Genomic DNA, 144,179 nt, shown 5'->3' on the forward strand with positions numbered 1-144,179 from the left:
GAGCCACAGGAGCTGCAAGATGGCATTGTCACCTCACATCAAAAGTGAAGTTTCAAGACTTTAGAGGGGCTAAGGGTGTAGATTCGTAGAGCCAACTGCAAAGTTTCCTCTAAGTTTTCATCATCAATGGGTGCACAACTGAGTATCATTTGATGAATTACTCTCCTTGCACTCAAAGTAAGTTTTCCCAAAGGTGGTTTAATCCATTCCCAATCGGGTATTTATGAGCTTAGTAACAAATGAAGGAAATTTCCCTTAAGCATTTTCACAAACAAATAAAGAAGGAGGACATTAGAACTAAACTACGGAAATGTAGCTCCAAAATGTGCCATGAGAACCTTGAGTGAGCTCACCACTTGCACAATGAGCCAAATCTATAGAAAAATAGAGCAGGCCACAAAATAAGAAATACCAAGCTCCTCAACACCCATTGTGCAATAGCACCCTAAGGAGCTGAGTTGAGGCAAAGAATCGAGTAACAATAATGCTGCTATGGAAAACATTCTAGGGCCTCAAAATTAGCATCACGATTGAGCAACTCTTATAGTTAACTCCCCATTACCTTGAATTTTTCATGAGATAATTTGTAGGGGTACCCAAGTGTGGTGGATTCCCTCCCAATTATTGAGACACCCATGGTGGATGAGGTAGTGGCCGTCATCACTGGAAGGATCAAAGAGCAAAGTGTTTAAGGTGTCATTGTGGATTGAGGATAAGGCATTAATATTATCTCAAAATGTCTAGTCAAGAAATTGAAGATGAAACCATCTCCCTTCTGAGTGAATATGGTAGATCATTGTCTCGTGGTTCCTCAAGGAATGCTCTCAAATGTAACCATCACAATAGGAGGGCTAGTACTATGTGATCCATTTGGCAGTAATTGCCATGGAGAAGAATGCATATCCCTTATTTCTTGAAAGTTCCGAGCTCAAGAGTGCTAAAGTGTCGCATGATTGGGATACAAAGATGATGACCCTGTCAGGACTAAGGATATTGAGGTAAAGATACCCACCAACCCAAGATCAGTGCCGAGAAGTTGTTGGCCCTAGGACATAGAAGTTGATTAGTTTCCCTAGGATGTAGGAACTAGATGAGATCAACCTATTTTGAGTATCAGCGAGACTACGACAGAGCGCAAGAAAAAGAAAAATTATGAGTAGATAGTTGAGCAAGAGAACTCATAAAAACTAGAGCTCTTTGTAGAAGACAAAGAGGTGATGGGGAGATGCAAAACCCCAAAGCCATAATTAGATAGATCGATAGGAAGAATCTCATACTCAAGCCCATGCAAGATCTCAACTTGGGAATAGAAGTGGCACCCTGAGCAATCAAAATTAGCCTAGAACTGACCTAGTCTTGGCTACAACAAATTGTGAATCCATTCATGGAATACTAAGATATGTTCGCATGGAACTACATAAACCTAATAAGTCTCCCATCTGCTAAAACAAAAATCCCTTTGGTCCTTGACATTTAGCAAATACCCCAACAACATTTTTCGATGAATCCAAAATATGGCAACCAGGTGAAATCCAAGCTTAACTTGTTAATTTGAGTTCATCTATGCAATTGAAAAAAGCGATTGGTTGTTCCCAAAAAAAATTGGAAACTCGGAGAGTGTTGATTATCGCAAGCTCAACACTCAGGCCATATAGGACCCCTTTTTGATCCCTTTCACAAAAAACATTTTAAAGTAGGTAGTCGGGCACGAACTATACTCATTCATGGGTAATATATCATAGTAGGGGATCAATATAAAACCATGTTCATCATCAGAGTGGGGTCCTTACAATCATGCCATTTGGCCTAAGAAATGTGTCATTCACTTTTCAAAGTTTCATGGTAGATAACATTTTTTCTTAATTGAGTTTGTTGCCATTTATCTAATTGATTTCTATGTATATAGTAAAGAAGATAGCCCCCTCTCTTGTCTCAAGAAAGTGAGGTAGGGACTTCCCTCAATGGTTCCATATGTTATTTTATCCGAAGTCTAGCATTTTGCTCCGTAACATAGTATCTTGAGAAGGGATCATGACCGAACATTAAAAAGAAGTCAGAAAAGATGCCTTAGCGAAGTAACCTAACTAAATCTACTTATTTATTAGTTTCATTAATTTTTATTGTAGGTTTAATAAGGACTTCACCCAAGCCGTTGCTCCTTTGTATGACTCACCAAAAATGAGGTGAGATTTCACTAGAATAGAGATTGTACTGCAATCTTTAAGGCACTAAAAGAACAAGAAACAACCACCCTCAACTTGCTTGGGAATTCCTCTATTTTCTTCCTCCTTAGGCTTTAGTGGTCTTATTAAACAGATAGTAATCCCAAGTCAGGTTGATTTGCTTGTCTCAGCTATTAACACTTGAAGGGAATCAAGGGTTGTGCATCGAGATGTTGCATTACTTGTCCCCGATGACATTTCTTGAAGATATGCACCCAAAATGGCAAAAACAATCAGCACTAGGATCTTGGTAGCATAGCTTAATCATGGGACAAGTTTGCAAACAAGGCATAGATGGATTACTCTGTAGATGAGCAAGAAATAGTGTTGTGATAGAGGCACATTGAGGTCTCCATGGAGGTCACTTTGTAATCATCTTTGCAACCCTCACCTTCTCAGTCTATGTGTACCATCTAGGTAATCTATGTTATCTATAACATTTCATGGTAGTAGTATGCTTTATCATACTACTTTCGTCCATTTTCAAGAGCATATTAGGGAAGCGAGGAAGGTTCATAAGAAGTAATCTCCCTTCTAAATGTCATTTGAGCTTAAGATGGTTGCACGATATCTCTTTACAAAACCAATGCTAAATAATAAGCAAAGAGAGAAATAGTCTAACATATTGACAAGTTTTAGATTTTTGAGGGGGTTGGTGATTGAAAGCCACTTTTGATATGCACATTTTAACTAGCACACCAACTTTAAGATGCATAACTAGCATAGCAACTTTGGATTACGAACCAATTTGGATGGTAGGCTATCACAATGAAGTCCAAGCATTAGTAGGCAATTTGCCCTTCAATATGTATCAAGAGGTTTGAAATGGAGTATTCAAAGGGATTTTACTAAGTCTATTAGATGGGATAATGTCGTAAAGAGGTGGTCAGATATTCTATGTAGCTGCCAAAAATAAGAGGAGATAGAGATGTAGGCTTGAAAAGCTCATTTCTAAGAGAGGGAGTATTTTGGCAGCTATTAGAGATTTTGTATGATTGAGGCGGTAGTCAACTTGCTACAAGAGATTATAGATTTTGGTAACTATTAGAAATTTTTTCAAGGATGGAAGATGGTCAACTTGCTATAAGAGACTAATGATTCACTATAGAACTTAAAGCCAACATGCAAGGCCTAAAGACGTACATTTGGTATAAGATAGTTGAAACAAGGTAGTAGTCCCCAATGAATCTTAAACATTCGGCTGGGATTTTTGCCAACTTGTTGGGTAAGGCACATGGGATTATTTTTTGTAAGTATACTTATACATTAATATAAAATTCTAGGAAAAGTTTAACGAGCTAGTTTTTTATAGCTTCACAATGTTAATAAAACATAGTATGATTTTATATATTTCCTTTCAATTTTGAAAGAAAAGAGGCTTTTGGTGATTACTAGCAAACTGTGAACCCTCCCTTTCCATTTCACCATAGTTAAGTGCTAGTATACACTGTTCCACTCACCTAGTCGTCTGTACTTTGTTGACGAAAATTTCACCCTCGTGTCTCTAAATGTGCCTATTCATAATGCAACTCGAAAATGTACATACTGCTCATTTCTGAGAAGGGATGTACACTCATGGAAGAGAAACAAATGTCAGCTTACTAGTTTGTACTGCAATATAGTCCAAGAGCATGTCAAGATGCATACAAATGTTAACACATGCATGCAAAGATTTGCCAAACAAGTATATATTTTTTAAAGGGATCAAGGCTTGTATTAGATTACTAACAGATGACATTGCATGCTAGAAGTACTGTAGACAATTTGTAAATGTGTGTGCACGTAAGACAATGCTCCTTTTCAGACTTCTATCAAGCTTTGTTGGCACGTCTCTAATCATTTGTTCATTTGGTCTTCTTGGATGGATTGAAGAAGTAAACTTGATTCAATGCATCCTTGTTGGCTCATGCGCCTCCCTTTTATAGTCCAGCCTTGGACCTCAAAGTAGTTTTGTGGAATCAAGCTTGCATTTTGCTAGATTGTGCCCCATGGGGTCTTCACTCAACTTGCTGGGCCACTTGGCCCCCATAGTCCAAAGCGCAAGGGAGCTCCACGATGGTAGGTGTGAGTAGGTAGAAGCAAAGGTAGGAGGCTTTCTCAAGCAACTAGCATGGAAAGAGGGAGGAGACATGGGTTGGCATTTGTGAAACAAGTGTGGGAGCTTGTCTAGCTTGCAGCCACAACAAGGCTTGCGGTAAGGCTCTCATCAAGATTGTCAGTGAGAGGTGCCAAGGTAACACTCCTAGTTTCTCAGAAGGGGATTTTGATCTTGGCATTAGCGCTTGTCACAATTGTCTCATTATTGTGACTAAGACGAGGTGGTGAATGGGGCTTGGGGAGTGAGGAAAGGAGAAATGGGGTCCATGTCCATAGAAGTCACCTTAGAGTCCCAAGGATAGAGTGGATTGATCTCCAGAGGGGCATTTGTATGGATTTGCCACTCTTCGACCACATGAACTCTTAGACAACTTTTGGATGGGTGATGCCCACGTGCAAATTAGAGTTAAATGGCCTTTTGTCATGCATGGTCCTCAGGCCATTTTTCTTGTGGGCCTTTGCACACCAATTATGACTAATCCTTGATGGGGTTTGATTGTCTATGCCAATGGAACCTGGACTTGGCTTTTGGGGGATGGCCCCTCTGAGGGGGTTATGACATTGGTGGCACTAAAATGGGGTCCTTATGACCCTATGGATTCTTCGGGATCATCTAGGCCTTGGTTGAGGGAACTTGAAAGAGGGGCTAGCTCAAAGAGGGCCTCATAAGGATTCACTAGAAAATAGTCAATTAAAAAATGACAGTACACAAATTACAGCTGAGATGGGAGAGTAATCTCTATCCTAAAACCTCCACAGAGAAAATCGAATAGGCGGAGAGAAAATCTCAATCCATAACCTCTAAAAACCCCACAAATAAACACACAAATTAGATTAAAAGAGTGTGAAGCCTTGCCTCGCGGATTGTGCAAGTAGGGGAATTTCGTCCTTTGCGATAGCATGTGATCTCGGTCCTAAGATTTTGCCTTTGAGTCTCATTTGTGGCTTCAAGAGCTTGTGACTAATTCTTACCTCTATAGCTTCAAGTTTTGCATGCGGCATGTTAGGCCTATAATTTTCTTTGTTGAGCTCGATATGTGCTGAACTTGTTTATAGGTTGTGTAGCTCATCTTCCAACTCAATCACCTAGCTTTGCTTCTTATTGTTCAATTTTGACCTTGTTGTAATGAATGCTAAGCAATGTGGCCAATCATAATTTCTATGTTATTACCCTTTCTATTTTTCCAGATTCCTTGTATCACCACGTGTCAATCCCTCTAGTGAAAAGTAAAACAAGTCAGAATGTTGTCAGAGGGGACATTGAGTGGTACATTACATGGAAGCTTCGTCGAGGATACTAGCTCTACTTGTTGCTCCGATTGATCGAGGTACTAGTTGTGGGCCATTGGCTAGTTCGAGTGGCAAGTAGGTGGTCTTAACAACAATATTTTCTCCAGATGAAGTTTCCAAGTGTTTCACTTGTTGAAGTGGAGTTTTTGTGAAACCTACTCATATTTTTCTATGTTGGCTAGCTTGCTATTTGGTGTGGTGCCTAGTTTGATGGCAGCCTGACATTCTTTTAGAACTCTTACTTGGACATTGAGGCTAGGTTGATAAGTGGCCAATGCACCTACTGGTCCACTAGATTATGTTGGAGGATGCAAAGGTGGGTGCATAGCTTACAATGAGTTTGCCCCTTTTCACAACCTTAGAGCTATGTCGAGAAGTTAGTGAAAAAGGCATTACCCAATTTACAGTTCTGCCAAACTTGGTACAACTGGCCATGAAGGCCCTTGACACATTCCCAATCTCTTCTTCAATCCAAAATACTCAAATAGAAGTCTGAAGAAGGGTCGCACTGCCTCATCTAGCATGGAACTACTGAGGTATCCCTAAGAAAATGAGAAACTCTTGGAGTGGAAGCAGGCATAGCACTAGGCCATCACTAGATGTGTGTGCTTGTTCTTTGTATAGGAGGATTCGAACAATCCCTATTCAAAGCACCTTCCTCTATTGAGTCTTCACAATGATAGAAGTATCCTTATCCTCAAAGGTGCTAATCAAAGCTTCCACATCACGGGTACTAAAGTACTCCCATGGGATCATTGCAAACTTGTCAAGCCCATTGTTTGCATAGTAGTCTTCCACTTTCTAGTGTCCACTCGAATGAGGAGAAAGAATACAAAAAATTGGCTCGCAAGCACTTTCATTGTAGCACAAGTAGGGGCTACTATCTGAACAAGCCATGAAGAAGAGCTTAAGGGGTGCTTGAAGCATGTAGAGAATGTGCGCAAGAGAGTGGTAGAAATAATGAGAATGGTGCAACTATAGAACTATGTTCACAATAGGAGAATGTGGTCGTGAGTTGCTTGTTCATTTACAATCACTACAGTAAAGTGTAGTGGATCATTGAGTGATCTGTAATATGATTGCTCAACATGGTAGTTTTGAACTTAGACTCGTTAGAAACCAATGTTCTATTAGGTAGCCATCATGGTGCAACATGGAAGGAAGTTGCATGATATGGCTTGACATTACTACCATCGAACAGCTCACAGATCAAGTTGTCCTATAATGTCAGCTAGTTGCTCTGTGGAATTATACTTCATTCAACTTAAAGGGTGTGTTACAACCCAATTCAAGGTTGGGCTTCTCTTGCCAAGTTTGGCATTGTAGAGCAATATGAGCATGCCTTTGCTTTAGGCGTTTAGGGTGATGTAGCCTACTAAAACTAGAACTAAAATAAGCTTCAGATCTTACTATGCACTAATATATGAATTTCAACTTCATTCTTTTATGTATCGTTAGAATAAGATTTTGAGTTTTATTAGCTTGTTATGTATATGGGGAGTGCTACCAATGATTACACTTTATCTTATTTCTAACTAGTAGAAAGATTCTTCTTTTTTCTTCGATCATGCCAAAATTTCCTCCTCCTTTGGATTACTTGTTGTGCCGTGAGCCCAGGTTGCTTAGGCTCGAAGCTCTTCAAGCTTTGCTTAGTTATTGGAGATGCTATTGAATGGCCTTGGGTTCTCCCAATGATAACAATTCTTAGACTTGACATTAGAGATTCCAAAGGTATAATGGCTTCCAGTTGTAGGTCATGCTAAAGGGGGTCAAGGTAGTGGTGTCCTTATAGGCCATTTTGCATGCCCAAAGGGCTGTTTTGAGCGTAACATCCCAATCCTTCTTTACTTGCACTTACTATTTCTGTAAGAATAGATTTCAAAACATTATTGGTGCATTAAACATACCCATTGTAGCATGGATAGAAACATGTTGCCACTCAATGTATGACCGTGAAGTCCTTCACCAAGTTACTGAACACTTGATTCATAAAATGCATGCCTAGCTTGATTAGGCACTCATATCTACATATGTTATTTTCATAAATGGACCTGGTGGTGCTTCAGCTGAGTTGTCCCTCAATGCCTTAGTTTTAGTCTATTTGGTGGCATAGTTCGTGGCCAAGTGATGTATTTATTATGAGTAAACTGGGCCACTTGCTTTAAGGGTCCCGTAAAATTAAAGCCCTATCTCTATAATGCCTCCCAAGGCAATCTTGGTGTTGTGGCATGTGGTCTTGAGGAGAAGGCCTTCATATACTTGGGCATACATCACATTTGGTGCAAAGCTAGTGAGCATCTCGACATTGTTACTTCACCCCATAACCTAGCTTGTAGGACCGTTCTAACCAATCATAAAGCTTATTGAAATTCAATCTAGATAAGAAATCAAATCTATCCCTAAATGGGTTTCTTATAGAAGGAAAACAATAGGTGAAAGAGTCAAACGTATGTACCTCATGAAAACTGAAATTTGTTAAAAGTCATGCTTAAATTTTCAGTGGCAAAGACAATGGTTATGACTAAGCACACTTAGGAGCAACTGTTACGAGGTCAAAAGAAGAGGGGTCAACCACACCCCCTCTATCATAGCAAGGTTGCCACTAAGGAATGAGGCCCTAAAGAGGTTGCTGAATACACTTAAGAAATCATCAATAATTGTGTGCAATTAAGTGCCCATGGCTTCTCACTAGAATACCTACTTTGTTCCCCCTTACACCCAAGAATCTTTCAAGAAACTCTTCGTCCAAGAAGGACCCAATAAATTGCAATAAAGTACAAAAAAAAAGACAAGGAACAAAAAAGAAAGAAAGGATGAGGAGGAAGTAAAGCTTAGCAACCCAAGAAGATAAAACACATCCAAAAAAGAAACTAAGGCAAAAAGCATTATCTAACTAAACAAGAAAGGAGAGTAACAGAACAAAACAAAAGGGCAAAATCATTGATACTCGATAAATGCAAGGACTCACACATATTTGATAAGGTAGCTGCTCGGGCATACGCACCTTCGGAAGATAAATCAATGAAGCACAATGGCTGGCCTACAACTTAACTATATATTCAATCTTACAACTTAACTTTCTATAAAACAAGCAACATAACATAGGAAAGAAGAGAGTTTGTAAGCGACTTCAAACAAAATTATGAGCAAATGATAATAATTAAGTAAAGCTATGCTTATGATCTCATCTACCATTGAGTTTTGAAAGATTTTGGAATCTCTTAACCCAATGCTTACTAAGCTTTGAAATCCGAATCCAAACAATACACTAAAGTCAAGTAATGATATGGAGCACAAGCCCCTTCCATAAGATTTTCTGCCCTTGGACTCACCCACTGAAAATTCAAGCCAGAACCCCGTCATCAACATCGAACAACTCCTTCTCATTGGATGTGGAATGTGGCTGAGTCAGTATTTATTAACTAGTTCGTGAAGTCACGAATCTGGCATTCCTTAAAATGTCTTCTTAGCTGCTAGGGGGCCCATTTAACACCCCTTTTCACAAAACTCACCGCAGGATTCACAAAAGGCTACACATAACAGGCCTCTTGCACTGTTTCTCTTCTATTGATCTTTGGTGAGAATGCAAATGGCCTACACAGAAATGACTAAGAGCAAGGGCATATCCATGTTTTCTTGTTAACCGGTAGACGTCTTACCTTGAATATGTTTATGAAACCACACAAGAAATCCTGCTCCTTCAAATCCAAAAATTCATAAATAGAAGCTGCAGGCATATTTGTGTTGTTTGCTCACTGGCCTTCTTCATAAAAGGTGGCCAAAAGTTCAAACAAATTAGATTATGAAGACACGAATACTTTCTTTACATTTATCTTTTGAAGGTCACCCGATGCAAGAACAATGCAAAATCCAAGTGCTTTGCTTGTTGAGCTCAACAGAATTTCACACCATACATTTCTTTTTCGGTGGTGACAGCAAACATTGCTCAAACACTCTTTTCCACATGGCAACAAAGTGGAAAAAAGGCACCAAAAACAATGAGACCAGACATCAAATATGCAGCAAGAGGCATCTTTATGAAAAACCCTTCCTCCCAACACCTTGAGTGTTTCTTGCAGGCATGGCTGTTGGTCGTTTCCAACCGGTCTCTACAGACTTGACATCTGCCACACCCTGCTTTGCAGATTTGGGATCTATTAAAATTTTCTGAAACGTATGAGAGAAGCCCGTTGCAACGATGGTGACATGAATTTCTCCTGTATATCTATCATCAACCACTGCACCAAAGATAATATTCGCTGATGGATCTGCCAAGTCGGTGACAACCTATAAATTCAAACAGCCATTAGGGTCATGGTTGCTGTACTGAAGCTTAAGCATGAAAGCAACACGCAAGAGAAGGATTTACAGTCAGAAGAACAATGTTTGTATTGCAGATGTATGGATGAAAAGTTAGTTACAACCTTTAGGCCTTTGGCAAGAAGACCTACCCTCCTAGGTGTCCCATTGGCCAATTCTTTCGTGGAAATGTGCTAAGATCCTCTCATGCCCACTAACTGTAATTACTGTGATTTGTGAATAACAGGAATAAAGAATGAAAAGAAAATAGGTCAAGGGAGTAATCCATGCAGCGAAGATTGGCAGACGGCACATCTACAGACATTAACCCGCTTGTAATAAAAAGAGACATGATTGTTGCAGTAAGATCGACATTGAAATCTAAGAGAAGAAAGGAAGAGGCTCTTGAACCCTCCACCTTTCCCGGCCTCCTCCACCTCTCTTCTCCTTCACTGTTCTCCACCATCTCCACTCCCTTCTCTTGATAGACAATTTCTCTGCAAGTGATCTTCTGTTAGTACCCCTCTTCTCTTAGTTTCCTTGCTTGTGTTGGAGATATCATAGCCAAAAAGTGTGTTGATGAGATGTGTGGTGTGTTGTACTAGGAGATCTAGTACTAGTCTTTGTGTGAGTCATGTGTGATGAATGAATGAAAGCCTTCATGGATTCTACATTTGTGTACCAGCCTATCTCTCTCTCACTCACCATGTTTCTAGCATGGTATCAGAGCAGGCCACTCTGCCATAGCTGCCCTGCCACGTCATCATCTTCCTAACCCTCTAGCTGCCTCCTCCTTTCAGCTGCTCCTACCCGATTAGGGTTTCTGCACAGCCGCCTCAGTTCTGGCTCACCTTGCCTCCGTTTCCGTCTGTCTGCTATCAGCTGTCTCATTTTACCATAGCCCGTCCAGCTTCTCCATAGCCGTCTAGCTTCTCCATAGCCTACCAGCCACCATTGGCTCAAGCTCAAATATGGCGGATCCCAATCTCGTCAGCTCCAGAGCAGCACCACGATTCACTATTTGCCTGGGTGTGTCCATGGCTACTCAGACAAGCTCTCCAAATTATGGCGCAACCTTGAGCTCCGTCTCAATTCTTACCCACGCAGAAGGGAGAGTCGGTGGGATGAACCTAACGTGTCAAAGCAGGCCTGGCATAGGGGTGAAGAGAGGGCTGGTTCATTAGAACTGAAGGGACAGAGGCTATGAGAGATTTGGATGGAAGGTCAAGAAGCTACTTATCGAGATGTTAGCCCTCCACATTCATCTTCCTCGGTGACTACTGCGATCTGTGGTAATCACGACTTTGCCTTTGCCACTTTCCTTCATCTCTTCCCTCCTTTTCCCGTTCAATCCATCTGGGATGAGTTTATTCACAGCCAGCAGCGCGAATGGTGGTGGTCTGGACCCGGCCATCAAGACGTGCACTTGTAGGGCCGCTGCTGGGCCGGCAATATCCAGGAGAAGTTCAAAGCGAAGAAGGGCACAGATTACACGGGCTCCACTTACGATGCTGCTACTACCTTTGCTGCTTACAGGCATCAAGATCAAGGTTTGAAAGACGTGATGACCAAGAAATTTCTTCAGGGACTTCTCTAGATATATGGGCAGAATGCAATTGATACAAAGAGCTCTGGGTACAGCAAGCTGATTGCCGTCCATGCTGGTCTTGAAAACATCACAGCCCATGGAAAGCCAATTTAAGGTTCTTCATGAGAGGGATGTGTCACTACCAAGAGTTGAAGCATTGTCTAGGAGGAAGAATGTATGGGACACACCTCCTACAAATATTATGGAGCCTCATCCTCGTGGTGAAGACTCATTAGCACCACTTTCAAGTTTCAACTAGGGATGAGTAGCATGACCAAGCAATGGCGCTTATTGGTATGAGGTTGGTCAACCATCCTCACTACTTCAGCCAAGGAGACCCTGCACAAAGTCAAGAATATCTATGCTACATCTACTGAACCTGAAGCTTCATCTACTATGTTGCATGATCTATTCCTCTCTGAGGTGGTAGATGATGCTTAGTGCTATGTGTTTTTGTGTTGAGTCAAATAAAGGTTCTCAGCCTTGAGTTGTCCCTCTAAACTGAATGTATTGGCAGTGAATAAGAGGTACTCTGCCCTGGGTTGTCCCCCAAAAATGAATGTATTGTCTTTTACTTTGGTTTGATGGTATTGACCATCCAGTTCAGAGTAAGGGGGGGTGATGAGTGATGGTTTCCCCTTGCCGGTCTAGTCTTTGCGTGTTGGGTCTCACACTCTTTGCTCTAAAGGGGGGTGTTGGAGATATCATAGCCAAAGAGTGTGTTGGTGTGATGTGTGGTGTGTTGTACTAGGAGATCTAGTACTAGTCATGTGTGAGTGCCACGTGTCACTATGGGACTTATCCCATATGCACTTCGTGCAAGTGTGTGTGTGTGTGTCCTATAAGGCTTGTACTTCACTTGTCTCATTTAGTGATGATGAATGAATGAAAGCCTTCATGGATTCTATATTTGTGTACCACTTCTTCACTCCCTAGCCTCTCTCTCTCTCACTCACACCAGGTTTCTAACACTCTCCTTAACATTTCCCTGAAAGTGAAGTTCTGTCACTTTCCCTTCTTAATCTTAACATTTCCCTGAAAGTCATGTTCTGCCACTCCCCCCCGGCCCCCCAACACCCCTCTTAGCTTCCCCACCTCTGACTTGAAGCAGCATTCAAACTCGCACAAATCTCTCTCCCATCCTCTCTCTTATTCGCCCTGCGTCCCTCTTCTCTCCCATTCATCCCTCATACAATCTTTCACCTTTGTCCTATCCAAACCCTTTGTTTACCCTATTTGTCTCCGTTCCAGTTGCAACATTATAATTAGTACGCCACCTCACAAGCACCTGCAAAATAGTAAGGTCTAGAGACTGCATCAAACATGTCAATCTTGATCTCAGTAACGGCTCAAGTGTGCTGGTATCAAAACCCTACCCTAGGGTGAGGCTTGGGTCTACTTGTGAATACTCCACTATCCCAACCCAAGGAAACTCCCTATGCAAGAACTGACCTGAGTCATTGTCCTATCCAAGACAGTGTACTCCTCCTAACTAAGGTAGTCATGACACATGTATCTAGGTTTCAATCATTAGGAGTTCCCACAACCCTACCCTTAGAGTTACCCAATCCTATTAGAAATGACCCAACAAAGAGTACGCACAGCGGAAGACTGATAGAATAGCCCAGGAGCTCACACTGTGTGGTGTGGAGTGTGAAATCACAAACTTCTTAAACTTATGTGCATAGAATAGATGTGCAGAATCATCAATAGACAATGAACCAACCAGATAGAGAAACCACCAAAATAACATATTTCCATCCAAAGCTATGGACATAATATAAAAGAGAGAGATCCAGAGTCCCACCAATGGTGTGGTCATCTGATCTTACCACAAGGTACTCCTCCTATCTACTGGCTATCTCTAGACTCGAGCCCGCATGCTCCACCTCGAGCGTCTGTAGACTTTCCGTCCAAAATGATCTTCTCAACCTTGCTGCCCTGCGTGTCAGCCTAGGTAGGCAACCCTCTGTGAGCTAAGTCTACAGCTCCTCAGCCCAATTCACCTCCTAGTCATAGGCTCAACTGTTAGAATTATCATCATATTCTAGGCAGTGGCCAATGTATTGTAATAAGTAGGTTAGGGGCACTTTTCCCTCTATGAGGTTTTTCCCCCCAACCACAGTCTAATCCCTAACTACGGTTAGTGGATAAGATAGGGTGTTGTCACTTAGATAAAACCCCACTTCTCTTTTGTACTTACTTCATTTCAGTCCACTATTGAGAGTACTTACGTTCTGCTCACTCTCTCTCTTGTTCATCACTCTTGCTCTCCATTCTGCTCACATTTGGTATCAGAGCAGGACAAGCTATTGGACCAACTCCTCCTGCCCCCCTCACCTCGAGCTCTATTAGCTCAATACAACAGCCTCACCTCGCAACTCGCACGTTCAACAACCCCCGTCCATACACGTCATACGAAAATCCATACATGCTCCATCTGTGACTCCGTACAGTCCTCTGTGACTCCGTACAGTCCTCAGGACCTGCTCCGACTTCTATGACGCAGTACAACCCTTGCACTTCTATTCGTACTATGTACAGATTTCCATACTGCAACGCCGCCGCCAACTGTACAATCCTCTATGCTTTGTCCGTACAACTCCCGTTCGACATCCGTACACTATACAGATTCCGTATAGTCGACCTGCAAATACCCCGCCGTGCAATCCGTACACTGTAGGGATTTCGCCGCCGCACACCTGTTCTGTATAGCACCGTACAACAGTACGGTTTAGCTACAAGTTAACCGTACAGGCTCTTTCTGTTGCAGGTTCATTTCGAGACTCGTGCATTTCGGGATTTGTTCTAGCTACACACGTGCATCTTGAAGCCATTGTTTGGTTGTGGTTTTAAGCAAGAGAAATTTGGGGTTTTGGTCTTGCATTGCAATGTTGCAGACATTTACAGGGACATTGCAAATTTTGGGGCTTTCAGTCAATTTGCCCCTTTTGGTTGCAATTTCTTGCAAAAATTTGAGACTTTTGTGTTTGGAGTGCAATTTGGCAGTGAACAAGCCATTTGGGACAGTTTTGGACTCATTTTGAGTGACATTGCAGATATTGGCAAGTTTTGCAGTGTTATTTTGGCATTTTTGGGCATTTGCAGGGTATTTGGGTGCATTCAGAGCCTTTGCTAGGCTAAGACAGCAAGCTGTCTTTTGGTTTTCGACACCCAATCTCCTAAATTTGGGGCTTTTGGACACTCTGCAGGTATTTTGCATGCACACTTGGCAAAGATACCAATGGGTTTATGCTTCTGTCTTGTTGCATTCAGAGCCATTGATTGGCTGTGTTTTTTTTTTTGGAGTTAACAGCTTGCATTGATATCCCAGCAAGGATTTTAGTGTGCACCTTCATTCCCAGAAAGGGAATTCTGTTTTGTGCATTTGCTGCAATTTTTCGGCACACATGGTTTTCGGCAGACATGGCCCAAAACAATCACAATGACTAAGTCTTTGGTGTCCTCTCGCAAGAGGACACGTTGGATGGTACCAACTACTCCTTGTGGAGTTCTATGGTACGCAAGATCTTGGTTAGTAGACATCTTTGGGACTATGTCAATGGAGATGAAGCAAGGCCAGATTCTGTGTCACTCTTACAACTGGAGGCAAGGGTAGAGGACAAAATGCAGCACAAGTAATTGGAGCAGTTGCTGCTCCAGTGGCTCAGGGATGCACAAGCTCTATCTGTGATTTCTCTTTTTGTCAAGAGGTTCATTATTCCTCACATTCGATCATGCAAGACCTCAAAGGCAGATTGGGAGATATTAGAGAGTATGTTGGCAGCAAGAAATGATGCCAAAGCTTCCTTCTTGAAGAAAGAGCTATCTCATATGCATATGGATGAGGGAGATTCCATGAATACTCACCTCACAAAGCTTTAGGATTTGAGGGAGCAATTGTTGAATATTGATGAAGTTATTCCGGATTCAAAGATGATTACCACCACTCTGAATTCTCTTCCTGAGTCCTATCTTGGTTTCCACACCTCAGTCCTATCTTGGTTTCCCCTTAATTTGTCATTTAGTAGGGGCAGCAATCCTCTCTCTTTTCACGAGTTTGTAGGACTTCTGTTGCAGGAAGAGCAGACACAAAGAATATGGCAACACGAGCATGCTTTCTAAGTTTAAGCCCAAAGGAAAAGGGCAGCAAAAGCAACATGCCAATCAGCCCGCACATCAACATAAAGCTGATTCAGGACAGCCCTCTTATAAGGCTAAGGGTGATGCAAATAAGCCTAAAAAGAAGGACATTTGTCATTACTGCAAGAAGCCAGGTCATTATATTGGTGAATGCAAGAAGCGCATAGCTAAAAAAAAGAAAAGGGATTTAGGTATGGCTGTGTCAGATGCATCAACTGCTCATGCACATGATGGAGGAGATGTTACAACTAACTTTGTGGAAGAGCACTATGCCTTTTTGTCTTGCATTCCAAATTTTTCAGTGGGTAGTTCAAATACTACAACCACTATTGAGGATGATCCTTATGCTTTCTTGACTTGCAATTATGATCCTTCAAAGGATGCATGCTCTCTTAGTATCAATGACACTGAAAACTTGGTATTTTGATAGTGGTGCTTCCAAGCACATCACTTCTAAGAAGAGCCTTTTTGCATCTCTACATCCTCCACTTACTAAAAATAAGGTGACTTGTGCAAATAATTCTTCTTATTCAATGTATGGAGTGGGGGACATCATCCTTACATCCACTCATGGCACAGATTTCAGAATTTCACATGTTCTCTATGTGCTAAGTACAAAGAAGAATTTGCTTTCAGTGTCCTCTCTCAATACAGGAGGATTTCAGGTTATATTCGATGATGCTAAGTGTGCAGTCAGAGACAAAGAGAATGACTATGCTTTGATGTTTTATGGCACTTTGTATCACAATCTTTTTCAGCTTGATATATATGAGAAAAGATCCGATCTTGCACTTTCAGTGAGCACTCCCACTGCCGTGATGCAGAATGCAACCAATTGCACTTGGGTCTATGGTCTTAAGGAAAAATCAGAAGTGTTTATGCATTTTAAAGACTTTGTGGCTATGATTGAGAATGAGACAGGACTCAAGGTGCAGACACTTTGCATAGATAGAGGGGAGGAGTATATGTCTCATGAGTTTGAGGCATTTTTAAGGAGAAAGGCATCACGCATCAGCTTACAGTGAGGCTTACACGTCAGTAAAATCGTAAAGCTGAGCGCAAGAATCACACTCTTATAGATATGGATAGATGCATGCTTACCAGTAAAGAGTTGCCTCACAAGTTTTGGCTCGAAGGCCTCATGTGTGCAAACTATGTTTTAAATCGCGCTCCCACAAAGGCTTTGAAGACAATCACTCCCTATGAAGCATGGCATGGGAGAAAGCCTTCAATGGATCACTTCAGAGTTTTTGGTTGTGTTGCATAAGCCCATGTGCTTGTGGAGTTTTGACACAAGTTGTCAGATAAGGCACTTAAATGCATTTTTGTTGGGTACAGTGCATAAAGCAAAGGCTATCGTCTCTACAATCCTGCTTCTCACAAGATTTTTGTGAGTAGAGATGTTATATTTTCAGAAAACTCAGCACATACACATGCTGAATTTACAATTCTCGCTTCTTCAAATAATGTTTTTGAGGGGATGCTTCCTATAGCATTTGGTTCTCCACCTAAGGCTCATGCTGAAAATCAGAATTTTCAGAAAACTCAGCACATACACATGTTGAATTTACAATTCCCGCTTCTTCAGATGATGTTTTTAAGGGGATGCTTCCTATAGCATTTGGTTCCCCACCTGAGGCTCATGTTGAAAATCAGAATTTACAGCAACCTCCTCCTCATCTACATGCCCCGATTCAGCCACAGGCTGATTTTGTACCACCACAGGGTGTGGATGAAGTTGTCAAGCAAGAGATTCAAGAGATACACGCAGCCAAAACAGTTCCGAATTGGTTGCTATAGACTCTCAGGGAGAGTAGGCTTGAGGCCCCATTGCCTGGTAGGACTCGTAGTGCAGTAAGGCACGCAAGGGGGGCTCTTTCAGTTGAGACAGCTTATGCAGGTACTCTTCTTGATGAAGAAGAACCTGATTCTTTTGAAGAAGCAAAGGATAATGTGCATTGGATGCATGCCATGCACAATGAATTGCAGTCCATGGAGAAAAATTAGACTTGGGATGTTGTGGATTTGAAAGCAGGTATCAAGTGGGTTTTCAAAGTGAAAAGGAAGCCAGATGGGTCCATTGACAGGTACAAAGCAAGGCTAGTTGCCAAAGGCTATGCACAGAAGAAGGGCATATAGATTATGAGGAGACTTTTGCTCCTACATCCCGGATGACCACCATAAGGTCAATTATTGCCATGGCTGCAAATTTTGTTTGGAATGTCCATCAGTTGGACATAAAAACAGCCTTCCTTAATGGGGACTTGCAAGAAGAGGTTTATGCCAAACAACCTCCTGGATTTGAACTTTCTGGCAATGCACTTCTGGTTTGCAAGCTAAACAAAGCTTTATATGGACTGAAACAAGCCCCACGTGCATGCTATGCCAAGATTGATGCATTCCTGGCAAGTAAGGGGCTACATAATAGTCCCACAGAAAGCACCCTCTACATCAAGAAGGATGGGGGGGATATTTTGGTCATCATTCTTTATGTAGCTGACATGCTGCTCACAAAGGTCAAATGAGGAAATAATTGCAGATTTCAAAACTGGTTGAAAGCTGAATTTGACATGACAGATTTGGGCATGTTAAATTTTTATTTGGGGATCCAATTTATACGAGACACGCGTGGCATCATTATGTCTCAATCCAAGTATGTGCAAAAGCTCTTGGATAGGTTCAACATGCATGACTGTAAGCTTATAGCCACTCCCATGGAGCTGGGGCGAATCAATGGATGTCACACTTTATAGCCTGGCTGTTGGATGCCTCATCTATTTGTACAATACACGGCCCGATATTCAATATGCAGTATCTCAAGTGCGCAGATATATGCACAGCCCAAAGACAACACATTGGCACGTTGTAAAACGCATCTTCCGTTATTCGCAAGGCACAAAGTCTTATGGGTTGATGTTTCCTAGGGGGGGTGACTTGCATATGCATGCTTACAATGATTCAGATTGGGTTGGAGAGTATGATACTAGGCAGTCCACTAGTGGTAATTGTTTCTTTTTGGGCAAAGCTTGCATTTCTTGGCTGAGCAAGAAGCAATCTACAATGGCTACTTCCTCATGTGAGGCTGAGTACAAGGCAGCTTTCACAACGACAGTTGAATATGTTTCGCTGCGACGTTTGTTCGTGATCTTCGTGGCTTATTGGAGGGTCCTTCTCCAATTCTCACTGATGGTCAGAGTGCTATAGCAATGGCAAAGAATCCTGTGTTTCGTGCTCGCACGAAGCACATTGAGGTTCATTATCATTCTGTCAAAGAGAAGTTGCATGCAGGGGAGATCAGTATGATCTATGTGTTAACACATGACAATGTTGCAAACATCTTCACCAAAGCACTTCCATGTGAGAAGTTTGAGGCATTTCGCGATGCCCTAAACTTATCTCCTTTTGGTGATTGATCACTACCTTGTACACCACATTGGCACTTCAAGGGGGTGTGTTAGAATTATTATCATATTCTAGGTAGTGACCAATGTATTGTAATAAGTAGGTTAGGGGCACTTTTAGCTCTATAAGGTTTTTCCCCCTAACCACAGTCTAATCCCTAACTATGGTTAGTGGATAAGATAGGGTTTTGTCACTTAGACAAAACCCCTAACTTCTCTTTTGTACTTCATTTCAGTCCATTGTTGAGAGTACTTACGTTCTGCTCACTCTCTCTCTTGTTCATCACTCTCACTCTCCACTCTGCTCACACCAACTGGTGATGCTCTGCTGCTCCTTCCTACTCCCTGAAGTGCTGCTCCAGAAGATATGAAAAGAGGCCACAAGGCCTGCCTTCTATAGGCCCAAGGGCCTGCCCAAAAAACCAACCTGCAGCATCATTCTGACCAACCCAAACAGGCCGACCAGTTTGTTGGAAAACCGCCCTTAAAGGGCTCTCATTACAAGGGCCCTTGGCCCACAACACAGGTCTTTGGCCCTCCTTTCAAGGCAAGGGCCCAGCCCTATATAAGGGCAGGTCCCTGCCTACTAGCAGCCTCATTTGCTGCTCCACCATGCCTCCATGTGGCTGACCTGGTATGCCGGTCTGCCCTGCCCTTCTGCGTCATCTGCCCTGTCAGACAGCCCGCCACGCAGGCGCCTCCAGTCTGCCCTTGCAGCCACGTGTGCGCCTCTTTTGCAGGCCCATGACCTGCCCTTTGCCAGCGCCTTTTGGCCAGCCATGATGCTCCTCTGTCAGCCTGCTGTGTGCTGCCCACATGGCAGGGCCGCAGCCTGTTTGCTGTGGCAGCCCCTTTTGCTGTCTTGACCTTGTGAGGTGCTGCCCATGTGGCAGCACCCTCTCTGTGTTCTTTCCTCTGGGCATGTCTTGCCCTAGGTCTCCCTCCCCCACGCTCTTCTCATATGGGGGCTTACAGATGGGGAGGTGATCTTTCCAACATCCCCTCTCACCGACACATCTCGGCCCAATGCCAACATGTCGATGACGATGCTCCAGTAACTCCTTGGTCGTAGTCCTCTAGAACACTTCGATGTCGAAATCTTTTCCTGGCTTTTCATCAGTGATTCCTGCTCCACCAAGTCTGGTTCTGGTTCTGCACACCATCCTGGTACATAGGTCCATCTCTGGAAGCACCTCCTGGCACCACCACCTTCAGTCAAGTTCCCGCCTTCGAACTCGAGCAATCCAACCATCACGATCTTCCAGTTGTCCCCCTCATAAGGAATGAACAACCTGGAGTCTTCCAGGCACCATGCTCTGAGGGCCTGTTACAACCCGTCCTTTTCGTAAGGTCCACAACAAATGAATATTTTTAGATAACATGGACCACGAACTCTCACTTTGTTCTCAAGCAAGTACTCACTCTTATGACTTTAGTACACCTTGTCCATCACCTTCGCAATCTACGTCCGAGATTTGAAGAAGCTGTTAGAAATCTAGCATGGTATCATACTAAACTACAACATGAGGAAGACTGCAAGAGCAATGAAGCAAACACTGAAAGATGTGAGATATTTCCATAGATGTGACCCCTGAATATATAGGGCCAAGTACAAGACCATGAGCAAGAGTGCTTATGGGATAAATGTGGAGGTGCCACATGGCACACACTCAAGACTCAAGACTAAGACTAGACAAAAATGTAGATTAGAGAAATAGTACACCTAGTGTGCACTTATTTCCAACACCCTCCTTAAGTGGACACTAGGAGGAAGACAAAAGACAAGACTAGAAGACTGACATAAAGACCGATAGACTGAGAGACAAGACAGAAGACATGACAGACAAGATCCTGAGACACCCCTCCTCAAGTGATATCCTCATATGGGTCCACAAGGGTAGGTACAAAAAGTGGATCATAGACAGACAAAGAGAGAGACAATCAGCCAGTAGAGTGGTCCCATAGAGAGAGAGACTGTCAGATAGACATGAGAGAGTATGACAAATAGAAGATAAATGGGGACATAGACAGAAAATGCCAAGAGAATGTGGGTAGCTAATCCACAAAAGAGAGGCATATAGACTGATAGACAAGTGTCAGAGACATATGATTGTAGACACCTAGACAGAGAGACTGACTGATTGTAGATAGACAGAGAGATATCCATTTTGTTTTTGTTCCTCAGGTCTTCCACCCTTTCAAGGGTAACCCGAGAGAGAGACAGAGAGAGATGCAAATAGAGATTTCTGCAGATAGAAAGAGATGGAGTGCAAAGCCACGATACCCAGAAAGACCGGAGAGAGCAAAGGCCTTGCTGGATAGAAGAGGCAGAGACGCAGAACTTTGGTGCAGAATTTTGGGGGAGAGCTCATGGGCAGCTCCTGAAGAAGTGCGGCCTGTTGAAGAGGTGGCACACAGGAATTGGAGAGGTAGACAGGAGCAGCACCATAGATATCCTCCGCAGCAGCAAGAAAAGAAAAACGGGGCAGGCAGAGGCGGCCTGATGTTGGCGGGGCTGTCAGAGAAGAGGCGTAGACGGGGGGGCGCAGATCTGGAGCAAACAGGAGCAGCTCCAGCAAAAAGGCGCAGAAAATGGAGAGGTGCGCGCAGCATTGGCGGGGCAGACAGGTGCAGCATGGACAGCGGCCTGAGGCTGAGATGAAGAGGCAGATGTGTAGAAGGGGGCGCGGTCCAGATGTAGCGGCCAACAGGGGCAGCAGGCGGGCAGAGACAGAAAAATGGTGCGCAGGTTTTTTTGGGGCAGATGTCGGAGAAGAGGCGGCCAAGGGCTGAGGCAGAGGGGGTGCAGCTGGCGGCCAGCAGAAGCGTAGAAGAGGGCGGTGCAGAGGTAGAGGTGCCACGAGAGGCTGAAGAGAGAGATGCCGGAGGGAGAGGTAAACTGAAAGGAGAAGACGAAGCTATGGCTGCAGCAAAGTGAGAGGAGAGGAGAGGGGATCTACATGCTCTGATACCATGTTAGAAATCTAGCATGGTATCATACTAAACTACAACATGAGGAAGACTGCAAGAGCAATGCAAACACTGAAAGATGTGAGATATTTCCTTAGATGTGACCCCTGAATATATAGGGCCAAGTACAAGACCATGAGCAAGAGTGCTTATGGGATAAATGTGGAGGTGCCACATGGCACACACTCAAGACTCAAGACTAAGACTAGACAAAAATGTAGATTACAGAAATAGTACACCTAGCGTGCACTTATTTCCAACAGAAGCACCCACTCTTCCCCTTCTGCCTTCGAAGAAGGCCAATGTCCCCTTCTGGGGTACAACATCCATCTGAACATGAGACCCCGCGACACTCCATGGAATCCACCCTCGTGTCAGTGTCAACAGCCACGCACTTGGAAGATACCAAGCACTCCATGCTGTCCATCACCTTCACAAAGGTCTCTGACTCCTCGTCGACCCACATCTCAATGTCAGACATCCTCACTGTAGTTTCTAGGTTAACATATATGATCTTAGTAACACACGAAGATGTCACCAAGAAAACTCTTCGATTACCACATTTGCTTTGGGCTTTGTATCACCCTTTGAATCTGAGTCAGACTCCTTTTTGTTTTTCTGATCCGCCTTCTTCTTTCTACAGTCCTTCGCAAAATGTCCTGGCGTATCACAATAGAAGCACTTCTTCTTCTGCTTCCTCTTGGAAGTGTCCTCATCATCAGAGTCGTCTTTCTTGGACTTGCCACCGTTAGCTTGCTCTTTCCTTTGCCAGCGTTGATAGATCAAAAAATGTAGTCAGTTTTTTTTTGCACTGTACATAAGGGTCGGTAGGCACATAGATGTACACATTTTAGTTTTTGTGTGGGTTATGGGATACAAAAGACTCTTTTGTTGAAACTTTGATGAATGGTTGTAAATATTTCAAGATAAATAAATATATGCCTTTTGCAGGGACACATGGAAAATGATGAGAAGCAGTGTGGATACACCAGTATTCAGAGCATTTGTGGTATCCAATGTGTAACGAAGTTTTTTGTGTGCGACTTAATATATATTCTTTTATTACCCTGTGTCTTGGGTTTCTTTTCTTATGAGTGGTTTCCATTTATTGGGGATCATATGAGTTTCCCATGTGTCAAGAATGGATTCATTATATGTGACAGTTTGTAGGCAAGTGCTTGTTTGAAAGGGATGCGTACTAAGTGAGTATTTCGGGGCATTTTTTGCATTGGTGTATGTTTTCTTAGAAAGGGAAAAAGAGTGGTTTAATGCATGTGGTGAGGTGGCCAACCAGTGTGGGAGTTCTGCATGGATGTTGCAAGGTGGCTACATGATCAGGTGAAACACTTAGAGGAAGAGGGGAGCTGCCATAGTATGTGGTGGAATATTGCTGGAGCTTCCAAATCGATGATGGATCCGTGGATGTGTCAAGGAAAGGGGTTGGCACGCAAATGAGGGAGAGGAGCCTAACATGTAGAATCCCGTAGAATAGAAAAGATGCATCTTGAAAGAGGTGTGAGAGCACAATGAAACAAAGATGTAGTTCTCTATTATGATTGTGAGAGAGAGGACTCTCTCTTATAGAAAGGGGGAGAAGGTAATACCTTCCCTACATAAGTGGCAATCAGCCCCTACATCAGTGGGAATTAGTCCCTACATCAGTGGGACTGGCCTAAATCAAAGGAACCTCCCATGTGGGGGCCTTTGGCTTACATCATCACTTAGGTCACACACTAGACACATCATAGCACTTGATGTGCCTTTACAACACACATAAACACACATGTGACTCCCCTAGATGCACACATGCACCATAGAGCAAGCCCTTGATCATACTTATCCCAACATACCCCCCCTCAAGGGGTTGCCTCTTGCAGTGTCAAGGATACATCTAGTCTCATAGTTTCTCATGCCATCTCATGGTGGTCAAGGATAAATCTATGGCTAGGATCTCATGCTAGCAAGGGTTCCCAAGGGTGTGAGGTTCACAGAAATGGGATAGTCAAAACACATATCACATGGTCTACATCATATGGTGACTAGAGGTGATTTACATATGATATTCTTTTTGGAGTACTACTCCAGGCAGAGAACCTTAAAATTTGACCAAGTGATGATAAACAAAAATTCGAAGTGCTTAAAACGCAGTCTTTATTTTCTTCATTTGCTGATGGAGTTCTTCCTTCAACCAGATTTGCTTTGTTGTTGAAGTAGTCCTTCTTCACAAGAAATGCTTGATTCTCTTTGTTGTTCTTCATGGACTAACACATTCCCTTTTCCAATTGTAGGTAAAGGAACTTAATAAGCAAGATATATTTGAAGCATTTTCCTTGTGCACCAAATACTGTGAGATGATGATCCCAAGCTTCATGTGAAGTTTCAAAGCCATCAATGTGGTGAATGTATGAGCCACTTAATCCCAAAGCAATGATAGCAAGAGCCTTCTTATCTTTGATCAACCAATTAGCTTTTTCTTTTGTAGACTTCTTTCCATTCACAACATTCCATATCTTCTTTTTCATAAGCATAAACTCAGCTTTTGTTTGCCAAGTATAGAAACTAGTTCCATCCAACTTCTCTTCTTGCTTGGGTTTAGTCATGTTTATAGTTCAAGTACTCATCAAAGAGAATGGCATAGTCATCATTCTAAATGCAAAGTATAAGGACACTTATGAGCTCCATGACTGAGTTGTACTACTCAAGTACAATCAAAGCAATGAAAGTCTACAGTAAATAATGAAAGCCCCAAAGTTATAGTGATTGCTCAACACCTTTTGACCAAAATATGCAGAATTCTGTCAACAGAGATAAGAGTAGATTGGAGGGTGCAATTCTCATAGCTCATAGCTCTATTCAAGGGGATTATTATGCAGAGAGAACACTAGTATACCAGACCAAGGCTACCAGTAAGAAGAGGCACAATGTTGCGCCAGGTCGCCATGTAGATGCTTGAGAAAATCGACTGGTTTTTTATTTGTTGCACCTCCAATTCTTGACCAAACGGGCTCAGATTTTATCAGCAGCTTGCCTGTAGTGTCGTGCAGCTCGAGCTCAGAGGGATTTGCAGATAGGTAAGCACAGAGGCAGCATTATGCGATAGATCGGCGAGCAGTCTTCGTGTTGGCGTTGCGCGTACAGAAGAGAACTCTCTAATTGCTTGCAGCTGGAAGGTCGCCCGTACACAAGGAGTCTACAGCTCAAAGGGTTTGAGCAATGGTCGCATATAATGGGAGAACTGAGCTCTCACAGATTTGGGGAAGAAAGAGGAAAATGGAGAAGATGAAGAAGCTTTGAGAAAACTAGTAGTTTATGCTAGAGAAAGCATCTAATGGTAGGCTAGGCTAGATCTAGAACCTAAAGCTCTGATACCAAGTGTAGAATCCCGTAGGATAGAATAGATGCATCTTGAAAGAGGTGTGAGAGCACAATGAAACAAAGATGCAGTTCTCTATTATGATTGTGAGATAGAGGACTCTCTCTTATAGAAAGGGGGAGAAGGTAATACCTTCCCTACATAAGTGGCAATCAGCCCCTACATCAGTGGGAATTAGTCCCTACATCAGTGGGACTGGCCTAAATCAAAGGAACCTCCCATGTGGGGGCCTTTGGCTTACATCATCACTTAGGTCACACACTAGACACATCATAGCACTTGATGTGCCTTTACAACACACACAAACACACATGTGACTCCCCTAGATGCACACATGCACCATAGAGCAAGCCCTTGATCATACTTATCCCAACATAACATCGACTGGGCGTGGAGAGAAGGTTTTTTTACGAGGAGTAGCATTCCAGCGGGACCTGTTTTGTCTTGGATGATGAATTTCCTAAGGGAACCGGACTCTCATCATGGAGTAGCGGAAGACTGCTGTAAATGATTGACGATCAGAAAACGCTGAAGCTTTGGATCGATATTCGAAATAATACCTCGACATGGCTGTGATGATCTGCGTGATGACCTGTGGAAGATCTTCCTAAAGGAATTGGTCGACTTCCTGGAATCATCTATTGCTGTTTTTTATCTTGAGTGATCTTGCGCTGGGTCACGTGAAGATACGCTTGTGTGGATGGGCTGATTTGCCTTGAAGATATTCGAATTTCATATTCAGTTTGGTGCTGGCCAATGATTGCTAAAGAGACTCTACCGTGACGTGGGGAACTGGTTGTCCTACGGGCAGTTAATGAAGAGATCTTCTTCATGTCATCGCACTCTTGTGGTCTACTTGTTGATGCAAGTTCATGGCAGACTTGCAGTTTTCTTCTGAAGAGGAGAGTAAAAGCTGTATCTATTTAGTACGACCTGATCTGAAAATGTTAGTGGTTGGTTCCTGATTCAGACGCAAAGTGTTTCTTACCTTTGAGCTGTGGGTTCGTTTTTCTACATATCTGACGGTTCATTGTTCTGATAAGGGTGTTCGTGGTAGATTCTCTGTCTTGAGGTTGTCATTTCATTTGGGATTGGTGCTTGTTGGGTATTTTGAGTGTTGCTGGGATTGATTGAAACGAGTTTGTGCATGACATGACCACTACGATTGGATCCATGCTCTAGATGGTGTGCTAGGTCTTGTTCCTTGGGGCCATTCCACTCTGCTATACTGATTCTATGATGTCCCGGCCACCATATTTCTCAGTTTGATAAATATATGAACTTCTCTTGTTGTGTTTCTTTTTTGTTGTATCAGTGTAATCGCCACGCAGGCGCCTCCAGTCTGCCCTTGCAGCCACGTGTGCGCCTCTTTTGCAGGCCCATGACCTGCCCTTTGGTGGCGCCTTTTGGCCAGCCATGATGCTCCTCTGTCAGCCTGCTGTGTGCTGCCCACATGGCAGGGCCCGCAGCCTGTTTGCTGCCCATGTGGCAGCCCCTTTTGCTGTCTTGACCTTGTGAGGTGCTGCCCATGTGGCAGCCCTGTCTCTGTGTTATTTCCTCTGGGCATGTCCTGCCCTAGGTCTCCCTCCCCCAAGATCTCCTCATATGGGGGCTTACAAATGGGGAGGTGACCTTTCCAACAAACACTTGGTTATACTACAATTATGCCCATTTGGGGATAATGTTCTGACCCCCTAAGAAGAGGAGCCCTCCGAAAGGAGGGGGGGGGATTGGGGGAACCTTGATTGAAAGAAACATTTCCAAAGACTTTTATTCCTGTCTGCCGAATCCTTTGGCCGGTAACAAATTTTAGAATTTTCACAATTAATATTACTTAGTTTGAAATTATTGTGATTGGTAAGAGAGCCATTATTAGCCTTGCTAAAACTTAAAACTTCTTGTCATGCAAAATATATATCTATAAAGCATTTATCCTTTATTAAACAAATTCAATCTCAGAGATGGATTATATAGCTATTCCCAGCACTACTTGGAACAAATGAGGTGACAAGGTCACTAGAGGTTCTTTCATACATGTGACCTTACAAGGCACGATAAGGTCTAAAGCTTCTTGTCATGCAAAGTATAAATCTATAAAGTATTTCTCCTTTATTAAACAAATGCAATCTCAGAGATGGATTATATAGCTATTCCCCAACACTACTTGGGATTCGGGAGAAATGAGGTGACAACGTCACCAAAGGTTCTTTCATACATGTGACCTTACAAGGCACAATAAGGTCTAAAATTTATGACATTTTTCTCCCTTGAATCTACATTGTTTTCCATATGCAATCAAGGCATTTGAGGGATATCTTTAGCCCTTGATGCACTCCCTCAACCAAAATTAACATCATAACCAATTCTAATTATAACGATTTCAACATCCTGCTGTTCTATGTCTAGTCTTGGCTAGAGGTTAGAGATTAAAAACTGTCTAAATTAAATTTTCCAACTGACACCCTTCAATTAAATCTTCCAACTGACACCCCTCTCTTAGTGAATAAGATTCACACATACAAAAAATCTTAAAGTTATCATAGTATCCAAGCAATGTAATCAAAAAACGCCTTTCGAGCAAGCAAAACACTTCAAAACGTTTCTAGACAAAACGTTTCGCCGAAACAAGCGAAACGCCCTAGTATCGGTTGTCACCTGTGTCTTGACTCTTTTGAGAGTGCTGAATGTGTATATGTGTATTTGAGAGCTCTTTTGAGAGAGAGAGAGAGAGAGAGAGAGAGAGAGAGAGAATCTGGAGAAAGTTATTTATGTTTTATATATAATTCATATAAAATACATCTGTTAAACCCGTTTCTAGACCAAATGCTTGGCAAAATCTAGAAACCTTTCTTGTGACATTGTATCCAAGTTCATGGAATACAACTTCTAGATTTGGCAATGAGCATAACTGCATGTTCATATCTTCTTTCCATAGTTTCTATAATTCAATAATGTACCCCTAGGGCCCCATTAGAGCTATGATTTTGATCTATCTACCTAGAGATAAAGGATCTAATTGCCCAAACTAATTTGAAAAAATTAGGTTGGGATATAACTAAATCTAATATTGAATATGCCCTACAGTATTGTTGGTCAGCTTTGAGAAAGTACAACTTTATAATAAAGATTGCAAGGTTTTAATGACCCTCTAGATGAATTTTTTGATAGACCATCTTGAAAGAAAGTATGTTGTATCATCTTGCCTAGATCATCCTTTATCTGTAGCTTTGTAGCTAGGCAAAGAGTTTTCTTGTGTGTAAAACTTGGTGCTCAAGTAATCCATGCATTGTAGCTTTGTGGTCAAGTAACCCATGCATTGTAGCTAGCCAAAGAGTTTTCTTGTGTGTAAAACTTGGTGCTCAAGTAATCCATGCATGGCACATTTTGCTATTCTTTTTAATTTGCACGGGTCTTGTTTCCAACTCTATACATGTACATGGCCCACCATTGTCATCATTCCGGCACCATTTGCAACCAATAACACACATAAGCAATGGACTCCCGTGGCTATTCCACAAAGATCTCCATCACCACGTATCCTTTCATAAATCCTAGGTATCGTGATGTTGGTCATGAAGATACAAATGCTTCTTACGAACATATTCAACAGAAGCATTAGCAATTGGACTGGGTCCACCTTGTGATGGTGAAAATTTAATTCAAGAGGTTGAGAATCCTCATAGAGTTATTTGTCTTATTCTAGTCCTTCAAGATTTGCCATGCTTGTTTCTCATATCTACCAACTGAACCACATTCGTTGTCATTCCGAGAGCCATTGACAATGACTCACAATCTTTCCCTCCCACTCTTCTTCCTCATTTGGATCTTGTGGAAAAGGGGGTAGGGGCACATTTGGAGGAAGAGGATAGACTAGCAAAAGGGAAAGAGAGAGAGGGGTAGAAGGGAGGAGAAGGGTAGGAGAGAGAGAATGAGGTAGGAAAGAGAGGGAAAGAATGAGAGGGAGTAGGGAAGAGAGAGAGAGTGAGAGAGCGTAGGCAGGAAGGAGGGAGGGAGAGTAGATAGGATTAGATGTCACATCAAAAAGTACATAGTAGGAGGTGGATGGGGACTTATATAGTCCTTCCACAATTTCCACCTAAAGAACCTCTAACTTGGCCCTTTTTCTTTTCATTACAGCCATCCCTTCCCATAGAAATTTGCCCTAAAAATTTCATAGCATGGCTGTCCAAAAGTGCAGCAAACAGCAACTACTAGTCAATCCGGTAGGAGATAGGGGTGATCTTGGACAATGCTTTCTGGTTGCCATGAATTTTCATCCTCAAGGAGTCCCCGCCACTTGATAAGATACTCTACGTAGGCCTTGTTCCGGAGTACATGGTCTCTGAAACCCACGATGCACTATGGGACATAGAGGATGTGGCCCTCTTCATCCATAGGTGGCAACTTTGGAAGAACATGGACATGCTGTCCAACATGTAGTTTCAGCAAAGACATGGAAAACTCATGGATCTTGGAGTTACTGGATAGCTCCAATTGATATGCTACCTCTCCAACCTTGCGGATGATCCTGTAAGGACTGTAATACCTATGAGCAAGCTTTGTGTTGGTATTACCTTTCAATGAGGCATAATGGTTCTTATGGAGACGCAAATGCACATAATCTCCCTCTTTGAAAGACAAATATCTCGTGCGTTCATCCACATATTTCTTCTGCTTGGCTTGGGCATCATGCATATTCCTTTTTGCCAATTGTAGAAGGCATCCATCCTCTCCAAGTCAATCCGTGCTTGCTGATTTTTCACAGCCATGTCACCAATTGAAGAAGGCATCCCGACCTTGCATCCGTGCATTGCTTCAAACAGGCTCATGCCAATGGAGAGATGCTTGGTACTATTGTAGCAAAATTCAGCAAGGGACCACCATTTATCCCAAGACTTTTGAGTATCATGACAAAGATGCCTCAAATATTCCTCCACCCATTTGTTCACCCTTTCCGACTGTCCATCAATCTCAGGATGGTAAGCAGTGCTAGGTGTGAGTAAAGTACCCACTGCTGTAAATATCTCCTGTCAAAAGTGACCCATAAACTTTGCATCTCTGTTACTAACAATTTCCTGAGGGAAACCATGATGCTTAAAGACATGTTCAATGAATTGCCAAGCAACCTCTGATGCTGAATACCGGGTCTTAGTGGGTATCGAATGGGCCTGTTTTGTCATTCTATCCACCACAACAAAGATGCTGTCCCATCCCCTCTCTGTAGAAGGCAATCCTGTGATGAAATCCATTACTATGTGCGTCCATTTGCCCTCTGGAATGGGTAATGGTTGCAAAAGGCCTGCGGGTAATTTGCTTTCCACTTGATTTTGTTGGCAAGGCAAGCATTCAGCCACGTATTTAACCACATCTCTCCAAATGCCTTCTTTCATATGTTTTAGTGATACCCACATGTCCAGCCATGGGAGAGGAGTGCATTTCTTGCAAAACCAGTTGGCGGTATTTTGAGTCTAGCACTAAATAAATCCTGTCTTGGCACCACAATAGCCCATTATGCAATTTGAAATCCGGATGACCCTGACTAGAAGGCTTCTGCAAATCTGAAAAGATGAGGGCTGCTTTAAATTCTGCATATACTTGTCCTGAATGCCATGAATCCACTCCTCATATATGGTAGGGATAGCATACAAATTGCAAGCCCACATCCTGGACAAGGCATCCGCAACCACATTCTCCTTCCCTTTTCTGTACTCGATGTCAAAATCATAGGATTGGACTGTAGCCAACCACCTCTTCTGCTTATATGACAAATTTGGCTGGGTGAGGAAGAATCTGAGTGTCTTATGATTTTGTTTTCACCTTAATTTTACTTTCGTACAAATAGTGGTGCCATTTCTTGGAAGCATGCAAGATAGCCAGCATCTCCTGATCATAAACATGAAAATTGAAACTTCCTACTTTCAAAGGCTATTACCCCGTGTTCTTGCCTCAGAACAGCCCCTAATCTTGTCATTGGCATCTGCCTCCACAATGAAAGGACGTGAAAAATCAGGGCATACCAAGACATGTGCATGAGTGTGAGCAAATTTCAGGTCTTCAAAGCTGCGTTGTGCTTCCTTTGACCACCCAAAAGCATCCTTCTTCAAGAGGTCAGTAAGAGGAGCTGCCCTCTATGCAAATTTGCGAATAAAGCGCCTGTAGAAGGAAGCAAGACCTAAAAATCCTCTCAACTGGGTGGGCTTTTGTGGCTGTGGCCAATCTTTGATGCATTTCACCTTTGCAGGATGCACCTGAATGCCACGTCTACTCACAATATGCCCCAGGTACTCACCTCCTTTGCCATAAAAGTGCACTTGCTGGCTTTTGCATAAAGCTTATGTATCCTCTAAATTTCCAGCACTTGCTTCACATGCTTAATGTGCTCTTGTTTGTTCTTGCTGTAAATGAGGATATCATCAAAGAAAATCAACACGCATCTAAAAAGAAGTGGCTGCAATATCTTGTTCATCAGTGCTTGGAAGGTGGCCGGTGCATTTGTCAATCCAAAAGGCATCACCTTGAATTCATACAAGCCCCGTTCTCTGCGGAAGACCGTCTTGCTCCTTTCACCCTGATTTGATGGTAACCAGACCTCAAATCTATCTTCGTGAAAAACTGAGCACCCTTGAGTTCATCCAACAAGTCATCTATCCTGGGGATTGGAAACGTGTTCTTGATATTGGCCTTATTTAGATCCCTATAATCAATGCACATGCAATATGATCCATCCTTCTTCTTCACCGGAGAGGCAAAAGAAGAAGTGATATGAGAGATGAAGTTCTTCTCAAGCAATTCCCGCACCTAAATTGCCACTTCCTCCCACTCAACCTTAGAGAGACAGTATGAGGCTTTGTTTATGGGCTTACTGCCAGGCTCTAGAACAATGGCATGATCTCTTGGGAGGCAACTGGGATGGCATTTCAGCAAATACATCAGCAAACTCCGATAGCAACTGCTGCATATCACAATCCTCAACACAGGGAATGCTACCTCCCTAAGATACTGACACATTCAATGCGTAGAGGGCATGCTCCTTCTTGAGCTCTTTGGCTAACTGCCTTGCTGAAATGACCTGCAATTTAGGAGTGGCAATGCCATGAAATGCTACAGTTCTACCCTTGTGGACAAAGCTGAGTGATAGGGCATTTAAATCCATGCTGATTTTACCCAAAGATTTCAGCCAATCACAGCCCAAAACAGCATCTATTGGGCCCATATCCAATGCCAAGAGATCCCCAACAAATTCATAATCCTCAGAGAGCTTGATCCTTGCATCTTGGCAACAAAATTTAATGACCAAATGCTGTCCATTTGCCACCTCTACTCTCAGCCCATGATCAATCTCAGTAGCAATCTGTCCCACCTTCTAGAAGGTCTTAGAATTGATTAAACTATGAGTGCTACCGCTGTCCACAAGCATGTGAACAGTCTTGCCATTAATTTGTCCTTTCAATCTGATCATTTCAGCACTTTTGGCACGCATGAGAAGAGATAGCATAAATTGTTTGCTGTGCATCCCAATAGATCTCCTCGTCCATGGGAGCATTACCATTTCCATCCTCTCGCGCAAGAAAAGGCATAGCAACCTCATGCTCCACATAAAAGACTTTAAGCCAACGGCCCCGCGTGTTACATGTGGGCTGAGTGTCATCGGATTGTATACCATGCATATTATGTTCATTAGCACCACCGGGATCAAAGGGGAAATCAGCCCCCTTCGTGGCTCCAACATCTGGAGCTTCTTCCACGATTTGTGCACCCTCTGAATCATCATGAGTGGCATCCAAAGTCTCAGAAGCATCCATCAAATCCTCATCATCCGATATCTCAATAATCATGCTGAGGTTTGCAGTACCATTGTTACGCATTTTGCAAACTTCCCAATGCTCAGGAGTCCACTTCTCACCACACTTAAAAGCAACACTTGGCTTATCATCAAATGACCTGTATGGCTTAGCATATGGCATCTTGTTGCCTGTAACTCTCGGAAACCTCGGAAATGGTGGTGCTGCTGATTTTCTTTCATTCCAATCAGTAACCTTAGGATTCTTCTCAGCCTCATTTGCATTCCCATATGCGCTGCCCGCTGTCATCTTATACTTGCTGGCATATTTGGGCTGAAATACCTCTGCCAATTGGGCTGCATGCTCAATTGTTTGAGGGTTATGTGCCTTCACATCTGCAGCGAGAGGAGTTAACCCATGGATGAAACGCAGCAGCTTTCCCTTTTCGGATATGTCCTACACAAACAAGGAAAGCCTCCAGATGCGCTGCAAGTACTCTTGAACTGTACCGGTCTGCGACAAGGCATAGAATTCAGCCAAGTACTGATCCAAGACGAGTGGGGATACGAATGTAGTGACCATCAATTCTTTGAAACCCCTCCAGGTGGTTGGTCTCTAAGGCGAATCCCTCATGTATCGCCACCATGTGTGGGCATAGTCCTACATATGCATACCTGCAAAAATGATGCGCTCCTCCTCAGACTTGGGGTAGAAGCGGAAATAGTCTTCCAGCTTCGTGAGCCACTCCTCCAACTCGTTAGGAGTGCAAGTGTCCCCTTTAAAGTTATGCACTGTGAGTTTGGCCTTGATATCCTTGGCTGCATAATTCTTGTGTGTGTAACCTCCAAGAGTGTGGGCATCATCACGATTAAGGTTCACATAATCAAAGAAGGAGATCTCAAGTTTGATGGCCTCAGGTAGGGCCTTATATGAACGCAAAGAATTTGCCAACGTGTCATCAAAAGTGGCTTGCTTCCCACCACCAACCCCCTGCTGCGTAGTAGCTATTGCCATCTGATGCACTCGCTGCGTTTGGCTATATGTGCTCGCTAGCGGAGCAATAGGTGCATGAACCCCGGGCATACCAAAAGGTTGAGAAGAGGACTCGCTTCTCTCCCAGGGGTGCGGGCTGCTATATAAACCCAAGCCAACTCAAGGCATACTCGCAGGTGCAATGAAAGGAGCACTAACCGGATGCACACCAACGGGTCGACCTAAAAGAGACGGATCAGCCTGCATAGATGCAGAAAGCTCTGAGCCAAAAGAGGGCCTGATATCCTGCAAGAAGGTGCTCTGTGGCACAGAAAACTAATCATCTAAGTCCAAATTGCAACGGTCCTGCCATAAAACCCTTGCGTGGAGCAAACAAAACATCCTGACTGTCTGAGTGGTCCCCTTGCTGGCCCTTGTCCTGTATAGCTTGGCCAATCTGCTGCTCGAGTTGCTGTCCCATCAGGGCAAGAGCTGTATCTTGCATAGCCATGGCCGTGGTAAGCTGCTGGCTGAACTCCTATCCCATCTGGCGGATGGCACCCTAGAGCATAGACGCAAGGGTATCCAAAAACTGAGATTGCACTACCAATGCTTCGCGAGATGCAGGAGAGAGAGGCTGAGTTGCAGGAATCTTTGTACCACCAGTGAATGCACCCACTGTGGAAGGCAATTGCTCATGCTGAGCAACCTCATCACTATCATGCAATGTATCTCGTGGGTGGCATGGTGGCTGTCCGGGAGGGAGAAGCTCGAATGCAGGCAAGGATGAAGTGTATTTGGAGAAGGAGAAATCAAAACCCTGCTGTAATGAGCACCTGAAGGCTGATATAGTGTGTAGAACCACGAAAATGTCAATGGAGAAGCTCGAAAGAAAGGTTGATAAAGAAGCTACAAAATGTGGCCCAAATAAGCTCGAACGGGGCTGGGAAAGGCCTCAAAATGGCTGAGAGAAAGAGGCTGGAAAATGTTTTTTTTTGTTTTTTTGTTTTTTTTTTTCGGGGGGAGGGGGGGGGGGTTCCTAAGTCACCTAAGATAGTTATGACAGCCTTAACTTAAGACTACTAGGACTGTTAGGACACTGACTTAGGCTAACCTAACCAAATTGCTTAACCCTAGTTAGCACTACCATAACCTAGACCCCAACTAACTAAACCTAAATCTAAACTAACCCTGGTTAAAATCTAACCAAAGACTTAAAACCTTGTAGGCTAAGGTTTGCAGGAGGTGACGTGCGAGGCGGCACAGCGAGGGCGGCCACGAATGGCGGGCGGCGTGGACAGAGCAGAGCCTGACGGCCAGCGGACGGAAGGTTCACGACGTCAACGACTGGCAAGACAGCCTCACGGACGGAAACTCACGGGCTCACGGGACAGATGACGACGCAAGGTGGGCAGCGGACAGGTCGGCGGCTGACGGGCTGAGAGGGTGTTATGGGTATAGACCTTGGTTCGGGTCTGAGGGCTGACGGCAGCAGGATTCGAGGTGACCAAATTCGAGGTCAATCGTTGGCGTTGGCGTTGGCTGCAGCAATAGAATGGGACGGAGGTGTGGCGTTAGACGAAGACGACGGAGTTGGCAATGGGAAGAGTCCCAATAGGGAAGGGGTTTGTTCTGCCATCAAATGAACAAGGTGCCCGTCCTGAAGAGTAGCTTCAAGGTCTAGCGTCCGTCTGCTTCCTGGAGACTTTGTTTGAGAAAGCCCTTTATTCCAAAAGCCCTCCATTCCACAGCCTGGCCAGCAGTTGGAAGATAGAGCTTACGTGCTTTCCAAACAGTCATCAGCAACACGAGAAACAACCAGCCATTCTTTGCCAGTCACATTGCGCATTTTGGCCTGGTTGTCTACCAACACGTTGCGTTGGCTATGGTCTTCACACAGTTGGCGTAACAGGTACTGAGATTCGGAGTGAAGGGGTGAAGGGGAAGCAAAGGTGCCAGAGTCGGGGGTCTGATACCAATGTAGTATCAATGTGAAGGGGTAGGAGAGAGAGAATGAGGTAGGAAAGAGAGAGGGAGAGAATGAGAGGGAGTAGGGAAGAGAGAGAGAGCGTAGGCAGAAAGGAGGGAGGGAGAGTAGATAGGATTAGATGTCACATCAAAAAGTACATAGTAGGGGGTGGATGGGGACTTATATAGTCCTTCCACAATTTCCGCCTTAAGGACCTCTAACTTGGCCCTTTTTCCCCTTCATTACAGATATACAAGTTTTACCTGTCACCTTCCTTGCCACCATGTGGCTCTGTATTGTCACCTTCGAGCGTGGGTAACTGTTCCCGTCCAGTTTGCTTTCACCCCCAAATTCAGAATAGGCAGTCATGATTGGAGAGCTGAATTTCACACGACACTATTATGCAATCAATACTCCTCCTTGATGCTAGCATTTCTTCCTTGTGAAGACTTCACTCTGCCAAACAGCACCTCTGCTCCATGTACCACTGCTGCTGCCAGCAGCTCTGCCCTCTCCCAGGGCCTGTGAAGCAGCCACATATGCTGCCCACATGGCAGCCCGCATGCTCCTATGTGGCAGCGCTGCTTCTCGTCTCAGATCTGCCCCCATGGCAGCCCCATTCTCTGCCCACATGTACAGGGATATGCCCTCTTGAATTAAAGTACAATTATATACCAGCTGATCCTCTTCCTGTGGGAGTAACACAGAAAGTGCCACAGTCTATATAATTCAGATGTGGGCATTAGCAAAAGCTAATTCGTCAGGCTATTGATAGAGCAAAAACTTATGGTCACAAGAAAATATAATATAGAAAATTCAAGGAAACCAAAAGGCTTTTCTCAGAATTCTCCACACAGAGTCTTGACTTTGGAATGGTGTATGAAGGTATCAGCCCAATATTGTGGGCTGTGGCTAATCCTTTAGAAAATAGGCAATTAGCCAATGTATTAGAATTACAACATGGTTGCAAGGTGCATCCAGTGTTTCATGTTTCTCATTCAAGCAATTTTTACACCCAAATGATTCACTAATCAAATGTACTGTTATGTTATAGAAGATAGAGGGTGATGCGGGACGCAAACCATGTATTTTTGCCCAAGTTCAGGCTCCAGAAGAGCTGGAGATGTCACATTTGGGCCTTGGCTGGGTGGAGACATAGTCTTGCATACCTGTGAGGGTTTTTTTCTTGGGTTGGAACCCGTTCATCTAGTAGACTGAGAGCCTGATTACTTGAGCATTACAAAGCTCCTTTCCACCACAAGCATAAGAGTGCCTGAAGAGAGGGCCTTTAGGCTAGATGTCACAAGCACGCATTTGTGCAAGTTGCAGCTGTCTTGTTAAGTCAGGGCCAGACTCGTGTCCAACAATTTCTTTGTTTCATGCCATTTTCAGTTAACCTGAACAGAAACTGCCCATTAATAAGGACTGAGTCAAGAAATACGTGATGTAATACCCGGAACTACCTCAGGTTGGTATTTCATGTTCTCAGGGAGAAAACTGTCTATTCTCCTCAATTTCTGAATGTCTTACAATCTAGAACTTTGACCCTCCGAGCTATCGTTTAGTAAATCTCGACTTACACACCAAGCTATCAAGGGGGGGGAAAATAAAACCTCAAAGTCCACAATACCTGGGAAATTTTGTTGACTTCCTGTAATGTGAGATCCTTTCCTCCAGTTATATTATACACCACCCCAGTAGCCCGCTCGATAGATCGTTCTATCAAGGGGGCAGATGTGGCCTGTTGAGCTGCTTCCTCAGCTCTATTTTTTCCAGTTGACATTCCCACACCCAGCATGGCTGTACCGGAGTTTGCCATAACAGCCTTCACATCTGCAAAATCGACATTTACAAGGCCTGGAATCTGTGCAGTCCAAAAGAAAGAATCAAAGTTTATCCATCATATAGGTTTCTGAATCAGCCACTGCCCATGAAAAAGATATTCCAGATGACTGAGGTACATGTACTTGCCATGATAATGTCAGAAATACCCTGAACTCCTTGCCGAAGAACATCATCTGCCAAAAGGAAGGCCTCTTGCAAAAGTGTTTGCTCTTGTGCAACATCAAGCAGCCTGTCATTGGGTATAACAATCAAAGTATCCACTGATTTTTGAAGCCGTTCAATTGCCTCCATGGCCTGCAGTGCATTGAGCAAATTGTACAGCCATACTAGATTATTTTCACAAAGAATTAAAGTTAAACTGCTAATTCTGAGCTGAATGGTCAAAGTACATTACAAATGAGTGGACCCTCTTTTATCTACATGTACATGTAAACAACCTTAAAGTAGTGGAGCAAATAAGCCAGCTAGTCATTCCCAAAACTTCAACGAAAAACAGATTCTCATACATAAGGTCAGAAGCGAAAAAACAGCAAATATGTTTGCATTACTCCATACACAGACAGCGTGATCATAAACAATGTACCTGTGTAGCCCTTCGACGGCCTTCAAAGCTGAATGGATAAGTAACGACCCCCACTGTGAGATGACCCGCTTCCTTTGCCATCCGGGCTACAACTGGAGCTGCACCAGATCCTGTGCCTCCTCCCATTCCAGCAGTAATAAATACAAGGTCTGCATTTGCAACAGCACTTTGAATAGCATCTTTAGACTCCTCAGCTGCCTGTTCACCAAGCTCTGGTTTTCCACCAGTACCTGCTCTTCAAAGGCCATATGTCAGCTATGTCCCACTTGCAAAACAGCCATATGCTGTAAGCTTTTGCGTTTATCCAAAACATTAGAACTACGCACTAGACTGATATTTTTAAGAAAAATCCATATTGCAGTCAAGCATTGTCAACTTACCCAACCCCCGTGTTAATTGCTCTCCGATCTGCAATCGCTGAGTTGCAGTTGATTGCAATAAAGCTTGAGAATCTGTATTGATGGCCCAAAACTCCACACCCTATACCATCAAAACCAAAAAATGTGATTTGACATTATGAAAAGACAACATTCATGGCCATTAATCTAGCAAGAGAATGGAGAAACTTCATTTGACAAAAAGCCATCCTTGTGGCAGGAAGGTTGCAAGGTGCAATGCCAAGAGGCAAACCACAAGCATTGTAAGTACTTGTTTATTAAAATCAGCAGCTAAGTACCAAAAGAAGCATTCTTTTCATTTCGTATCTTTATGGACCAAAATCAGAGTGCAACTTACAAATACGTGAGACTAAATATAGAGGGTTGGAGGGAGGGGAACGGAAGGGGGGGGAGATATGATTTGTGAGAAGCTTCAGGAACTATGGGACTAGCAATCACTATCAACTTATAGTGATCCCTTACAACCAGTGAAAGGAAGTATTACGAACTTTATGTAGTGAGTACTTGTTGGGTTAGCTTGTGTGCTAGACCCAATACCTTTTTTTGATGTCCCATGTCACGGGCATCCACAGCCCGCGGCCATGCTAACTGCCATGCAGACAGCGCAAGAGTACATGCAGGCAGCGCAGGAGCTGCCATGTGGCAGTGCTGATGTCAGCATCTGCCATGGCCCGTCGGCTGCCACGTCAGCAAGTGATTCAGCAGCAGCTGCAGGTCGGGACAGGAGGAGGCTGGTCGGTCAGCATCTAGCAGCCTGGTAGGTATTATAGGGCCCAAGGGGGGCCTATAAAAGCAGCCCCCTTGGCCCTCATTCCCTTCAAGCCTTCAGAGCAGCAGAGCCAGGTCTCCCTGCAGCAGCAGGGTAGCCTCAGCCTCTTCAAGGATCTAGTGAGGATTCACCTCCTCTACATCGTCTAGTTTCTTTCCAGTTTTGCAGTTGAGGGTTTGAGCCCCTCCTTACGGTGGTATTCAGCCCTTTGGGCATTCATACATTTCAGTTATATCCTCTCCCTCTGCTCTGCCTCACCATAGCCCGCTGCTCTGCCTTGCCATAGCCCGTCTTCTCCCCCTGCTCTGCCTCGCCATAGCCTTGCCATAGCCCGCTGCTCCGCCTCGCCCGTCTGTTGCCTTCTTGCTCATGCTTTCTTGCTTGCTGCTCATGTCGCTTCTTGATGCTCACACTGCCTTGCCATCGCACCAGCACACTGCTCCATCGTGTCAGCCCTGCTCCATTGCGTCAGCCCTGCTCCAAGCTCCCCGCTCCATCTCTGCTCCAGTCGCTGCTGGGCTGCTGCACATTAGCCCGCCATCTCCCTCTCCGCTTGGCTTTCTATAGGTCGCGGTGGCCCCAAACACCTACGGGACAGACCTCCTCTCAATTCGACTACTACAGCCCCCCCCCCCCCCACCCCCTTCACAGTCCGGTTGATGACCAGACCCTTCAAGGTGTGATTGAGCTTGAGCTTGGCTTGGCTTCCTTCTTCTTGGAGGACCTTTCAACCTTTGACCCCAGCCCTCTACCATAATGAAGGACAAAGGGGGATGAGGACAGGGACTCACTTAGGCACGAGACCCTTCAGTCCAAATATACATACACGAGGAGATGGGGGAGGGGAACGGTGACAAGGGGAAAACACAAAAAGCAACTCAACTTGGAGGACTTAAACAAACGCAGCAACCGGAGCGGTTTGACAGTGGACAGCACCGCGGCCCAGAAGAAAGGGGCCCACCCAAAGCCCATGCCGCTCACCACAGCCTCGACCACTATGATTACCACCACCACTTCGCCACCATCATCCGCATCCGCCTCATCATCTACGCCACCTCTCCCCTCCCCCTCTCCTACATCATCATCACAAGCCTCCTCCCCAGTAGTCCCATCACTAGCCCCATCAACCATGGCTCCACAGTACTTCTCCCTCGTATCCCCTCTACCTCTCAGTCAGCCATACTTCAACGCCTCATCCGGCCTCGCTACTCCTACACACCACTCCCCCGCCCAGATCACGTTGTCCCCACCCTCAGTACAGCCTCAGCAGCCACCTTCATTCCAGCCCCTCTCGAGATCCAGTTCCCACCCGGACCAGGATATCTTAGGCCCCCACCACATGCTTGGGACTCCCTATTGGCTGAGATACACAGCATCCGGGCCCGTCAGGCAGATCTGACAATTACGCTCAGGAGCAGGCCCGCTACACCCAAGAGCAGGCCCGCATTATACACGAGTAGGGCACCCTTATCTAGGGGCTCAAACACGACATCACACAGCTCCGAGAGGAGCTCGGGACCCTGAGAGCAGCACCTAGAGGGACCCCAGTCACAGAGATGGAGGCACAGATAGCCACGATACGGTCGGCTATAGCAGAGATGACTAGATGGGTGGACGTGGCGAAACGGGAGCCCGCAAAGGCAACCATTTCAGCCGCCATACAAGAGCAACAGCAGAGGGCTTCGAACGCCCTCAACATCCGGATACGAGGGATTATGCGAGACAGCACCAGCACCACCACGACGCCCATGGAGGAGGCGATTGCCTTTGTGAGTGCCACCATGGGGGTCCCCGACCACGGCATAGAGGGAGCATGGCGTGTTGGGAGAGACCCCAACCGAGAGCAGCCCCTAGTCATCCGCTTCAGAGATTCACATGCACGACTAGCGACACTCCGACATTGAGCCGCTCTACGAGAGCATCCCACCCTCTCCATGGATGAGGATTTGACACCACTACACATTGAGGAGCGACAAGTTCTTCTCCAGCGACGAGATGTTGCCCGCAAGGAGGGGAAATGGGCCGTGGTTCGAGATGGTAGGGTTGACCAACACCCGTCGGGCTCCCACCCGTGCCCCCTAGGGGGACGGGGCCTATGAGACTTAGGTTTTCGAGACCCTAGCCTGCACCATTTGGAACTATAATGGTACCTTATGGTCAGACCCACGGAACTTCTCGGAATCTTACACAGGATGAGAAATAGTCTTTTACACGGAGACAGACCAGAGCCCAGAGCATCCACTACTGACACTCAATGGCTACACATGGGAGTTAGCCTTCAGGGATGAGATGAGGGATACAGGAGTAGTTCGAGGATCAGGTGGGGTCGCAGTATTGTACAGGTCTTCCCTCGTTGGAGCCATCTCCGTTGAGAGGAAGGACGCACACTCCCGATTCATGTGGATCCGGATCCGACGCACGGCCACTCCTGACCTTTTCATAGCAGTATGCTACTTCCCACTAGACACATCCCACTTCGCCAGAGTTGCGCGAGAGGAGGGTGAGACATCACCGTATGCACCCTTACATCCGGATATCCTAGACCTTTCAGCTCGCGGGGAAGTTCTTCTTGTTGGGGACTTCAACGCCAAGACGAGCACACGTCAGGCACCACTCTTGGACTTCCAAGACGACTCTATCATGCTACCAGACATGGACCTAGACGGAGCAGGTATGACCAGGATCTCATCGGACAGACACGGGCCTATTACACCATATGGACACATGCTCCTTGACCTAGGCAGGATGTATGATCTCATCATCTACAACGTGCTTGACCTATGGCCCTCCTCAAGTGGTTTTACTTGTCCTTGCTAAGTTTTCTCATCCACTCCTCCAAATCATTGATAAAGAGACCAAAAGGCATTCGTGAGAGGGGGCATCCTTGCTTAACCTGTGTCATTGCTTATTACAACTTTTCCTATGGAGCATGATGTTGGAAATGGACAGGTCACCTCCCCGTTTGTAAGCCCCCATATAAGAAGAGCATGGGGGGGTGAACCTAGGGTTTGAGAAAATACCTGAAGCCTTCCGGGAGCATGGATCAGCACTATGGAGTAGGCAACTGGCAAAGGCATGTCCAGGAGCAGGGCAGGTGGCTGGATGGAGCTCCAGAGAAAGGCGATGAGGCTGCAACAGATGGCGCCTATGTACAAGTGGATGGTGGGGCACACAAGGCATGGACCTGACCTCGATGAGGCAGATCTGGAGCAGCACACACGGCGCAGCATGGCAGGGGTCTGGCCAGTGTACGGCCTGCAACAGGACCTAGAAGATAGTGCTACGGGACTGAGCAGACAAGCAGCAGGGGTCGGCCATATGAAGGGGCTGGTTGGGCTAGTTGGAGCCAACCAACCGGACCATATTTAGGGCAGACCTAGGGGCCGGCAGCAGAAGGGCAGCAAAAGGCCTGGCATTGGCCCTTATATGGGGCTGGAAGGCAGCCAACCAGCCGACCATCTGGTTGGTTGGTAAGGGCTGCAACCAACCACGCCAGTCAGCCCATTTAAGGCTGGCTGGTCGGTCAGTTTTAAGGGGCCTTGGGCCTTATAAAAGGAGAGGCCCCGGGCCTCATTTTGGCCTCTAGTAGTCTGTTAGAAATGACCCAACAGAGGGTACGCACAGCAAAAGACTTATAGAATTGCCCAAGAGCTCACACAGTGTGGTGTGGGGTGTGGAATCACAAACTTCTTAAACTTATGTGCATAGAATAGATGTGCAAACTCATCAATAGACAATGAACCAGTCAGATAGAGAAACCACCAAAATAATATATTTCCGTCCAAAGCTATGAACACAATACAAAAGAGAGAGAGATCCAAAGTCCCACCAAAGGTGTGGTCCTCTAATCTTACCACAAGGTACTCCTCCTATCTGCTGGCTATCTCTAGACTCGAGCCCGCGTGCTCCACCTCGAGCATCTGTAGACTTTCTGTCCAGAATGATCTTCTCAACCTTGCTGCCCTGTGTGTCAGCCTAGGTAGGCAGCCCTCTGTGAGCTAAGTCTGCAGCTCCTCAGCCCACTTCACCTCCTGGTCATAGGCCCAACTGGTGCTGCTCTGCTGTTCCTTCCTACTCCCTAAAATGCTGCTCAAGAAGAAGATGAGAAATGAGGGTCTGGAGGCCCTCCTTTTATAGCCCCCCAGGGCTGCTGCAAAAACAGACCAGTCTGGCTGACCAGATTGGTCTGTAAAATCCGACCAGGTTGGCTGGTCCAACCAGCCCTATAAAAGGGCTTTTGCCAGGCCTGCAGGCCTTTTTGCCTGCCCTCCGCCCTGCCTTTTGCAGCCCTCTGCAGGCTCTCTGTGGCCCGCCATGCTGCGCCATATTTAGGGCCTGTTGTAGGTTGCTTTCCTGCCCACAAACCCCACCACCTGGATTGCCACACATGCACCTATCTTTTGGGAATACCCTGCCATCTGGTGCTGCTCCAAATATGCTTCTGCCAGGCTTGATCCAAGCTGAGCAGCCATAGCCGACTTTCCATCCATAAGCTCCATTTGTTGAAGCCCTCTCCTGGCTTTTCCAGGTACCTCTCTTTTCTTAATTCTTTGATTCCTGCCCACATGGCAGACATTACCCTGCCCATGTGTCAGTCTCTCAAGATCCAGGTTCACCCCCCCCCATGCTCTCCTCATACGGGGGCTTACAAATGGGGAAGTGACCTTTCCAACACCCCCTCTCACCAACACATCTCGGCCCAATGCCAACACGTCCATGACAATGCTCCAGTAACTCCCTGGTTGTAGTCCTCTGGAACATTTCGATGTTGAAAACTTTTCGTGGCTTTTTATCCAGTGGCTCTTGCTCCACCAGGTCTGGTTCCGCTTCCACACACCATCCTGGAACACAGGTCCATCTTTGGTAGCACCTCCTAGCACCACCACCTTTAGTCACGTTCCTACCTTCAAACTCAAGCAATCCAACGGCCACGATCTTCCAGTTGTCCCCTTAATAATGAGTAAACAACCTGGGGTCTTCCGGTACCATGCTCTGAGGGTCTGTTTCAACCTGTCCTTCCTTTGGCAAGGTCTGCAATCAATGAATATCTCCAGATAACCTGGATCACAAACTCTCACTGAGTTCTCAAGCAGGTACTCTTCTGGCTTCAATACACCTTGTCCATCACCTTTTAGTACTTTGTGTCCGAGATTTGAAGAAGCACCCACACTTCCTCTTCTGCCTTCGAACAAGGCCCATTCCTTCCAATCTCGCATTACTTGAGACAAATGAAGAGCAGTGTCTCTCCACAGCATGCTATAAAGGCTCAAATGAAGAATATCAAGTACATACTAAATCGTCATACTACCTGAGTGCTTACTCTGAAAGCTTCTTCATGTAGCAGTAATGGACCCAACTCCTCAAAAGTTAGAGGTTTGGTCCTCTGTCCTGTGGTCACGGTCATAACAAAGCTTTTGAAACTCCGAGATAGCCTCCTCAATACCATCATGGCCACCAACCTTGCTGCCCTGTGTGTCAGCCTAGGTAGGCAGCCCTCTGTGAGCTAAGTCTGCAGCTCCTTAGCACAGTTCACCTCCTGGTCATAGGCCCAACCGGTGTTGCTCTGCTGCTCCTTCCTGTTCCCTGAAGTGCTGCTCCAGAAGATGAGAAATGAGGGCCTGGAGGCCCTCCTTTTACAGCCCCCAAGGGCTGCTTCAAAAACCGACCAGTCTGGCCGACCAGACTGGTCTGTAAAATCCGACTAGGTTGGCTGGTCCAACCAGCCCTATAAAAGGACTTTAGCCGGGCCCTTTTTGGGCTGTTGCTTCTGCCATAGTAGGAGCCTCCGGCAGGCCTTTTTGCCTGCCCTCTGCCCCTGCCTTTTGCAGCCCTCTGCAGGCTCTCTGGCCCGCCATGCTGCGCCATATCCAGGGCCTGTTGTAGGTTGCTTTCCTGCCCACGAACCCCGTCACCTGGCTTGCCACACAGGCGCCTATCTTTTGGGAATACCCTGCCATCTGGTGCTGCTCCAAATATGCTTCTGCCAGGCCTGATCCAAGCTGAGCAGCCATAGCCGACTTCCCGTCCATAAGCTCCATTGGTTGCAGCCCTCTCATAGCTCTTCCAGGTACCTCTCTTTTCTTCATTCTTTGATTCCTGCCCAGTGCCCACATGGCAGACATTACCCTGCCCATGTGTCACTCTCTCAAGACCTAGGTTCACCCCCTCCCATGCTCTCCTCATATGGGGGCTTACAGACGGGGAGGTGACCTTTCCAACGCAGTCAGCAAGAGTGAGCAGACAGGAGCAGCCAGCAAGCCTCTCCCTTGGGACCCAACACTGGAGGTGAAGGTAAGCCACAGGTGTGCTGCAGACTCAGATCACAGGGCTGAACCTTAGGCTGTCTATCAGGGCAGCAAGAAGCTGAGATTTGGACACAGAGTCTACATACGCTCGAGGTGGGGCATGGGGGTTCAAGTCTAGAGATATCCGGCAAATAGTAGACATACGTGGTACGATCAAAGGACCACGATTTGGTGGGACTTTGGATCTATCTCTCTTTTGTATTGTGTCCATAGCTTTGGACCGAACTATATGTTCTTGCAGTAGCTTCTATATATGGCTGGATCATTGTCTATAGATGAGTCTGCACATTTATTTGATGCACATAAATTTAAGAAGTTTGTGATTCCACTCCCCACACACACTGTGTGAACTCCTAGGCTATTCTATCAGTCTTCCATTGTGCGTACCCTCTATTGGTCGAGAATCTGCAAAATCTGCCCCCCAGGAGAGGTAGAATACTCATGAGATGTAGAGTATATGCGCATATCAGAGAAGGCTATGGGGTAAGCAGAGATCTAAAAAATCTGCTGGAACAGCCAGCCAAAAAGCTAGGAAGCTACTTGAGATTTTGGAACATTGCAACAAGGTATTGGTTCTAGCTCACAAGCTAGCCCAGCAAGTACTCACTACATGACAAGTCTATAAGATTTTTCTCTCACTGGATGTAAGGGATCACTCACTATTAGTTAATAGTAGTGATCGCCAGTCCTATAGATCCTGAAGGGTCTCACACGGACTTTAATACAATCATACCATATCATATCATCTCTCTCTCTCTCTCTCTCTCTCTCTCTCTCTCCAGCGTCAAAAATCCACTAACCAGGGGATTACCATCCAATACATAACATACTTCCCTCTTCAAGCATTTACTCTTAAATAAATTGGGAGTGTTCTTTTGCAAACTAGCAACTGACTCCCAAGTTGAATCCTCTTTCCTTCCAAGTATATCCCCAAGATGTCACAACTCCCACCATAGATACTGACGATAAAGATAGAGCTGAGATTTGCTGACGCAATTGAATGGTACCAGCACCTTCAACAACATCAACCTCTGCTCCGAATGTCTATTTTGAAGAATATGCAAATAGCCCAATCTCTACAATGAGGGACGAACAGATATCCATTACAATGATGGTGACCTTGTCATGCTCTACTACCCAGTTAGAAAGAAGAATTTGTCAGAGAGCCTGATGCACAAATGGATCGGCCCATATAAAGTCCTAAAAAACTGAAAAAGTATACTTACAGCCTCCAAAGGATGTCCAATATTGCATAACCTGAAAATGGAAGTTTCTATTAATTAGTTGTGGGGAAAAGAAGAGGTCTATAAAGGAAGATGGCAAGGCCATGATTAAACTAAGGGATAAAGGGGGAGGGAAGGAGTTTCGATTAAAGAATAATGGAGGTAGAGGGCATGAAAGAAGGAGCCCTGTGAGTTGAGATTGAGGAGGGGGGAGGGACCACTTATGAAGGGGGCATTAAAGACCAAAACAAATAGGAATAAAGTTGAGTTGAGCGAGTATGTCCCCAAAACTTTGAACTGCGGAATTAACTTATTCCTAAGTTTCTTTTCCTTGAATTCAATAACTCTTTCAAGTTTAAGCGAAACATAGGTTAAATCGTCAATAGTGCCAACACCTCTTTTAGTCTGCCGACACAAAAAAAAGGGTGAACTTTCACCAGCTTGGGGGTAAGACCAAGAGTTCCCCACTAAGATCTAGTTCTACAATGACCACTTCCTGAGGGTCTCGGAGCATGGTCTCGTCATCAAACCTCAGTATCTCGAGGATAGGAGAGTCTCACATGCACTAAGGATTGCACCATCAGATAGTTACGAGTTTCGTCACATCAACTGAGGATTGAAGTAGGGAGAGTTGAAGACATGCACAGAGAGCAAAGGATCTGCATACTATGCACGATGGGGGTGGTCGAGATTGAGGAGCACTGTAAGAAATCCTAGATTTACTATATTTAGAAATGTGCTAAGGAACAGAAAGGAGACTAAGATAGCAGAGAACAAGGAATAATTGTATTGCTTGAATGTCTCTAGGGTAGATGTAGTAGTGTCATCCATACAATTGGGCCTCTCTTATATAGAGAGTGAAGAGTCACACATGAAAAGGTGTGTACTCCAAAGGGTATGTGCATGAAGAGGTGTGTGCCCCTTGTGAAGGGTGTGACCCTTGATGAGAGGGTACATTACAATAGAAATGTCTCTTCATAGAATGTCTCTTGTGAAGGGTTGTGCCTCATAGGAAGTGTCCCGTCGAAAGGGCAAGGGTTGTGCCTCTTAGGAAGTGTTTCGTCGAAAGGGCATACCCTTCCACAAGTGTCCATTCATCAAACCATCCATAAGTCTAGAAATAGAGAAAGGAATACGTCACAGATCGTGACATCCCCTCCCACTCAAAAGAAGACCCTGGTGGAGATAATGAACTGATGTAGAAAATATCACTGTAAATTCTGAAAATACTGCTGTAAGTCTTCATCAGATTGCCAAGTAGCGTCGGAGTCGTCCAAATCTCGAGCGTTCATGACTGGCTGAGTAAAGATATACTTTAGAGAGAGATGGTCTGTCTTGACTACCGAGTCGGCTCCCATGAGATAATGTTTCCAAGAGCGATAAGCATGTACAACGGCAAGAAACTCCTTATCATAAACCAGGTATCGGGTTTGGATATCAGAATGTTTATGGCTGTCAAAAGCAATAACTCTGCCTTCTTGCATCAAGACTGCTCCTGTAGCGATGTCGGAAGCTTCGGTCATGACCTCAAATGGAAGGTTTGGGTCAGCAATAGCCATAACTGGTGTGGTAGTGAGTGCTTGCTTGAGTTGTTGAAACTATACTCTGTTTCGGGAAGCCACTGAAAAATTACTGTGCTTTTCAATAATTCGGACATAGGAGCTGCGATTTCGGAAAACTGATAGACCTTTGTATGGTAGAAGTTTGCCAATCCGAGAAAAGAGCGGACATCATGAACATTCTTAGGAGTAGGCCAGTTTTGGATTACCTCGACCTTCTTGGGATCCATAGAGATGCCTTGAGCGGAAATAACATGTCCCAAATATTCGAGTTGGGTCTTGAACAACTCACTCTTCTCAATGTTGATGTAGAGAGAATTTGCGTGGAGAACTTCAAAAACTTGGTGAAGATGTTGTTTGTGCTCATGTAGGGATCTACAGAAAACGAGAATGTCATCAAGGTCAACGAGGACGAACTTATCGAGGAAAGGCCTGAAGATGTCGTTCATGAGTGTCATGAATGTGGCCGGGGCATTGTTTAACCCAAAAGGCATGACCAAACATTCATAGTGTCCATACTTTGTTCGAAAAGCTGTCTTGTACTCATCGCCTTCTCGTATGATGCGAATTTGATGATAACCTAAACGAAGATCAATCTTTGAGAATTACGTTGCGTGTAGAAGTTGATCGAAGAGGTCATCGATGCGAGGCAATGGATACTTGTTTTTTATAGTGAGCTTGTTGAGGGCTCGGTAGTCGATGCAAAGGCGCATTGACTTATTCTTTTTTTCCACAAGTAGTACAGGAGATCCGAAAGGGCTGCGACTGGGCCGAATGTGACCTTTGTCGAGTAGTTCGGTGATCTGTCTTTGGATTTCTTCATTTTGAGTGTAAGAAACCCGATAAGGAGGTTTCGACGGTGGATTACTGCCGGGAATAAGTTCGATTGGGTGATCCACTGGTTGTCGAGGTGGTAACTGCTTTGGCAATTCCTGTGGAAAAATATCCAGGTAGGCTGGAAAAAAGGTTGGTTGAGGTATTCAAGAGGATCCTTAGTTGGTGTCTCCTCTACTGCCGTAACCAACAGAAGTGAAGTCTTTACTTGACATTTACGAACCCACTTCTTTACTTGTAGGGCAGAGGCAACTGGGGTTGAAGGAGAGTCCCTAGAACCAGTTAGCTCAATAAGTTTTCCAGGGTGGACAAACTAGATCGTATGGCTGCGAAAACTGATTGATGGATCATAGTCGTAGAGCCACTATTATCCGAGTATGACATCGTACCAAGAGGATGCGTCAATTTTATGAGCAAAAACCTATGAGCAAGTTTATACGAGCGTGTTTTTCAAGAGATTTTAAAATTAGTATTTCTTTAGGAAACATGGTTTTTACACTTTTATTTTCATTAGAACTAGATCCCTTTATCATAAAAATATACAAACTAGTCACTCATTCATTTTTACATAACATAAATCTTCTTATTCATAGACATCCCTTTGTACCCTTGTTATTACCTTAAAAAAGTATTGAAAAATAATTCATTTAAGAAACGTCCCTCATAATCACTCTCAACATAATAATATTATACATAAATAATTACTTATTAAACACATTTATATCATATGGCAATATCTTTCAAGTGTTTTTATAGTATTAATAACAATATATTTATGGACATGTTTCTACAGAAGATTAAATTACTGTAAATAAGTATTAACTTGGGCTTATATATCACTCTCATAAAATACATGTAATATTTAATACTATATATGCAAGGTTTTCCAAAATATAACCCCATAGATGTGCTCAAATGGGGTTTTCCAATCAATTTGAGTGGCTGAATGACTATATTTGGACATTGGATGTGAAAGTTATGTCACTTTTAAAAGTGCTGTCCAAGGTAGTTTCGCTAGACTACCTTGAAAGACCTTGTTCAAAGGGGTTTCGCTGGCGAAACTACCTTGATGGCTTGCTTCAACGAGTTTTCTTTGGAGAAACCCTTTCATGAAGATAGGGTGAGAGAGGTTTTTCAATGTCACCCCCTATTAAGTAAAAAGTTGTAAGAAGGATCATAAGGGAATTTTCATAGAGAAGTCTACTCTACATGTGGGTTTCTTCAAAAGCCATCCCATTATGTTCTCACAATTCCCAAAGATTCACATAAATATTCGTGTATAAAATAGGCATTCCTATAATACTTTTCATATTTCTAAGTGAAACTATGTTTTCTTCTGATCCATTTTTGTCATATTTTTGCATAGTTGGAAGCTTTTTTTTTCCTTTGCTCGGACGCTCGGAAGATTTCGCTCGGAAAATGCTCGTCCCCGTACCAAGAAAGAGGCATGATGTCGAAGTTCAACTTGTTCGTATAATGTTGGATGCAAAAAGACAAGTTTTTGATCCTAGTGTTGCACAAGAAAGTAGTTCCATTTGCGAGTTCAATCTGATAGTCCATGAGACTAGGACTGGTGGTCAACCGAAGTTTGTCGACCATAGAACTAACGAGGAAGTTATGAGAACAGCCACTGTCGATGAGGATAGTGACCGTTGTTCCACGAATCGATCCTTGAACACGAAGTACTTGAGTGGCCAGGGAAGGTTCGAGGTTGCTGGCAAGGCTCAGGTAGATGGTATTCACCATTCGAACAGCTTTGCCTTTCTTGTCTTGTGCTGGGGTAGCATCTTCTCTTTGGGAAGTGCTAGGTTCCATATTGGAATTTTGCTTTGGTCGCTTGGGACAATCGAGCCATCTATGGTCGCCTGTACAGATGGTACAAAGTCCTTTTATGCTGGAGCTGTTCTTCTTGTCAGTGGCCGCACCTTTATGTTGGGGATGTCGGTAATGACTTTGTGAAGAAGAAGAGGCGCGATCCTTGGAGGAGTGCTTCTGTTGGAATCCAGCAAATGATTTCTGAGGCTTCTGGGGATCTTAAGACTGTCGCTGACCTTGATTACCGAAGTTTTTTCGAAACCTGGTATTTTCTTGAGGGCGAGCACCTTTGGCCATAGGAGAGTTCTATGTGCGATTAGCACTCTGCTTCCCTGTGTTTTGGAAATCTGTAATGCGCTCTGCGTAAGCAATAGCGCCAACTGTGGTGGTGATGTTTGCTTTAAGGACATCAATGCGTAACGAGGGATTTAGGCCTGAGATGAAAGCATGAAGGCGATCATCCTCAGTTAAACCATCAATCTCCAGCACCAATGTGGTGAACTGAGAGATGTAGGAAGACAAGGAGCCCGTTTGCTCCAACTGTCAGAGTTTTGAACGTGCTTGGAAGTCCGCATTGGCAGGTATGAACTGCTTACGGAGCACGTGTTCAAAACGTTCCCATGTTAACACACTTTTGCCGTCCTTTAAGAGTCTTTGCCACCATAGAAAAGCTATATCCTTGAGGAGGGAGGCTGCCAAGGCGATCTTTTTGCCTTCAGTGAGGTCAACAGTATCAAAATACATGCGCATTTTTGCGAGCCATTGGTCAACTGTTCGACGATTGCGTTGACCAGTGTAGGCTTCCGGAAGTTTGATGTCAGTCTTTTAGTTTTGGAAGCTTGAAGTAAACGGTAGAGGGCACGTAGTTCAGTGTTTTCTACCTTTGGTGGGAATGAATCCGCATAGTCGTCTGGTTGCGTCACGTCATCCTCTATATGTGTGGTACTGCGAGAATCTTGAAGTTGTTGAACTTTCTGGACCAAGTCGGAGATGCTGTCCTGAAGCTGGAAAATTTGAAGTTGCAGTAGTGTTTCGCCTTGTACGTTGACTTCAAGGGTCTTTTTTGGACTTGAGTCTTTGATCTCTGGAGAGGCTTCACGCGAGCGTTGCGACATATCGGAGATCCTTTGGGACTGGGTTTTGTCTTTTTAACCCCTTTAGGTCCCCTTTTATAAGTGCTTGGTGCCTAAAAGGTGTGCCTATTCGAAGGGGTGTGACCCTTGGAATAGGTGCACCTTTTCATGAAGGGGTATGTCCCTGTTTTTAAAAGGGGTGTCCCTACATGAATAGGTGGTCCTTTTGTCCACGATGGGGTGTGTCCCTTGGGTGGGGAGTCGAGACTCTTCATCAAAAGGTGTGTCCAATGGTGGAAAAGGTGCGTCCCTGGCTTTTGGGACAACCCAAGTGTTAAGCCAGGCAATCTCCAATTCTCCAAGACCAGATAAACAGGTACAAACACCACTGGTGCCTCTCCAAATCCTGTCAAAGAAACCCCGAATCGGAGGCCAAAACCACAACCAAAGAAATGTCAAAAGCCTCGGTGCAGAGGAGAAACAAAATAAAAAATTATTTAAAAAATGTTTTTTTTTCTGGTCTGACCAGATCTGGCCGACCAGATTGACCTGGTCGGTCAAATCTGACCAGGTCGGTCAACCTGCAGGTTGACCGACTTTTTTTGCCCCTTCCTATTTAAAGGGGGGGGGGGGCTAGGTATTCATACATCATCTCTTCTCCAGCTCCAGAGGTTCCTGCACACCCTGAGCCACTTCTGCCTCCTGGCTCCCTCCTCTGTTGCCCTCTTTTCTGCTCCAGAACAGCCTTCCTTTCTGCTTCAGTTCTGCTCTCCTTTCTGCATCAGATCAGCTCCAATTTCTGCTCCAGATCTGCCTTCATTTAGCTTCAGATCTGTCCCAACTTCTGCTCCAAGATCTGCCCTCAAGTTCTGCTCCAGATCTACCTCCAACTTCCGCTCCAGATTCTGTTCTTTCTATTCCAAATCTGCAGCAACCCCTTCATCAGTTTGCTGTCTCAGATTTGGTTCAGTTCCAACTTGTGGAGCTAGTGCAGAAGTCCACTACAGTTGTCAGGACTGAAGTTTGTTTCCTCCAGAGCTTCTCTTCACTTGTACTAAGTTCCGTTTGTGATATATATATCTTCTTCAGCCATTGATTGTCTTCAGTATTGTTTTATTTGTCTCCAAGTATTTTCTTTATATGGTATCAGAGCCAGGTGTGCCAATCGACACCTGAGCCTTGATCTGGAAAGCTTGGAAGATAAATCATCACCTGAAGATGTCTTCTCCCTCTTCTCCGAAGCGATCTCAGCCTGAATCAACCTCTATTCAACCATCACCTTCGACATATGTCGAGAGAGAGTCTGCTAGGATTGAAGGTGATGAATACCTCTCCAAACTCTTTAAAGAATTTGCTGAATTCCAGAAATGGAAGGAACTTGAAGCAGGTACCCGCACACCTCGTGCCTCTACCTCTCCACGGTTCTCTCCAATACGTCAACAAGGACCTCTATTCAACTCAGAAGAAGCTGAGCAACATCTCAAGTTCGGTGCCAACGAAGAACAAGTATCCCCTGACGAAAGAGGACAAGCCGGCATGAGAACATTGGATTATTCGACAGTGCCTATTCCACAAGAATCAGTGCAAGGTATGATGCCCTATTCCTTTAGTGCAACTCCTTCTGTTATGCAAGGCATAGGAACAAGTAATCACGAGGACACAGATCCATACATGCATGTGAACACTCGCAGACGAGAAGGGAGAAATGCGTCTGACAATGAGTTTGCTTTCGGTTCACATCCCTCCCTCCCTCCCTTCCCTCTCATATCTTCCGCTGCCATCTTTCCTCCAGTGGTTTCTCATCCTCCTCCTTCTCCTATGCCACTGGATTCCTATAGTTTATTTCCCTCTATCTCTCCCGCTGCCTCTTTTTCACCTCTCATGTCTTATCCCGCCTCTCATATTCATCCCTCCCCCTCAGGACCTTTTTCAAATTCCTTTATTCCTCCGGTGATGCCACCTCTCCCTTCTTCTCACTCTGCTACTATTCCCAATTCTCTTCTGCCTCCACCGGTTGCTTCTCCCTATCATTCTATTTCTTCCCCTCACCTTGTCTCTGCAACAGCCAAACATGCTTTCACTGATATGACTCGTTTTAACAGGTCTAATTATACCACATGGTCAAATCTTATGCGCCATGTGCTTGATTCTCAAGACCTATGGGAACTCGTTCAAGGTACCGAATCGCCACCTGATCCTCATGTTTATCCTCCTCAGGTAGTTCGTTCGTGGCGACATCGTAATGCCACTGCCATTGTTGAAATTATGCAAGGTCTTTTACCTGAATTTCACTCTCAATTACAGCATTTTGATCTTGCCTCTGAGCGATGGGCACATCTCACTGACCGCTATGCAGCTCGAGATCGTACTCGTCGTATCAATCTTGACCATGATCTCCAACAATTCCAGATTCTTGCTGACGATGATCTCAAGGTTAAACTAGCCGATTACCGGCGGCTAGTTGCTGAATTTGCCACAACTGGTTCTCCCAAATCCGAGGATGACCAAGTTACTTTCTTTTTAAATAAACTTCCGCCCAAGTATTTCAGTTTTATGCAAGAAATCATTTCTCAACCTTCTCTTCCTACTTTTTATGAGTTTGAATGTCAACTTTTGCGTTATGCTCGTCTTTACTCTCAGGTCCACCAAAAACATAGCATTCTTGCTTCAGAGGGGGCTCTTCTCTCCGGGATTCCAAAAGATCAACCTAGCTCCGGAAAGCCCTCTCCTACTCCTAACCCCTCTAGTAGTAAACCCGCCTGGCACTCCCTTCCCAAAAAGAAAAGGTTTTGTCAGCATTGCCAGAGAGTTGGACATGTTGACGATGAATGTCGCTCCAAAGCCAAAGGCCTTCTTCCTCAGCCTCCCACCATGACTCCTCAACCACCCCGTTGGACTCCTCAGCTCCCTACCACGACTCCTCAACCACCCCGTTGGACTCCACAGCCCCCTACCACGACTCCTCAGCCACCTCGTTGGCGTCCTAGGGGTGGTCCTCCTCCTCCTCCTTCGAACACTGGTCTCTGGAGACCCCAGGGCCATGTCACTAATCACTTCACTCCTTCTCCTCCCTTTATAACTCCTGAAGGTCTGTCTGACTGGTCCACCGGAGATTGTCTAGACTTCACTTCTCAAGCCTTGATCCATATCACCGAGCTTGACTCCTCCTCTTCCTTATCTGGGTCAGCTTTTCATACTCTTTCATGTGACTCTAAATCTTCTTGGATTGTGGATAGTGGAGCCACTCATCATATGACCCCTCATCCTGATCTCTTCATTTCTCGCCAACCGGCAACAGGGGGAGTTCGTTGTGGCAATAACTCTGTTGCTACTATTCATGGTGTTGGTTCAATAACTTTTGATACTGACAAAGGTCCCAAACTTGCTCAATTGGATCATGTGTTTTATGTGCCCCAATTAGGGGTCAATCTTCTTTCTGTTCATCAACTTTGCCTCCTTGGTCGCACAGTGCTATTTACTAAGATGCATGTTGACATCATAGATGAGTCCTCGGGACTCCTTCTAGCTCGAGGTGATGCTCAACCTAATGGTCTGTACTTTATAAATCAATTTCTTACGACTCCCTCCCCTTGCGGTTCTGAGTTTCATCGGCTTTACGGTAATGCTACCCTAAAAGATCCAACTGACACAGAACGATTATGGCATTATCGTCTGGGACATTTGTCCTATGACTCTTTATATGAAATGTCTCGGGATCATCTAGTTGATGGCCTACCTAAATTATCGCGCGCTAAAGATATTTGTCATCCCTGTCAATTAGGTAAACAAAGCCGCACTCCTTTTCCTTCTCATTCCACTTCTCGAGCCAGTGAGATTTTGCGTCTAATTCATCTCGATATTAGTGGCAAATCTCCTGTTCCTTCCCTCAATGGTTCACATTATTTCTTCTTAATTGTGAATGATTACTCTCGCTATCAATGGGTGTTTTTCATGAAAGAGAAATCCGACACTTTTTCTTTCTTTGCTACTTGCGCTCGCTTGGTTATGAACCAAACAGGCAAGTCTATTGGGATTGCTCGTAGTGATAATGGTGGTGAATTCATTTCCCATGAATTCACTCAATTCCTTCAAGAGCATGGTATCCAACGCCATCTTACATCTCCAAATTCTCCTTCCCAAAATGCTCGTGTCGAACGGCGACAACGTACTGTCATGAACATGGCCCGTTCCATGCTTTTTGCAGCCGAGTTGCCTGAACGTCTCTGGCCCGAAGCCGTCAATACTTCTGTCTATATCCTTAATCGCTGTCCTACTCAACCCATCCTGAACATGACGCCTTTTGAGGCCTTTTATGGCTATCGTCCTTCTATTTATCATCTTCGAATCTTTGGTTGCCGCGCGTACACTCATACTCCCAATGATACTCGCGGTAAACTCGAACCTCGTGCTGAACTTTTTCTTCTAGTTGGCTACTCGGCAGAAGCCAAAGCTTATCGATTATTTGATCCTCGTACAAACAAAGTTTTGGTTCGCCGAGATGTGGTCTTCGATGAAAGAGCAGTGCTTAAAAATTCCTCTATTCTCTCTACTGATGACGTCTCCACTCCAGTTCCCTCCGACAATTCTCCACCCGAAATTCCTTCCTCTCCTCCCGAAACATCTCTCCCCCCACCCATTGCTTCTCCTCACGACCCACTGCCACGCTAGTATCGTCAAACTATGAAGGATTCCGAGATTATTCCTGTCGAACTTCCTCCTTCTGGTCCTCGCCGCTCTACTCGAATAACTTCTTCTACTGCCACTGCCTCCTTTTTTAACACGGCCTATATCATACATTCTGAACCTGCCACTTGGCAGGATGCAGTTAAAAATCCTGCGTGGCATCGTGCTATGGAACAGGAGCTTGAAAGTATTGATCGCAATCAGACCTGGATCTTGGTCAATCGACCCACTCACAAAAAGGTCATCGGAACCAAGTGGATCTTCCGAACAAAACTCAAAGCCGATGGCACCCTGGACAAATACAAAGCCCGCTTAGTACTGCAAGGATTCCGCCAAAAACATGGTATCGATTATGAGGAAACCTTTGCCCCTACTGCTCGGTTAACTTCCTTTCGTCTTCTTCTTGCCTTAGCTGCTCATCACCACTGGACTATCTATCAAATTCCCAAAAAATTGGGCCAATTATGGGCTGATTCCTGAAATCCCTAAGAAAGTTGGCCCTCTTCTGGGTTTGTTTCATATAAGAGCCTGCTAGAATAACAGTAAATTTAAAGGGGGCAAAGTATGGGCTGAAAGCCCTAATTAATTTGGCCTCCTTAGGGCTGCATAGATGATAGCACCTTATGCATTAGACTTGTCACTGCTTAATGCTTGAGCCTTCAAGCTTCTATTGCAGCTTGCTTCAAGCTTGGCATGTGCATTTCTCAACACAATTAGTCTATAGATTGCAGTTCACTTGCTTGTTCTACTTCTCCCAAAATTTATATTGAATTATGCTCGTGTGCATGCCAACATGACAGGTCGCAGGTCATAGCAGCAGAGAATTACAGCATAGCAACAGAGAATTACAGCATAGCAGGCTGCAGCAGAGATTTACCATGCCTAAACCTCCAAATCCACTTTGGGGGATCCATACCACTATGATTAACCCCGCTGTGGCAACGGGGTCAGGAAACAAAGAGTGGAAATGCAATTATTGTGGTGAGCCTTTTGTGAGCTCAGCGACACGTCTTATTCTCCATGTGTCTGGACTTGGTGGTAGGGGAATTGGTGGATGTACTTCTGTTCCTTTTGAGATTGCGCAGAAAGTTATCAGAGATCATCCAAAACTTTGTGGTGGACCTAGTACCATGCCTGCTGCCTTGCAAGATGAGGATTTGTTGGGGCCTGAGTCTCACACTATCAACCTTGATGATGCTATGGATAGTGACTCTAGTGCTATTGGTTCCTCTCATGCAAAGAAGAGGGCCAGGAAAGAGGGCATTGCTTTTGCTACATCCTCACAACCATCCACCACTATGGCTACTTCGAAAAAGCACCAGGGGACTTTATCAGGTGCATTGTCCACACAGTCTTGGCAAAAAGAGCGGCAGCGTTTGGCAGATATTGAAATTGGGAGGACTGTGATTGAATGCAATTTTGCTTTCAATGTCCTACAAACACCACAGTGGAAGAGGATGATCAAGGCAGTGGCAGCTGTGGGAGCTACAGATACATGGACAGGTGTGACATATGGTGCGATGAGGACATCTGTGTTGGAGGAGGAGATAGGCAGAATTAACAAAGCTCTTGATCCTATCAAGGAGGGATGGAAGAAATTTGGTTGCAGCATTCTGTCTGATGGTTGGAGTGATGTTAGGAGGAGGGGCATCATTAATATATTGGTATCCTCATGCCTTGGTACGTACTTTTTGAAAGCTGTTGATACAGGTCGAGGAGGTGCTAGCACTACAGGTGAAGTCATTTTTCAGCATATCCGAGCAGCTATCATTGAGATAGGGCCTGAGAATGTGGTCCAAGTTGTTACAGACAATGCAAGTAATTGTGTGAGGATGGGAGAGCTTGTGGAGGCAGAGTTTCCTTCCATTGTATGGACTCCTTGTGCTTCACATTGCCTAGACCTTCTCATGGAGGACATCGGTCGGCTCCCTTGGATTGCTAGTGTGATGCAGACTGCTAGTACCATTGCAGCCTTCTTTAAGAAGAAGCCCAAGGCCTTGGCCATATTCAGGGAGCATAGCAACTTGGAAATTGTCCGGCCATCGAAGACACGCTTTGCATACATGCACATTGTTTTGGAGCGCCTTCTTGCAGTGCATGCAGCTCTTCGACAGACAGTGGTGTCTCGGATGTGGTTAGAGTGGCCTGACTCTACCAGGGCAGAGAGCATGACAGTACAGAGGATGTGCTTGGATCACTCACTTTGGACTGACATGGAGTCCATAGTGAAAGCTCTCCATCCTTTATTCGCTGTCTTGCGGGTGACTGATATGGAGGGAAGTACTCTTGGCTTGGTCCATCATTTCATGGAGCAGTTGCGTGTTTCGCTGAGTACATGTAGCTCCCTCGCACCTGAGAGGTAAGGTTGGTCTATGTCCATTATATTAATAAGTAATGAATCATCACTTATCATAAATCCATTATCAGTGACAAGTGTTTATTATAATTTACAAATTATGTTGATATGTAGATTGGAAGAAATAAGATCTCTAGTGGATACGAGATGGCAGTTCATGTGTAGGCCCATCCATGGACTTGCAACACTTTTGCATCCACTGTTTAAGTCAGCTGATTTATTCAATAAGCCAGAGTTATTGGCGGATAGAGATGCCTACACAGGGAGGGTTTTTTCAGAGGATGAGCAATTGGAGCTGGACTTGGAGCTTTCTCAGTATCAGAATAGTGTGGGTGCTTCCTTCTCTAGACCCACGTCTAGAAGGAAAGAGATTTGTGTGAAGCCAATTGAGTGGTGGGAGACATATGGCTACTCCACTCCTCGAGTGCGGAAGTTGGCTCTCCGGATTTTATCTCAGGTGAGAGCTGAGACATATATCTTTGAAGTTTGGCATTTGCTATTCCTGGTTAGGTAAAGTTTAAACTGTAAATGTAGATGATGAGTGATCTTGATTCTCACTCCTTTAATCTCGATTTGTAAATACTAAATGCCAATCGGGATTTGGAACCAAATGGCAAAAGGAATGTGCAGCAGGAGCATGCGAGAGAAACTGGAGCTCCTACTCTTTGATCCATACGAAAATAAGGAACAAGTTAAGCACAAGGCAACTCGAGCGCTTAGTATACTGCCGTGCAAACTTGAGGCTTATAAGAAAGCTTAAAAACTTGGCAGGTCCAATGCAGGTAACATTGGTAGCTACTAGCTTGAGTCTATTGTAACATGTTCACAGTTCTATCATCTATGATTTCGATTTTAAATATATCTAGGAAATTGAAATCATAACAATGAACATTGAACATAATAACATATGCTTCATTGCTTCTAAATGTTGTTGCAGGTGGATCCTACAACCATTGACATAACCGAGTTGCCTACTTATGCTAGAGTTGAAGCTGAATCCTGATGAGGAGGAGATATATGCACAGCTACATAGAGAGCTAGAGACCATAGATAGACGAGTCACTCGTTCACGTCGTAGATCAGCAGCATCAGCCATTGCTATTCCAGCACAGAGGGACACATCAGAGGGCAGGGGCAGAGGCAGAGGCAGAGTCAGAGGCAGGAGTGGTGGAAGAGGAGCACGAGGTCGTGGTTGTGCCATCCGACGTGGCCATGGGAGAGCCGTGGCTATGGCCAGTACCTCGTCAGATACACCTATGCGGTCTGCCTTGGACGAGGAGGAGGGGGAGGATGAGGAGGAGGAGGAGGAGGATGAGGTGCCCGAGGAGCCACAGTATGATAGTGAGGGTAACACTATCACTGATGGTGACTTTGGATCCAGCAGTGGCACTGACCTAGCAGATTCAGAGTCCAGACTAGGATGAGTCTTGAGAGACTTGACTCTTGACTCAGATTCAGACTAGGATGAGTCTTGAGATTCAAAAGTTTTCCATTCAGTTATATGTATGAGGATTCAGATTTCATTCAAATTTCATGTGGCATTGGCCGAGTTATTTATGACATATGTTTAAACTTTATTGAAGACTATGATGATTGACTCTTAACTACATTGTACTTCTAAAATGTTAAAACTTAAAACTAGCAGCTAGTCATGCAGCATGCTACATTGCTACCAAGTTGTACTTATACATACTTATATTTTTAAATTTAATATTTATTTAATATTATTATAACTGGAAAACGTGTCTTACGTGTCTTATCTTTAAGACACTTTAGACACTCGTGTCTAAAGCGTGTCTAACGTGTCGTGTCTTAACGTGTCTTACAACTATGCATTGCTCTTGCAGGCAATCCCATTTTTTCCAACCGCACCAAACATGTCGGTGTTCATTTTCATTTTACTCGCGAGCAAGTGGAATTAGGTACTATTCGGTTGATCTATGTTCCAGCTGCCGATAATCATGCTGATATTCTTACCAAGCCGGTTTAACAGTTTTTTTTCTCTTTGTGTACTTAAGGAAGTGAACAAATCCCCTGCGAGGGCACTCCTTCAAGTCTTTTTTTTTTTGTACCATCATCTGGGCATTTAGTGAAGATGAAAACCTACTCTGTAGGCATCTCCATCTAAATGAAAACCCCCCCCCAAAAAAAAAAAAAAAAAGGCTGATGAAGATGATAGATCACTCATGGAACACCTCTTTGCTTCTCCTGTCTGCATTGGACATTGAGAGGGGGTGTTAAGCCAGGCAATCTCCAATTCTCCAGGACCAGATAAACAGGTACAAACACCACTGGTGCCTCTCCAAATCCTGTCAAAGAAACCCCGAATCGGAGGCCAAAACCACAACCAAAGAAATGTCAAAAGCCCCGGTGCAGAGGAGAAACAAAATAAAAAATTATTTAAAAAATGTTTTTTTTTCTGGTCTGACCAGATCTGGCCGACCAGATTGACCTGGTCGGTCAAATCTGACCAGGTCGGTCAACCTGCAGGTTGACCGACTTTTTCTGCCCCTTCCTATTTAAAGGGGGGGGGGGCTAGGTATTCATACATCATCTCTTCTCCAGCTCCAGAGGTTCCTGCACACCCTGAGCCACTTCTGCCTCCTGGCTGCCTCCTCTGTTGCCCTCTTTTCTGCTCCAGAACAGCCTTCCTTTCTGCTTCAGTTCTGCTCTCCTTTCTGCATCAGATCAGCTCCAATTTCTGCTCCAGATCTGCCTTCATTTTGCTTCAGATCTGTCCCAACTTCTGCTCCAAGATCTGTGTTAACACAATTCTCTATTTCCTGTACTAGAGATCACGGGAGAAGCACCAAGTATTTCCACCCAGCCAAATCCTGCTGAAGCGTGAGAACTCATCAGAGAATTCAAAAACAATATACGTGTATGCACCATCTCCTTCTCTCACTAACTTCAGCAAGCCCCATCTCCCTAGATGGATCTAGATGCCACATGTCATCCTTATAGGGCCTTCCTAATGCAACATTTCACCCCTCTCCTGGGATGCATTAATTACTTTGCCCCTAGGCACATTTCTTGCATTAGGCCCTTAGCCTTAGATCCACCTAGTCTGGTGCTATCAACCCTCACCAAGGACCTTGACATTAAATCCCTCCCGATCATTTACATAAAGCGCAAACACATAAATTACAGAGATAGATCCTTTAAGGGAAATGTCGACTGATTCTTTCGAGGTCATGCTATCTCAGCTAGAGCGTAACATTCCTTCCCTCTTCAGACATCAGCGTCCTCGATGATAAAGTCTGGGAACACTCTCCGCAACTGATATACGGACTCCCAGGTAGCTTCGGATAGAGGTTGACCATGCCATGCAACCAACACCGTGGGTATCTTCCGATTTCGTATTTGCATTGTTCCTCGGTCCAGGATTCTTGTTGGTTTGCGCCTTGCAATATCCTCTATCTCCTGAAACAAAACCACACCTTCGATTAGTGAGTCACCAGTATGTAAAAATTTCTTTAAACGTGAAACATGAAAAACCGGGTGCACCTTACACCCCTGTGGCAATTCTAATTTATAGGCTACACTGCCTATTCTCTTTAGAATTAACCACGGCCCACAGTACCGAGGTGATAACTTAGCACACTCTCCTGAAGTCAACGACTTCGAGTGCGAAGGAATTCTGAGAAAAACTTTTTCTCCTTCTTCAAATATTCTTATAGACCGATTTTCATCCGCATACACCTTGGCTCTATCCATAGCCTGGCAGATATTAGCTCTCGCAAGTGCTAGCATCTCCCGCATCTGAACTACAAAGTTCGCGGCACTAGGCACTTTCTGAGGTACTCCAACTATAGTCGGATTGGCTGGTCTATAACCATAGTTCAACTCAAACGGACTGAACCCAGTAGATGAATGTTTCCTATCATTGTAGGCAAACTCCAACAATGGCAACCACTTGTCCCATGTATGTTGCCTCAATGACACATATGCCCTCAGCATATCCTCTAAAGTCTGTTGACTCTCTCCGTCTGACCATCCGTCTCAGGATGATCCCCACTACTCATTCCCAACTCAGTCCTTAGTGTCTCAAATACCGCAGTCCAAAAGTGACCGGTAAACCTGACATCTCTGTCTAACACTATGGATCTAGGCAATCCATGCAGACGAAAAATATTTCTAATAAACAAATCCGCTACTTGCGGGGCACTAACAGACTCTCTAGTCGGAATGAAGTGAGCCATCTTGGTTAGACGATCAACCACCACAAGGATAGAATTATATCCTCCTTGTGTTGCAGGTAACCCTACAATAAAGTCCATGGAAATGCTCTCCCACTTACTTAGTGGTATTTCCAAGGGCTGTAAAAGTCCGGGTGGCTTCACCCGCTCGGCCTTACTTACTTGACACGAGAAACACCGTGTCACATATTCATGAATATGCTTTTTCATCTTTGGCCAAAAGAAATCTCGCTTCACGAGATCATAGGTCTTCTCGACTCCTGGATGTCCCGCACACGGGCTATCATGGCATTGTCGAATGACTCTCTGCCTGAGATCATTCTGACCAGGTACTACAACCTTGCCATTTCTAACTAGCATACCATCCCTTATGGTATATCTTGCATAAGTTTGGCCTTTTCTGGATGCCAGGTCATCCTTTTCACTTTCCCCGGGTTTTAACACATGAGCCTTAGGCCATAAGCTCTGGACAAACTCGTCCACCTTCTGAATTTCTCTGATCTCGGTCATTAGAGCACTCTCTAATACCGTGAAACTCAGGTTGTGCATAATGCGAGACAACGCATCAGCTATCTTATTGTCTTTTCCTCTTCGGTACCGAATCGTTAAATTAAACTCCTGCATGAGCTCTGCCCACCTAGCTTGGCGGCCCCTCAAGTCAGGCTGTTTACAGAAATGTTTCAGAGTATCATGATCCACATCCACATAAAACTCTGAACCATACAGATAATGCCTCCATGTTTTCAAAGCATGGATAACAGCGTACAACTCCAATTCATGAGTTGGCCAATTCCTTTGAGAGGGAGAAAGCTTCTTGCTTTCAAAGGCTACTGGCCTTCCCTCTTGAAGGAGGACTGCTCCTACCGCAATGCCACTTGCATCGGTTTCTAGGAACAACGGTTTCTGGGGATCAACTATTTTTAACACCGGTCCTGAGACCACAGCTTGTTTTATGGTGTTAAAACTTTCTTGTTGATTCTGTCCCCAAATAAAAGGTACTCTATCTGAGGTCAGATCAATCAATGGCGATACTATTCCGGAATATCCTTTGATATGCCTTCTATAAAATTGGACAAATCCCAAGAATGATCGCAACGCGGTCAGACTCTGAGGGATTGGCCAAGTCAGTATCGCAGCCACTTTCTTCGGATCCATTTCTACCCCCTGTGGAGTAATTATGAATCCTAAGTACTCAAGCCTAACCATACACAGTATAGTTTTCTTTTTATTCACGTAAAGACTGGCTTTCCTCAAAGTACTGAACACTATTCTTAAGTGTTCATAATGCTCAGTAACACTTTTACTGAATATCAAGATATCGTCAATAAAATGTACTACGAACTTTCCGATATACGGTCGTAGTAAGTCGTTCATAAGCATGACGAAGGTCGCTGGAGCATTGGTAAGGCCGAAGGGCATTACCAAAAACTCATAATGACCAAACCTACTTCTAAAAGCGGTTTTATGCACATCCTCGGCTCTAATCCGGATCTGATGATAGCCGCACTTGAGATCTATCTTGCTGAAAATCACGGCTCCATGTAATGCATCTAGCAAATCATCAATCCGAGCCATCGGATACCTGTGCTTAACAGTGATATTATTCAATGCTCTGTAATCTATACAGAGGCGAAACGTATCATCCTTTTTCCTCTTTAATATCACTGGCGAAGCAAATGGTGAGAAACTTGGTTGAATCTGCCCCAACTTGAGGTATTCTTCCAGTTGCCTACGCACCTCCGCTTCTTCAGTAAAACTCATTCTATAGGGAGGTCTATTTACACGTTCTGCCCCCGGGATCAGTTCAATCTTATGCTGAACTTTCCGCTCTGGAGGTAACCCATAAGGTAGTTCATCCCTAAAGCATTCAGAGAACTCCTCTGTTATAAGATTAGCCAGCTTGGCCATCTCATCACTTTGCGTAACATCAGTGCTAGTCGAAGAATCATTCACCGACTCTACCGATGCGGTGCAAAGGTACAAAAACTCCACTTGAGCCTTCCTGATTTCCATCACGGAAACCAACGGTCCCTGAGGTATATCTTTTTCACCTCGCAAGACATAAAGCACATCATTCATCTTGAATTGATATACGTGCTTTTTCCAATCAATGGCTGGATTCTTCCTAGAATGCCACGCCATTCCCAGGGCTATATCCGCATGAGCAAGCTTGGTCATTTCAAAATCAAGCTTCTCAGTATAGTCCTGAATCCGAAGCTCCAACTGGGTAACCCTTTGGTCCCATACTTCAGTTGAACTTCCATCAGCCATCCTGACTGTATACGCATAGTCAGATGGACTTGTCTTTAATTTCAGCCTCTTCACGAGCTTGGAGTTAATCACATTGTGAGTTGACGCGGAGTCAAACAACACAATGACATCATGACTGGCCACTTGCCCTTTCATTTTAATTAACTCCGTATCATTGAAGGCTGTATACCCCGTTGCTGCGGGCTTAGATAGGATGTTATCAGGTGCACTCGTCACTAACTTAGCAACAGACACACATAACAAACAAGGTACTAACCTCTGAGAAGATCCCGCTAGCTGAATCTGCATCTCTTCCGCTCTAGGACTTCCCTGCATCTCCACGTCGCACTCTGAGATCACCATCTCAGCCATCCGACGATCTTTATTACGTGGACAATCTCTCCACTGATGAGGTTGAAGGCAACCAAAGCATAAGCCTTCTCTCCTCGCTTTTTCCCTTTGTTCTGGGTTCAAGGGAGACTTAGACCAAGCCCGGGCTGCCATTGGAGTTACTTTTCTCTTCACTCCAATGGTGGTACTTGGTTTAGGAGTTTCAGCCGGTCTCGCCTGCTTGGCTTGACCACTCGGCTGCGAACCACTCCCTTTACTAGTCCACTTCTTCTTAAACCCAGATTTCTTCGGATACCCATACTGGGTTCCGACCTGTGCAAACCCACTTGGCTTGCTGCCCTTGGCATCCTCGTAGTTCAAGGCTATAGCTATTGCATCATCTAGCGTGTTCGCGTACTTAGCCCGAACTTCCATTTTTATTCGGTCATTCAATCCAAATATGAAATCTTTCACTTGGATTGATTGAGGCAGGGGTTCGTCAACCTTCATTACACTCTCTCGAAACTTATCAGTGTATTCTGCCACTGATAAATTTCTCTGACGCAGGTTCCTATATTGATCCCAAGCTCGGGATGCCTCGTCAGGAGGTAAGAAGTGTTTCCTGAACTCTCTTTTAAACCCCTCCCAGGTAGTGGATGCTATGCCATCCTTTTGTTGTTTAATCCACCACCGATCCGCTGCCTCACTAAACATGTGGGTGGCCTCGCGGATCTTTTTGATGTCATTTCTGATCTCACAAATGGCGAACGCCTCGTCCCATTTGTGTAGCCAGGTCTCAATGACATCGGAGCTACGGTCGTTCATCCGACCAGAATACTTTTCCGGTCTGTAATTGGCAATAATGGGCACTTTAGCCTTCCTAGGCTCGACCGTATGGACACTAGACTCCGGTTCCATTGGAGCCTTTCCCTTCTCCTCTCGAGAAGGTCTGGCAGACATACTATGTATCGCTCTCCTAAGCTCGGACTGCCCTGCATTAACTTGTAATTGCTGCGCTAACAACTGTTGCAAGGCATCTTCCAGCAATGCAATTCTGCCAGATAAAGTGTGAGCTACTGGGCACGATCCCTGCTGGGTCGGCCGGACTCCTGATTCACCAGGGTCCCTCCTGGAAGCCCCTTCTTCTGCTTCCATTTAGTTCAATAGGTGTTTTGTCTTGGGTTCCCTTTTTTTTTTTTTTTTTAAACACCGCTAGAACACTGTATTTACACGCTTACACAATTCAGGGTACTGACACTCTGACACAATTCCCTATACTAGGGAATACCTGCAATCTGACATGCACACTAACTACGCATTTGACACAAGCATATATTCAAATCCCGCCTTTCCCTATACTAGGGAAATTTCTGCAAATAACTCAGACTCAAATATACAGGCATGGTCTCAAGCACAATCTGTCCTTGCTACAGCATCAAACTTTATGCATACTTATCACTTACGAGATCCTGCTCAAGTAAACGGAGCATCAACGAAACTAATCAGGGAAAAGAAACACAGAGTCGGCGAGAGCTCCCTGGTTTAAATCTGTCTGAGAGAATCCGTCTCAGCTCCACCTCGTTCAAGCTCCTACGACAAGTCTTCAGCCTAGAGCTTTCCTTGCATCGATCCAATATTTGGTTACGTGCTGCCTACGTACTACCCACGTGACCTTGGAGGGCTGCCCAAGCCCCTTGGTTGGCTGGTCGGTGTCGTGCCTTCCAAAGGTTCCTCTTCAATCTGACTTATGGGAATCGTCGTTCCAACAACGATTCAGAACCAGGAGGTCGACTGGTTTTTTTTTTTTTTTTTTTACGTAGACCGACGTCGAACAAACAGCCCACGATCACGTCACGTCCCCGCGCTCCACGCTTGCCAGCCGCTTCACGCTTTCGTTCATGCTTAACGGAATCTCCTCTCTTCCCCGTTAACGGTCTCCTCTGCCACAGGTCTGCATCACGAGCTCCTTCATGGCAATGAATCAATAAATGAACTGTTTTTTTTTCAGCTCATGCTCCCGTTGGACTTCTCGTCCAAACTCACAAATCCTTTCTCGCTGTCCGTCGCTCCACACCTATCCCCTTTGGACTCTCCGCTGATCAACGTCGAAGGGCCTTACAGGATAAACATCAACAATCTCAAGCCTCACTTGAAAAGCCTCCGTTCGCCAATTCGTAGGCCCCCACGCAAGCGCCACAATTCCGTATACTGACTACCGTCCATCGACGTCGCAGCATCACCAGGTCAATTCGTCAATTGGCGCTACGCAGCTTCTTTTTACGTCCTCTCTTCCGCTCTAACCTGAGCTCTGATACCAATTGTTAACACAATTCTCTATTTCCTGTACTAGAGATCACGGGAGAAGCACCAAGTATTTCCACCCAGCCAAATCCTGCTGAAGCGTGAGAACTCATCAGAGAATTCAAAAACAATATACGTGTATGCACCATCTCCTTCTCTCACTAACTTCAGCAAGCCCCATCTCCCTAGATGGATCTAGATGCCACATGTCATCCTTATAGGGCCTTCCTAATGCAACATTTCACCCCTCTCCTGGGATGCATTAATTACTTTGCCCCTAGGCACATTTCTTGCATTAGGCCCTTAGCCTTAGATCCACCTAGTCTGGTGCTATCAACCCTCACCAAGGACCTTGACATTAAATCCCTCCCGATCATTTACATAAAGCGCAAACACATAAATTACAGAGATAGATCCTTTAAGGGAAATGTCGACTGATTCTTTCGAGGTCATGCTATCTCAGCTAGAGCGTAACAATCTGCCCTCAAGTTCTGCTCCAGATCTACCTCCAACTTCCGCTCCAGATTCTGTTCTTTCTATTCCAAATCTGCAGCAACCCCTTCATCAGTTTGCTGTCTCAGATTTGGTTCAGTTCCAACTTGTGGAGCTAGTGCAGAAGTCCACTACAGTTGTCAGGACTGAAGTTTGTTTCCTCCAGAGCTTCTCTTCACTTTTCCGTTTGTGATATATATATCTTCTTCAGCCATTGATTGTCTTCAGTATTGTTTTATTTGTCTCCAAGTATTTTCTTTATACCAAGCACCTAAAAAGACACGATTTTTGTCGTGTCCATTCACATCAACTCGTGATGTGTGGGAGATGGAGAGGCCATAGATGACTTTAGGCAGGGTTGGCGCTTAAAATTCTTACGCTCATCCTCTCCATCTCTTCCATGCACAATGTGCACGGAATATCCTTCTAGCGGAAAAGATGTATCAGATCGGCGCTAGAAGGTGGGGGGCATTTCCTACAGGCAGGAGCGAATTTTGCTTTGATACCACTGTAAGAAATCCTAGATTTACTATATTTAGAAATGTGCTAAGGAACAGAAAGGAGACTAAGATAGCAGAGAACAAGGAATAATTGTATTGCTTGAATGTCTCTAGGGTAGATGTAGTAGTGTCATCCATACAATTGGGCCTCTCTTATATAGAGAGTGAAGAGTCACACATGAAAAGGTGTGTACTCCAAAGGGTATGTGCATGAAGAGGTGTGTACCCCTTGTGAAGGGTGTGACCCTTGATGAGAGGGTACATTACAATAGAAATGTCTCTTCATAGAATGTCTCTTGTGAAGGGTTGTGCCTCATAGGGTGTGTCCCGTCAAAAGGGCAAGGGTTGTGTCTCTTAGGAAGTGTCTCGTCGAAAGGGCATACCCTTCCACAAGTGTCCATTCATCAAACCATCCATAAGTCTAGAAATAGAGAAAGGAATACGTCACATATCGTGACAAGCACTTTCTATGTGTCTGCCCAGTCTATTATGAGATCCGAGGACAATATCACTGCCTCTTTCAAGAGGGGCATGGCTTTGATCTGCATACATGGCTGATCCATTTTCCCAACCAGGTTTGTGTTGGGCTCTATCTGATTGATATGCGACGACACAAAGATATACTGATGTGACAGACCAGAGAGCAGTAGGGGGTGATGCCACACGTCATCGAGATCGACTGAGCACAAACACGTGTCATAGACCTCTATGTATCTAAGCCAACTTCAAGGGACACGGAGAAGGAGGAGCTAGATGAGATAAGGGCATCATGGATTAGCAATGACAACCACCATCACGATGCTGCCAAACACGAGGCACACATACCACATGCGGCATAGAGTGACCAGAGCACACACAATTGAGGTCCGGTCTATCTCAGCCCTCCTCAAAGACCGCCAGAAACGAGGCGTCACCCTTGACGTAGCCCATCAGATATAGAGATCGACGAGACCACGCCCTCCGCCACCCCAAGAGATAGCTCAACAGACACAAATACGAGAGCTCCACATCCCACTAGAGAGCCGCCATGATGCCTGGATACATGGAGCTTGTGTGTGTACTCGGAGCATTAGCTCTGAGCACCTAATGCTATTTTGCTATTCTGTTCACTAGCTTAGCACACTCAGCAAGGGCCTTAGTGAGCCGTTTGCTTCAGCCCATAGCGGCTTGTATGAGTTACTCTCTCTCTCTCTCTCTCTCCCCCCCCGGTTAGCTGTACCTCTCTCTCAATTAGCCGTACCTCTCTCCATACATCCGCACAACCGTACCTCTCTCTGTTAGCCGCATCTCTCTCCGTACAACCGTTGGCCGTACCTCTCCGTACAGTCGGCAGCCGTACATTTCTATATAGTCGTACCTCCGTACAACCATACAATCTTGTCATACAGCTCTCGTCGCACCTCTGTGTTAGCCGTATAGCCCTTCCCTCCGTTAGCCACCGTACAAATCTTCTATCAGTCGCCACAGCAGAGGAACAGCTATTCGAATTCACCCCAGGTTGAGCTGAGCCCTTGGCTCAGCTTGGGGGTTAGCTCCAACAAAAGGGCACATCAAAGTCTACACAAGCCACTATGGAACTCCCGAAGATGAAGACTTTTGCCTCTACACTGATTAGGAAGCCCTCCTACTCTGACGTTGCAGCCTTCACATCAACACCCAGCTCCTATGCATTGCACTACAAGCGGAGGATTGGATCCGACCCACAGAAGCAAATATACTTTCTACAGCAAGAAGTGAGAGAGCTCGAGCTTAGGGTTGCAACTCTTGGAAGAAAGGTGAAGGAGATGGAGAGCGACGCATACTAGTGGGTTCCGATTCGTGTGCAGATTCCTCCTTCAGTTCACGAGGATACACTAGTGGACTCTGCTTCACCTCGGGCTGTCCCTCCAGTCTCACCTCACACAGTCCGAGACGCTTCAGCTACGACCTCCTTCCCGGTTGCAAAGATTATCTCACTAGAAAAACTTTTGTCTCATGAAGATTTTGCCACAGGGTCAAAGCTTTTCCTCAACTTGTTCATAAGATTTGGTCATAAGGTCAAGACTTTTCCACATGCTCTCACATGCACACATATAAATACATACATTGACACTCAAAAAGATTTGACCGCCTGGTCAAAACTTCCATATGCTTTTTGATTTTGTACACAAGCCTCTTAACCTCATGAGGGTCAGAACTTATTCTCCATAGAAATTTGGCTCATAAGATTTGGCCACAAAGTCAAAACATTTCCAATTCTTGTTTAGAACACCACTGAAGATTAGGTTTTGAGAACTCACAAATCCTCACTTCCTCCCTTGGATAAGGGGAAGGGGATGGTTTACACTATTGATCCTCTTCCCTCATAAGGGATCCTTCGCACTCCGGTGTCTGGCCTGATTCACACGAACTCATTTTCAGCTCTGGCAAATGCTTCAGATTTCCCACAGGAGGAGTTTGCGCCCTCTACTTTTGGTGGGCCAATGATTGGGTTTCCTGTTGATAGGGCTTCTTCGTCAGGTGACAGGGTTTTTTCCCCAGTTGATTTTCTACCACTTGGTTCCATTCCTCGCTCCTCAAGCAGGAGGTTTTCCCTTGTTGAGGGGTTTATTTTCGCCACTAGGTCAGGTGAGGTGTTCCACTCTACATCCTCCCGTCGATGAGGATTATTAGCTGGAACATACAGGGCCTAGGTGGCGTCCCACATCGCCACCGCCGACAGCTCATCCGAGATCAGCTTCATCCAGGTGTTACTGGGGGTTCCATTGATATCTTATTTATTCAGGAGCACAAACTGGATTCTAGAGATTGTGCCAAGTCAAGCAAGTTGCTTTCTGGCCATACTTTTTGGTCGCCTGCCTTGGGCACTAGGGGGGGCACTTCTATTTCAGTTTCACAGTCGGTTCTTCCCTTAATTGTTGGACACGGAGTCATTATTCCCTCTAGGGCTTAGTGGATTATTCTCTTGATTGAAGGGCGTAAGGTTGGTTTCCTTAACCTGTATGCCTCCAACATTAGAGGGGAACGTGTCATTATGTGGAAGGATTTGCTCTCCTGGGCCCCCATTGCGGATTCATGGGTGATTGGAGGTGACTTTAACATGGTTGAGTTACCGTTAGACAAAAAAGGGGTAGAGAAGGAGGACTTCACTCTTTGGAGAGAGCAGCTTGGGATGCCTTCCTTTTTCACTACTGTGGCAGAGATACTTGGTTGGATGATGCCTTTCTTATTCAGCCACAGTCCCTCCTATTCTCTTGGTCGAACAGGAGGCAGCACATGCCTATTCATGCACACATTGACAGATTCTATGTAGATGATTGGGCACTAGACAGAGGTGGATAGGTATGCATTGCTGCTGGGGTTTCCACTTCAGACCACTTTCTTGTTGTGCTGGCTATCTCAGAGCCTCACTTGAGGCCGGTCTGCCAGCATCAGGATTCCAGATGCCTTGTACACAGAGGAGGACCTTACAGAGGCAGCCCTGCAGATATGGGTTTCTCATGTCCAGGGTGGGCAGCCATATCCATCACATGTAGCTACTGTCCTTTCTGGTATTAGCGACTTCTACCACTCAATTGCTTGTACCAGGAGACGAGATATTCTCAGACGTGAGATTGGTGTTCGCCAACAGTTGGCAGCTTTGCAGAGGGAAGACCAGAAACGGGCCTTCAAATGCTTGGATTCAGGAGCACCTTGCTGCAGCAAGGGCTCATCAGTACATATTGCTTGATCAGAGAGTAGAGTATGCCTTTCATGCACGGGAGTCGTTCAGGATTCAGATGGGTGGCAGAGTCAATAAACACTTTTTCTCTACTCTTGGCCTCAGAAATAGTAGAGAGAGTGTATCCCAGCTTATTGACTTACATGGGGTTTTACAGACAGATCCAGATGATGTCATGCGCATAGCTTCAACTTTTTATGCCGCCCTTCTTACTGCAGATCCTGACACACGGGATAGAGAGGATGCTAGATAGGTTATTTGGCAGAGCATCCCCTTGGTGGTGAAACCGGATATGCACGTTTTGCTTGATGCACCTTTCACCAACACAGAGTTCAAGACTGCACTTTCAGCCCTTGACAAGGGCAAGTGCCTAGCTTCGGATGGCCTCACTACTTCTTTTTTCATTGCATTTTGGGATACAATTGGAGAGTACATCAGCCGTGCACGGCATTTGGGACTCTGGCGAGATAGGAAAATGGGCAGTTTATCGTTCTAATTAGAGACTTGAAACCTAAACCTAAAGACCCTCAGACTTAAACTGATGTAATGCAGGCCACCTTTGATGTAAGACTAGAACTTAGATGTGTGCTAAATAATCTCAAGCTGAGATGCCATGAGCACTCCTCGACTCTCTGAGTTTCAGAGATGTACTAGCTCACTTGCTCTCTCTCTCTCTCTCTCTCAGGTTAGCCGTCACAGATCAGGACGACCTCAGGTTGTATTAACTGCAGATCCAGGTGCAGTAGAGGCTGGCTAGCCTACCCAACCTGGGGCCTAAAGCTAGGACCGAAGTTGGGTCTAAGCAGCCTCTAGCCTACATTTATAGACTGGCTATTGCAAGTCATTTCCAGCCCCGTGTGGGCTGGTAAACAGTCCTAGACTGCCTGGCGTGCAGACTTAAAAATCAGTCCCTTATAAAAGGCATGAACACAGCCCTTTGATTGGCATGTGTCCACAACCCAATTGTGTTATACTGCCCTGTATGTAGTCCTCCTCATATGGGGGTTACAGATACGGCATTGCCATTTCTAACACAGTAATGAATCCTTGGAAAGGTAGACTAGCGAATGAAGTAGCAAGGTGAAACTCTTCTTGTGCAGATTTTAATAAGAAGCGGATCAAGCTGACTGAAGGTGCGTGAGTCATAGGGGGCGAATGAGACGTCTCACTGTAACAAGGGAAAACCTGACGTGGAATGCTATAAATGCGCTCTCTCGAGTTACTCGGCTCTAGAATAACGACAGAGAGAATGTCTTTGATCAGAGCGCTGAAAAGTTCAACTCCTGAGCTATGTATGCCAAAGCTTAAGTGCACGAACTAATAAAAAGGGCCAACCTGAAGGCCGCTTCCAATCATTCGGTTAACAGCATTGTTGCCACCGCCGCCGACACCAATCACCTTAATTCGAGCACCCTCCAACGCGGGCAGGGACGACTGAGAGGCAATACGAGGTTTAAGGAGGCTCTTCCTGGGCTGCCATTGGAGGTCAAATCGAAGCGCGGTGGGAGCAGCAGGAGTGGGCAATCTACAGAAATCTGTGCGGGGGAGAAGGCGAGCAATGCACGCAGTTTGGGGGGAGCTAGAAGAGCCAAAGTCTTTGAGTGGAAGTGGGTGGTGCAAAGCTGCGGGGGAAAGGTTGTGCTGGGCGAACATTTTAGCAAAGGATGGTGGGAAGAAGGTGAAAGTTTGGAATATCTAAGGCTAGAATTCTAAGCTATGATTGTTGCTCTCAAAAAGGCAACTCTTTTGATCCTTTGTTTTTGGGCCTGCCCTGTCTCTTTATCTCTCTTTAGCCTTTGCAACTTTTGAAATTAGGCATTTTTAAAATTTTTGGAATTGCATTTTTGGCCTTCCCCTTGTCACTTGGAAGCCTAATTGATTGCGGCCCGATTCGCCACGTGCTCCCACCCGACTGGCTCGCCTTGTCTTCGCCGACTCGCTCCACGTCACGTTCCCGCAAGGCTTTGCTCGCATGAGATTAGTTTGCATGAGCTAAGATCCGACTCTCGTCGAGGAGACGCCATGCGGGCCTGTGCTGTGTCGTCCTCTGTCGACAACGGAATTTCAATCGTTGTTCACGGCCGAATCATTCTGCCTGATGAAGAGACAATTCCTTTCCTTCTCGCAATTTCCCTCGATTTTTGGCCTGCGTGACAAAGATCAAAGTTCTGTATGCAAACTAAGCCAGGGTGCACCTACGGATGGGGTTTGCGTGAGAGACTTTGTGTGGACAAGCTTATGCAGCTGGGCAGTATTACCAGTTGGAGATATACATGCGGAGGGCAATTATTGTAGTTAATCTGACTGGGGTGCCTCTGGCTTTTGTTTGCGGAATTATGTTCGTGTTGCATCCTCAGATGACTGCGGAATAGTCGTGTGCCCGCTTCCCTCGTTCCAACTGCGAAAATCTCATAAGACTTACGTGACGAAGGCCAGAGTGCTAGACCAAAGTAAGAAAGGTGTGGAGCACAGTTGGAGACGGATGGGGAGAATATGGGCTTTCTAAAACACCGTTTTTTTGTTCGTGCTATAAAGGAGCCTTTCCATGCATGTAGCGTATGCACGACTTCGATCGTTTTGTTTTGCGTGTCTCTCTTTTGGATCCCACTTTGTTTCGTAAGGAGGTACTAGTAGCAAGGTCGATGGTTCCTTCCGAAGATGAATCTGAAGGATATGTTGACTCGATGGACACTAGCAGTGGAGAGTTCGAACGAGGTTTACATTCATTTCGCAACTTTGATTCAAATATTTATTGCTTATCTGTGGTCTAATATTATCGATCAAACTTTGAAGGTCTTATGAATATGGCCGAATCTAACAAGCTGTACAGAGAGGATGCCCAATCACAAATTCATGGTAATGCTCATTCTCTCATTCATTTTATTGCGGCGTTTTCCTTTCACTAGAAGGGCTTCTGTAGAGTGCGAACAGGTTCATCCTATACGTTGTAGGTAGGCTTGTCTTGGCGGCATGTCAAAGACAGGTAACTCAAGATAGGTGCCGCTACTTCTTGCTCCTCTTACTTGTCCCCTTCATTAGAGTTTCGTCCCTGAACTTCTTTACTTCATTTCCCTGTTTTTGGATTCTCCCGTCTGTCCATTTTCAATTCGGTCTCATCTCACAAGCAGTGTATTATTCGAAGCCATGCTGCCACCACTGAAAGCCTCGAGGAAGTCCATTGACCTTACAAGACAGGAACGGAGTCATTTGGCACTTTCCCAAGGCTGGTCGGAACGAAGGCACTAGATTTGTTTTCGCCCCCCAGTCAGACCCGCACTCCAGGACTTCCACTGCAGGCAAAAAAAAACCTACGTTGCTATCACTCTGCAGACGTTGGCTTTGCTGCCCCTCTTACAATGTTTCGATTTGAAGGGTGAGTCTTTCGACATGTATAAGCGTTACGTATAAGCCTGCTCTCTCTCATTGCCAATTATATATTATTTGCTATGAGAGAGGCTGTGGAAGAATCCAAGTTAAAATTTCCCGCACTTTCAAAAGGCCACGAAGCTTCACGTGCAGCAAAAGAAAACTTGAGAGATGAGGAGACTCACAAAAAACTTCATACGATCGGGAGTATTTGATCTTCGCCCAGCGTTCTTAAATTCTTATTGTGCGACTTTGTTCCTTTATTCAAATTCCTATTGTGCAATTTTGTTCCTTTATTTAAATCTAAGTTCCCTCATCCCGTTCAGATATTGCAGCATATATGTTTGTACCAAGAGAGATCCCGAAAACGTCATCTGCAATTGCTAGGCCGAGGAACGAAAATTTCAACCCGACAGAAGGTAATGGTGTGACTGTACATGCACTCCGTTATTGTAGACCAATCAACCGCCCTTCCTTGTTGTCGGTTTAAATTCTAGTCATGGAATACAAGTACTATTTAGTCTTTTGTGTGAATTTGCTTTTTTTTCACCTTTCATGAAAGGCCTTGGGCCACCAATGAGAGAGGCGATCCGAGCACTCGCTCAGCACACTGTAGTATCGGCCTCCGATACTTGTTTAATAAAGACATCTGTGCCTGATATAGATGCTTCTTGCATAGAGCTTTTCTTTTTATGTTTCTGATCTTTGGGATACTCTCCATTTTGGAGACTTCCCTTCTTGTAAATTTATGAGCATATAAATACAGCACTGGATATTACTTTAAAAAAAAAGTGTGTGTGTGTGTGTGAGATACCAAATTATGCTCACTCCAGATTGTCCAAAGAGCCCAATATCTCACCCAAGAGAGAAATAGTGAGTATTGAGACAAAGACCTCATAAATTTGCCAAATAACCAAAAATGTTTCCCAAATCTGTGACTTGGGAAACGGAGCCGAATATGATCTGAAATTCTCCCGAGGAGGTTCCTAGAACATGGGCAGTGCCAAAGCAAATGAGGGACAGTCTCTGAAGGAGCCTGACATCTTAAACATGTGGATGGTGCAATGCATCGTTTGGCAAGTGTGACTCCCACATCAAAGAAGAGTTTCCCTTTGGAGTTAGTTCCAATGAGAGAGGGCGGAATTCGAAAGATGCGAAGAGAAGGTTAAAAATTGCATTTTATGCAACCTCAAAGCAAGTCTGTTGAAGGTATATGTCCATTTTCAGTAATTTCTTCCTTGCAATCGATTAGAACATTTTCTAGATATTCACTACTATCCTCGTTTGCTCAGTTCGGCAAACAATCTGTGACAAGGGATGCGAGATTAAATTGAAGTTCCAAAGAACTATATGTGTGAGGCCACTTATTCCAGAGGAACATGTTGGTTAGGACACAGTCTCTCAACTTAATAGCATAGTTTCTCTTCATTTCGAACGATATAGTATGTTGTTTTTCATGCATTACGTCTTTCATAGACCAAGTCGATGAGTTTTCTTTTTAAGCCTACTATAACAAAATTTCATTTCACTTTTTCCTATAAGCAATTGCGGTTGATTTAAATTGGTGTCTACACAAACGCAATTAAACTTCTTAAGGCCCCTGGCAATGAACTTTTCCAATCAAGTTTGCAATTGCAATAACTTACATTTAAATTTATAAAAGCCGTCTCGCCACAATTTTTTATTTCCCCCAAAAATTCAACCACACGTGCGCACAAATTTTCAACCAATTCCTATCATGTTTGTATCTTGAATTACAATCACAATTTAAAAGACGATAAAGTACATACACTCTAAAGAAGGTGCTTACACTCGCTTGAAACCAATCAAAGACAATTAATTACATAGGGATTTTTAAAAACCAGGTGGAATGGAATAACCAGAATGAGTGATAGAGATGGATTTTTCTTGCTTCTAAAATATGCCAAACTACCACTCACATTATGGCACCACATCATTTTTCACCTAGCTCCAACGCTGCACCCGAAGCTATGAGAAGTTTTGCCGATCTCACTCTAGAGATGATCCACCCAAACAAAGCCATCCATAGGATGGAAGATGGAAGCGGCCCTAGAAGAACCAATGCACCTACAAGCTCAAACCCTCCAAATCCAAACACCTGGCCAATCCTCTCAATTAGTGCCCTATCAAAGTTTGTTTTGCACTGTTTCGCATTCGAGGGCAAAGTTTTGGCAAAGTATCGGACTTACAAAGCAAAGGATATGCCATACCCTGTGTACATGCGTGTCGACATGACTAATTCTTTTTTTTTTTGAGACAATCACACTGCATGTTCCTCATGCAAATGTAACAGATCTCAAGGACGTCTTCCAAGTAGATGATTTTGTCAGGGTGGAGGGACCGACCATTAGCAAGCGTGCATTTGGCGAGGGAAGGATATCTTCTTTTTCCCTACGTGTTGATGGAATGACCACAATAATAAAGGGGGAGCCATTCGATGGCAAGATTTTGTTTGTTTCGGATAATGTTATTAAAGGTTTTGCACCATGGGTGGCGAATCAAATGGAGAACATGCGAGCACCCTTCACTTCGATTATCGAACCTTGGCCTTTGTCATCGTCAAAGTAGATCTTGATGGGCCATCAACCGACCAGGTCATCATCGCCGATGGGCCACACTCTGAGGACCGAGCCACAGTAAGACAAATATAATTTCATACTCTAATAATTTTATTCAATGTAGACTACTCCGCATTGGTCTCCTTCAACCTGCCTCCCCTGTTTGTGGCAACTATCTTTTGTTGTGCTGATAGAAGGCACACGCTTGCACGTCTAGTAGAAGAGCTCATCAACGAAGGTGCCGTCATGTACGTCGTGAAGGACATTTCGTCATGCGTGCGAGGCATGCAATAGGGGTGTTCGACCTCACCATCCTCAGAGCTTTCCCGCAAGGAAAGCTTCGAACGACCTTGCAAGAGGAATTCACACTGCAAGTCTCCCAATTAGGCTATGGCAAAAAGGTAAAACTTCCTCCTAACCTACACAGATGCCCTGCTACGACCTCTTTCATACCTATCAATCACATCTCATTCTCTTGGAGGTTGTAGGTGTCCTGCACCTGATTAGCTTGAATAACCCCCTCGTTGAATACCATTGCGAGGCATGTGTTGGAGCCCGAGTCAGTCGAGATCCAACATGCCCATATTGTTACAACTCGACAGCGCCCAGGCCATTTCTCAAGTTCCTTCTTTGAAAGGAAGGGTTGTTTTATGTGATGGCAACCAAGTCATTGTGCAAGTTCGAGGGCCACATGTCGACAAGGTACTTGGACTCCACTACCCATTTCTGGACTCCATAGCCACAGTTTTGTTGCAACCCGATCCATGCTTCTTGAAAAGAGGCCCACTGGCAAGTTTACGATCAACAGCTCAGAGAGAAGCTTTTTCCCCATACGGCCACTCAATGTGCATATCCCACAAAATGTTTCTTTTTCATGCTATGTTCTGCCTGACTTCATGCTTACTAGCTATTAGTTAGTTCCCTGCTTTTGTGGATATGTTTTCCTTTGAGACTGCATTGTGCATTCCATACCAAGGCCAAAAAACTTTGATTCATTGTGCATACTTCCATCAATTAAAAACCATGTACAAATGTTGTGTGAAAAAACCTTCCGCCTTTTGCAAGTAGCTCATGTCTTATCCCGACTACATCTATGCCTTTGTGCATAAGGTTTTTTGTGTTCTCTCGTATTGCAAACCAAGGCTAGTTTCTGACGGGTCTTGCTCTTATGAAAACCTGTATTGAAAACCAAGGTTTCTTTCCAACAAGCATCACGATGTAATCTGCGGTGGCAGCTACAAAGCAATGACCATCTCCCTGTGGTGCCAACCCCTGTGAATATCCCACAAGCTATTTCCTTCTCTTGCTTCAGTCTGCTTGTTGGCAAAGATGATTCCAACCACTTAGATTTTTTTGTTTGCTTGCACTAGGTTCTTGGATCTACGAAATTTTCCAACCCAACAAATTCAACGCATAGAGTACAGAACACCGAGCTATCACAATGGAATCCACATTGAACTTGGGCTTGTATAGCATAAAGCTGAATGATGAATTCATAAAGAACCACCCATCTAACACTGATTTGATTTCTTGTTTGGTTGCTCTGTATACCTATTAACATCCACAGGGTATAGTCAGAGAGAATGCAATGTAATGAGTGATTAGGCTTCATGATTTACTTCAATGGTTGCAGCCATGGAGAGAGTATAGTGCAGCCTTCACGGGGTTTACCCAGGCAGTTACAGGCCTCACGGGGTTTGAGCCGCAAATAACTCAAGATCAGCCTCGCCACTCCAGGTTTTGAGTCTCGTGTACAGGTTTTGATGGCTTAGGACTTGGAGATGCGAGGCTAACACAAGAGCTATTTGGCGCTCTTATATGGTTAACACAAGTGCTATTTCCAACACACAAGAATGGAACAATAGAGGAGAGATGGAAAGCATAGTAGAGATGCCTTGGCACCCTATAGGTCCAAGAGCCTTATGAATGTAAAGAAAAGGAGAGTGCAAAAAGGAAAAGGGTTGGACCTCCCTTCAAAAGGTGACTTGTATAAAAGGCCAAAGGGTTGACTTTGGTCTTCATTGTTGTATCCACAAGTTTCAAATACAAGCTCCCTCTTCTCTTCCAAGAGTGTCTTTGGGTGTTCTCTTGTTTCCTTTGTAGTGCCTTTGTGTTTTTCCACTCCATCCCCCTTCACTCTCCTCTTCCCTTCTCCTTCACCCTCCCTTCTCCCCTCTCTTCTCCCTTTTCCCCCTTTCCTCTTTCTCTCGTGGAACCACATTGCAACAATCTGTGAACCGCTTGAGTGACACATGTGGACGGCTCGTGCCTTGCATTGCTCTCACAAGGAGTAGCTTGGAGTGGAGGCTCCATCGACATTCCTTCAAGATCCCCATGACACGTGAGTCACCATCGAGACTACACATTTTTGGCACCACTGTCGGGGAGTTCAAGGTATGCTTTTGCATTGCATTTGCTCTCTTTCGTAATATACCCATTTCACATTGCTTCAAGCTTAACTTGGAGCTTTGTTAGTGGAGTTCTAGGAGAGTAATGAGGAAGGAAGTGTGAGTTTGGACGAAATAGAGAAGGAAAAGTGGTGGGGCTTCTGAACACCTATCAACTAGGATACAATACTTTGTGTCAGATCCAAATGGGAAGTATTGTCAATAAATATATAGTCCACCCTCCATCTTTACTCCTTTATTTATTTTTTCTAGTGACTCAATTTGCATATTGTCAAGAATTCTCCCCGCACATAATGAAAAATCAGGGGGCAAAGTGTATAACTTGTTTCTATGCAGCACCACTCCCACCAATGCTATCATCTCCTGACTTTTCCGATGTTTCTTTACCCTTCAAAGAACCTCCACCATCAACTTTTGAAGAACTGCTTTCATTGATCTTTTGCCTCTTTGATTGTCTACCATCCTTTCGACGAGAAATAAGTAGCTCACTTCTTTTCACAGTTTGAAATGCCAAGGAAATTGTTTCGAGAAACACAAGCTCTTCTACCACATTTCATCCCATCTTCATAGAGTACTCATCCTTATCAGTTTTATGTGTGAAATCAAAGGCCGATGGATTGAGTTTGTAGATTGTACTTTTCCCTTTCATCTTCACCTCATTACAAGATACTCCTTCTTTTCCTACAATTTTGTTAGAGACATCATCCACGATGCCAGCTTGTTCAAAGGTCATTCCAGAATCCTTGAGTATGAACAAGTTAACAGTTGGTGTCATATTCCCATGATTGCCATAGACATCCAAATACCATTCATAAACAATGTCCCCATTGACACCATTAACCACATGGCTATCCCTCTTTGATGAAACTTTGGGTGCCATCGATCCAACCCTATGAGATACATGCAACTTTCCATTAGCAAGTGATACTAGAAATGAAAGATCTCTCTCTCTCTCTCTCTCTCTCTCTCTCTCTCTCTCTCTCTCTCTCTTTGTGTCTGAAATTTTTTTTATGGAAACATGCAAGCATAAAGTTTTGGCCTTGTCACCAAAACTTTTGATGGTAGGATATAAGCATATAATTTTTTGCTTTTGATGGCCAAAAACTTCTGATTGCCAAAACTTTTGGTGTCAAAATAGACTTTTGACCTTGTGGCCAAAACTTTTGATAGAAGCATTCAAGCCTGCCTTGTGGCCACAACTTTTGTGCAAGCATGGAGTTTTGGCCTTGTGGCCAAAAATTTTGAAGGAAGCATGCAATCATGGAGTTTTGGCCTTGTGGTCAAAACTTTTGGTGGCAGGATGCATAGAGTTTTGACCTTGTGGGCAAAATTTTTTATAGAAACATGAAAACCAAGACTTTTGGCCAAAACTTTTGTGCAAGCATGGAGTTTTGGCCTTATGGCCAAAACTTTTGGTAGAAGCATGCAAGCCTAGAGTTTTGGCATTGTGGCAGATTTTTGTGTGCAAGCATGGAGTTTCGGCCTTGTGGGAAAAATGTTTTTGGGGCAAGATGGAAGCATAGAGTTTTGACCTTGTGGACAAAACTTTTGATAGAAACATGAGAGCCTAGACTTTTGGCCAAAATTTTTGTGCAAGCATGGAGTTTTGGCCTTGTGGCCAAAACTTTTGGTGGCAACATGCAAGGATAGAGTTTGGACCTTGTGGCAAAAAACACCTATTTCATTAATTTTGGACTTTTTGTGTTGTTTTTGGACGAAGCCCAAAAATCCTTCCCAAATGAAAACTTTACTTTATGAAAATATCCTTTCCAAATCAAAATTTTACTTTCTAAAAAGTTTCTTCCCAAATCAAAAGTTCACTTTGTGGCACTGTCATATTCACATAAAAATATTGTTTTTTCAATCTATACTTTTGCACCAACATGCAAGAATTTGAAATAATCCTATATTAGAAATTCTAGCTATATCTAAGTTATTTGTTAATTTAATTATTTTTAATATTTTTCCTTGACGTTTTTCCTTCCCAAATCAAAAGTTCACTTTGTGGCTCTATCATATTCACATACAAATATTGTTTTTTCAATCTATACTTTTACACCAACATGCAAGAATTTGAAATAATCCTATATTAGAAATTCTAGCTATATCTAAGTTATTTGTTAATTTAATTATTTTAAATATTTTTCCTTGACGTTTTTCATTGACATGATAAATTTATAAATCCATGAAAGGAGACTTAAATATTTCATGAAAATAACATTGTCACTCGGCAATATGCACAAAATTTAACAAAACTTTTAATAAATAGAAAGAAGACATGATGCCATAAGACCAAAGAGGGATAATAGCAATTGTAGCTAAATTATGTATATGATTACATTGAGAGACGTTGCTCTTAGCTACAGTCTTTATATCCAAAATGATATAGATTGAACATATGTTTACAATTTAAATTGTTGCTCTTAAAGAGCCTCAATTCGTGCCATCTGCATAATTTGACACCCCATTGTCTTATTGCTCAATGTCACGACAGTCCCTTGCCAGTTGCCATCTGCATAATTTGACCTAGGCTTGTCTTGCCAAGCCTTGCCCCTTGGGTGCATTGACTCCCCATTGTCTTATTGCTCAATGCGATAGTCCCTTGCCAGGTGTCATCTGCATTAACTCCCTGTTGTCTTGCCAAGCCTTGACCCTTGGGTGACATCCAGTGCAAAATACAGGTGCCATCTGCATTAACTCCCACAAGTTATCTTGCCAAGCCTTGCCCCTTGGGTGCATTGACTCCCCATTGTCTTATTGCTCAATGTGATAGTCCCTTGCCAGGTGCCATCTGCATTAACTCCCTATTGTCTTGGCAAGCCTTGACCCTTGGGTGACATCCAGTGCATATTTTGACTCTTATTTGACATACGAGGTGATGACTCTGATTATAATTGTCTTGGATTGGCTCCTTGCCTAGTACCCAAATAAAATCCTTCTGAATCAATGGACTTCAATACAAAGCTTTAATCATGGACATTCTTCATTTGCGCTATCTCCTTCTACTTCCTCCATGGCGAGCATCCTTAAAAATTCGTGTATATGCAAAATAGTTTGCTGTGGTATTTTTATTTTTCCTTCTACCTCATATCCCATGTGCTTCTTTGATTTCTTTGCCCTTGAATGCCAAGACACTATGATTGTCTCTGTCGAAACTTGAGAGACTGCTTCATCATTTGGGACCCACTCCTTCATTATACAATTAGTATATAATGTGTTGTTATCCATATTCTCCTTCCTGCCCTTTGGCTCATACCATACCGCTATAAATGTTGTAGCTCTCCCTTGGTCATCTCTTTGCACATCAACTACTTTTGCAACCCAAAACTTCACATTCTCATATTCATCATCCGATGGCCGAACCACAACAAAACAATCAACCTCTATATCTACTTGTGGCATAAACTCTCTCTTCTTCGGTCCACAATATGGACGTGGGAGTAATGATACAAAATCATTTTCAAAGACTGGAGCTGGGCGCAAATCGTTATGAACATTTGGCCAAAACATATTGCATTCTTCCTTGACATCCTTTGAGCCTCGCATTCTCTCAAGGTCCTTTATTAAATTTCGTGTCTTGTTAATTACAGTGGTAGTGTGTTCTCTCCAAGCAGGCTTCGAATCACGATATCTCTGGAGCATTTCCTCTTTGTATGTAATAAATGCTTTTAATCCATCTATTTCACAATTAGACCTCTCATTAAATTCTTGTATAGGAGCCCATGTTGGATACCTTTCCTTGCTGGGAATTGAAGTTAAGAGACTGTAAGGTTCTTCAGGTTCCCATTTTGTATCATGAGAATACTGTTGCCATTGCATTACGGGTTTTTCATCTTTTAAAAAAAAACGAAAGTAGTGTGGATTGGTATGACCTGTCAATGCATCACCACCCGTTTGTATGAAAGGTAGAATGAAGGTCTTCCAATCATACATTCTTTCGAGCCTCTCACATACTGTACTTTCCTTACGACCACCAACTTGCCTGCCACATCTTCTTACCAAGTCATCTATTGTCTCCACATCCTTGCATTTAAGCTCCCTTGAGACTGTGCTAAAAACCTGATCGATATCCTCATGTGTATGCCCAACATACAAAAATCCACATTCGACCTCATTGAAGATTCGCTAGCATGGAGCAGAAGGCAAACATAAGTACATTCTTATTTTCTCGCCAGCAATTATCAGCTTGTATTCTCAAAGTCGGTGGCAGGCGACCTTTTTCTGCATGTACATTGCGAATTGCCTTCATAATAGATGTTACAACTTGATTGCTATCATGTAGATGCAAGGAATCAATCCATATATCTGCAAATAACTTAATTCCATGCACTAACACTCCACATAGATGTGTCTTTAGAAAGTGCTTTCCTTGTAATTTAGGTGGAGTGGCAACAAAACGAGGCAATGTTGTTGTATTCTGATCCATGCCATCTACAATAAGACACATGTAGTCATCAGGATGCGAAATAGCTTGCTCCTTCCAAAATGCATATTTTTGTCTGGAATGTCGAATAAGGTCATGATGAGATTTTCGGTTTTTTTTGTATAATTCCCTTTGATTTGGACATGTTGCACTCTCAATCGCTCGCTTTAAATCATCACAGACATTGCACTTTGACATTTTTTGCCTCCTTGGGATTTTAACATATCCAAAGTTCTTCTTCCAAAGAGTATACAAAGTATGAGAAGAAGCTACAGCATCCCCTCTTTGCCTTTGCTTTTCTGCAATAGAGTCAAATACTTCGAGCTTTGTCAAGCCCATTGGAAGGTGCATTTCAGTGATCGCGTCACCGTTAGGGAGTTTGGTAGATATATGGGGTTGAGGCAAAGCATTTTCATGTATGAAGTCTTGTAAAATTGCTGCTGCCCTGACAGTTGAGATTCTTGATTTGGACCTTCCTCTATTACCGTGAATGCTAAATTTGTTGCCGCCCTTTGCCTTGGTGACTAAATCCCAATATGTACCATGGGATAATCCAGTAATATTGCGATATGCCTTATTGCAAATCCTTTTTCCATTTACGAGAGGTTTTACCTTTTGTCTTGAACTTAGCCTTTTATTGCCATTCTGAAGAAAGCAAGAGAGAATTGTGAGAAGGTATTCATTTCTTTCGCTTCCCCTTCTTTGCCACACGTGTCCTCTACATTCCCTGATGTCTGCAAGATCAATGAAGCGCATACATCTTCGCTTGCAACATAGATATCCCAATGCATTTAACATGTTCTCCTCCTTCATTACTCTCTTCCTCTTTGGTTGCTTTTGTGGATCTGCCTGGATTCTCTTTCTCTTCATGCATATGTATGACCGTTTTCGTTCCTCGTACACATTGTTATCTATATTTATGCACTTCTTCTCCTCACATTTGTTTGTAACCAAGCATCCATGATTGGTCGTTGCATCCTTGTTCATATCACAATCAAAGTTAAATACTGAATAATCCTCTGTTGATCTCATCCTCATTTTTAACATACTCTTAGGACCATTCAATGAATTCAATATTCTACGAGAGTATTGAGAACCTTGAAACTCTTCCACTCCTGAGAGAAAATCACTCATTGGGACATCTTGCATGGCTTTCACAAATCCACAACCTTGATTGACACCAGGTTTGTTAATATGCATGAACTCATCCACACTTGACAAGACATCGCTATTGAAACCTTTGCCCTTCTCACTGTGCAAGAATTCATCCACCCCAGATAAGGCTTCGCTTCTAAAATCATTTTGTTTCTTGGAACCAATGAACTCATCCACTCCAGATAAGATGTCACTTCTATAATTGAGTATATTGAAATCATCCACATTTGAAGTGATAGAGCCTGGCACATGGGCACGCTTTTTAGGTCCTTTGATATTGTAGTATGCGTTGTCTTTATCATTGAAAACCACGTGCCTCTTTCTCATGTTTAAAAATTGCATGCTCCATCTCATATTCTTGCCTACCTCATAGTAGGGATCACATAAGGATGTTATGTTATCAACCATACCATCATCAGTGACTTTTAGAATCCTCATCTGCGCAAATGACCATTGCTCCACTTGTTCAAATCCCAATACTTCACCTTCTGCTACAATCTTATTTGCAAATGATCTCATTTGTAGAATGCCCCCTATAGTAAAATCCAAGGTGGTGCACTTTGTATTCTTGATAATGTCTGTTGCATAAGTCTCATCTTTGTCCCATGCTATAAATGATTTGTTGGATGTATTGTAGGGCATAACATCTCCAAGTGTTTCCATATCTCCACATTTATACTTTAGCTCAACATGTGCGCTAAGAATCTTTGATACAGTAACTGCTACCTTATCTTCGCCAAGTCTTCGAAAGTGGCAAAGAGAATTGGGATCACTATCATGGATTGTAGCAAATGCAACTACTTCTCTTTTGCTACATAAAATCACATCCATCCCTGGAACAAAATCTATAGCCATCTCCTTTGTGAGAGTCCTTCGCAAGCAAGCTGCAGTGGCAACAATTACATAAATATTAGTCTCTTTTTAATAATCTACTTATTTATTATAATTTTTAATTAGTACTTAATTTATTAGTGGGAGAAGTTATGCGATCAAATACTCATCAGATGGACATGCCAAGTTATCCTTTGCATGGTCAATCAAGCATTAAATACTATTTTTGTTCTAGTGTCATGCACATCCGTAAAAAAACATGAGCCTACTAGGTACGTTATCCAATCAAACACTAATGGGATGCGGGTGCCACTTTGCATGTAAGTCAATTCCACCTAGTTGAGGTGTACAAAAAGTGTTGTGCCCATCGGATATGCTTTGCATGGTCCATCGAGCATTAAATACTATTTTTGCTCCTATCATGCACATCCATAAAAAAAACACGCTGCTAGGTGTGTTATCCGATTAAGTACTTATGCGATGGGAATGCCACTTTGCATGTAAGTCAATTCCACCTAGTTGAAGGTGTGTGCAAAGTATTGTGCCCATCCAATATGCTTTGCATTGTCGATCAAGCATAACACACTATTTCTGCCTTACTGTCATGCACAACCATATAAAAACATGGCCATAGGTGTGTTATTCAAATAAGTACTTATCAGATGGGGGCTCCACTTTGCACGCAAGTCCATTTTAACTACATTGAGGTGCATGCAAAGTATTGTCACCATCGGATATGATTTGCATGGTCGATCACGCATTATACACCATTTTTTCCCTAATGATATGCACATTCGCACAAAAACACGCCATTAGGTGTGTTATCTGACCAAGTACTTATCGGATGGGTGTGCCTCATTGAGAACATTTCAATACCACCTAGGTTGAGGCGTAAAAAAAGTTTTGTGCCCATTGGATATCCTTTGCATGGTCGATCGAGTATTAAATACCATTTTTGCCTTAGTGCCATGCACATTCGTCAAAAAACGCAGTCCTAGATGTGTTATTCAGACTAGTACTTATCGGATGGGGGCTCCAATTTGCACGCAAGTCTGTTTCAACTAGGTTGAGGTGTGTGCAAAGTATTGTCACCATCAGATATGATTTGCATGGTCGATCACGCATTATACACCGTTTTTCCCTAGTGGTATGCACATCCGCAAAAAAACACGCCCTTAGGTATGTTATCTGACCAAGTACTTATCGGATGGGTGTACCTCTTTGACAACATTTTAATACCACCTAGGTTGAGGTATAAGAAAAGTATTATGCCCATCGGATATGCTTTGCATGGTCGATCGAGCATTAAATACCATTTTTGCCTTAGTGCCATGCACATTCGTAAAAAAACACGCTGCTAGGTGTGTTATCTGATCAAGAACTTATGCAATGGGAATGCCACTTTGCATGTGAGTCAATTACACCTAGTTGAAGATGTGTGCAAATTATCGTGGCCATCCGATATGATTTGCATGGCTGATTGAGCATTAAATACCATTTTTGCCTTAGTGCCATGCACATCCGTAAAAAAACACGCTGCTAGGTGTGTTATCTGATCAAGCACTTATGCGATGGGCGTGCCACTTTGCATGTAAGTCAATTACACCTAGTTGAAGGTGTGTGCAAAGTATTGTGTTCATCGGATATGCTTTGTATTGTCGATCGAGCATAACACACCGTTTCTGCCTTAGTGTCATGCACAACCATATAAAAATACGGCCATAGGTGTGATATTCAAATAAGTACTTATCAGATGGGGGATCCACTTTGCACGCAAGTTCGTTTCAACTACGTTGAGGTGCATGCAACGTATTGTCACCATCGAATATGATTTGCATGGTCGATCACGCATTATACACCATTTTTTTCCTAATGATATGCACATCCGCAAAAAAACACGCCATTAGGTGTGTTATTTGACCAAGTACTTATCGGATGGGTGTGCCTCATTGAGAACATTTCAATACCACCTAGGTTGAGGCGTACGAAAAGTTTTGTGCCCATCGGATATCCTTTGCATGGTCTATCGAGCATTAAATACTATTTTTACTCTAGTGTCATGCACATCCGTCAAAAAACACGTTTCTAGGTATGTTATAGGATCAAGCACTTATGGGATGGGCATGCCACTTTGCATGTAAGTCGATTCTAGCTAGTTGAAGGTGTGTGCAAAGTATCGTGCCCATCGGATATGCTTTGCATGGTCGATCGAGCATTAAATACCATTTTTGCCTTAGTGCCATGCACATCCGTAAAAAAACACGCTGCTAGGTGTGTTATCTGATCAAGCACTTATGCGATGGGCGTGCCACTTTGCATGTAAGTCAATTACACCTAGTTGAAGGTGTGTGCAAAGTATTGTATTCATCGGATATGCTTTGCATTGTCGATCAAGCATAACACACCGTTTTTGCCTTAGTGTCATGCACAACCATATAAAAACACGGCCATAGGTGTGTTATTCAAATAAGTACTTATCAGATGGGGGCTCCACTTTGCACGCAAGTCTGTTTTAACTACATTGAGGTGCGTGCAAAGTATTGTCACCATCGGATATGATTTGCATGGTCGATCACGCATTATACACCATTTTTTTCCTAATGATATGCACATCCGCAAAAATACACGCCATTAGGTGTGTTATCTGACCAAGTACTTATCGAATGGGTGTGCCTCATTGAGAACATTTCAATACCACCTAGGTTAAGGCGTAAGAAACGTTTTGTGTCCATCGGATATGCTTTGCATGGTCGATCGAGCATTAAATACTATTTTTGCTCTAGTGTCATGCACATCCGTCAAAAAACACGTTGCTAGGTATGTAATCCAATCAAGCACTTATGGGATGCGCGTGCCGCTTTGCATATAAGTCTATTCCACTTAGTTGAAGGTGTGTGCAAAGTATCGTGCCCATCGGATATGCTTTGCATGGTGGATCGAGCATTAAATACCATTTTTGCCTTAGTGCCATGCACATCCGTAAAAAAACACGCTACTAGGTGTGTTATCTGACCAATTACATATCGGATGGGTGTGCCTCATTGCGAACATTTCAATACCACCTAGGTTGAGGCATACAAAAAGTTTTGTGCCCATCGGATATGCTTTGCATGGTCGATCGAGCATTAAATACTATTTTTGCTCTAGTGTCATGCACATCCGTCAAAAAACACGCTTCTAGGTATGTTATCCGATCAAGAACTTATGGGATGGGCGTGCCACTTTGCATGTAAGTCGATTCCACCTAGTTGAAGGTGTGTGCAAAGTATTGTGCCCATCGGATATGCTTTGCATTGTCGATCAAGCATAAAACACCATTATTGCCTTAGTGTCATGCATAATCGTCAAAAAACACGATCGTAGGTGTATTTTTCGAACAAGTACTTATCGGATGGGGATGCCACTTTGCACACAAGTCAATACTGCCTAGGTTGAGGAACGTGTAAAGTCTTGTGTCCATTGGATATGCTTTGCATAGTCTGTCTCACATGATACACCATTTTGTTCCTAGTGTTATGCACAATCGTCATAAAATACATAGGAGGTGTGTTATCCGAACAAGTACTTATGAGATGGGTGCACCACTTTGAATGCAAGTCAATAAGACCTAGGTTGAGGAGTGTACAAAGTTTTATGCCCATTGGAGAAATGTAGATGCGATAATATTAGAAAATTCTCGGTATATGTATATGTGTGTGTGTGTGTGGCAAACAATTTTGGCACAAAGTAAACACCTAGTGCACAAATTATGCACTTCATACCTTGAGTAAATAAGCTTGTTGATGAGGATAAATATACCCTTGAATAAAAGCACAGTTGTTGTATGACCACAATAGGATCGCTTTGACACCTGTGATTTTGCCCATATGTAAGTTTACAAATAGTATAAAAAATCATGTAATAATATATTAATAGTTTGCAAATGTGTATAGCAAGTGAGTAATGGGAAGTGGAAGTGGGAATGAGGAGGGAGGAGTGGAATAGGATAGGGAAGTAATAAGGGTGTATGATAATTAGTATAAAAAATAGTATAATAATATATTAATAGTTTTTAAATGGCAAGTGAGTAATGGGAAGTGGAAGTGAGAGTGGGGAGGGAAGAATGGAATGGGAGAGGGGAAAGTAATAGGGGAGTAGGCTAATAAGGGAGTGAAATGAGTGAGGAAGTTAATAGGGGATGAAAAAGAGAAGGGTGAGATGGGGAAATATGGGATTTTGGAAAATGGGACGTGGTGGAAATGTGGGATGGGAGTGGTGGCAATGGGGAGGAAGAAGAAATGGATGGATGGGAGGAGGGCTAATGGATGAGGGATGGGGGTTCAATAGGAGAGGGGGAGTAATGGGAGCCAATGGGAGAGGAGATAAATGAAAAGCCAATAGGAGAGAGGGGAGGAATGGAAAACCAATAGGAGAGGAGGAGGAAAACCTAATTTTTCTTATATGTAGTCTTCCTTCATTCATTCTTTCTCCCCTCATTTCATTCAAGCAAGAAAGCAAGGACGATCAAGAGAGCAAGGAAGGAAGAGCAAGAAAGCAAGAAAGAGCAAACTTACAAACTGTTTCCAGGTACTTGCAAACTTTTTTTTCTAGTTTCTTTTTTAAAATTTGAAGAGAGAGAAATTAGAGAGAGAAAGGTTCAGGGGAGGGGAGGGAGGAGGAAGGGAGGGGAGGAAGAGGGTGGGACGGGAGGGAGGAGGAAGGGAGGGGAAGAAGGGGCGAAGAGGGAGGTGGGTGTGAGGGTGGGAGGGGAGGCTGGCGCGGCGGGTGGGAGGGAAGCGGGTGGGTGCAGAGGGGAGGCTGGGAGGAGGAGGGGGGAGCGGCTGAGAGGGGGAGGGGGGGGCGCAGCGAGAGGAGGGGGGAGCGGCTGAGAGGGGGAGGGAGGGGGCTGCGGCTGAGGGGGGGAGGGGGGGGAGGGTGAAGAGGGGGGGCTGGCGGCCGCGGCCGCCAGCCAAGGAGGGTGAGGGAGCGGCTGAAGGGGGGGAGGAGGGAGGGGGGGAGGGGGGAGGAGGGGGAGGGGGGGGGGCGCGGTGAAGAGGGGGGGCTGGCGGCCGCGGCCACCAGCCCGGGAGGGTGGGGGAGCGGCTGAGGGGGGGGAGGGGGGGTGGGGGAGGGGTTGCGAAAGGGGGGGGGCAGGTGAAGAGGGGGGGAGAGGGGCGCGGCTGAGGGGGGGAGGGGGGGGCTGGCGGCCGCGGCCGCCAGCCAGGGAGGGTGAGGGAGCGGCTGAAGGGGGGGAGGAGGGAGGGGGGGCGCGGCTGAGAGGGGGAGGGGGGGGGCGCGGTGAAGAGGGGGGGGCTGGCGGCCGCGGCCGCTAGCCCGGGAGGGTGGGGGAGCGGCTGAGGGGGGGAAGGGGGGGTGGGGGAGGGGTTGCGAAAGGGGGGGGGGGCGGGTGAAGAGGGGGGGACTGGGTGAGAGGAGGGGGAGAGCGAAGAGAGGGGGACTGGGTGAGAGGAGGGGGGGGGGGGCTGGCGGCCGCGGCCGCTAGCCCAGGGAGAGAGGAGAGGGGGTTGCGAAGGGGTTGGGTGAGAGGAGAGGGGGGGGGGGGCTGGGTGAGAGGAGGGGGGGGGGGCTGGCGGTCGCGGCCGCCAGCCAGGGAGGGTGGTGAAGGGGGGACGGGTGGGTCGCGAAGGGGGGGGGAGGGTGAAGACCCCCCCTGGGTGAGAGGGGGGGGAGGGGGCTGGCGGCCGCGGCCGCCAGCCAGGGAGGGTCAAGGGGGGGGATGGGTGGGTTGCGAAGGGGGGGCGGGAGTGTGAGGGGGGGGGTGGGTGAGAGGAGGGGGGGGCTGGCGGCCGCGGCCGCCAGCCTAGGGAGAGAGGAAGGAGAGGGGGGGGGGCTGGGTGAGAGGGGGGGGGGGCTGGCGGCCGCGGCCGCCAGCCAGGGAGCGTGAAGGGGGGGGGGGGGTTGGGAAGGGGGGGGGGAGGGTGAAGAGGGGGAGGGGCTGGGTGAGAGGAGGGGGGGGAGGGGTGGGGGGTGGGTGAGAAGGGGGGGGGGGGCTGGCGGCCGCGGCCGCCAGCCCAGGGAGAGAGGAGAGGGGGGGGGGCTGGGTGAGAGGAGGGGGGAGAGAGGAGAGGGGGGGGGGGCTGGCGGCCGCGGCCGCCAGCCAGGGAGGGTGAAGGGGGGGGAGGGGTGGGGGGTGGGTGAGAGGAGGGGGGGGGGCTGGCGGCCGCGGCCGCCAGCCTAGGGAGAGAGGAAGGAGAAGGGGGGGGACTGGGTGAGAGGAGGGGGGGGGGGCTGGCGGCCGTGGCCGCCAGCCAGGGAGCGGGATGGGTGGGTTGGGAAGAGGGGGGGAGGGTGAAGAGGGGGAGGGGCTGGGTCAGAGGAGGGGGGGGGCTGGGTGAGAGGAGGGGGGAGAGAGGAGAGGGGGGGGGGGCTGGCGGCCGCGGCCGCCAGCCCAGGGAGTGAGGAGAGGGGGGGGCTGGCGGCCAGCCCCAGGGAGGGCGGAGGGGGAGCTGGGTGAGAGGAGGGGGGGGTCGCCAAGGAAGGAGGGAGGGGGGGCCAAAGGGAGAGTGGGGAAGAGGGTGGAAAGGTTGGGGGGGTCGCCAAGGGGGGTGGGGAAAATTTAGGAAGGTTAAAAGGGGTAGGGGGAAAAAGGGGTAGGGGAGGAAGAGGTTAGGCGACGGGAGAGGGGAAGGGTAGCAAGAGGGGAGAGGGATTTTGGGGAAGGAGGGAGAGCGGAGGGAAGGGAGGAGTTTTGGCGGCGGAGGAAGGGGAGGGGAGGGAAGGAGGTTGGAGGAGAGGATTGGGTCGAGGGATGGATGGAGGGAAGGAGAGGAGAGAGAGGAGAGAGAGAGAAGGAGAGAGAGAGATGGGAGAGGAGGATTTGACTTACTATCACGAGCAAGAACGAAAAATAAGATTTGACTTACGAGAAGAATGAAAAGGACGTATGAGAATGAAAAGGACTTACATGAAAAGGACTTACGAGAATGAAAAGGACTTACAAGAATCGAGAAGAATGTTGAAGAAAGTATCAAGAAGAATGTTGAACATAAATTTGAATTCAAAAGGAACGTATAAGAAGAAAGTATAAGAAGAATGTTGAACACAAATTTGAATTCAAATTTATAATGAATTCAAATTTCCCTCTCTTTTTTGAAAATTCAAATTTATGTGTAGGAGTGGACTAGTTTTAACTCTCTCCTCGTTTCATTGAAGCAACCAAGAGCGGAAGAGAAAGGATAAGCCGAGCCTTACTTTTTTCACTTTTTCCAGGTACTTGCATTCTTTTTTATTCGTCTTGTAATTCTATTTCTTTACTTACAATTCTTTTCAATTAGTTTCTTGTTAAGGTTTTTGAGTTCTATTTCTTAAAATTCGTATTGTAATTCTTTTTCTTTACTTATAATTCTTTTTCAATTAGTTTATTCTTAAAGTTTTTGAGGAGGGTGGTCTTTTAGAAGGCATTACAATTCTTTTTAAATTAGTTTCTTATTTGAGTTTTTGAGTTCTATTTTAATTAGTTTTTTATTTATATTCGAGTTTGTAAATTTGAGAAATGGGAGAATAGGGAGGGAGGGAAAGAGAGAAATTAAGAGAGAGAAGAGGGGCTCCTTAAGAGAGGGAGAGAGAGAGAGAGAGATTCACACAGAGAATAGGGGCTCCTTAAATGAGAGAGAAGAGTAGGGAGGGAAAGAAAGAGAGAGGAGAGAGGCAGAGAGAGATTAAGAGAGAGAAGAGTAGGGAGGGAAAGAAAGAGAGAGGAGAGAGGCGCAAAGAGATTAAGAGAGAGAAGCTGGTAAGGAGAGAGGAGAGAGGGGGAGAGAGATTAAGAGAGAGAAGTGGGTCTCTTGGGGGCCGTGGCTACTTGAGGGAGGGAGAGAGTAGGGAGAGAGAGGGAGAGAGAAAGAGAGAGAGGGAGAGAGAGAAAGAGAGAGAGGGAGAGAGAGAGAAAGTTTATGGGAATGAAACGTGGCGAGAGGAGAGAGGAAAAGAGAGAGAGAGAGAGAAGAGAAGAGGGAGACTTAGGGAGAGAGAGGGAGAGAGAGAGAGAGAGAGAGAGAGAGAGAGAGAGAGAGGAATGAAACTTCTGTGCTAGAGGGAGAGAGAGGGAGAGAGAGAATAAGTGGGATGAGGATAGAGAGAAAAATACTTAAGAGTTGTCAAAGAGAGAGAGAGAGAGATTAAGAGAGAGAATGAGGTGTCTTGACTATGACTACAAGGAGATTTAGGAGGAGAGAGAGAGAGAGAGAGAAAGTAAAGAGAGTTTTATATATTTACATCTTTTATATTATATTTTTAAATGAGAGAGAAGAGTAGGGAGAGAAAGAAAGAGAGAGGAGAGAGAGGGAGAGAGATTAAGAGAGAGAAGCCGGTCTCTTGGGGACCTTGGCTTCTCTTGGGGACCGTGGCTCCTTGAGGGAGGGAGAGAGTAGGGAGAGAGAGGGAGAGAGAGAGAAAGAGAGAGAGGGAGAGAGAAAGAGAGAGAGGGAGAGAGAGGGAGAGAGAGAGAGGAATGAAAAATACTTAAGAGTTATAGAGAGAGAGAGAGAGATTAAGAGAGAGAATGAGGTGTCTTGACTATGGCTGCAAAGAGATTTAGGAGTAGAGAGAGAGAGAGAGAGAGAGAGAGAGAGAAAGTAAAGAGAGTTTTATATATTTACATACTTTATATTATACTTTTAAAAAATTATAAAAGAGTGAATTTATGGTTTATTTTGAAAGTGAGATAATGTTTTTATATATATTCATCTTTTAAATTGAAAAATGTTAACTTTTCTTTAGATACTTGTTCTTTATTTATATCACATGCAGGTTTAGCCTCTACATCACAACCCCTTCTTTTGCATATTTAAGCCTCTTAAACCCCAGCACATTAAAATGAACACAGAAAAAGAAATTATTTATTGCTTTTCTTCGCTTCGACGGTTGGTTTAGCATAGTTTAGCATAGATTAGATTGCCTTAGAGGAGAGACAATTCTCCAAGTTGCCAATCGAAGCCATGCTCAAATTTTTCTAACTAGTTCCTATTCGTTGTCAGTCCCTTCGCTCACATGCGGTTTAACACTCATAACATGCTATTAAATAAGACCTTTTACCATTTACCAAGAAGTTTATCAGTGGGCAGATTGCATGAGCAAATATCAGTGGACAGATTGCATGAGCAGATATCAGTGGACAGATTGCATATATCAGTGGACAGATTACATGTCATGGGACATATTGGAGCTTGATGATTATTGGTTATTTTTATTGCATTTGTATAAATATTTAAGCTCATTTATTGTCATAAAAATCCTTGTAAAGCCTTTTATGCTATTTTTTACATTTATTGTCATATGAAGCGCCTTGTAATAAACCCGACCATCCCGACCATTCACTAATTAACGAGTATCAGTGGGATGCATAAGTGGATATCATGTGGGCTGCATAAGTGGATATCAGTGGAACAGTTTTTAGTGGATAGATTGCAACAGTTGGGTATCAGTGCTCAGATATCAATGGATGGACAGATTACATGAATCTTCACGAAGATTGAAGCTTTATCACTAGACGACATTTTATATTACTTGTAAAGCTTTATTGGCTAATTCTTTTACATTTGTACAAATATTTAAGCCTTGTAAAGCCTTTTAGGCTATTTCCCACATTTATTGCCATATGAAGCCTTGTAAAGCCTTTTGGGCTATTTTCCACATTTATTGTATCAAGGGTTGTATATTGTACTTTACTTGTATGTATCTAAATTCTTCATTATCTTTTCTTGTAGGATTATGGAGCAATCAGCTAATGTGATGGCTATGCTAGATGACTCTGAGATCAGAGAATGGGTTTCTGATCTCACTTTGAATTTCAAAGGAAAGGAATATAGCCCCAATGGCTTTGGTAGGTGGACTCGATATCACATGGGTAGAAGAGCCTGGTTTCTTCATCAAAAGGAAAAGAGACTCTTTCTACTTATGTCAAAAAGGGAGTTCAATGGTGTTGAAGATCCATGGGATGCTACTTTCTTCAAAAAAGATATGACTTCAAGCCTTGTAGTAGGCATAATAATTCAGCGAAAAGACACCTTTGTGGATATTTTAACAAAGAGTTCAGATCCTGAAGTTGGCGGTATGCATTTTATTGTGTCAAGGAGAGACGCAAAGACCTTTGTGATGCCTCCTCCTCAACCATCAAAGTTTCCAGAGTTGCAAAGGGCATTGGAGACTCTTTCATATACTTGGGAGCAATTTCCTAGTGTGGTGGCAAAAAGGATGCATGCAAAGATAATGCTTGAATACTTTCAGGATGCAGAATATGCTCTCCATATGCAAGAATCATCACATGAAGGAGATCAAAAAGCTCAGACTTCAATGCAGGGACAAGAAGAACAGGCACACTGTCACAAACCTGTAGAAGATGAGCGCAAACTTGTAGAGCCAGAAATGGTGAATGTAACTAAGGATGATGAAAAACAAGCCTTGAGTGCACGGGAATTAGCAAAAATTGAAGAAGATCAAGGTCGATCCATTGCAGTTATGCTAGAAGCTCTTGCTAGCAAGCCACGACGTGAAATGCAAAAGGCTAGTACTGCAAGAGCCACGGTTCCAAGCAGTAAGAAAAGACATCGTCCCACTGTAGAGAAAGATAATGTGGATGAAAAACGGTCAAAAAAAGAGAAAGATGAAGAAGACTCAGAATCCGAGGCTGAAGATGATCAAGATGAACTCACATCAATTAAAAATCTTAATCTGCGTCTTAATGAAGCAGTTACAGATGATGATGTGGGATATATCTGGGGTCAAAGGACGTGGTTTGTGAATGCCAAAGATGTGGAAGCTGCAGCTCTGTTTACTAATAGCCGAAGCCTTGATATATCCTATGCAATGCAAATATACGAGGCTTTGAGAGATGGCAAGAAACCTGTGGCAAGTAATGTGGTCTTGCGCCCAATAATGTTTTGTCCAACCAAAAATAGTTTTCTGGATCAAATAACATTTACAGGGCCTACACATTTCGAGGAGATCTTCAGTCAATTCTTTAAAAACACTCTAAAAAATATTCCACATGAACGAGGCGAAGAGGCACAAGGAGAGAATATGCTAAAGGAAGTCAAGAAGGAATTTCTCCTTCATTGCAGATTCCAGCCCATTGATGGTCAACATTGGGCTTATGCTTGTAATCAGATCACAAGGGAAGCAAAGGAGGGCAAAAGACTCACTCCAGAACAATTTGTAAAGATAAGCTCATTCCATTATTATCCTGCAACGATCTGTATATTCAAGCATGAGATTAAGTATTTGATTGAGTCCGAAAGACTTAATCATTATGTCCATGGAAAGCGTAAGATATCCTCAACATCAGAGGTCTTACAGAAGGCAAGGGTGATATGGACAACATTTGGTTCCCCAAATCCTGATTTGAAGCGAAAGGTCACAAAAGCAGACGCCGACACACTCACAAACTTTTATACTTCTTTGAGTGCAGTTGTGCCTAGGGGAACCCAAGAGCGGGAAGAAAGTATGACAAGCCTCAAGGTGGTGAGGGACAGATATGCCGACTATACTTCTATCATCTTTCGTCCTGTTGAAGTGTTCAATGAGATGCTTGAAACGTCCATTGCTTGTGAGCGTGGACAGCTGACTTATGAAGCTCCTTTGTTTATCTCCGGCAAGTCAAAGGTAATGGATAAGAAGGAGTTGACGGCAAGGATGTGGAGGCCTGTAAAGTACTTACCTGATAAGTATGCATCCATGGCAGCACAAAGAATTTTAAAGAAAGAATGGTTTTTTGGAAAAAAAGACAAAGACCACTGCATGGAAGAATGCATCAATGTACAGGTGAGGCGTGATGCAGTGCATAGTGCCATCAAGTATTTGCTGTCAGAGAAACAAATTCCACTTACTCATTGCAACATATAATGTGGTGAAGCATATAGCTTCTTTGTCAACACCCAAGGTAAAGCTATGGGCCAACAGGTGGATTAAAAAGAATGAAGATGGGTCGGAAATAGTAACCTCTTATATGAGAAAAGAGATCCCACAACAGGTGGTTGCATATGTGGAAAGATTAATCAGCGAGATAAGAATGCCAACAGATATGCACCAAAGCTTTCAATTCAATGTAGAGGTTACGGCAGAGTCTGGAAAGCTTGTCAACTTCAGGGGAGTCTCAGAAGATGACTTCTTTAAGAATGAGTCAGCATGGGATAAGCCACAACTATTCTTTATCAATGAAGTTTCTAGCGATGATATCCATAACTTCATTGATAGAATAGTATATACCACCATTAGCAAAGTGGCGATTTGTAACATTGTCATATTTGTTGATAAAAAAGACAAAGAAGCCATGCAGGTTACTCTAGAGCGAGCATATTCATCAGATTTGAAGATCTATAGTGGTGTTTATGCAGCAAAGAGAGGCAAGAGAGAATGTGGCATAGCGATTCAAACTCTTGAATCATTCTTTCTATGTATGCGGAGTCCCAACCCTGATCACTCTTTACAAAAGAACATAAGAGGGAATTCAAATAATTTGAGATTGATGCTAGAAGAGCAAGATATTCCCAGGTCCATACATTATCAGAAAAACAACTACGGAAGTCCTGCAAAAAGTGGGAGTCTCTTGCTTACCATGATGGAGAATTTGCTGCCGGCAGGTTGGGAGGTCACCTTGTGCAGGATGGGATATTTATTTGAGGATCTCCTAAGAAAAGGCAACTCCACCAATATTATTGAAAATAAGCATTTCATGGCCTATTTCCAGCTTCAAGCAGATCTAACCACAGGCTATGAAAAAGAGATAGACCACAAGGACACCGATGACATGGATGATTACCTTGAAGATCATAATGTCCCAGTTGTTAATGATGAAAAGATGGACTTACATGACCCATTCACAGAGAGGTTGGTGGATGAAGACAAATATGATGATGCCCTCTTTGATAATTATGGCTCGCAGGGTTATGAAAAAAGGCCACTACGACAATACTTAGCGGTATGAACTCTCTATTTCTCAACTAAATACAATTTTTTAAATAAGATTTAAATTTAAAGATAATGACTCTAATCTCTCATATTTATTTACAGGCAATAGAGGGAGAAGAAATGGATGAAGTCAATACGGAGGCACTCCCTTCCACTTCAACAATGCAACCACCTCTAAATTTGATTGAAAAATCAAATTTAGCTGCATTAGATAAAATGGAGAGCTCATTTCAAGTTAAGATCGTTTTGAAACGAGAACCTCAGTATTTAAGCTTTGGTAGAGAGGAGGTTTCAATCCTCTCCAATCCTTTAAAAGAGGTTAATGACAATGTTATCTTGGCCATTCTCAGGTAATGTTTATTTATTTATTGCTACTTCAATAAGCTAACATTTGTTTATTTATTCACAGTTCAGTTATATATCAGTTTCCTAGTGCAGAATGCAAATCAATTCTATGAGCTAATGTTTGTTTATTTCTTGGTGCAGTGTAGTTATTTCTCAACTTCCTAGTACAGTGCAGCATCGTGTCTACATGCTCGATGCTCTCCTTTCTTCTATTCTTAGCTCTCCTCAAAAGACTATAGAAGATGTCTGTACCTGGTTAAGCCCTTTGAATTTAGATGGGGTGCGAGTCATCTTAATGCCTTATCATGAGGCGTAAGTATCAACTCTAACCTTATTTTTACTATTTCTTTGGCAAGTTTGTGTAAAACAATAATCATTTTTATTCTGGTCGTGTAGCTCACATTGGAGTCTGATCTTCTGGGACCTTGAACTCAACCATTTATGGTTTGTGAATTCAATAGAAGGCTATCATGCCAACTCCCCAAGGTAATTATTCTCTTAATATTTTTGATACTTTCTTATTTTGTATCTTATGATCATGACATATTAATATATTTCATATGTCATGCTGGACAGTGCTGCATATCGGCTAGTATCTGCTGTCAGAACAACCACGGAGCAACAAGATCAAGTAGAATTCAAAAGACGTCTGCCAGTGGAGCAAAAAGATGGACACAGTTGTGGGTGGAGAGTCGCCTACAACTGCATGTTGTTTCTTAGAGAGATTTTTGATCTGGAGTTACCAGTCAAAATGGAATCATATACAGAAGCTGATCTGCTAGCATTTCGGGCTGAGAGTATTCAGCATCTAATTACTACCATTGGGAAACAACATGAAAATATGACTACATTGCAGCATGTATAAAACCTTATCTTTATACTTGTATACTTGTTCCAGCCTGTGGGATGTATAAATCTCATAACTTTTTTATATTTTCCTCCAAAAGGAGAAGAGAATGAGTTTAATGAAAGCATACTATCTTTATACTTTTATAATTATTTAAACCATTAATTTTATTTGGGATGTATAAATCTCATAACTTGTCTAATGAAAGCATGCTATCTTTATACTTCTATGATTATTTAAACCATTATTTTTATTTGGGATGTGTAAATCTCATAACTTTTTAAATTTTTCATCCAAGAGAAGGAGAGACTCACTCTAATGAAAGCGTGTATGAAACCTTTTTAAATTTTTGCTCCAAGCAGAGGAGAGACTTACACTAATGAAAGCATATATGAAACCTTATCTGCTTGTTTAAGCCTTTATTTGGGATGTGTACATCGCATAACTTTTTTATATTTTTATGGCAGAAGGAGGATGTGGAGGACATAGCAAGTGAAGAAGAATACGATGTAGACTACTCCCTCAATAAGATGAGTCATAAAAATATGAATCTATTGGAGCAGATTGGAAGTTCATTCACTGCTATGTTGTTAATTCGACAACAACCTCATTTTTTTGAATTTGGTGAAGAAGAGATTTCAATCCTCTTGAATCCTAAGAATGAGGTTAATGTCAAAGTCATTACAACCATCCTCAGGTTTGATGCAGCCTTTTCCTTGGCTTTATACTTTGCTTATTTTGATTAAACCCAAGAAGCTAATACTTTTTTTTTAAATATAGCAATGTTATAGCAAATTTTCCGCAAAATATACAAAGCGTTTCATATATGCTCGATCCTCGTATTTCGGAAGTGCTTATCAACAAAGAAGAAACCATAGAGAATGTTTGCAAGTGGTTGAAGCACATTCCTATGAATGACGCACGAGTTATTTTTACAGCATATTATGAGAGGTAAGCATCAAACCCTACTTGTTTTTCCTATTGCATTTGCTAGAATTGTCTCAAACACAGTAATTATTCTTTATTGATAATGCAGCTCACATTGGAGTCTGGTAGTCGTGGACATCCTTGCGAAGAAGTGCTTCTTTGCAAACTCAATGACATCCGTCCATGGCAATGTGTTAGAGTAAGTATAGACTACACTTGTTGTCACTTCTTGACATGTAGATTGATATGCAATGCACATATTCACTGTTGTTATATGTTTTGATATGCAGATCAGCTCGAAAATTAGTAGATGCTATCGACATAGTAATGCGGCATGTGACTTGGCACAACAAATAGAGTATATAACATGTCAGGTATCACATCAAGATAATAGCCACATCTATAATTGTGGATGGAGGGTGGGCTACAATTGCTTTTTGGTACTTGGTCAAATTTTTGAGATGCAAAATGACACCACACTATCAACATATACGGATTTGCATCTCTATGCATTTATAACATGTACCATTCGAGCAATCATTGATTGCGAAATGAATGCCATCAAAGAGTCAAAGAGGATAGATGACCTCAACTCTACAAACATGGCCTCATTAAAAGAATTGGGAAGCTCTTTTAATGTTAGGGTTATGATTCAACATAGACCTCAGTATCTTGAATTTGGGGGAGAAGAGATTTCAATTCTCTCTAGAGCTTCAAATGAGGTCAATAACAACGTTATGATGGCCATTCTCAGGTTTGATACAAACTTTTTCTCTACTTGATAATTCAATATTTTGATTTAATCTAATAAGCTAATAAGCTAATATTCATTTATTTTGATTAAATCTAATAAGCTAATATTCATTTATTTGTTGGTGCAGTATAGTTATCTCACGATTTGGTAGAGTCGTACAAAATCGTGCGTATATGTTGGATTCCCTCCTTTCTCCTATACTTAGCGATAGCAGAAAGACAATAGCCGATGTTTGTAAATTATTACAGCCTTTACATTTACATGGCGTGCGAGTCCTATTTATGGCATATCATGAGATGTAAGTATCATGGCAACCTTTATTTTCATCTTGTACTGGCAACATTGTGTTAAATAATAATGGTTCTTAATTATTCGTGTAGGGAACATTGGAGTCTGGTGGTTTGGAACCTTGAAGACAACTATTGTTGGTTTGTTAACTCCATTGCAGGCTTTCATGGCTCAGTGCAAAGAGTTATGCCAATTTCCCTCATGCAATCTTGTAATTTCCATCATGCATGCAAAAAGAGTACTTTTTACATACACCATAGCATGTTTTCATGCAATTAGAGACATCCTTTATGTCCCCTTACTCATCATCTTTCTTGAGAGTGTAGATTGTACAAGCAATACCTAACCTTTTTATTTTTTGAGTGTAATGGGACAAGTTGACACGTGTCAACAACGAGATGTATATAATTCCATAAATCACAAGATATGTAACATAATGGATCTCAGGCATTAATACCCTTAAGAGGACCTAGTTTGACCTAATATTTGGGGGAAAGGGCCTAGGGACCAGTAGCCCATGAGCCGCCTTTTTCGATGGCTTCTTAACCGGGAAAGGCCCTTTCCTAACCGTCATAGCCAACGGGAGGGGAGACTTTGATAAAATCAAGCATTTATGTAAGTATTCTATTAATCTGTTGTTACTTCTATATTATGTACCTTATGTGATAGATACACTAAGTTTTTTTAATATGTCACGATGAGCAGGTCGATTGAGAAGTTGGTATCTGCTATCAGAGAAACAGGACAGTACAAAGACTCGGTAGACTTCCAAAAGCGTTTAGTAGTAGAGCAGGAAGATGGGCATAGTTGTGGGTGGAGAGTTGCCTACAACTGCATGTTGATTTTCAAAGAAATTTTCTCACTTATGCCACAGATCTCATCGGAAGACTCTTTGGAGCTCAAATATTCAGAGGAGGATATACAATTGTTTAGGGCTGAAATCATTCGAGACCTAATTGCTACCATTAGAATACAACGTGCAACTGAAGCAATACCAGAGCTTCCCTTTAAGGAAGAGGAGACTGAGTCTACTATGAAAGCACTGCATACTACAGAAGAAGTAGAGACCCAATGTACACCTACAGCACCACAGCCTCCACTGGAAGCATCAGAAGAGTTGCCACCGCCTCCGCTTGCATTTAAGGAAGAGGATACTGAGTCTACTCCGAAAGCACTACATACTACAAAAGAAGTAGAGACCGAGTGTACATCTACAGTACCACAGCCTCCATTGGAAGCGTCCGAAGAGTTGCCAGAGTCTCCACTAGAAGCATCACAAGAGTTGTGATGCATGTATGATGTTGTGTTTGTAGTTTTTGTTGATTATACACCAATTTGTGACTTATTACTTAAGTGGAATAATCATGATATTTATATAATTTCTTTATGCACACAATTTTATGATATGAATGTGTGATGATGTGATTATTTGGAAATAAATCCTTGTGTGATGGGAATTCTGATATGAATATTTGATGATGTAATATTCGTAATATATTTATTTCATGCACACAATTTTATGATATGAATGTGTGATGATGTGATTATTTGAAAATAAATCCTTGTGTGATGAGAATTTTGATATGAATATGTGATGATGTAATATTTGTAATATATTTCTTCATGCACACAATTTTATGATATGAATGTGTGATGATGTGATTATTTGGAAATAAATCCTTGTGTAATGAGAATTTTATTCAGTTGGACAGTCTCCACTCACTTAAAGTAGAGCATTCGCAATGCTTCTCTCACTTTATTCCAACCCTTATCCTTATCATCTCCACTCACTTAAAGTAGAGCATTCAATCTCCACTCGCTTTATTCCAACCCTTATCATAGTGAACACATCGTGCCACTCACTTTATTCCAACCCTTATCCTTATCGTAGTGAACACATCGTGCCTTAGTGCACTTGTATTCTTCCATCCTAGTCTTTCCACAAACACTCTCTTATTTCTTACATCCTAGTCCTTCTGAGTAACTTGTATTCTTCTATCCTAGTCCTTCCGCAAACACTCTCAGAGTCTTCTTTCATCCATTCTGATAACCAAGTATCCTTCTGAGTAACTTGTATTCTTCTATCCTAGTCCTTCCGCAAACACTCTCAGAGTCTTCTTTCATCCATCTTGATAACCAAGTATTCTTCTATCCTAGTTCTTCCACAAACACTCTCTTCTTTCATCCATCCTAGTGCTTCTCACATTAACTTGTATTCTTCTTGTATTCTTCTATCCTAGTCCTTCCGCAAACACTCTCAGAGTCTTCTTTCATCCATCCTGATAACCAAGTATTCTTCTATCATAGTTCTTTTGCAGACACTCTCTTCTTTCTTGCATCCTAGTGCTTCTCATTAACTTGTATTCTTCTATCCTAGTCCTTCCGCAAACACTCTCAGAGTCTTCTTTCATCCATCTTGATAACCAAGTAATCTTCTATCCTAGTTCTTCCTCCGCAGACACTCTCTTCTTTCTTGCATCGTAGTCCATCTCCCTTTCTTTATCATCTCCCCACCCATGGATGTCCTTGGCATTGTCGAAGACGTGGAGTTCGGAATTAACAATCTCAAAGAATGGATTGCTGACCAAGGAGCACAGAGAGAGGCTAGAATTCGACAAGGTTCTCCTTTGACACACATGGAGAGAGAGGAATTTGCTGCACAAAGGCACGCAGAGAGGGAGGAGACTCTCAAGATAGCAGACAGTGAAAGACTTCTAAGACGTATGATAAAAGCACGACAAGATCTATTAGATTTCTTAAGTAACCTGCGTTATCGTAGCTCTCGTCATGGGCGATTTGATGCGGATGCTGAGAGAACAATAAGAACCTCTCAGAGAAATTATAAAGAAACAATTTGTGATTGCTTAAACTTCTTCTTCTCATGTAATTATGTTGAGGATACAGCTGTGGAGGCAGTGAAGGATTGGGTTGTTGAGAAGATAAGAGAGACCAATGATGAGATCTTCTAGACTTAGATAAGAGAGACTGTATTAAGGTGTTTTTTGACACCATATGGCTTTGTATTAAGGTGTTTTTTGACACCATATGGCCTTGTATTAAGGTGTTTTTTGACACCATATGGCTTTGAGTAATATGATCTACTTCTTGTACAAATGTGATGTTAAGAGAGACTGTATTAAGGTGTTTTTTGGCACCATATGGCTTTGAGTAATATGATCTACTTCTTTACAAATGTGATGTGCTCTTTTTGAAATGTACTCTAGTTTTCATAACATGTCACGCCATTTTTTCTAATTTGATTTTTTAAAATCTTACTTTTTTGTCTCTTTTAACAATGTGATGTACTCTATTTTTAACATCTCACGTCATTTTTTCTAATTTGATTTTTTTAAATCTTCCTTTTTGACTCAATGTTTTGTTTTATAAGAGCCTCTTTTTTTGAAATGTTTTATCCAGAATTATCTCACAAAATGAATTTGGACAGTGCAAGAGTCCAAAATTAATGAAATAGGTGTTAAAACCATTTGATAGAAGTATTCAAGGATAGAGTTTTGGCCTTGTGGCCAAAAACTTCTAATAGAGTTTTGACCTTGTGGCCAAAACTTTTGATAGAAGCATGCAAGCATGGAATTTTGGCCTTGTGGCCAAAACTTTTGGTGGTAAGATGCAAGCATAGACTTTTGACCTTGTGGCCAAAACTTTGGATAGAAACATGCAAACCTAGAATTTCGGCCAAATTTTTTGTGCAAGCATGGAGTTTTGGCCACAACTTTTGATGGAAACTTGCAAGCATGGAGTTTTGGACTTATGGCGGTGGCCAGATGCAAGGATAGAGTTTTGACCTTGTGGAAAATTTTTTTGATAGAAGCATGTAAGGATAGAGTTTTGGCCTTGTGGCCAAAACACTTGTGCAAGCATGGAGTTTTGGCCTTGTGGCCAAAACTTTGAAGGAAGCATGAAAGCATGGAGTTGTGGCCAAAACTTTTAGTGGCAAGATGCAAGCATAGAGTTTTGACCTTATGGACAAAACTTCTGATAGAAACATGCAAGCCTAGAGTTTTGGCCTTATGGCCAAAAAGCCTAGACTTTTGGATAAAACTTTTGTGGAAGGATGGAGTTTTGGCCTTGTGGCCAAATCTTTTGCTCGCAAGATGCGAGTATAGAGTTTTGACCTTGTGGCCAAAACGTTTAATATAAGAATGCAAGGATAGAGTTTTGGCCTTGTGGCCAAAAACTTCTAATAGAGTTTTGACCTCGTGGCCAAAACTTTTGAAGGAAGCATGCAAAAATGGAGTCTTGGCCTTGTGGGCAAAACTTTTGGTGGCAAGATGCAAGCATAGAGTTTTGACCTTATGGCCAAAATTTTTTATAGAAACATGCAAGCCTAGACTTTTGGCCAAAAATTTTGTGCAAGCATGGAGTTTTGGCCTTATGGCTAAAACTTTTGTGCAAGCATAGAGTTTTGGCTAGAACTTTTTATGGAAACTTGCAAGCATGGAGCTTTGGCCTTGTGGCCAAATCTTCTAGTGGCAAGATGCAAAGATAGAGCTTTGACCTTGTGGCCAAACTTTTTGATAGAAGCATGCAAGCCTAGAGTTTTGGCTTTCTGGCCAAAATATTTGTGCAAGCATGGAGTTTTGGCGTTGTGGCCAAAACTTTTGAAGGAAGCATGCAAGCATCAAGTTTTGGCCTTGTGGCCAAAACTTTTGGTGGTAAGATGCAAGCATAGGGTTTTGACCTTGTGGCCAAAACGTTTGATATGCAAGCCTAGAATTTTGGCCTTGTGGCCAAAACTTTTATGCAAGCATGGAGTTTTGGCCTTGTGGCCAAAACTTTTGATGTCAAGATGCAAGCATAGAGTTTTGACCTTGTGGCCAAAACTTTTGCTGGAAACACACAAGCATGGAATTTTTTGCTAGAGTTTTGAATTTATGGCCAAAACTTTTGCTGGAAACATACAAGCATGGAATTTTTTGCCAGAGTTTTGGCCTTGTGGGTAAAACTTTTGGTGGCAAGATGCAAGCATAGAGTTTTGACCTTGTGGCCAAAACTTTTGATAGAAACATGCAAGCCTAGAGTTTTGGCCTTGTGGCCAAAAATTTTGATAGAAACTTGTAAACATGGAGTTTTGGCCTTGGGACTAAATCTTTTGGTGGCAAAATGTTATGGAAAAGTTTTTTGTGGCAAAATTTTAAGATGCACACATAGAGTTCAACTTGTGGCAAAAACTTTGGCCATATGGCGTAAATTTCCTAAAAGGATTTAGCACAAATTTTTTAGCTGTATGGTTAAATCTTTGGCCATTTGGCCATATGGTTATGGGATCTTGTTGAGGATAGAGACACACAACTCACAAAGACTTGGCCATAAGGTAAAATCTTTGTGAAGGTGTTCTTGAGGAATTACCTAATAGTCAAAAAGTTTTACCTTATGGCCAAAACTTTCAGGTGAAAAAAAGCCCTAATAAAATTTGAGCGGTAAATTTATTTTAGGCGGGAAGTTCAAATTTCAAAATTTGATTTCAAATGGGAAAAGGAGTGAGAGTTTCAATTTCATTTTAGTTGGAAAAATGAATTTCAATTTCAATTTCAAGTTGAATTTGATACTCTGAGAGGGAGCGAGGGGGGGGGGGAGAGAGAGAGAGAGAGAGAGAGAGACCTTGGAGCTTAGGAGATAGAGGGTGAGGGAGAGAGGGAGGGACAGAGAGAGAGTGAGAGAGAGAGCTCTTCAATGAGCTAAGGGAGGGAGGGATTCGATGAGAGAGAGAGAGAGAGAGAGAGAGAGAGAGAGACAAAGGGGATTTTGAACCTCTGCCAAGAGACCACCTCCATGAGAGCCTCTTCCAGGAGACCGCCTTCATGAGTCACGACAAGCCTTCCAAGATCCACCTCTTGGTGCCTTTGCTACAAGACAGGTCGTGGGCGACTTTGAAAGGGCGTGGGGTGAGACGACGTGCTTATGGAGTGCAATTTGCAATATTGCAAATTTGAGGATTGCATGAAGTCGAGTCACAAAGGGTTGAGATTGCGAATTGCAATGCCTGCAAGATCTTCTTGGAAACCAGTAGAGAGGGTCAACAATCATTGCAAGATTGAATCCAGAAGCTACCTTTAAAGTTTAGGTGATCCTGAAGCTCTCTTTCCAATGTTCGATGTCAAGGGCAATAGGAAATTGTCAAAATGGAAGCATCTTCGTAATGACCAAAAACTAGGGGAAGAGAAGCGAATATCGAAAATGTTATGCTGCACATGCAATCCTTGTGAGATGGGATGGGAAATGATGTGTTGCTGCTACTACTGCTACTGCTAGAGTACTACTACTACTTGGCTGCATATCCAATTGAGGCCTTGGCGAGGACGATCTACCTACAAATGGGTGAGTGGGATGATGACTCATGGATGAGTGAGGGCGACATGTGGATAATCCTGGCTGCACAAATGAGGACTCATTTGCTGTGACAATTGAGGCGAGGAATGATTTGTTGCAGATGGGCCAGGCGAGGATCAAAGAAATGATTTGATTTGTGGTGATGAGCAAGGGCGCCGATCTCGACGAGTAGTTGTGCAGGTACTCACGACAGGCAAGCTACAAATTTTTCTTTCTTGGGACTGAGCCTTTTGATTTTTTATATATGTTTTATTTCATCATGAGGAACCCACTACATGCTTTTCTTATATAAGATTTTTTATAAAAATTATTTTCTTTATTTATTAAGTTCTTTTATAAAATAAACATAAGTAGTTAGATGTTTGGATAAAAATGGAGAACATGTCAAAAATATGTATATAATTCATTACATGCATTCAGATGTACATTAATGAATACATAAAGAAACTCATCTAAGTACAAAGACATATACCTTTTAACATATATAATCAAATAGAATCTATAAATAGAAACATATAAACATACAAATACAATCTATAAATCTAAACATATATATAAAATTTAGTTGGATATAAAATAGAGTATATACTTACATGTAAAAATTATATTACATACATACGTAGACACTCAAACAGATTTGACTGCTTGGTCAAAACTTCCACATGCTTTTTGATTGTGTAGGCTCATTATATTTGGCCAAAATGTCAAAACGTTTCCAATTCTTGTTTAGAACACCACTCAAGATTAGGTTTAGACAACTCGCAAAGATTTGGCCACAAGGTCAAAACTTTGTGAGGGTTTCCAAACTGTCCTTAGAGGATGCCCTCAAGAATAAGATGTTGAAAAAGTTTAGACCCTGTGGCCCAAACTTTCCACAAACTCACAAAGATTATCTCACTATAAAAACTTTTGTCTCATGAAGATTTTGCCACAGGTTCAAAGCTTTTCCTCAACTTGTTCATAAGATTTGGCCATAAGGTTAAAACTTTTCCACATGCTCTCACATGCACACATATAAATACATACATTGACACTCAAAAAGATTTGACCGCCTGGTCAAAACTTCCATATGCTTTTTGATTTTGTACACAAGCCTCTTGACCTCATGAGGGTCAGAACTTATTCTCCATAGAGATTTGGCTCATAAGATTTGGCCACAAAGTCAAAACATTTCCAATTCTTATCACTGAAGATTAGGTTTTGAGAACTCACAAAGATTTTGCCACAAGATCAAAACTTTGTGAGGGTTTCCAAACCATCCTTGGGGATGACCTCAAAAACAAGATTTTGAAAGAGTTTAGACCTTGTGGCCAAAACTTTCAAGGGAAACAAACTCACAAAGATTATCTCACTAGAAAGACTTTTGTTCAATGAAGATTTTGTCACACGGTCAAATATTTTCCTCAACTTGTTCATAAGATTTGGCCATAAGGTCAAACTTTTCCATATGCACTCACACACACATATAAATACATACGTAGACACTCAAATAGATTTGACCGCCTGGTCAAAACTTCCATATGCTTTTTGATTGTATAGACAAGCCTAGTTTGCCTATGGGTGTAGGCACTCTTCTCAATGTTTTGTTTGGACACTCTCTTGATTTGACCATAAGGTCAAAACTTCTCTTGGATTTTTGTTTGTGTGGACACCGTCTTGCAATCATAAAGATTTGGAAACAAGGTCAAGTCTTTGTGTGGACACTATTGCTCCCTCATATAGACTTGGCAAGAAGGTCAAAACTTCCCCCTGCTCCATCATAGTTTGTTTTGGACACCATCTTGCTTTCAAAAAGTTTGTCACATTGTCAAAGCTTCTGTAATGCTTTATGGTTATGTTTACACCTTCTACTCATATTTGTCCATGCGGTCAAAACTTTGACAGGATTAGATACCATATTGAGAGAGAGAGAGAGAGATAGATAGATAGATAGAGAGAGAGAGAGAGAGAGAGAGAGAGAGAGAGAGAGAGAGAGAGAGAGAGAGAGAGAGAGAGAGAGAGAGAGAGAGAGAGAGAGAGAGAGAGAGATCTTGAACCAGATGTGTGAAATTTTAGACCTTGTGGCAAAGTCTTATCAAGGGAAACAAGATCATGAAGACTATCTCACGAGCTTTTCCTCATCTTCTTCATAAGACTTGGCCATAAGGTCAGAACGTTCCCCCCCCCCCCCCCACACACACACACACACATAAATATGTAGACACTTAAAAAGGTTTGGGCAAAGTTTGTGATGCTGTTGGTAGTTTTGTGAAGTGGATTTTTAATGAAGGTGATACAAAATGAGGACAGAGCACAACACAATGCTTTGGACCTTGAAAATTCTAGAATTGATCTATGCAATGATGGTGGGACACTAATTCAATGTGAGGAGATGCTTGAGAATTATGATTGCATTAGTTTACGTGATAGTTGGAGAGAAAGGAGAGTGGTACTATGGTTAGAGGGAAAAACACAATACCTTGGCACAGGGGTCATCCTTCTGGCTTACCCATATGAGGCTATTGATTTTGAACTACTAGGAGATCTTGATGTGGGTGTAGTGGTGGACAAGACATACAATGCCAATGCATCGTCAACTCTGAGTGATGATCTAAATTGTGTAAATTTGGTGAGGTGGCCTATCAATAGACTCTCATTTGAGGATAGTAGTCTTATCAAGGGAAACAAGATCATGAAGACTATCTCACGAGCTTTTCCTCATCTTCTTCATAAGACTTGGCCATAAGGTCAGAACGTTCCCCCCCCCCCCCCCCCACACACACACACACATAAATATGTAGACACTTAAAAAGGTTTGGGCAAAGTTTGTGATGCTGTTGGTAGTTTTGTGAAGTGGATTTTTAATGAAGGTGATACAAAATGAGGACAGAGCACAACACAATGCTTTGGACCTTGAAAATTCTAGAATTGATCTATGCAATGATGGTGGGACACTAATTCAATGTGAGGAGATGCTTGAGAATTATGATTGCATTAGTTTACGTGATAGTTGGAGAGAAAGGAGAGTGGTACTATGGTTAGAGGGAAAAACACAATACCTTGGCATAGGGGTCATCCTTTTGGCTTACCCATATGAGGCTATTGATTTTGAACTACTAGGAGATCTTGATGTGGGTGTAGTGGTGGACAAGACATACAATGCCAATGCATCGTCAACTCTGAGTGATGATCTAAATTGTGTAAATTTGGTGAGGTGGCCTATCAATAGACTCTCATTAGAGGACAAACACATGGGTGATAACATGTATGAAATAAACAGAGTTGATGGAATAGAGGGTTTCAATGAGGATTTCATCCCAAGCAAGAATTTAATCTACATTAAAAAGAGAACGTATTGTATGGTGAATCAAAAGGTCAGGGTTTTCACTCAAAAGGATTCTACATTGAGGTTATGTATGGATGATATTTTACAAGTGGATACAATTGAATGCTATGCTAACAAATGTTGCCAACTCAGTAGTCGAGAAGCAATAAAAGATTTTTGCAACTACTTTTGGAGCTTGAACTTGGAAGCACGCACTAACTATGTGTATGATAATTTTGACTCATCAAATCATGTTGATAGTGTGGAAGTACGAGGGTGTCCATAGAGCCATCCATGGAAACAAAGGAGTTTTAAGGAAAACTTGGGATCACACTCAGATAGGAAGATCAATTATGAGAGACTTTGTGGAGAAGAATGCAGACAAAATGCCACAAAAAAGCTGAAGAGGAGAAGTTGGGTCAAGAAATACACAATTAGTAATTCCAAACATGTATATGCAAGTAGACATCTTCAATGAAGTTAATAGCACCTTGGGACAACTGGTGTATAAGGATATGTCTATGTCCACATTCAATCGAATATGGACCACTGAGTTCAAGCATGTAAGTCTTTCAAAGACAAGTGAGTTCTCCAAGTGCAACACTTGTTTGGAGATTAAAAAATAGATGGGGGCAACAAAATGTATACAAGAACGTGATAAACTCTTGAGGCGATGTCGATGTCACATGCTATAGCAACAAAGATGTAGAAACCTCTATTATGCATGGCACTTGACATCACAATTGAATTTAAAAAAACACTTGTGTATCATATATGACAAGATGGATCAACAAAAGACATCAATACCAAGGTTGAGGGTGCAACTGAAAGAGACGAACAAATGCCCTCAATTGTCAGTTTCACTAACACGAGTTATTACACATGGGCATGGGGAAGGGCAATATGGTCACTTTGCTTTGGGACTATAGCCTCATGACCCAAACTTCACTATTGCATCATTGTCCATATGTTTACCAAACTTAGAGAGGTTGGAGAGACATTAGAAGGGTGATATGATAGAGGATGGTATGCTGAGATCAGGCATTGGATCATCACCAAGGTAATATCAATCAAAACATGTGTGTGGATAAGATGGTAGCATCCCATGAGAACTTACAACTACAGCTTGACAATTGTGGATCAGAGAATAAAAATCGCTACTTGTTTGCATTTTTATTGCTTTTGGTGGCACAAGGGACCTTCAAGATGATACAACTAGGATTTCTTATGGTGGGTCATACATATGAGGACATTGATACCATGTTTAGAAAATTCTCTGAGAAGCTCACGATAAGCATGACTTTCACTTTCCCACACCTTGATGCATCATTTTCAAAAGGCCCATACCATTCCTAAATAAACCATGCCCCTGAACAATGAGCAGAAGCAAACATGAGTGCGTGCAAATGGATAATGAGAAAGTACAAAGGCACCATATGGTTGACCAATAAAGCTGACATAAGGGTTGACTGACTCCTAAGAACACCAAGGCATTTTTTTGAACCACAAGAGAGGATGCATGGACAAAAACATGGAAGTGTTCGACCATGCAAATGGGATCTGATGGCCGTGATATTTTGCACGGGCCTCAATGTGGGTGAGTTTAAGTACCTTGAAAAGTATCATAGCCATCAAGCCCCATTTGCATGACTAGAAGACTACCTAGACATTTTTTTGATACATGGTCAAAAAGTGATACAGATCCTTAAAAAAGGCCATTTTCTTACACCAAATGCAATAGTACCTAGCGAGAATCTTTGTACCATCGTGAATTAGAGGACTTCCAACTTTCATCCTGTTTCACAAATGGATGCTGAACATAGCCATGGAAAACTGACATCTTGGACCCACAAATCCCGATGCAATTAAAAACAGTATAGAGACCCTAGAACAATGCCCATAGGTTCCAAAACTTCACAACCCATTTTATGCTATCATCTTATCAACTCTATGAAGACCTGGAACACCGATTTGCATTTAAAATTTGAGACTAAATTAAAAACCCCGGAAAATGATGTAAAGTCATTTGCAATGCTTTTAGTGATGGTAATATCGACGTTGCTGGAACTAAAACCCAATCCCGAATCAAGTCGCTTTCATTCTTTTCCCATCCTTGACTAATCCTCTATAGCTTGTCACCACCTCCGTAGCTTGGAAGCACCTCTCCACAACTAGGGATGACCAGCACACCTTGCAAGCATCCATTTGCACCACGTATGTTGATTTTCTTTAGTTTTCTCAAGTTTTACTTTCCTTGCCCCTTCCCCTTTCCTTCACTTTCTCTTTCCATCCTTTCCCTTTCCCTTTCCCTTTCCCTTTCCCTTGTCCTTTCCTTTCCTTTCCCTTTCCCTTCCCTTTCCTTTTCCTTCCCTTTTCCTTTTCTTTTGTTTTCTCCCTTTCTCTCTTCTCTTTTCTCCTTCTTCTATTTTTCCCTTTTCTCCTTTTCTCTCTTCTTTTTTCTCCCTTTCCTTCTTCTCTTTCTCCCTTCTTTTGTCCCCTTCTCTTTTCTCCCTTTTCTCCCTTTCCTTTTTCCCTTTTCTGTTTTTTCCCTTTTCTCCCTTTCCTTTTTCTTGTCTCTTTTATTTCTCCTTCTACTTTATGAAAATGATAAGAGGGAGGTGACTGTGGTCTTGACCGTTCTTTCTTGCCTTTTTATTTTGCTCAATTTTGGCACTGCAATGTCCATTATTGTGAAACGAGTAGCATGAACCATCAACGACGGGCTAGAGACCCACTCCGTTGGGTCTCAAGGTAGGATTTTAGAATGGATTATAAGACCCTCTCCACTGTAGGCACTGCTTGCCTTGGCTCTATTCTTAGTTTACTCTATGCATGAGTATTTTATCTTGAGCACACATGTACAATCTCTCTCTCTCACTCTCTCTCTCTCTCTCTCTCTATATATATATATATATATCAACACATTCTCTCTCTTAGTGCACATATCATATTTCTCGCTTCATCACACACGTACATGTGCTCTGAGTGAAACCTCATAATAGAGATGGAGATATAGAGAAGAGATGATTGTATAGTGGTAGGTTTTTCTCTTTACCTTCATAAGAGAGGTTGTAAGGATGGGTGCCACATGACATTTCCCTTTTAGTGAAGCCTCACAAATAAGGAATACAACCTCACAAATAACTAATATAGAGATAGAGATATAGAGAAGAAATGATTACATATTTGGAAGGTGTCGTTGTTTAGCCTTTCTAGCTTTAAGGTATGGATTGTTACTCTAAAGGGTAGACACACTTCCTACTCGCATCAAAATGCTATGGAGCAAAAGAGACAGCAATAGGATCACTTATCACATATTTCCACAATACTTGAAGGTGTAAGGTTTGCTCTCTCCAATGAGGGAACGAAATGAATGTTCATCCTGTGCTTACCCTTCCCACTTCGACTTAGCAAAGTGAGTTCAAAGAGAGCCATCACATCCGTCCCTCAATGAGCAGTGCCATATTGCACCACCCTTCGAGTAGCATCACCTATAGACGGGTTAAACACCTACTTTGCTAGGTCTCAAGGTTTGAATCCTAGGGTGCCTTTAATTTCAAGGAATAAAAGTATAGCTTTTATTTACAAATCTCAATATATGTATGCGTTTAAAAGAAAATCTTTAGAATTACTTTCAGTGATTTTGGTAACATTGCATACATCTCTCTCTCTCTCTCTCTCTTTGTCTGTTTGTCTCTCTCTATCTCTGTCTCTCTCTCTATCTCTGTCTCTCTCCTCTCTCTCTCTCTCTCTCTCTCTCTCTCTCTCTCTCTCTCTCTTAATGAAGCCCTATTAGTGCATTTATGTTGAAAAAATGCTTTTTATACCAATAATATCCATCTCTCTCTCTCTCTCTCTCTCTCTCTCTCTCTCTCTCTCTCTCTCTTTCTCTCTCTCTCTCTCTCTCTCTCTCTCTCTCTCTCTCTCTCTCTCTTTCTCACTCAATCTATCAATGTGTGTGTGTGTGTGTGTGTGGGTGTGTGTGTGGGGCTATGTGTGTGTGTGTGTGGCAATGCATGCATATGTGCATGTGTGTGTGTGTGTGTGTGTGTGTGTGTGTGTGTGTGTGTGTGTATGTGTGTGTGTGTGTGTGTTTACTCACCCATATAAACACAAACACACATAGAGACATACATGTATAATAACACCACATGCACATGCATAGAGGCACACTCACACATGCCTAGAGAATCAACATACATGTGTAGACACACCTTCACATGTGTATGCATACATAGATTAAAGAATCTCCACATGCACATAGATATACACACATACACATGTGCACATGCACGTGTATATGGACACTTCAGCATGTGCATACATTTTAATTTAATTATCCATCATCTTTTGAAGCAATAACTAGGATTTGACAGACAAAAAATTAAATGCTACACTAGTCAAACACATTGTTAGCAATCTTCAAAGTTGCAGGAGGAATGAAATTGGCACTATGCATGCACTTCTCCACACAGCAGCTGATCTTACCACCATTTAAGGTAAAGTAGGACTCTGACATGCCGTCCTCCATGACCAATAGGTGCTCTTGCACATCCCTTAGAGTCCATTGCGATGTGAGATTCACATTCTTGACATCTTCCTCCTCAACATCAATAGACAAACTTACCCCCATATTGTCTTCATCATTAGAGTCTAGGGGAAGCCACCAGCCATTTGTTTTCTTCCAGTGCCTGTACTAAAAAGCTAAATACAACATTTGGTGTGACAAATGGTATCTAATAACCACATTGTCTTTACATGCGTGACATTGAAACACATCACCCTTTCGGTCGCCTGACCTGGTTCCCCAATTCATCCCAAGTAAATCTTCAAGAGCATTTTCATCTACATGCTTGTAAGACCACATAGTTTTTGTTCTATGCATATGTATATTCTGAAATAAAGAAGAAAAAATGTGTAGAGGCATAAACCAAGATAACCTTGCTCATTTGGATCCAAATGTAAACTTCATGGCACATCCTTTGCAATCTTGTCCTTGTACGATTGCAATGTCCTCGAGTTCACATTGCTGCAATCCATGTCTTGAAGTTCTGGTGATGCAATGGTTTGCAGATGGCCATATCTTGATGATGTCATTGGAGTGATGTATGTTGCATTATACCAATACACATTCTTCATTCACAAGGAGGCCAACTTCTCCCTAGCATACATTTGCTTACCTAAATCCTCATGAATCGCAGTGAACTTGCCTATGAATGATTCAACTAGTTCCCACTCCTCGAAGTCCGAAGGGAAAACATCTATCACCATGAATAAGAGCTCTTAGAAACCAAACACAAATTTTCCAAATGGACTCATTACACTTATAGGTGAAAAAGGTACATAGATAGAAAGGCTCATAGTGTGATGGTATCCTAGATTGATTGAATGATAGAGGAAGCCGCATATCTTTTCCCATGTAAACATGTTGCACTTTTGCAAGCCATCCTTTCTTCCCAAACTTGAACTTCAAGATGCGCCCCTTCCACTCATGCAAGATGTCACCTCTCTTGCTCTTGGGAAGCTTATGTGGACCTTTGGCCGATCCTTTCATCACTATCCAGTCATTTAAGCTGTAGGTGCAAGGGATCCACTCATCTAATACATTTCTAGTGTTGCGGAAGACACAAGAGGTCATAGTAGTGCGTGGTCTTGTAGCCTTGCTCCTCACCATGCTTGCAAAGGTTGCAATAGCAACAAGAATGGGACTCCTACATGGGGCAATGTAGCTCCAACAGAGGCACAAAAGAGGGAGAAGGAGAGGGACAGAGTAGCAGCAACAAAGGCACAGGAGAGGGAGAAGGAGAGGGACAGAGCAGCTCCAACAGAGGCACAAAATAAGGAGAAGGAGAGGGACAGAGCAACAACAATAGAGGCATAGGAGAGGGAGAAGGAGAGGGATAGAGCAACTCCAATAGAGGCACAAGAGAGGCAGAGGGGAGAGAGAGAGAGAGAGAGAGAGAGAGAGAGAGAGAGAGGAGTTGCAGCAAGTAGGACCGAGCAGGAGGGAGCAGAGAAAGAGGGGGAAGAGGGAAAATGGGTGGGATTTGGTTCAAATGGAGTGATTTGGCAGGATGGACCAAAAGAGTGGGGGGCAGAGGCCCTAGAAAGAGGGAGGGGAGAAGAAAAATTTGCCAGAAGGGCCCTACCATCCCATTGAAGGTAGTTTTGGGCTCATGTGGGGGAGGTGCACTTGGTAGGAGGGTCAAACATGGGTTAAGAGGGGGGGGGATGGTTTGGGTGGTCCCTAGTGTAAGGGGAGCAACCCATAGGGGCTCTCTACAGGCCTGCCCACCCTCCACCGCAACATACCATTGCCCCACACCTTCTAGCACTCTCATTGGTACACCTCAAATCACTCTCTAATCCCTTAAACTTAGGAAACACTAATTGGAGGCCCTTTTGAGACCCCAATACTCCCCTAATGCACTTGTTGCTTCTCCCTAGGTGCAAAGTGCACAAATTCTTTAACTTGTCATATTGCTTCTGACATCTTCCAATACACTTTACCCATAACAAAGGCATTAGCGTTGACCATCCTCAATACTGTTACAAATGGCTCTACACCTTCTTTTATTCTTTTGACATTTTTCCAGAATAGAGATGATTGTACAAGATGCACACATTTAGAGCTTGGTATTGTGTACTCTGTCTTTTTCTCAAGCCAATTCGCCCATCGTCTATTAGTAGCACACATTTAGATGTGTACAAGATGCACACATTTAGTGCTTGGTTGCACAAATGGCAATTGTCCAATATCCTTCAACAATAAGTTGAGAGTATGAGTGCCACATGGCACCCATGTCAGAGTGGGATACTTTGCCATGACCATCTCTTGTAATTCGATGAATTATCTGTTACTAATGCAGTAACATTCTCACTGCCACCAACTTTACGAATTGCTCTTTTGTATATTGAAGTTTTTTCTTTTAGAGATGTATCAATACTCTCCAAAAACATAGTTCCCTTGGGAGTAATGTACATTACATTTATCAAGGGTCTGGCCTACTTGCTACTCCATCCACCAAAAGCAAGAGTGCACCCATATGTAGGAATAAAGTCCAATATCTTTTTTTTCAAGCAATCCGCCACAGTTTGTTTGACTCTATCAAGATGATCCGTAAGCATTTTATTATAATCTGGCAAAATAAATCTTGGTCTAGCACATGATTTTAAGGCATTATGAAATGTGTCATCTCTCATGACATTGAATGGTATACCATTTTTAACAAATGCTTCTGTCCATCTTAAGTGCTCTTCGTGCACTTGTTGTCGAAGAAATCCATCCCCCATAGAAGATTGTTTGCCCTTTTTTCTCTTCTTTACTTGACAGGCATTATTTACATCAAAACTCACCTGAGACCTGCTTCGAGCATATCTACATCACCTGAGACCCGCTTCGAGCATATCTACATCACCTTCATGTATGGATACACTCCTCGCATTTATTGGTGCTTCTCCTTCAACTGTCTCATCAACCTTAGTGCTCACATCTTGTTGATTTGAACAATTTATTATTAGGGTCGGATTAACCACTTTCTTCACTTTCTCTAAATACGATTTGCATAACGGAAGAATATCAAATGGAGTGCATGTGCAAGCTCCACGGTCACTACCTATTCTGAGAAAATGTTGCTTGATGCAAGTAGAACCGCCTGTGAACTTATGTCCACAATACTGCAAGAAAGAAACTGAGGCATGTACTTTTCGTATCTCTGTCACGTATGACCAAATCTTGCCGCGCACCATGCTTTTGAAGTTGCCAAAAACAAAATGCAAAAAAACTAATTTGAGTATACAATAGAAACATACTGCAATACACATTTTATAAAAACAACACATGTATCCTTTGAAAAACACATTCAAGCATGAAATATATTAATTGTCATTCAATCACACTTTATTAAAAGAATATAAAATATAAAAGAAACTATAATAAGTAATGAAAATTAAGACATTGATTCATTAAAGGTCCTCAAGGTTATGAAAGCAATCTAGAAGGTCCGAAACAAGATGGATCTTTTGTTAGGGAGCCTTAGGATCTCATTTTGAGTTCCTAAGATCTCGTGAGGTTTTTGGTTTTGGTCTTTATTCTTTTGTTTGTGAGAGTTCTAGGTTCTCTTTATTAAGTTCCTTCAATCTCTTGTGATAAAAATATTTTAGATATTTATATGTTTGAAATTTGTTTGTGGAGTTCTAGGATCTCCTTATTGAGTTCCTTAGATTTCTTGTGAGATAAATTTATTTGTGAGAGTTTGAGGATCTCCTTGTTGAGTTCCTTAGATCTCTTGTGAGAAATGTGCTTGTTTTTGTGTCTATGAAATTTTTTTGTGGGAGTTCTAAGATCTCCTTCTTGAGTTTCTTAGATCTCATGTGGATAGATTTTTGTGCGTGGGAGTTCTAGGATCTCCTTGGTGAGTTCCTTAGATCTCTTGTGAGAAATGGGCTTGTTTTTGTGTCTATGAAATTATGAAAATTGTTTGTGGGAGTTCCAGGATCTCCTTGTTGAGTTCCTTAGATCTCTTGTGAGGGTTTTTGTACGTGGGAGTTCTAGGATCTCCTTGTTGAATTCCTTAGATCTCTTGTGAGAAATGGTCTTGTTTTTGTATCTATGAAACTATGAAATCTGTTTGTTGGAGTTCTAGGATCTCCTTGTTGAGTTCCTTAGATCTCTTGTGAGGATTTTTGTACATGGGAGGTCTCCTTGTTGAGTTTCTTAGATCTCTTCTGAGAAATGGGCTTATTTTCGTATCTATGAAATTATGAAATTTGTTTGTGGGAGTTCTAGGATCTCCTTGTTGAGTTCCTTACATCTCTTGTGAGAATTTTTATATGTGGGGGTTCTAGGATCTCCTCATTGAGTTCCCTAGATCTCTTGTGAGAAATATGATTTTATTTTGTGTTTGTATTCTCACACTTTCTTTGAATGAATAATTAATATTTGTTCAATAGAATGTAAAAGAATACAAAGAGTTTTAAAGTGTACAAATTGAAAGTTTTAAAAGTTATGAATTTGAATTTTTCAATAGGGCCTTGACTAGTCAGTTAGTTTGGGGGCCCTTTTGCTCTATAAAAGGAGGCATTTAGCCTCATTCATCTCATCCTCTTGGAGTAGCAGATCCTTAGCAAAAAGCAACAGGGAAGCCTTCCCTTGGGCCTCAACATAGGAGGTGTAGTTTTAGAGTCTTCTATATGTGCATCAAGTTTGGATGCCATATGGGCTGATCTAGGTGGAAGGAATCATTCTAACTTTAGACACATGGGCAACATTGTAGGCTACCACATCATCCATTATTAGAGGTAGGAAGAAGCTCAAGAAGAAAGAAAACCTGCGAGTTGGCATGTAGGACATCAGTTTGGTTGTACGACTTTACAGGACTTCTTGGAACTTCCACAAGGCAACCTCACATCCTACGACATGTTGCTCAAAGGTTTGATTTCTTCTTAAGCTTTTGCCCACCTTTGATAGTGGATCATGTGGTAGCCCACATGGAATCCTATAGTGTTTCCCACATGGCCAACTTATGCAGCCTACAGTGTTGCCCACGTGGTGTGTTGCCTCTACCAACCTCTTCGGTAAAGGATTACAACTAGCTCTTTGATGTCATTAGCGAAAAATGCAATGTTGAGTGTATAATTGTACAGGCAATGTTGTAGGCTACTTTCCCTTAGATCTTGGTGTTAGGACCAACAGAGGGTATGCACAATGGAAGACTGATAGAATAGCCTGTAGGCCATCTTCTGGTGGTTCTAGTGATGCCCTATAGGCCATGGTATGTGCCTTGTAGGCATAAGTGTAGGCACTTATAGTGCTAGTGCCTTTTAGGCCACATAGGACACTTAGTCCTAGGTCTAGGTACAATACTTTGTACTTGTGTCTTATCTTTAATATCCAAGTTTTAACGTGACTACCTATCCATCGACTCGTTACGTACTTGCACACTCTTCTTCTTACTTTCATACCTTTAGTGGTATCAGAGTAGAGCTTCGCTTCCTGTGCCTCTTGTTTGTACTACTCGTACAAGAGTACGGACATTTGTACAACCAACGGATATTGTACCGTGTACCGTACCTTCAGTGGCTACGTGTCATCGTACACTGCATCGCTGTACTGAATCATGCATCATTCGTACATCTGCATCGCGGGTCATCGTACTCTGCATCGTCACTTGTACCTACGTCGTACAACCATACGGCTCTACTCCATACTCTGCATCGTCACTTGTACATACGTCGTACAACCGTACAGCTCTGCTTCGTACTCTGCGTCATCACTTGTACCTATACCGTATGTTGGATATAGTCACTTGCATCCGTACAACGTACCTACAATCGTACACTCAAGTACTACGTGTCCTGTACTTCCTACACCATATAACCGTATAGGTCGTACATTGGGTGCTGTATAGCCATACATCGACTGTCATATAACTGTACATTGGGTGTTGTACAGTCGTACATCTGTACGCCGTGCAAACCGTATAGTCTCACTTTCTTACGTGTGCGATCTACAGAGATTGCAGGACATTGAGTCATTTTTGCAGGATATTGAGTCAGATTTGCAGGACATTGGATCAGATTATCATACATTGGGTCACATTTGCAAAATTTCAGCAAAATTTGGGACTTTTCTACATTTGCCCTCTTTTTGGCCTATTTTCGCTGAATAAATTTGGGGCTTTTGCCAAATTTGCTATTTTTGCAGTAAACATTGCCTATCACAGTCACATTTGGGTCAGATCTGCATTTGCCCTTTGATTTTGGTTAGAAATTTGCAGATATTTGCTGTCATTTTTGGGACAGCCAGCTTTTTGCAGTGATAGCCTTGAGGCTTTTGGGTTTTCAGGTCTTTTTCGGGTATCACAGTTGCTATGGCTGGGAACAATCAAGATTTATTTGGAGTTCTTCGTGAAGATGATAAGTTGGATGGCACCAACTATCTGATGTGGTCTTATCTCATGAAATATATTCTTGTTGCAAAGCATTTGTGGAATATTGTTGCTGGGGCTGATCTGAGGCCAGCCAATGCTATAGTGGTTGTTTCTATTGTTGGTCCTTCTACAGGGAGTACTCCTGATGCCTCTTCCTCTAGCACTCCTGCTGCTGCTCTTCCAACTCAAGAACAGTCAAGATGGGATGCAAGAGATGCAAATGCACATTCATGCATTGCTTTATCATGCAAGAGAATCATTATTCCACACATCCGATCTTGCAAGACAACAAAGGATGCTTGGGATAAATTGGCTTCTCTCTATCAGATTCGCAATGAAGCTCGTGTTGCATATTTGAGAAGGCAATTACAGGAAGTGAATATGAATGAAGGTGAGTCAATGGATGCATATTTGACAAAGGTCAAGGACCTCATGGAACAGCTTGCCAACATTGATGAGGTGGTGCCAAATTCACAGCTTGTCAGTACCACATTGAATGGATTGCCAGATACATATCAAGGGTTTGCTACAACCCTTCGATTAGTGGCCATGGGTAATCCAGACCACTATTCTTTTGACCAGCTAGTTACTTTGCTTTTGCAGGAAGAGCAAAGTAGAGCTATTAGACAAGCCATTATTCCTGATGATGCATTTGCTTCACAGCAGACAGGAAGAGGCAAGGCTTCCAAGCCTATGGGCAAGCCAAAATCTGCACATAGCAGCTGTAATTCCTCTACGCATAGCAGCTGCAATTCCTCCCATGCATCTAAAAATACAGCAGATAAGGCAAAGAAGAAAAGATGCAACTATTGTCGCAAGCCTGGACATGACATTTCAGAATGCAGGAAGCGCATTGCTTCAGAGAAAAAGAAAGCAGGATTGACAGTTAATGCCTCACATGCCATTGAATCCCATGAGCCAGCAGATGCTTCACATGCACATGCTCTTCAGGATGATTGGGTATGGGTTGTCCATTGCTCATTTGATCCCTCCAAAGCTGATGCACTCTTTACTACTAATGATGCTTAGTCCTGGTACTTTAATAGTGGTGCTTCCAAGCATGTCACATCTTGCAGACAGTTTTTCATTCTCTAGCTGATGCACCTCGAGGGGGGACTGTTACATGTGCTAATAATGCTTCATATGCTATAAAAGGAATTGGAGATGTGTAGCTCACATCCATTTCCAGCCATCCTGTCACTCTGACAAATGTTCTTTTTGTACCTAGCATTGAAGTCAACTTGATTTCAATTTCAGCAATTGCTACTTCAGGTTTTAGAGTAACTTTTAATGGCTATAGATGCCTAGTATATGATCTTCGTGATAACAATGCCATAGTTCTCACTGGCACTTTGCAAAAAGGGCTTTATCACCTTGATCATCATCCAGCTGCACTTTCTATTGAAGCATTGGCTATTTCAAATTCACAGCTTGCTGAAACTCATCTTTGGCATGAGAGAATGGGCCGTCTCAATTATAGAGCTCTTGCAAAGCTACATTCACAGTAGATGGCAAATGATGTACCTCAGACTCACACAGTTTCCAAACATGTGTGTGAGGGTTGTCTTTTGGGTAAGATGCATCGACTTCCTTTTCAAAAGAATTGTCCAAAACTCTCACAAAGGAAATTGCAGCTAGTACACAGTGATGTCTGTGGCCCAATGAGGACAAATGCCATTGGAGGATACAAGTATTTTATGACTCTCATTGATGATTTCACAAGGTATTGCTAGGTATATCCTTTAAAGGCCAAATCTGAAGTTTTCTTATGCTTTCAGAGATGGCTGAATATGGTTGAGAACGAATCAAGAAACAAGCTTGTCACCCTCAACACAGATAGGGGGGGTGAGTATATGTCAAAGGAGTTTGATGCATTTTGATGCATTTCTATCCTCACGAGGCATTATTCACTCATGCGCTACTCCTTACACTCCTCAGCAGAATCCTGTTTCCGAAAGGAAAAACAGGTCCACAATGGAGATGGCCAAATGCATGCTTAAGGCCAAATCTTTGCCCAATAAATTTTGGCTTGATGCAGTAATGTGTGCCAACTATGTGCTGAATAGATCACCTACATGGGCATTAAAGTACACCTTATGAAGCATGGAAAGGCAGGAAGCCTTCACTTTCACACATGAAATTTTTTGGGTCTCTTGCATATGTTCATGTACCATCTCAGCTGAGACATAAGCTTGATGACAAGGCAATCAAATGCATATTCATTGGTTATAGCTAGGAGAGCAGAGGGTATCGGTTATATCAACCAAATACTGGGAAGATTATTGTCAGTAGAGATGTGATCTTTGCTAAACATTTAGCTTCTCCTCTTGTGGACTGCAAAGCAAAGCCAGATGTTGACATGTTTGATGCCTTTGAATCTTGGTTACCTCTGCCATCATCAGAAGAGGGTTTTGAGCAACAACATGAGCCTCCTATAGGCCCTCCACTAAGCAATAATCAGCCACAACTGCATGCTGATTTGCAGGTTTCTCTTCCGGCACAAAATGATCCCATTACTCATGATGCAGTCATTGTAGAAAGAGTTCTCAATAGATAGCAAAGGCAAGTTCCCATATGGCTTCTTGATACATTGAGGGACATCAAACAAGATCAGCCTTTTGCTGTGCCTGGACAAGATCAGGGAATAGACAACATGGTCACTTTCTTGAGTTTGCACTCCTTGCTACAACTTGCAATGAAGAGCCTTTGTGCCATAAAGATGCTTTTGACAGCAAAGAGTGGATGGATGCAATGAAAGCTGAGTTACAATCTATTGCCAAAAATGACACATGGGAATTAGTAGATCTCCCACCTAGCAAGCATGCCATTGGAACGCGGTGGGTCTACAAATTAAAAAGAAAATCTGATGGCAGCATAGATCGATACAAAGCCCGTCTTGTTGCAAAAGGGTATGCCCACCATTCGATGTGTCATTGCCATTGCAGCCCATCATCATTGGCAAGTGCACCAACTTGACATCAAGACCGCTTTTCTTCATGGGGATTTGCAGGAAGAGGTCTATGTCACACAACCTCCTGGCTTTGAGGTTGTTAATTCTAAAAATAAGGTATGCCAGCTTAGAAAAGCCCTTTATGGTTTGAAGCAAGCACCCAGGGCATGGTATGCCAAAATTCATGCACACTTACTATCCCTTGGTTTTCAGAATAGTCCCATGGAACCCACTCTTTATGTCTGTGGGAGTGGATCTGATTTTTTAGTGCTGATTTTATATGTGGATGATATGCTTATCACAGGCCTAGATACTCAGCAAATTGCAGCTTTCAAGGCTGATTTGCAGCAGATTTTTGACATGTCAGACATGGGATGGCTCCATTATTATTTGGGCATTCAGTTTGCTCATGTTGAGGGGGGTATCATGATGCCTCAGTCCAAGTATATTGGACAGCTCCTTGATCATTTTTAGTTTGAGGATTGCAAGCCAATCTCTACTCCAGTGGACCCTGGCTTCAAATTCTCAGCTCATGATGGGAGCCCACCATGTGATATCACTCTTTATCAGCAGGCTCTTGGATCCCTTATTTATTTATGTCACACCAGAACTGACTTGCAGTATGTAGTATCTCAGCTCAGCAGATTCATGCACATGCCCAGTTCACAGCATTGGCAGGCAGTGAAGAGAGTCTTCAGATATCTCAGAGGCACTCAAGATTTAGTCCTCTTCTATGGTGATCAGGGTTCACTTACCATGCATGCTTACATGGATAGTGACTGGGCAGGATGTTCCGACACTAGAGTGTCACATACTGGCAATTGTTTTTTGCTTGGCAATTCATGTATTTCTTGGCTTAGCAAGAAGCAACCAACAGTTGCCACATCTAGCTATGAGGCTAAGTACAGGGCAGATTTTATCGCTACAGTAGAGTGTGTTTGGCTTCGACAGTTACTTACAGATCTTGGTATTTGCCAGACATCCTCCACCATTGTCTATACTGACAGCCAGAGTGCTTTGGCCATTGCGCGTAACCCAGTGTTTCATGTGCGTACCAAGCATATTGAAGTTCACTATCATTATGTTCGGGAGCGGTTGTCAGCAGGAGACATAGAGTTGTCCTATCTTCCCACAGAGGACAACATTGCAGATATGTTTACAAAGGCACTTCCTCGTCCCAAGTTCGAAGTCTTTTGACAGGATTTACACTTGGTTCCCTTTGTTACATGATCTGACATTCCTTGTACATTCATAGGTGGCTATATCCTTTTGGATGAACATGTGCCACCATGACCAAAAACTACCAGGTATTCTGAGACATTTCCAGAGTACTTCAGCCCATCCCATGGAGGGGGGTTTGTAGGCCATCTTCTGGTGGTTCTAATGATGCCCTATAGGCCATGGTATGTGCCTTGTAGGCATAAGTGTAGGCACTTATAGTGCTAGTGCCTTTTAGGCCACATAGGACACTTAGTCCTATGTGACACCTAGGACACTTAGTCCTAGGTCTAGGTACAAGTACTTTGTACTTGTGTGTTATCTTTAATATCCAAGTTTTGACGTGACTACCTATCCATCGACTCGTTACATACCTGCACACTCTCCTTCTTACTTCTGTACCTTCATAGCCTAGGAGCTCACATAGTGTGTGTGGTTGGGTGGAATCGCAAACTTCTTAACTTATGTGCTTTGGATAGATGTGCAACCTAGTAAATAGATGATCCATCCAGATATAGAAACCACCAAAACAATATATTTTCATCCAAAGCTATGGACACAATACAAAATAATAGATCCGAAGCCTCATTAGAGTGTGATCCTTTGATCATACCATAAGGTGCTTCTATTATCTGCCAGATATCTCTAGAACACTGAGCTCTCGTGCTCCACCTTAGGCTTATCTAGAGTACTCTCCATCCAGATCCCTTCCACCTTGATGTTCGAAAGCTAGTCTAGGTGGGCAGCCCTATGTTAGCCCTATGTTCAGCCCACAGCCCTATGTTAGCCCTATGTTCACGCTGCCTTGACTAATAAGTTTTTTATCATGTGGTGGCATCTTGTACAAGAAGCTACATGTATGAAATGACTATACACAAGCTCGCCTTCAAGCCATTTGTGAGCTTCTTATGAACCCTAACGATTTGGCTTATTAAATTGTAGTATTGAAGTGTCAGCATGCAAACAAAGGAGAGCAAGGATAGAAATACGAGCAGAGTTTGTGCTCACCACAAAGCATCTAGGGCAATAGATTGTTGCATGTTTCTGGATCTTTGGTGAAGTCTTTTGTAAGACTATTTGGCTCAGATTTGTACAACATATTCTTCAGGCATTTTTAAATTATTCTACGTATATATCTCAAGTTTGGTGCTTGTGAGTTCAATCTTATGGGCACATAAATGAAGTTTTAAATTACACCATTCCATCCTCTCTAAGATTCATTTGTTCCATTTACTAATTTCCTCTATGTGGAGACAGTAGCCAAGGGTCTAGTTTTTCCAAAACAAGATCTTGTTGCTACCTTGACTAATAGGTTTTTTTATCATGTGGTGTCATCTTGTGCAAGGTGCAATGTGTATGAAATGACTATACACAAGCTTGCTAAGGTTGACTCCACATCCCTTCAAGAAATCAAGCAATTAAGATGATAATCTCTTTGTTCACTAGATGAGATCAACTTCTCTGCACATATAAGAAGTATAAGCGGACATTGAAATCTCTTAATATTTTGTCATTTCTTGTGCACAAGTCAAAAACCCTCTATAATAAAATCATTCTTATAGCAACAATCATCTGTTTATAAGAAATGCACGTTGCTCCAACACATGCCTTCTTGACTTCCAATGTATTTCTAGGATAAAGGGTCTTGGAATTGTGGCATAGTACAAAAATGAACTTCAATGCATGAGAGAAGACTACATCTTCCAAGATGGCATTGAATTCTTTCTTTTCATATTGCACTCTTCCCCCCATAGCTACACTTAATGTCTATAAGTCACTCAAGACCAGGGTACACATTCTCTTTCACACCATTCACCAAATGCTTACCAATTTGAACATAAGTTATATATAATACATATTAGGAGATTTAAACATTGAGTATAGCACTTCAATAAGAACCAACTCTAACTACAACTCCAACTCCAACAATTCGTGTCAAAACACAATATAGTACAACTCGTTCACAAGCTTACAACAATCCAACCAACAATACATCGCTTCATCTATTGGTTTGATCATTTCCTTCACTACGCTACTCCCTCAATTGAACATTGAGGCTTGACATTAGCAAACTAGATCTCTAAGCACACCACCCATCTATTGATTTCACTACCTCTTATTTAGCCTTGACCCTACCCTTCCTTTTGATCGTTATTAGGCTTACTTGCATTAGCTTTACATTTGTGAACAATAGAGGAAGCCACTAGCATGACAAGTTATAAAATCAATATCCTTATTTCCCTTAATTCATTCCAATATCCATCTCCTTTGGGCAAGCCTTATGAGTATCATTTACATTATTTCTCTTTGTCTTCAAGAGTCAAATTTGGGCTTGTCAAGGGCATTTCTTGTTTCAAGTGACATGTCTCTCCATATGTGTAGAGACAAATACCACACGACTCAGATATCTTTAGATATCTAAAGACTCAAAATCTACTAATGTATGTTTCATAGAAGGATGCCTTAAAATTCCACAGGAGAAAAATATATTTATACTATGGGATTTATTTTAAAAATTTTAATTTTTACAGAGGCGGTGTAAGGAAATGCTAGAAATAGCTTACATAGGGATTAACAACATAAGGCTTGAAAGCACATGATATAGACATAATACACTAAGTGACCCCCCTGAGTTTAAGGCCAATTGGTTTGAAAGTTTTTTTTATCCTTTTTTGAAATTTCTTCTTGGATTTCTCAAGACTCGTACGATGGTGTCGGTTGTTTAATATAGTTAAAGTATACCATGCAGTATGTCAAGCATACCACACGGTATCATGTCCATATACCACACGCAGGTGTGGCCACAAACCATGCGGTGTATATATACCACATGGCATAATGGTATAACGCACAGTAAATTTACGAAATACTACGTGGTGAGTTCAAATACTATGCAAGGACTTGTAGCCCGTCTTAATAAAAAATCACAACTAGGATGTTTTAAATCGCTTCAAGACCATGTTAAAACGTTTCATATGCCTAAAACGCCATTTGAAAATGATTATTTTAAAACTCCCCACAAATACTTGGAGGACATAAAACCTTCCAACAAAGTAAAATGGCCTAGTAGGCTTGAATTGACTTGCACACCTGTCAAACCACACCCGATGTCTACAAGCCTTGGTCTTCCAACCATTTTAAATGACTTAGAAAACAATGTCGCACAAAGAGTGGATCATGATTCTTATCATCAAAAATGTAGAAGTGCATCTCCTTTATTATTGAGTTGTCATCTAGTTGTGGTAATAGGTGATATGTACCAAGTTGATAGTGCATTGTTCTATGTTCCAACTCATTGATTAGATCACATTCTTCTCTTTGAATGAGTAATTTGTAGCAAAATCGATGACCGACACTATGACATCTTCTAAGAAATTTGTCAAACACTCCTTGAATTGGGCTACCTCCCATTTGTAAATAAAATTATGGGTGATGAATTTTTGTGCGTGTTCCTTTGTCATTAGGCCACAACTTAGCAGCTTCCACAGGAGTAGTAGTTAAGGGTGCTAAAGTTCACATAAATGTGCAATCCCATTGGTTTTTAAAGAGTCTATTTATGTTAAATCTCTTAACAATTTGTTAAAAATGCTTGTAAATTTAATAGGAATGTAATGATTCCCTTGTTAAGGTTATCTTAGTGGAATTGGTTACATTAAGCTCACTGACATAACATAATAGGAATGTAATGATTCCCTTGTTAAGGTTATCTTAGTGGAATTGGTTACATTAAGCTCACTGACATAACATAATAGGAATGTAATAATTCCCTTGTTAAGGTTATCTTAGTGGAATTGGTTACATTAAGCTCACTGACATAACATAATAGCACATGGGAAAAGGGCCTTGCAAACTTAAATCTCTTAGTGACTTGTTCAACATGTTTGTAAAAGAAGTTGAAATGTAGAAATTTAATGCTTATGGGTGAGGATTAGGAATGCCACTTTATGGTGGGGATTGGGAATGTAGAAATTTAGAAATCTAGTTGGAATGTAGAAATTCAATCGTTAAGGGTGAAGATTAGGAATGCTACTTGATGGTCGAGATCAACTGAGAACTACACAACATGGGCAGTTGTTTGAAAGATCTTCAAAAGAAGAATCCAGTGAGACATTTAAAGATGAGCATTTGGATTGATGAAATAAACTATTTTGTATGAAAAAAACCCGAAAGTTTAAGGCAAGACCACTGAGTGCATAACATAGTGGGTACTCCATGATAAGAAGAAATCACTTAAAAGGAGAAAGGAGGCTTCTCCCATCTTGAGTTTTGCCAAAGTTTCTGTGGGCTCCTTAGAGATCCGTGAGTTCCTTGATTGATAACTTGAACCAAGTGCCAACACTTATTGTATTAATTTAATAAGGCATGTCTTCAACTAATTCTCTTGTTAAGTAATCTTTAACTTAACGGAATTGGTTATGTTAAGCTCAATATCGTAATAAGCTTAGTAACAAACATAATCTAATTTAACTCAGTTTTTCTCATCATCCCATAGCCAAACAGTATCCCAGGGCTCAAGTTCATCATCTTCCTTGTGATGAGCGTAGTCATATGTGTTTTCTTGCGGAGCCGGAGGCGTCAATAACATCGCGTCTGCCATGTCTGCGAGTACATTCCACGTGTTCGTAAAGATACCTTCTTCAAATGGAGTTTCGGATTGAGATGCAGCGGCGCCTGATGAGACGTCGGTTGTAGCGTGCAAACTACGGACCGGTGTGTGGAATGTCGCATCGGAGGCTATTCGTTCCGTCATCTTCATCCCTGAGCTAGGAGCAACAAGATTGATTTCCCAGTTGGAGAGTTCGCTTTCTGCATACCTTGAATAGGTTCGGCAGAACCCACATATCTTGCCTCATCAATTTTTGTTGGAACCAAGTATCGTCTTGCCTCTGAAATAATGCTTGTACCATATCATCTTGGGCATAGTACATTACATCAAACTTTCGGACTCATCCTGAAATAATGCTTGTACCATATCATCTTGGGCATAGTACATTACATCAAACTTTCGGACTCATCCTGAAAGTAACTTACTAGTACATCCTCGAAGTGACTCAAAATCTTCAATTGCACTCTCTTACTAGTGGTCCCTCGAGATTATTGAGGGCTTGGTGACCTGTGTGGGTTCAACTTTCTTGATCTATACTTCAACTTCCTATACAGTGCACCTACTTGTAAAGCCTCAATACAACACAGCGGCTCATTTTTTATGCCTCCCCCTAATGATTTTCATAAAATTTTATTGCATGTGTAGGTTAAAAGAGTTTTAAGTCAATGAATTCATCGGTATGCTTGTTGCTATAGTCATCCCTATACTAGTCGGTATGCTCGTCGCCCGGGGGATTCACATGGGGGAACTTATGATATCACGTGAGTGTACAATAGGGGGTTTTTCTGAAATGAGGAATAAGCTTATACATTAGGGGTGGGGGCCCTTTTTATTTTTTCCCAATATTGAATTTAAGTTAGGGGGCCCATGCCATATTTAAGAGGGGGGACATAGTATAGGCTACCTTGGGTAACTAGTCCAAACAAGTTTGGTTTTGTGTATGATTTTAAATAGTGACGAGGAAAGTAGTCTAAAATTTCTTATTGTGTAATCTAAATTCTTGAGAAACTTGAACGTAGATTTAAGGAAAGGGGGGAACATAATAGAATTTTGATGGTATCTTATAAGCTTAAATAGGGGTGCTTTATCATCCTACATGGATCTTAAATAGGGGGTTTTCTTGAAGTTCATGCACGCAGGTGACATCCCCCTTTAATGAAGAGTGAATCCCCTGGCTCGTCGATACCTTCATTAGTATGTTCTACATATATCGACTAGCATACCCATGTGTATAGCGATGAGCACACCGATGCTGCCATCATTGACGAAAACTACAGAATGTTATTGTAGTAGGACAAAAAATCTATTTGACATGCAACTTTTTTGACCATTTTGAAGATAAAAATCTTAAGAACATATACACCAAGTTTGGGATCAAATTACTCATATATTCATGATATATGTTATATACGAATTGGGATATGGGTGTCGTTACAGGTGCCCATACCAATGGTAGCAATCTCGACAAAACTACAAAGAATAGTTTGCAATGGGATCCAAATTCATTTTAATATGTGACATATATCAATTTAAAGACAAAAGAGCACAAATGCACATAAGCATTGGCTTTTGTGTAATAAGAAAGCTGTGATAATTCCTTCAGTAGTTACTTTATATCAATATAGCATATAATTTATATTTGTGCGTTTAAGTGTCATATTGCCACATTGTTGAGCACTATCCCTTTGCCTTTCAGGAAACTTGCATAAAGTGTATGGTTTTTGGCGCAAGATTATTGCTACCTCAAAATGGAACTTGGATCTCGCCGTTTAATGAAATTTTCATAAAGGAAAAAAGGGGCTTAGAACAAAACATGAGCACGACACACGATATAGGGTCCTCTCTACAATTTATCTAATATTGTGTCATGGGCCAAAAGAATATGAAATGTCATCCTTCAATCTTGCATCTATCTTGTTAATTCTAAATCCCACCTCGTACTAAGAACATTCATCAAAAGAGAGAAATGTTGTAAGAATTTCGATTGACACGAAGAAGTATTATGAATAGATAGAACACTAGTATAGAACTTGAACGTTAATAGTCATATCTGTGTTGCAGTTTGAGAAATCAATATTTTGCATGTGCCAAGCCTGCATATTAATTCTTTGACTTTTTGCGGGGATGGAAAAATATATTCAAAATAGAAGGTTAAAACCCAATATTTGGATAGAGGCAAGAGAAGAAGCCTCCTTAGGAAAAAGAATGCTAGAAAGTATGCAAAGAACGAGAACAAACAGCCAACACCTGGAATGGCAGCGAGGATGTCAATACGTAAGTTTGTAAGATAAATGGCAGAATACCTTTTTTAGCAATATATAGTTTTACAAAATAGTTTTTAGGAAAATAAAGTATGCTCTTTGCCTTTTTTTTTTGTTTCTTTTGTGGACTCTGCCTTGCAATTTTTTTCTTACTCCTTGCAAAATAGCTTTTCTAGTCTAGAGCCTTGCTTGAATATTATGACTCATAATCCACACATGTACCCCGGACGTAATTAGCTATACCAAAGGAATTGGTGTATTACTTGAACTTTGCTAGTTTATTTTTTTGGGAATTCGAAGGTGCCACAAATGATGGCAAGCACGGTGGGAATTGATACGCACCGTAAACATGACTATCGACCATCCAATATGCTTGAGTTATCCCAATGCAACTATTGGTAAGGGCTGCGTTTGTCAAGATATGATCAATTTGAGATCCATAGATTGTCGTCGGGTCTTTGTTCGCCAAGCAAAAATGGTGTTGTTCCATGAGGCTTGCTAATTGCATTTGTGTTTGTGAATGCTCATGCATGTAAATGTTGAAGTCCCCTAAAACTAAAGCTGGGTAACCTGAGGGTTTTTTGAGTAATGCTTCCGATAAGTGATCTAAGACAATGTCGAGGTGGCACGCCCCGGTTCGGTATATTGAAATAATAAACATTGATTTCCTGGGATTTGATTGGAAATTTTTCATAATGATCATTTCAAGGTCAGGGGCCATGAACGTTCTATGTGATGACAAGGAAAGTTTTCATTTATACAAGAGCGATTTACCCATTCCTTGGGAATGTGGTGATTGCAGCGTACTTTTGTTTATCTATAGAGTCTGTCAGATGTGGGGTCCTAGTTTTGGTGAGATAGAGCAAATCAGATGCTTGGAGATTATAATCTACATTTAAATCAGCTTCGTATAATTGCAATGAATGTGTGTTCAATGTCTGCAAGATAGCATGTGTGTGAATCCGAATTTCAAGGAGCGGCACATTGAATTGCCAAGCTGCAGCTGTAAGAAGTCTTTGCATTTCTATTGCAACCGTTGAATCTATGTGGAAGTGAGTACTATTAAGGGTTTTATGAGATAGAGATTTTCTTTGGCATAGACTCTTGAAAGTGTTGTGTAGGTTATGTCATGTTGTTGCTTGCATGTGGAATCAAAGCATAGTGATTCCAATGTTGAACCTTGCGTGCGATGCACTGTTCTTACCAACACTGGCTGAATTGGGTACTGCGTTCATGTTATAGTATACTTTGTATTATTTCCTATTTGGATTTCCTTTGTAATTGAAAGTATTGCAGTCCATTGTTGGTCGATAGAATCTCCATAGAGATACCGGGTTTGTTGCCATGTCCACGTCCCTATGTTGGGATTTGAAAATTCTATCCAAACCACTACAAGTGAATTGGATCTTGTCATTGCTTTGAATTGCCCATCGAGTCCATTTACAAGACCATCAAATGTGTCGTAGTTCCCTGAACATAGATCGACAACCATGCATACTTTTAGTTTTATTTCTTTATGGAGCCCAATAGTTTTATTGGGATCATTTGAGAGAGACAATGGATAAGAATAGTTGCTGGTCTTCCTGTCTATGGTAGGGAAAATGTAAACATCACCGTCGGTGTGCTAGAATATATAGTCATTGTGCAAAACAAGTAAGGCAATTTCAAGGCCAGTGACACCTTGTGGAGGCATGCAGAGTTAATTGCGATAATGTCCTCTGGTTGTTGCATGTTATTGTCTAGAATTTGAAATGAATGTGTGTTGAATGTTTGAAAGATAGCATGTGTGTGAATCCAAATTTCAAGGAGCAGCACATTGAATTGCCAAGCTACAGCTGTAAGAAGTCTTTGCATTTCTATTGCAACCGTTGAATCTATGTGGAAGTGAGAACTGTTTAAGGGTTTTATGAGATAGAGATTTTCTTTGGCGTAGACTCTTGAAAAAACTGTGTAGGTTATGTCGTGTTGTTGCTTGCATGTGGAATCAAAGCATAGTGATTCCAATGTTGAACCTTGCGTGCGATGCACTGTTCTTACTGACACTGGTTAAATTGGGTATTGCGCTCGTATTATAGTATAGTTTGTATTATTTCCTATTTGGATTTCCTTTGTAATTGAAAGTATTGTAGTCCATTGTTGGTCGATAGAATCTCCATAGAGATATTGGGTTTGTTGTTGTGTCCACGTCCCTATGTTGGGATTTGAAAATTCTATCCAAACCACTACAAGTGAATTGGATCTTGTCATTGCTTTGAATTGCCCATCGATTCCATTTACAAGACCATTAGATGTGTCATAGTTCCCTGAACATAGATTGACAACCATGCATACTTTTAGTTTTATTTCATTATGGAGCCCAACAGTTTTATTGGGATCATCTGAGAGAGATAAGAACAGTTGTTGGTCTTCCCGTCTATGGTAGGGAAAATGTAAACATCACCGTCAGTGTGCTAGAATATATAGTCATTGTGCAAAACAAGTAAGGCAATTTCAAGGCCAGTGACACCTTGTGGAGGCATGCAGAGTTAATTGCGATAATGTCCTCTAGTTGTTGCATGTTTGTCCAGAATCTGTTTAGAATGCTAGTAAAGAAGAAATTGCCGTGGCACATAACGGTGTTGAGCTAGTAACATCTTAGGTTTTCTTTCCAAAAATTTTGGCTCAAAGGGTTTTCTTCTTGGAACACCCATTCTTCATGCATGGGAGGAAATTGGTATAAGTCACCACTTATTATGATATCCAAGCCATAGAATGGCAAACTATGAACATGTTTAATGGCGCATAGGCATTTGTCAAAAAAGCTGAACATCCTCTCACCAATTAGTGATATTTCATCGATAATTACTGTTTGGACCTCTATGTATTCTTTTGTGAGTCTGTCTAATCTCTTGGTGGGTACTGTGGCATTTCTTTGTAGTTTACTGATATGCCTAATGTTGAATGTAGAGCTGCACCACTTAATATGTTGTATGCAGCTCAGCTTGTGTATACCTTTTTCAATATTTTGGACCTTAGTGGATCTGATTTGGGGTTTTTGTTTTACCAACGCAGCAACTCTTGATTGAGAGCACGCATTATGGTTGTTTTACCGATTCTATCTACTCCGGAATATATAGATGGGCTTGTCAGGGTTGTTTTTTGTTCTTCCACATTATGTCATCGAATATGTGTTGTTGCTCAAGGTTTAGCAACCGTATTTGTGACCAATTCTCTCCTTCCGGTATTAGCTTCTTTGCAGGTTGCAAGAATTGAAAAGAAGTAGGAGTTTCTCTTTTTAGTGTTGAGGATGGTATAAATTGCATCATACCTCCAGGGCATTAGGGGAAAACCCTAACTCTAACCTTAAGGAGTTCACATGTATATCTTCATATTCATGTTCAATACACTTAGTGTACAGGTAGCTATATCGTGTGCACTCCTCTCTCTCTCTCTCCCTCCCTCACTTCCATTATCATGGTATTAGCTCCAGGTGCTCTCACTCCCTTCATGAGTGCCAAGTGTTTGAGGCATCTCCGTTCCATCTTCAAGGTCTTCACATAGAGCTTATCCTCTCTCATCCTCATCTTTGATGTGAGATAGAAAGCTTCCAATTCCGCTTCATGGAGCTTTAGAAATGTTCTTATGGGTGTTGCTCTCTTCTAGCTTCCAGCTCCAATGCTCCTTTGGTAACTCCAAGCTATCTACAAAAAGCAGTGGCGGCTCCATCCAGCTACCACAGCTCCTGAGGCATAGCCCAACAAGCAAGCAACTAAGGCACTACACAGCAAGCAACGTCCAAGCCTAAGATCAACGACTGACCGACAAGGCAGCGAGCGACAACAGCCCCTCCACATACACGACTCCAACACACAGAGAAAGAAAGCAAAGCTAGCAGCATCTACATGGGCGACTCAAGTACCGGCCTCCAAGAGACCATCGAGTAACTCCCCGACCAAGCTACAGCCAGCAACAACTTGTCTCTCAATAGCTCAGCCCAAAACTTCCAGAGATGACTACCAGTTGCTCCCAAGATGAGCTAGCCTCCTACGGCCATCAAAGATGCCCACCATGCAACACATCACTAGGCTCCAACGCACCAAGATGTGTTTGATGTTGCTGTCCAAAAGCTTCAAAGTCCCTGTGAGTGAACTTCTCTGCAACAATCAAAAGCTCGTTGCCGGCCAAGCACTTGGAACCACGGATTTGACATTGTGCACCTAGAATGAAAAAGCACCACCAAAGAAGCTCCCCGACTCAACCAATGCCCTAAAATGCCTCACCTTTAATGCTCTACACAACCGGCTCCTCACAACGATGCCTACATATAGTAAAACAGCCCCCATCTACATCGCTCACGCCAAACAAAGCTTCAATGCTATAGCCTCCACAGCAGCAACTTCAACTTCCACTCTAGCGGTCGAGTGTATTTGAATGAGCTCCAGCACGGGCAAACCCACATGACCACAGCACCAGCAAGCCTCAACCTCCTCGTCCACTTTGCAATCACAGTGAACTTCACGTTCCTTAGCAAAGCTCACCTAGCCACTTCTTTACGGACAGACACAGTGCCTCAAACTTGACATCTCCAAGCACGGCTGACCTTTAGTTGCGACCTTCAATAGCAGCGAGCACCTCCAGCAAAGGCTCATCTAATCGGCCAACAACAACCAACAGCCATCGAATGAGCTCTACATCTACAAGCTCACAATGGCCTCTTGCTTGCCCATACTTAGTTAGCGACTCCAAAGACATAGTGACTTTCTTGCTTGCCCATAGTCATTGCTCCACGGTCTTTCCATCGCATGCATCACCGATAGGCACGTAAGGTGCCTCGGCCTCTACAGTCGACTACAATGGCACTAGAACGTCTCCTACTAGCTCTAGTCCTACTCTCACAACCGACTCAGCATCCATGAGCTTCATCACTCTTCATCGCCATAGTGCCCAATGTGTAACCGGTGACGTCCATTTCCAATGATGGAATCTTAAGATAATCCGCCAAAATGTTTACCGATTCTGGGATACACAAGTGGTAGAGAGGATCACCTTATCATCAACCTCACCCATAGTGAGCTATGGTGAGGTACATAACACGTGGTAGACTGTCACATCAGTCCTAAGCACCATGTCATTCACATGATTCAACAACAAGCATGCCACATCAGCACCCTAGGCTTAGTGCCACATAATCATTGTAATGCCTAGTCATCTGTCCAAGGACCATGTCCACTTAGCATGCCATGTCAGCATGTGGAAATGCCACATTAGCATGTGCCTCCATAGGCATGCAGTGAACATTGCATGCGACCATAATTGCCATGTCACACTGCCACATCACCATAGGCCAGATCATCAATTTGGACCCCCTCCCTAGACAAAGTTTGGCCTATCCTTCCGTGGGTCGTATCTTTTGATCTAGATGGAATTTCACGGTGCTCCAAAAAGAGAAATTGCTCGCTACCTTGCACTCTATGCACTTATCACATTAGATTTCACATCTAACATTTCCACATATTAGCATAATTAAATACTCATGATCGAAATCACCTCGATCCACTGCATTGCACCTAGCACATAAAATGAATTAAGATAAATTCATTTGCTGCATTTTATGATTCGACATGTAGTCTAGCTATAGACTAGCACCAAGGTAATCAAACTCCACCAAGCCAAGTAAGCCATGCTACATTACCTGATTACTTCCCACCGGCATCAGTCCCTTTGGTTCTATCATTGGTGTACACGCTTACACATCTAACCACCTCAGTATTTTGGCATTCGGTAGTTCATCACTTAGTGTGACACTTGGCAGAGTGATCTTCCTCATATTCAAGATTGTTGCATTTTTCTTGCACACACATGCCACCCATGTAAAGTTACACATTGTTGACTATTTTTGGCAATGGTTCCTGCACACATACACATTAGCCTTGTAGCCTCTTGGCTATCTTGACATGTAGTTGACATCGATTACTTACAGGCTTGATCATTGGCATACATGTAGTTCTCACATGGCATGGTTCTGACCATCTAGCATAAGCCCCCTAGTGGCAACTCACACAGTGTGTTCTCATGGGTAGACACTCTCGTCGGTACATAGGTAAGCCTCTTGCATAGAGCACCAGACCGCCTCCAACACGGAGTTATCCACATCACACACTTGATGATACACTGGTCATGACTACGGATGAGATCCATGAGTGGAAAGAGAGCCTACTTTGACCATTTATTGTCATAGGGTATGTACCAATTTATGACGATGAATCGAGTCTCATTGGTCAGCATTGGCTTAGTCATGCCACATTGCACCACCCTTGGATCCAGTTATCAACACCACCTCTTTCGATGAGCAGATCCTTCCTCAACATGAGGATACTCATGCATCAATGCGATCTTGCCCTGGTGTAGTAAACATCATTAGGTTCAGCCATAGTGCAACCTGAGGAGAATCAATGTTTCATCATGCACTTATGGCTATTGTATTCAGTCCATACTTGATGCTTTGCATGGTTTATTTGGGGATCACTGACTAGACCTATGTTTTTCTAGGTTGGATGGTTAGTATTGTAGGTAGTTCCATGTTAATACTAGCAAGTAGCTGTTTACTAAAGATGTTTCTAGAATTTTTTGTGGATAATGGCAAATAGTTGGTATGTTAGATAATATCTTCTTTGTATCCCATTATTTGAAAGAAATACATATTGGATCATTACTAGCTACAAAAGGTAATGATTGGAGAAATAAAAAACCTTTAAATTTTGATTATATTTTTTGTCCGCCCATAGATTAATGTATGCCAATTATTAATACTCACATTATAAGGAAAAGACTTAAAGAATTAAGCATTGTATTTTTTATCATTTCTCAATATTATATTGGTATGGGATGTTACACATGTTGGGGAATTTGATGAATCTAATGCTTGGACCTATAAAAAAGTAACGTAAGCAACGAATGGATGTGGTATAGTAAATTTAATTAGTACACGATCTAAATAAAGATGATTTCTTATAAGTTCTAATTTGGATAATTCAATTTGTCTTGATTAATAAAACAATAAGGTTTCCTTTTTTATCATCTCAATGATTATGAATATTCAAGCAAGTCTTCACATCTCTACTCGTGTGACTCAAAAAGTCAAATACGCAATTGGGGTCATCTACAATTCAATGTTACAAAAACTATACATTACTTGATAGGGATATTACTTTATTTTATAGTCATGTTGAATATGGCATATTGGATGAGACAAGGGTCCTAGTTCATGCTTTGCATGGTTTAGTTGGGAATTGTTGGGGTAAAGTGCAGTGTGCCCACCCACTTGTACAGTTCCCATGTATACTCATATATATATGATAGAGGAATAAGCTGGAGTAGCTTTTGCTCCACCACATTTTGGTGTCTCCTTACCCCTTTGTGTGTGCTCTCCTCTCCCACAACTGGTATCAGAGCAAGTCGTGGTGTTCGATCTGCGGGGAGCTTCGCGAGGGCTTGTGGTGTGTGCAGATCGAGCATTGAAGGAGCTTTGGATCGATGTCTCTCATGAGAAGACGGGGCAGCCATAGCTATGCTAATCTGTTGATCTGAGCTCCAGGAGCTCGAGGAGAAGAGCCTGAGGAGAGAGTTCAATGGAGTCATCGAGACTGCAGAAGTGGGTGTTGAAGAAGGAGTTGTGAGCCTAAAGTGCTAGAGCTTAGGCTTTGCAGGCTGCGGAGGGCGTTGGAGAGAGGCACTGGCCTTTTTTGGAGCTGCACTATGGAGGTGTCATCAGAGAGGCTCCCGTGAGCTATAGAGTGAGTCTTGGAGGTGGCTGGAGCAAGTAGTCGTTGGAAGCTGTCATATGAGTCTTAGAGGTAGCTTGTGTCTTGGAGATTGGTCGTAGGAGCACCATTTAGGCTTGCTGCTGCTACTAAGGCTGGAGCTTTGAGCGATGCACTCTTGAGGCTGAGCCTTCATTAGAGAGCATTGTTTGGAGAGGCGCCCATGATGCGCTATAATGGCAAGAGCCATGTGCAAGGCACCTTTCGTTGTTGTTGATGCATTGTAGGAGGCGCTAGCCATAGCTAATCTCGATGGTTGTAGCTATTGTGGACTCTACAACTACAGCAATCGGTCGTTGGAGAATGGCACGGCTATTTGGATGTACGAGGCTTAGGAGTTTGCTAGTGTTGTAGAAGGTCACAGTCTTGGAGATCCTCATTGAAGAGGCCTTGTGGGTGAAGCCGGGGTCTTCAAAAGCTTTGGATGGCATAGTTGAGGCTTTGGTCGCTGGTTCGCCTTGTGTTGCTATAGATGAGCCTTGAGAGAAGGGGCTAGGCTGGAATCGAGGCTTGTTAGAGTCGTTGGTGCATTTAGCATTGGAGCTATCTTATGCACCGAGTTGTAGGAGGCCGATTGATGGGCTACCAAGTGGCCGAGCTGGTCGAAGTGTTGAAG

General features: G+C 43.0%; 1 protein-coding gene, 1 long non-coding RNA gene and 2 pseudogenes across 4 annotated transcripts; 3 read left to right on the forward strand and 1 right to left on the reverse strand.

The window, feature by feature from the left end:
• Positions 1 to 9,406: 9,406 nt before the first annotated feature.
• On the reverse strand, positions 9,407 to 75,053 carry LOC147890569 (cell division protein FtsZ homolog 1, chloroplastic-like). The gene is made up of 6 exons (XM_087390182.1): positions 74,656 to 75,053; positions 38,914 to 39,013; positions 38,534 to 38,763; positions 38,077 to 38,244; positions 37,736 to 37,969; positions 9,407 to 9,896 (listed from the first exon to the last, which is right to left on the reverse strand). The coding sequence occupies exons 1-6, from the start codon at positions 74,971 to 74,973 to the stop codon at positions 9,645 to 9,647; spliced, it is 1,302 nt and encodes a 433-aa protein (XP_087246308.1). The 5' UTR covers positions 74,974 to 75,053; the 3' UTR covers positions 9,407 to 9,644.
• LOC147890570 (tyrosine-protein phosphatase RLPH2-like) lies at positions 9,949 to 11,988 on the forward strand (annotated as a pseudogene).
• Positions 58,240 to 60,972, forward strand: LOC147890571 (uncharacterized; annotated as a pseudogene).
• Positions 75,054 to 75,896: 843 nt separating the features above from the next.
• Positions 75,897 to 77,219, forward strand: LOC147890572 (uncharacterized). 3 transcript variants are annotated; one of them, XR_015542676.1, is made up of 3 exons: positions 75,897 to 76,035; positions 76,114 to 76,176; positions 77,013 to 77,219. It is a non-coding gene; the product is annotated as an uncharacterized LOC147890572 (long non-coding RNA). The 3 variants fall into 3 exon arrangements; XR_015542678.1 differs by lacking the exon at positions 77,013 to 77,219 and adding an exon at positions 76,449 to 76,728; XR_015542677.1 differs by lacking the exon at positions 77,013 to 77,219 and adding an exon at positions 76,463 to 76,728.
• Positions 77,220 to 144,179: the final 66,960 nt, after the last annotated feature.

Source organism: Dipteris shenzhenensis, chromosome 19 (assembly GCF_047967505.1).
Source record: "Dipteris shenzhenensis isolate YYH24624 ecotype China chromosome 19, Dip_SZ_1.0, whole genome shotgun sequence".
Taxonomy (NCBI): domain Eukaryota; kingdom Viridiplantae; phylum Streptophyta; class Polypodiopsida; order Gleicheniales; family Dipteridaceae; genus Dipteris; species Dipteris shenzhenensis.

What these genes read in the sequence shown, in the direction of transcription:
- LOC147890569 (XM_087390182.1), bottom strand. Translation starts at nt 74,973, where the DNA reads ATGTTCGCCCAGCACAACCTTTCCCCCGCAGCTTTGCACCACCCACTT. An exon ending in GCCGTCGAAGGGCTACACAG is followed by an intron (nt 38,245 to 38,533) that starts GTACATTGTTTA and finishes AATGCACTGCAG; the next exon opens with GCCATGGAGGCAATTGAACG. An exon ending in GTATTTCTGACATTATCATG is followed by an intron (nt 37,970 to 38,076) that starts GCAAGTACATGT and finishes TGGACTGCACAG; the next exon opens with ATTCCAGGCCTTGTAAATGT.